Consider the following 144,179-nt stretch of genomic DNA (forward strand, 5'->3'; position numbering starts at 1 on the left):
TGTCTTCATTAATCCTACTTCTATTCTGGTTCGTGCCAATTGATATTCACACCACTGCGACATCTGTTGCAGAATAGCTGTGAAAATTGGACTTGTTTGTTGGCAATGCTGCCATAGTGTCAAATTTTATTGACACTTTTTTTCCCCGTGCTCTGGGATGTATTAACAATTTTTGTTGTTATATCGGCCTACTGATTTTAAGATCGCGGGTTCGAATCGAGCTCAAGGCCTAACAATAATTTTTTATCATTATTATTGTTATGATAAATTTTTTCTTAATTGAAAAAATTTTTAAATTAGAATAGAAGAAAGAAAAAATTTTAGACAACTGCCAAAGCTCGTTGTATAGATCCATTTCGGGAACTGCTAAATTCCTTCATCGGCAACGTTTAGGCGCCGCTGCTATAACCATTCAGCCACCACAGCGGTTTTTTGTTTGTCTTCATTAATCCTACTTCTATTCTGGTTCGTGCCAATTGATATTCACACCACTGCGACATCTGTTGCAGAATAGCTGTGAAAATTGGACTTGTTTGTTGGCAATGCTGCCATAGTGTCAAATTTTATTGACACTTTTTTTCCCCGTGCTCTGGGATGTATTAACAGTTCCCGAAATGGATCTATACAACGAGCTTTGGCAGTTGTCTAAAATTTTTTCTTTCTTCTATTCTAATTTAAAAATTTTTTCAATTAAGAAAAAATTTATCATAACAATAATAATGATAAAAAATTATTGTTAGGCCTTGAGCTCGATTCGAACCCGCGATCTTAAAATCAGTAGGCCGATATAACAACAAAAATTAGTAATTGTTTGCTTTAAAATAAAACAAAGACGGCAGTGACTGCCTTCACAAGAAAAAGAGCCAAAGCAGCCCTCAGGACAATAAAAATAGATAGAGTGGCACTAGAATATGGAACCGAAGGAGCATATTAGTTGTCACCTATATCGTAGTGGATAAATGTATTGGAGTTCTAAATGTTTTGTGACATACAATCAAGGGAAAGACCTTGTACATTACAACATAAGTCATCTATGGTTCAGAGCCTTTCTGTCGATCTACAAAAGCACACACTAATCATATCACATAATCATAAGTAACTGGGAAATAGAACAGCTCAGAAAACACTGGATTGAATGCCAAGATCAAAGACAGGCGGAATTGCTAAGATTCCCAGCAATGAGAATATCAGACAAACTAATTGATCCAAGCAGAGGGGATTGTGTACTATAAGGGGTGTCCATGATATCACCTTAGTAAATTCAATCTAACCTGCATACATATCTGTCTCTTTTGTAATCGGGAGGATGAAAAGCCGATTCATGGTCTTTGTGAATGCATCGCTACTGCAAGGCATGGACTTTGTCATCTATCTGGCGTGACTCTAAATCCCCTCATAAAATGGTGTGAAAAGACTACACATACAGCGATAGGCTAGAATATCAAGCACTAAAGGACTAAGGTGGCAGTGCATCAAGGTCTAGTAATAATAATGACTGCAAATAATAAAATATGATTTATCGAGTAACACGGTCGGTATTTTCCTTGTTCTCAACCACTGTACACTGAAGTACAATAGCGGATTATTACTCCTTTCCGCTTTGCCACATTGCTCCTAATTCAGATTGTGAATTGTGAATTGTTTTGCACAGCTTGTGACAACAAATGTCATGGATTTTCATTTTAATGTAATTAAATTTTCTGCGGACAGCAAAAATTGCTTTTAATTACTCGCAATCAGTTGTCTGCCGTAATTTTTGGTTGTTGTCTATTTTTTTGTTGTCATTTAACTGTGCAAGCTTTTGTTTTTTTTTGTAATAATCAAGCTTGTGCCAAATGTGCTGTCATTCTATTTATCTGAGCACATTTCTTGCCAACTTTCATTGCTGCTCTCTTAAGAAATTTCAACGTTTTTGTTTTGACAATTGAGTGAAAACGTTACATTTAACTGTGAACATATGTAAGTACATATTTCAGTTATATAAAATGTTATCTTTGATGCTTTTGTCCTTGGTGGCTTTACGGAGATCACTTTTCTTGTAGCTGGTTAATTCTGGCACAGTCGTGGGGGAGCGTTCACGACTTTGTCTTTTAGTAAGTAAAAGTTGTATGATAAAGTCGATAAATCAAATTGCAGCAACAACTCGTAATTTAATTAGTTAGGTTAGGTTGAATTAACCTGTCGATAATAAGCTCACGTAGACTGACTGTGTTCAAAGTGTTAAGAGAGTTTTGTTTGGCAAAAAAAAAAGAAAAAAATAAATAAATAAACACATCAATAAGGTGCCAGAACTTACGTTGTAAAACAACACCATCCTTTTGGCAAATAATCTAAGTTGTTAAGGATCTAACCCAATAGCTGCCTAAAGATCTGGAAACTCTGTTTTAAAAGCTGAAGTCTTGATCTGGCAAGCACAGGACATTAAAAAAGAACGTCCCTTTCAATTGTTTCTCTGTAGCTCGTACTTCCTTGAATTTCTGCTACTGATAAGACCTTACTTTCTAACAGTCTCCAGTTATTATGCCCATCCTGATCATAAAGTCTTCTCTATTTAGAGATATATGCAACTTTGTGAGTCTAACGTCGTTTGGTTTGTACATGATTCTAGAGACTTTGCCTCCCCGCGCCTTCGTCCAGGCCTGCTTAATGGATAGTATGTAACTCCTTTCTACTTTTAATTTCACCAAAACGAATTGGGTTATCTATCGTTGATTCAAAGTCCTGCCCCCTCCTTTGCCAACTCATCAGCCTATTTGTTATCTTCTCTCTTTTTATGACCCAGTATAGATGTATGGTCCGGCTTGAGCGAAGTATCTCTAATGTTTCTTTGCAATTGAATAGCTTGCTTTGTAAATATTATAGTCAACTAAGAAGCCGTGGTGCGGATGCGGAAGTTGTTTGAGTGTAATGCTCGATATTTCGGGTCGACGTATCATAAAACGAGCCGTCGATCTCTCGGCACAAATTTGATCTGAAACAATTTTTTTAAGAGCGGATGAATATAATAATATAAAGCGAAGATTGCACTTGTGTTTTGTTTTTGGTTCAAAGTTCTTTACTGCTCTTTATCAAATAATGAAAAAGTAGAGACATGCGATGCATTGGTAACCTAGAGGGTGTATAAGGTTAGGCAATATAACGTATGCAATACAAACTGATACCTTCACGAGTTGAAAAAGAAATCAAGGTGCCATTATAGGAAGACAAATCAGATGCAGAGAGGCGTGAAAAAGAAGAGCTTGAGCTGCTTGCCATCAAGAACATGGACTATAACAAAAAAAATTCGGCGACAGACGGAAGGTCTTATGTCCGGGAAAAACTCCCGTAAATACAAACTCAGAATCAGCCTTTTAAGTATCGCATATAATTATTATGAAGCGTTTTGTACGAAGGATTGAGGCCCACCGTTAGTAAGCTGATTGGATTAGTAAATTTACCAGCGACCACATTTTAACTAAACGCTAAATCTTGAAAAAAAAAAAAAACACGAAAGAAGAATTAACTTACACGACCTCTTCGTCGGTTCTAAAACCACCTTCGTCTGCACGAAAAGGGGCTGCCTATACCGGAATGCCTGAATTTAGTTTCCCCGCAAAACTTGTACGCCTGTGCATAGTGACGTTGGGCAACATCATGAGTTGAGTCAGAATTGGGACGAGGGTTCAGAAGGGTTGACCCCCTATCTTGCGATTTCTTTAATTTAATGTTCAAAAAAAAAAAAAAAATATAGCAAAACTTAACCGCAATGGAACAACAAATTTTACGAGCGTGCAATTACTGGCGTATGCTGAGGACATTGATATCATCGGCATTAACAAACGCGCGGTAAGTTCTGTTTACTCCGTGCTAGAAAAAGGAACAGAAAAGATGGGTTTCATGGTGAATGAGGACAAAAGGAAAAGCCTGCTCTCATCGAGCGAAGATTCAGCGCATTTGTGCCTTGGAGACCATAACACTCTTGGCATCCCATAATTTTGAAACAGTTAAAGACTTCGTTTATTTTGGAACCAGCATTATCAAGAACAACAACCTCGGCTCTGAAATCAATCCAGCGAAGAATCACTCTTGCCAACATATGCTACTTTGGACTGTGTACGTAATTGCAAAGTACAGTCTTCTCTAGGCAAACGAGAATCATGCTTTACAAGTCACGTATCGTACGCGGCTTGCTATATAGTGCAGAAGCATGGACCACGACAACATCATATTAAGCGGATCTGGGATTTTTCGATGGAAAAGATCTTCGAAGGATTTGTGGAGCTCTACTCGTTGGCGACGGCGAATACCTTAGAAGATTTAATGATGAGTTATACGAGCTTTATGCAGACACAAATAAAGTCCAACGAATTTAAACGAAACAGCTACGCTAGCTAGGCCATGTTAAGCGACAGAAAGAAAGTATTAATCGTTATTCGTCTATGGAAGCATAGACAGAGGGTTGCCCCCACTGCTTTGGGAGAAAAAAGCGGAAAACGATTTAAGCTCCCTTGGTGCAACTAGTTGGCTCCAGTTAGCACAGTGAAACAGCTGGCGCGACTCATTGCACGGCCATAACCGTTTAAACAGTTTACTACCAACAAAGTTAATAAGCAAGTAAATAAACCAATATAAACAGTATCCCCAAGGAGTGATTCGCTTAGCTATTCTGTGGAGCTTTGCGATGGATGAATTCCTGCCAAAACTGTCCGACAATAGTACCGAATGCCAAGGTTACCTGCATCAAGTAATTACTGCAAGGCATACATTTTGGGAGCACGAAATGTAATATCACATTATGAGTGGTTTTCGGGCGATTGTTTAATGTTTAAATGCCAGTAGTTATGTACATTTAAAGATTAATAATAAATTAATTTTATCAAAAATTTACTAATTAATTATTTTTAACTGCACGTTTATTATAGCTATTTATTATACTCAGTTGAGCAGAGCTCACAGAGTATATTAACTTTGATTGGATAACGGTTGGTTGTACAGGTATAAAGGAATTGAGATAGATATAGACTTCCATATATCAAAATCATCAGTATCGAAAAAAAATTTGATGAGGCCATGTCCGTCCGTCCGTCCGTCCGTCCGTCTGTCCGTTAACACGATAACTTGAGTAAATTTTGAAATATCTTAACGAAATTTGGTATGTAGATTCCTGGGCGCTCATGTCAGATCACTATTTAAAATGAACGATATCGGACTATAACCACGCCCACTTTTTCGATATCGAAAATTTCGAAAAATCGAAAAATTGCGATAATTCATTACCAAAGAGGGATAGAGCGATGAAACTTGATAGGTGCGTTGAACTTATGACGCAGAATAGAAAGTAAGGAAAATTTTGGACAATGGGCGTGGTACCGCCCACTTTTAAAAGAAGGTAATTTAGAAGTTTTGTAAGCTGTAATTTGGCAGCCGTTGAAGATATCATGATGAAATTTGGCAGGCACGTTACTCCTATTACTATATGTATGCTTAAAAAAAATTAGAAAAATCGGAGAACGACCACGCCCACTTTAAAAAAATTTTTTTTTTAAGTGAAATTTTTACAAAAAATTTAATATCTTTACAGTATATAAGTAAATTATGTCAACATTCAACTCCAGTAATGATATGGTGCAACAAAATACAAAAATAAAAGAAAATTTCAAAACGGGTGTGGCTCCGCCCTTTTTCATTGATTTGTCTAGGATACATTTAATGCCATAAGTCGAACAAAAATTTACCAATCCTTGTGAAATTTGGTAGCGACTTAGATTTTAGGACGATAACTGTTTTCTGTGAAAAAGGGCGAAATCGGTTGAAGCCACGCCCAGTTTTTATACACAGTCGGCCGTCTGTCCTTCCGTTCGGCCATTAACACGATAACTTGAGCAAAAATTGATATATCTTTACTAAACTCAGATCACATAATTACCTGAACTCACTTTCTATTGGTATAAAAAATGGCCGAAATCTGACTATGACCACGCCCACTTTTTCGATATCGAAAATTACGAAAAATTAAAAAAGTGTCATAATTCTATACCAAATACGAAAAAAGGGATGAAACATGGTAAGGTAATTGGATTGTTTTATTGACGCGAAATATAACTTTAGAAAAAAACTTTGTAAAATAGGTGTGACACCTACCATATTAAGTAGAAGAAAATGAAAAAGTTCCGCAAGGCGAAATAAAAACCCTTCAAATCTTGGCAGGTATTACATATATAAATAAATTAGCGGTATCCAACAGATGATGTTCTGGGTCACCCTGGTCCACATTTTAGTCGATATCTGGAAAACGCTTTCACATATACAGCTACCACCACTCCCTTTTAAAACTCTCACTAATACCTTTAATTTGATACCCAAATCGTACAAACTCATTCTAGAGTCACCCCTGCTCCACCTTTATGGCGATATCTCAAAAAGGCGTCCACCTATAGAACTAAGGCCCACTCCCTTTTAAAATACTCATTAACACCTTTCGTTTGATACCCATATTGTACAAACGCATTCTAGAGTCATCCGTGGTCTACCTTTGTGGCGATATTCCGAAAAGGCATCCACATATAGAACTAAGGCCTACTCCCTTTTAAAATACTCTTTAATATCTTTCATTTGATACCCATATCGTACAAACAAATTCTAGAGTCACCCGTGGTCCACCTTTATGGCAATATCTCGAAAAGGCGTCAACCCATAGAACTAAGGCCCACTCCCTTTTAAAATACTCATTATCACCTTTCGTTTGATACCCTTATTGTACAAACTCATTCTAGAGTCACCCCTGGTCCACCTTTATGGCGATATCTCGAAAAGGTGTCCACATATAGAACTATGGCCCACTCCTTCTTAAAATACTCTTTAATACCTGCCATTTGATACGCATGTCATACAAACACATTCCAGGGTTAGGCGAGGTTCATTTTCCTACATGGTGATTTTCCCTTATTTTGTCTCCATAGCTCTTAACTGAGTATGTAATGTTCGGTTATACCCGAACTTAGCCTTCCTTACTTGTTAGTTATTTAAATTAATTTTTAATATTATCAATACTAAATCCGTACAGTATTAGAAGACGAGTTGCTTGAAAAATTCAGTATTTAAAACCGAAAGCACTGGAAATAAACCCATTTAAAAATTTTTGTGTCAAGCACAACTTGATAAGTGAAATAACTTAGAAAATTACTTCCAATATCACCCGTCACAATGATAAAAACAACAATAACAAATAGGTGGGAATGGGAATGAGAAATTTCTAGAAAATATCCCTTCAAAAATGTAATTAGCTTGACGCAATGAAATTTCTTGTTAATTAGAATTCTTACACTTAATTTATTTACCAAAATGACTAATAAAGAAAAGCAACAAAAGGTGTGTTTGTGTAAGTGTTTATGTGTTTCAATATATAATTACATTAATGTCAAATGCGTTATTCTGTCATCAACAATTAATATTGGTTTCCTAAGCAAATTATACTAAAAGGAAATTAAAGTTAATTATAGTTGAATAGCGCAGAGTTTCGGTTTACTTAAAAAACGTGAAGTAAATTTTATTACTCTTAGCGATCAATATTATAAAGAAATTTTAAATATACAAACGTTTACGTGTAAATATTTTGTGTTCTAAAACAACTCGGGGTGCGAATTCACTTAGAACTGCATTTTATTTCTATCTATAAAGCTGTGTTGTTGTCGTTGCAACACAAGTTGATGGAATGACTAAACTTGCTCGAAGAAAAATTATTTTCGTACATATTTTAATATGAATTGATTTTAGGTTGTCAGCACAAAAGTGGTGTAACTCACAGTTTATACTTCCTTATGCAGTGAACTTTTAATGCTATAGAGGAGTAAGCATTCTCCTGATGTATGATGAAATGGATGTCGTTAAAAGTGTAATTTTTGCATTTAAGATAAAATAGTTGAGTATAGCAGACGGTGAGTGACAGAAGCTGACTACAACATAACAAGCTTCCGAAAGCTTAATTATGTGGCACAGTTATTGACGTAAAGACACCCTTGCTCACTGCAACTTTTATTACTGATGCACAGAGCTGTTACTTAGAAAAAGCACGTGGCTAGGTATTCAGGATCAATTTGAAATTTAGTGCTGTATATGGTTTTGTTAATTGTAATATCTTTGTGCATTATTTAGTGAGATTTATATGAAAACTAAACAAATAGGGAAAATTAAATAAAATGAACTTAAATGACGGCGGCCACCGTGGTGTGATGGTAGCGTGCTCCGCCTACCACACCAAATTCCCTGGGTTCACAACCCCGGGCAAAGCAACCTCAAAAAAAAAAAAAATTTTAGAAATGAAGTTTTTCAATTAGAGAACAATTTTTTTGAGCGGGGTCGCCCCTAGGCAGTGTTTGGCAAGACTCCGAGTGTATTTCTGCCATGAAAAGCTTTCAGTGCAAACTCATCTGCCTCGCAGATGCCGTTCGGAGTCGACATAAAACAAATAGGTCCCGTCCCTCCAATTTGTAGGAAAAATTAAAAAGGAGCACGACGCGAATTGGAAAATAAGCTCGGCCTTTAACCTCTTCGGAGTTTATCGCGCCTTAAACTTTTTTTTTAATGAGGTTTTGTTTTGCGTGAAAAAAAACAAAATAAAATAAAATAAAAATTAAATTAGATATTAAAAAATAAATATAAAAATAAAAATTCATAAAATTAAAAAAATAAAAATAAAAGAAAAATTAAATTAGAAATAAAAAATTAATTATAAACGAATAAAATAAAATAAAATAAAAAAATTAAATAAAACACAGGAAAAGAAAACTAAAATGAAAGTAGAAACATTAATTAAAACAAATTTAAAATTTAAATTAATATATTCAAATTAATTCAAATTATAATAATAAAAATTTAAAATATAAAATAAAATAAGATAAATCAAAACTAATTGGATAAAATATAACAAAGCAGAACAGATTAAACGAAAATAAAATAAGATAAAAAATATAAAATAAAATAAGATAGGAAAAAATATATTAAAAAAAAAAAAATAATTAAAATAAAATAAAATAATCTCGATTTTTAATGTTATCGGGCGATTATCAATTTATCCACGAAAAGTTATCGTCATGTTACCAGTTTTTATTTCGAGTGCTATCGAAAAGTTATCGATTTGCTGGCAAAAAGTTATCGATTACCTGTCTTCGTGAGTGGTGTGCTATATGCGGAAAAGCTAATTCATATGTTATAGGATATCAAAGTGGTTCCGGTAACTTATGAAAATAACTGAACAATAATCTAATCGCATTCGTAATATCCAAATAATTGGCTGTATAAGATAAGAAATATATAGTAAGCAGATGTACATACCTAAGCAATTTTTTAAGATAAATATAAAATAAAATAAGAGGATAGGTAGGTGCTTTGTGTGAGGAACCCTCTACCTGTTAGAATGGGGCAGTAATTACGAAAAGCTTCTCATTTGAACAATCGGTTGAGGGGGATATATGCTATATATACGACCGATCTCATAAATTTTTTCAGACAATAATATGTGCAATATATGCAATATATGCTTTTATATGGTGAAGTTTGAAGCTTTAATCTGATAAGTTGAGGAAGATATAACAAGAATCCTCTTATCTGAAAAATTGGTTATATGGGGGATACATGCTACAGTGGTCCGATCCGGCCGATTCCGGCAAATGTGTAATCGGTCACTAAAATATACCCGCTCACCAAATTTGATCAAGATATCTCTAAAATTGAGGGACTAGTGTGGATAGTCACAGACAGACGGAAAAAAAAAGACGGACAGTCGGATATGGGTAAGTCAACTTAGCTTTTCATCATGATCATTTCGGTGTGCTTATTGGTGGGTCCATCTGTATTCCTTAAGGCCATAAGTTAATATAAAATTTCATTTTCGTAAAAGGTGTACAAAAATAGTTTCATCAGCTGGAGGTGCACATTCATTTATCACAACAAATACACTCAATATAAGCAGATTCAAATATTTTTCAGTTTTGTTGTTTTGTGTTACGCATTATTTATGCGCAATCGTTATTTAAAATAAAGGCCACGCACGTTGCCACATCATATTTGGCGAAATATGCCAGCAACACACGTAAAAAATTGCCAAAATTCTTTGAAAGAAACACTCAAACATACTCACATACTATTTGTACGTGCCAATATGAAATTGAGGATATGTGACATTTGATAAAGCATCATAAACGCCATGAAGATTAGCATGAAATATTTGAATTTTCATAAAAAATATACACAAAATTTTATTTTATACTCACATTACCCAATAAGATATATAAAATTCACAAGCGCGCAATTCAAGTTGAATATTTTTGGGCAATAAAATGATTGACAAGCATTACAGTTGAATGTTTTATGAGTATTTTTGTTATATATTGATTTTTACATTAGATGGTTTAAAAATTATAAATCTGAGCACACATCGTGTTGCAGGATCACTATTCGACAGTTATTTTTTAAATCATATCATTATTTAAATTATAACTTTGAACAACAATTAGATGTATGACAGAACAAGTGACTGGACCATGTCTCAGCGTCAATAGGCTAGCGTTATAAATTTAGCTTAATTTGGAATCGCTTTACACAATTTGGTATGCTAGTTTATGTGGACGAATAACAGCATGATATTGAAAATATGCGAATTCGAACGATATCGAAAATTTCGAAAAATGGAAAAAATGCCATAGTTCATACCATAAACTGGTAAAAGGGTGAAACGAGAAGTTCGAAAAAGCTTTAAATGAAACAAAAATGGGCGTGGAACCGCCCACATTTAGTAGAACAGTATTCAAATATTTTGAAAGCCTTAAATCAAAAGTCGTTAATATTAGTTTGAAATTTGACAGAAGATGGCTCTTGGTATTTTATCTAGATCTAAGCCAAACTGGATGACGACAAGGGCCATTTGGTTAAATAAAGTTTTTCAAAGGTTTCTTCTTAACACAATTCCCCAAATATCTACGATACCGGCGGTTAACAAAAAAAAGTACGGAAATTAAAAAAAAAAAAAAAAACAAGTAAGGAAGGCTAAGTTCGGGTGTAACCGAACATTACATACTCAGCTGAGAGCTTTGGAGACAAAATAAAGGAAAATCACCATGTAGGAAAATGAACCTAGGGTAACCCTGGTATGTGTTTGTATGACATGCGTATCATATAAAAGGGAATAAAGGGGATTTTAAAAGGGAGTGCGCCATAGTTCTATAAATGGACGCCTTTTGGGGATATCGGCATAAAGGTGGACCAGGGGTGACTCTAGAATGTGTGCTGTACGATATGGGTATCAAATTAAAGAGATTAATGAGTATTTTAAAAGGAAGTGATCCTTAGTTCTATAGTTGTACGCCTTTTCGAGATATCGCCATAAGGGTGGACCAGGGGTGACTCTAGAATGTGTTTGCGCGATATGGGTATCAAATGAAAGGTGTTAATGAGTATTTTAAAAGGGAGTGATCCTTAGATCTATTGGTGTACGCCTTTTCGAGATATCGCCATAAAGGTGGGCCAGGGGTGACTCTAGAATGTGTTTGTACGATATTGGTATCAAATTAAAAGTATTAATGAGGGTTTTAAAAGTGAGCTTAGTTGTATATGTGAAGGTGTTTTCGAGATATTTATTTATTTATTTTTTTTTTATTTATTTATTAAACATTTCTTTATGCATATTTTAAATAAATTACAATATTGAACGAGCACATTCTATTACTCTATAGCATAAGAAAAGTACATGGCATTTTTTATGTTAATTTTTTAAAATAGTATTAAATGCCAGTTCACATAGTAAAATTCTTTTTCAGTGTGGGGTGTATAGTTTTTAATAATATTATAGAATAAATTCATAATAATTCAGATAATTAGTTAAGATTACGATAGAGAAACAATTGATAATTCGTTAATTAGTTAAGGTTCCGATAGAGAAACAGTTTATATAGTTAAAGAAGTTAGAAATGGCTTACAACAACGTCCTCAGCAAGGCTTCTAGATCGTAGTGGCTAAAACTAATCAGATACATTTTTATTTTATTTTGAAATAGGTAAAGATTTCTTATAACTTGTACAGAAGTAGGGAGAGTGTTGAACATTTTGCACGACGTGTATGTATAAAAACTTCTGAAGTGAGATGTCCTAGCATGCGGGATTTTTACCGATGGAAGCAGATTGCTCCTAAGGTTGTAGACTTCAGAAGGATAACTTTCTAAGTACCCCGATCTAATAAAGAATGTTTTTAGGACTTTAAATAAATATAGATGACGACATGGTAGTATATCTAGTCTCCTAAAGGATATCATAGCATGAGACCTGTAGTTTGCGCCACATATGCGTCTTATAATTCCCTTTTGGAGTGTTACAATGGGTGACAACTTACTAGCCGAGGCGCCACCCCAGCAGGTAATCCCATATTGAAGTTTCGATTGGACTAGACCATAGTGTTGGGCGTGGTACATTAAGCGAAATCATGTATTTAATACTAATGGTCAATAATTGTAACCACAATCATACTTTTGCATACTAGTTATACCTAAGTACACATCATATTTTTGCATCCTAACTATACCTATGTACATTTACCTTTTCATACATCTCAAGTAAGAGAGTACAATTTTCATACAGTTAGAGAGCAATCTAGCAGTATCATGTCATGAAATGTTAAATTGTAAGAATCATAGTTGTACTTGAACAAGCAAATAAAGAAGTCACAAAATTTAATTATCGTCGTTTTTACTTCTGCTTGCTTCACTCGCGTCACATAGTAAACAGCTTTTAGAGTGGACATAGTGCAACACTTTTTGAGACGATAGAAGTGACGGGTAGAGTACAGAAAGTAATGTTTTAGTTTCTGAATGTGTGCAGACCAATTTAAATGATTATCGATTATAATACCTAGGTATTTGAAATTTTCAACAACATCAATCCTGAAGCAGTTATCACTGCATTTAACGTTGGTTGCAAATGAACTTTTCGTGCCATTCAAAGTGCACGCCATATGATGCATGTTAAAACGTGCGAATTCTGCTGAATGAAAAAAAAGATCACAAGCCTCAAATTCTTTGGGAGCAATGCTAAAATACATCAACTTCGTTTTATTACTAACTAGTAGCTTGTGTAAAGCAAACCAAGTCCTCAGCATATGCACATCGTGGCTAATATCACATATTAGTTCGAAGTAACTCGTTGTACTATACGCAATGGCAAGATCATCTGCAAAGGCAGTCGTTTTGCCCTTCAATGGAATTGAAAAAACTGAATTAATATAAATGAGGAACAGTACCGGGCCAAGGACAGAGCCTTGGGGTACGCCCAGATTAACTTCCTGCAGGCTACTGTAGTAACTAACCACTTTAGCTTTTTGTATTCTATTATTATATCGACCAAAATGTGGAATAGGGTGACCCAGAACATCATTTGTCGGGTACCGCTGATTTATTTATATATGTCATACCACGAGCAGTATTCCTGCCAAGATTTCACCCCGCCTGATTTCGCCCTGCAGAACTTTTTCATTTTCTTCTACTTAATATGGTAGGTGTCACACCCATTTTACAAAGTTTTTTCTAAAGTTATATTTTGCGTCAATAAACCAATCCAATTACCATGTTTACTCCCCTTTTTCGTATTTGGTATAGAATTATGGCATTTTTTCATTTTTGGTAATTTTCTATACCTTAAAAGTGGGCGTGGTCATCGAATTTCGGCCATTTTTTCTACCAAGATAAAATAAGTTCAGATAAGTACGTGAAATTTTTTTAGTAGACATATCGGGTTTTACGCAAGTTATAGTGTTAACGACCGAGCGGAAGGAAAGACGGCCGACTGTGTATAAAAAATGGGTGTGGCTCCAACGGATTTCGTCCATTTTCACAGGATATAGTTATCGTCATAGAGTCTACGCCCCTACCAAATTTCAAAAGGATTGGTTATTGTTTGTTGTACTTATGGCATTAAAAGTATTCTAGACATATTAAATGAAAAAGGGCGGAGCCTCGCCCATTTTGAAATTTTCTTTTATTTTGGTATTTCGTTGCACCATATCATTACTGGAGTTGAATGTTGATATAATTTACTTATTATAATTTTTATATTGTAAAGATATAAAATTTTTGTTAAAATTTGACTTAAACAATTTTTTTTTTTTTTGAAAATTTGGCGTATTCTTCATCCGATTTCGCTAATTTTTATGTAGCACATATATAGTAATAGTTGTACCGTTCCTGCCAAATTTCATCATGATATCTTCAACGTCTGCCAAATTACAGCTTGCAAAACTTTTAAATTACCTTCTTTTAAAAGTGGGCGGTGCCACGCCCGTTGCCCAAAATTTTACTAAGTTTTATCCGTCTTTGGTAATGAATTATCGCATTTTTTCCGTTTTTCGAAATTTTCTATATCGAAGAGGTGGGCGTGGGTATAGTTCGATATCGTTCATTTTAAACAGCGATCCGAGATGGGCACCCAGGAACCTACGTATAAAATTTCATCAAGATACCTCAAAATTTACTCAAGTTATCGTGTTAACGGACAGACGGATGGACGGACGGCCATGGCTCAATGAAATTTTTTGTCGATACTGATGATTTTGATATATGGAAGTCTATATCTATCTCGATTCCTTTATACCTGTACAACCAACCGTTATCCAATCAAAGTTCACATACTCTGTGTGCAAAGCACGCTGAATATAAAAAAAAAATTAAAATAAGCTTGACCCACTACCTTGTTTACTTAATATCTCCACAGAAATCCACAGAAGTTTGATAACAATATAAGGAAAATGCACCTAGCGAAGCTTCTTATGGACAGGAGGCGAAATAAGCGTTTACCAGGAAAAAATTAAAAAAGTTAAACAAATCAGCGAAGGTCAGAGGAAAATGTCAAATTGTCACGATGAGATTACGACATCCAGAAGAACTGCGATGTCTTCTACCAGCAATGTAATATTAAACCGCTTGATACCGTAAAATATACAGCGAATCTTAACAAAGTGGTTTAAAAGGTACACAGAATACGAGTAGGGTGGGTATCGTGGATAACTAGATAGATGAAAAAGAAGATGTTGTTATATGTGTTGTGGATATGGGCTTAGGAGTGCAAAAGGACTACATATGTGTCAGAACTTTGCCAGAAGTGCGATAGGGATAATGAAGAAAATTTTTTTTTAGCGACAGAGTACTACTTTTTAGAATGGATGAGTGACCAAGAAACCACAACATCCCGGAAGCGTCCCTAAAGGATCTGTTCTAGGGCCAATGCCAAATAATGCGATGTAAGATAGTGTGCTTCGCATATGTTATCATCATCGTGGCAGTGGCCAAGATACTGGGAATACTCAAAGCATTATGAAAAGATGCCATAGGAAGAATATAGGGCTGAAAATAGCTAGCATTAAAACAAAAGTGGTCTTGGTATGCTCAAGCGGACTGGAGGTGACTTATACCTAACCAAAGGAGTCTATCAAATAAATTCAACGCCTCACTTGAAATATTTAGAAGTAAACATTGATCATAAACGAACTTTTGAGGATCACTTCAGGGCGGTAGGAGAAAACTTTGGTAAAGTAAGAGACGCCCTAATGCGCATAGTACCCATTATCGGCGGCAGAGGCGAAACTTAACATCAGCTGTTATCCAACGTAAAGCGCCAAATACACGACACGAACATTTCCGCGAACACTCCCGTTATGTCATGTTTCTCCGACCTTTTTTGTCGTGTATGGTGGTGTTTGCCAGTTCGCGCAAATGTTCGCCCAAAATCAAAATATTTAAATTTTTGGCGAATATTTGCGCGATTGTTCGTGCGTGTATGGCGAAATAGCTCATAATCGTAGTAATTTCTGAAGGGAACAGACGTGCGCGGAAAAGCAAAATGGACAATAAAAAATTTCTGAGTGAATTTATTGAAATGTATAAATCTTTGCTATCAGTGTGGCAAGTAAAAAGCAAAGATTATTGTAATAGAATTAAAAAGAATAATGATTATGTGACTTTAATCGAAAAATTAAAAGAAGTAGATCCTGATGCCACAAAGGATACAGTTATAAAAAAAATAAATAGTTTGCGGGCGCAATACCGGCATGAATCAAAAAAAGAGAGAGATAGTTTGAAGTCTGGTGCTGGTACTGAGGATGAATATGTTCCTACTCTTTGGTGCTATGATTTGCTATGCTTTTCGAAAGATCAAGTCCAAGAACTGCTCGTTTTTTTAAACCATTCTTTGCACCAAATTCTTTTTTTGCGATCTTCTCCCTTTTTTTTACGCTTAATTGCCACAGCGAGCAATATTGCTGCAGCACAATTGTTGTCCGTATTCATCGCTGTCTGAAAGAGAACTAATGTTCGGCCAAAAGTTCGTATGGTGTATGGCCAAAGCTGCGAACAAGACTGCGGAATGTTCGCGGAAATGTTCGTGTCGTGTATTTGGCGCTTAACCAGCTCACTTATATTATACGCACGAATTGGCACAATTAGTAAAAATGCTTTTCGTGAGTGCCTGCTTCTTAAGCCCAAGACAAGCAGCAATTAAGGCAATAATCTCGCATAGCATAGCATCTAAACGCGTGTTAGAGTGTAAGCAGTCTCTCGAGAGAATTGGAACAGGGAGAATTTTACATCTATATTGGGTCCCAGGGCATATGGGAATAGATGGGAATGAAAAAGCAGATGAACTAGCTAAAAAGGGCGAATCCATTGAAGCCCGCTCCGTAGACGTCCTAATTAGTGTGAGCGAGATTAAGCGAAGGCGAGGGGTGCAAATGATCGATCAAGCGGGTATGGTATGGGTTAAAGCGCGGGGCTGTAAAATGTCGAAAATTATGTGTAGGTCTTACAACCTTAGACTAACAAAGTTTCTTCCATCATTAAGAAGACAGGACTGCAGACGGGTATTCTGACTGGACATTGCCTTCTGGCGTCACATTCCTTTAAATTAGGCTTGGTCAGTGATAGCATATGTAGGAAGTGCGGGTTAGAGGAGGAAACGATCGAACACGTTTTTTGCTAGTGCCCTGTGCTTCCCAGGCTAAGACTTCAGTTATTAGGAGTGATACAGCTGTCAGATCTAAAAGCAGTAAATGGCTTAAGTCCTAGAAAGCTTATAGTATTTGCCAAGAGGAGGAGTTATTTTCTAACATAGGTCCTGGTTTTGATAGTGTTTTTCAGCTGGATCGTTAAAACAAACTTCTGGTGACACTACGGATTCATACAGTGAGGTCCTCATGGACCGGTCAGTTCAACCTAACCTATATTTTGTAACGGCCTATCGGATTTTTTCGCCTCTGCTTTAAAGCTTATGAAATAAGCGAATGCATATGTATATATAAAGTAAATAACGCCATTTTTTATTTGTTTTTCATATAAAAAAAATTTATAATTAAAAGCACATACAAATCATAATTGACAAACATATGTTTTGTGTAATAAAATGGAAAATAAATTTTAATAAAACGCAATTGTGCTTTTTAATTATTTATTCAAACTACATGTTTTTTTAACACATGGCAAATGAAATGTGCGAAATTTTGTTTAATTATGTATGTACAATATGCATATACGTATGTGCATACATATGCATATGTACATACATAAGTGTGTATAGTGTAGTTTTCAGATATCAACATTGTAGTTTTGTAAATATAATTTAAGTAATTTGTTGTCCCTTGTGCATTACAAAAACGCATTGTTTAACTGTAAAATGAATTACATAAATTTATATGTAAATACATTTTAAGTACTTTTGTTTATGATAGTAGGTCAACGCAGCAGTCTTGGATTCTTCATAAAACGCTGTGCCTTTTTGTTAGAGGAAGGTATTTCAGAAAAGAGCAAACTTTCGATAACCCAAAAGTAATCCAAGATGTTGAAAACAGCTTCGAGAAGATATCCAGATGGACCCATTGGAATATGGTTAACAAAATAGTACTAAAAAGATTTGGGCTGGGACATAAACCCCAGAGCTAGATACAGCTGAAATATGTAAAATACTTATACCTCTTCTCCACCCACGAAATAAGGGAAGATATTGGCTTCCATATAAGCACACTTGAAGAACCTCCACCACTCACCTCAGCAAAGAATGAAAAATAACGTTCCGGCCAAGAAACTACTTTTATCTTAACCTGCCTATGGAAGCAGAGGAAGAGGGCGGTCCGTACTCCACTGAACCGGGTGGAAAACGATATATAGTCCCTTGGTGTGATCAACTGGCGCCAGTTGGCAGAGCGAAGAAGCGACTGGTGTGCCTTTTTGGACGGCCATAACCGTCAGTTAAGAAAGTAAAGTGTTAAAGTCAAAGGGAACCCGAGTTCGCCATCGGCATGCTGGTTGGTATGCGTGCTCAGCATAGTTGGAAAACTTAAAAAAAAAAAAAAACGCTTCTAAAACCAGTTGTCTAAGATGCAGTTAAATAAACTGAAGGACTATTTCGCAGAGAGCATGGCTTTAGACCCACAAAATGCACATTAGGCGCAATTGTAGACATGCCTACAAGCGTAGAAATAGTACAGTGAGCTAATGCTTATTCCAAGCAAGTTGACCAGTAAGAAGCTGCTGATGGATCACTCTGTCCGTGTTAATATACGGCTCCGAACTGTGAGTAAACATACTTCGTTAGAAACCTCTAACAGTTGTACAGCGGGCAACACCTTATCGTACTCTATCAATACCAGTGGTAAAAGTGATCAGCGTAAGACATTTCCATCGACCTTTTAGAGCTGGAAACAAGAAGGTTATGGGAAACGCAAAGCAGACAGATGTTGAGCGCATGGGAGTCTGTAGAAAAGAGAGCAGGAAAGAAATGTTTACGTTGTAGCAAGAACGGTGGGAAAATGAAAAGCGAATTTAATAAAACGTGTTGAAGTATGATGCACCAGAAACATTGGCGAGGTAGCTTCAAAAAATATTTGCATATAATAAAAAAAAGCCGAGGATCCTAAAGATGTTTACGACGACGCAGGATAGGCCACTGTTGATATTATTTTCTTCAAACACTCACGTTGGAGACAGAACCACATTCAGAACAAAAAATCAGGGGCTGGGCGCAGGAGCAACAGAAGCCACTTAAAACACCAGGTATTTGGAATGCTACCCTGAAGTTATGCAAAAGCGGTTCCACGGTGAGCGAACGTTCTGAATATGATGTGTTTTAGTTCACGGACACCCGGTTCATGCGACGGCTGCAATCATGGTGCGTTAGGAATTTTCCATCGCAATCCCTTAACAAAATATATTGGTCAAACAATGCGAATTTTAGCTCGATTCCGAATCAGCTAGAAGTGATGTAGAACAAATTTTTCCCTACCAATTGACCCACTCTAAAGATATCGTACTTATCGTCGCTGCGCTCACAAAAACAGTTATGTGTTTTTCAGTAACTTTTCATAAGATCACAAAAATATATTTCTGGTATCCATTTGCAAAATTTTGCAATTGTCGTATTTTTGAAATATTTTATGGAAAGTAAGTTATTGATGTGTGAAGGAAAATATCATGTTCTTTAACCCATTAAAAAATAAAAAAAAAAATAAATGTAAGGCGCGATAACCTCCGAAGAGATCTAAGGCCGAGCTTCTCTTTCAATTTGCGCCGTGCTCCTCTTGATTTTTCCTACGAAAAGGCCGGACGGGACCTGCATGTTTTATGCCGACTCCGAACGGTATCTGCATGGTAGATGAGTTTTCACTGAGAGCCTTTCATGGCAGAAATACACCGGGAGCGCTTGCCAAACACTGCCGAGGGGCGACCCCGCTTAGAAAAATTGTCTTCTAATTGAAAAACTTTATTTCCAAAATTTTGATGTTGCTTTGCCCGGGGTGTGAACCCAGGGCATACAGTGTGGTAGGCGGAGCACGCTACCATCACACCACGGTGGCCGCCGCTGCTTTCAAACATGATTAAAATTTGCTTTTAGCGGTAGGGAAATGCATGCAACTTTTGCCGTTGTTCCTCATAATGCTTATGGAGATTACCCCTTGATCCCCTGGGAGCTATAGCTTCTTCAATCAGATGTCTGTTGCGATGCCCAAGTTTCTGGGTATTCAACAGAAACTGTTTGTTTAGCATTTCATTTCTCTTCCTAATGGGGAGTACTTTCGTTTCATTGTGTACGTGGTGTTCTGGGGACATAAGAAGACAGCCCGCCCGTAGCGGGTCTGAGGGGAAAATTTTGGCAGGCCTGTATTTTCTTCCAGTGAGTAACCTTTCGGTTTGACGACCATATCGGGGACGCGTAGCATGCAATAGGCCGGCCAATTGCTTCGTAAATAGTAAGGAGCGTTTCTTTGTCTTTACCCCAAGTGCTGCCGGAAAGAGATTTGAGGATTTTATTACGGCTCTGAATTTTCGGTACATCCCAAAATGCAGATACTGATCGAACGCCACCCCAAGATTTTAGGGTGTAAGACAGTCGGTAGCGTAATGCCGATGTCGGGATCAAATAGTTTGTATTCAACTGTGTGGTGGGTGATAAACGCGAGACCGCCTGCATTTCCGCTCTTGCGATATTTTATGTGGCCGTTATGTCCACAGCTGGTCTGCAGAGCAGATTTTGCTGTGTGTTTGGTCTCTTGGATCGCTGCTACGCGGATGTTATGCCGCTTCATGAAATCAACTATCTCCGTGATCTTCCCAGTTAATCCATGTCAGTTTAACTGCAGAATTCTGAAGTGCAACGGTAGAGACGTCGTCACTCTGGGGGTAAGTGATAAGTGACTACCTCTGAATTCAGGGGGGGGCAGGACGCAATTGATGTTGTGTCCCTGGGACTGGACATCCCTGGGTAAGCATTTGGGTAAACGGTGTAGTTGGGTTTGCGGCATGGCAGTATGCCGCGATGAAACCCGTCGGGGGGTTGCCGTTGCTGAGACCTGAACATCTAGGAAAGTGGCATCGTGGCTGCATTGGGCAGATGTTGCAAACATATATATTCTGTGCTGGCAAACGGTGCAAAAGGTGCTAGGGACCTAAGAATATAAGTCGCTAAGGCGCAGACTACGGGACGCCCTTGGGCGTAAACAGCAAGGAGCCTTATAAAAGTTAGTTTTGTTGAGCAAGAGCCTGTGACTGCCAAATCTTCGTCATTTTATAAAAGTTGAAATTTCGACAGTGCATACTTCCAACTGAATCAGGATCGTTGCCCTATTATAAAAAATGAGTCATAGTGGCTTTAACAGATACTGTGCACAAATTTTGCAGAAAAATATACCTTTATTTCGTTATTTTGTATCTAGCTTTATTGCCAAACACTTTCCATAGTGGCTTTGATTAGCCAGACACTTTTAATTCTTCTAAACTTCAGAGAACTTCGAGGCAATTTTATACTGAAATTGGAATACAAAATCTTTAAAAAAAACTTTCGAAATTTTGTTTGCCGTAAAAAACGTTCAGCTTATGAAAAAGTATTTAGCTTTATGAAAAAATACAGTTTTGGATTATAAAAAGTGTCTGGCTGGACAAAGCCACTATGGAAAGTGTCTGGTAATGACGCTTGTGGCTTCTTATATCGTGACGAAGACCATATATGAAAATCAGTCTTTATAAAATGACGAAATAAAGGTATATTTTTCTGCAATATGTTTGCACGATATCCGTTAAAGCCACTATGACTCAAGTTTTATAACAGACCAACTATCCTGCTTCAGTTGGAAGTATGCACTGTCGAAATTTCAACTTTTATAAGATGACGGGTCTTGCAGTCACGGGCCCTTTGACTATTATATAATCCTTAGTAATAAACAATTTGAAAGGCGCATGCGTTTATGTTGTAAAATTATTGGTTTGGATTATGCAATTAAAATTCTACTCCCGTTTGAAATATGTATGCAAATATATGTAACGTCGATGCCTTTGCAAAACCATCTACCGACAAATTGCAAAACCACTCATATACCACCATGTGGCAAACTTTTGATTTCTTAGCCCTAATTTCAGTTCATCCAGAGCTTCAAAACTTTGAAGTGGCGACAAGAGACAATCTGGAAAAGTTCAATGGCATGTTGCAATAAAAGAGAGAGGTAAAACCAATATAACAAGATACAGTCGTATTAGACTTAACATCGTCTCGGATCACTAACTCGTCGAAGCCAAAAGTCGCATTCGCCTTACCTAAGAGCAAGGAACAAAAATTAAAAAGGAAAACAAGGCGGCAAAAGGCTGCAACCAGAAAATATAAACAATAACTTCGCATCTCGATTCTAAATAATATTCTCTGAGTGTACAAGTAGCCCGGCGGAATGCAGGAGCAATCAGAGCGTATCCCCAAAGTACTTCGTACCGACGTCGGGGGGAAAATGGTTAACGGCGACCACAGAAAAACAACTCGTATGATGAAGAATTCTGCAGTTGAATTGAATTGAAGAATTACCATTAAAAAAAGGGCGCTGCCCAGAGGACTACTTAAAAAGCAAACGCAACTAAAAGAGTGTGAGAATGCTTCCGCAAGTTGAAAGAGAAAGCGGGACGTCTTTGCAGTAAAAAAAAGACGGAGGAAGAAACGCGAAAGTGCAAGTAGCTTCAGCTGTTAGCGACCAGAAATTCCGCGAACAAATTTTACCAATAAATGCGACAACAGGCTTTTGGCGATGGCAAACTTCTGAAAAAAAAAAATGGCGACCTAATAAACGATGTCCAGGGGTGCATAGATTATTGGAGCATCACTTTTCGGTGGTCTTGAATGGAGAGAACTGTGAAACGCCCAGGGAAGATGATAATCGCGAACACGAAATCAAGGATTATGGATTCTTGTCCCCCACCTTACTGCGACCAAGTAGGAATAGTGATAACCGGCTATTCAAAAACGGCAGCGAGGAGCTTGTAAGGCGTTGCGTCTATTTTTATTCAAAATATGGCCGGACGAGTGCATGCCTGATGATTGGAATCTAAGGGGATCTTGCCAACTGCGCCAACTATCGCAAAATTAGCCTTCTTAGTATTGCTTATAAGATTGTGCGCAGCATATTGTGCTAAAATTGAAGCCCACCGTGAATAGGCTGGTTGGACCTTAATAGTGCAGCCTCAGACCTGGTAAATCTATCATCGACCAGAGTTGCACTATGCGCCAAATCTTGCATGAAAACCCGCGAAAAAATTATTGATACTCCTTACAACTTCGTCGATTTTTAAATCCGCCTTTCGACAGCATGAAAAGGAGCTGCCTCGATGTCGTTATGTCTGAGATTGGTTCCCCAGAAGAAGATTTAATGAGGAACTGTATGAGCTATATGCAGACGATGATGTTTTTTTTTTATTTTTTTTTTAGTTTTTCTCGGACGTTGTGGCAGCTCACTGCACTCAAGTGGCCAGATGAAATCAGGCTAATTTTGTTCATTTTTTTATTAATACATAGTTTTTATTCTAATTTTATCTATGTTTGTAAAATATAATTTTTAATTTTTATTGTTACTGAGTTTTTGAGAGACAGTGGCTTCTTAAGATTCGAGATCTAAAACTGTTCAGCTACAGAGGAACTCATCAGCTGAGAAATATAGATATACCAAATACAATAGATTAAAATTATACATATGATTTTTTAATTATTAAGAGAAGATAGAACCGTTTTTTTCATGGCAAAGAGCGAGTCCGAAACGTGAATTATTCTCGAGTGAGAGTTATAATCTTCACACAAACATCGAAAAGGTTCGTGTAGTTGGAAATTGGTTCTGCATTGTTTAGAAATTATAAGTTTATAATGCCTTGAAACTCGGCATGGAACATTCAAGTTTACTTCGTTCAATAGAAATGGGCTTGTAATCGATCCATTTAAAAGTCTAGCCGTAAATAGTACACCTAGCATTTCTCTACGACTTGCAAGGGTAGGAAGATTTATTAGTTTTAATCGATTAGTGTAAGGAGGAAGATTATACGGAGAGTCCCATTGAAGATTTATAAAGGCGAAAAGTAAAAACTGTTTTTGAATTGATTCTAGTCTATCCACAAGAACTTGATAACGCGGATTCCAAATTATAGATCCATATTCTAATATCGGCCTCACCAATGATGTAAAAATGGTTTTTGTAACGTAAGGATCACTAAACTCCTTTGCCCATCTTTTCACAAATGATAAAACTCCTCTCGCTTTATTGACTGTGGCATTAATATGAGGGTTGAAACTAAGTTTGCAATTCATTGTAACTCCCAAGTCGACAAAAACATCAACGCTTTCCAGAGTTTGGCCATTAATTGTGTAGGAAGCTGGCTGCATGTTCCCAAGTGAAAAAAACATGGATTTACATTTTTCTATGTTGAGAGGCATAAAATTCGCATTACACGAAGTAACTAAACGATTTAAATCCACCTGGAGTACAGAACGTTCTTCAACCGACGCATTTGACATAAACAGTTTTACATCGTCGGCATACATTAAAGTTTTAGAATATTTTATAGTTGTGGAAATATCGTTTATAAAGAGCAAAAATAGAATCGGACCAAGATGGCTGCCCTGAGGCACAACCGAGGGAATATCGATGATATTCGAACAAATGTTTTTAAAAATTACCCTTTGAGTTCTACCGCAAAGATAGGAGGAGATCCAGCGAGTTAGGCCAGGTTGAAAGCCAAGCAATTCCAGTTTAGAGGCAAGTAATGAGCGGCATACTTTGTGGAATGCTTTGCTGAAATCAGTGTATATAACGTCGGTGTGATTATTTTTTCTAAACTCATTAAAGACGTGAGTTGTAAATTCAAGCAAATTGGTTGTGGTTGATTTGGCTCTACAAAAGCCATGCGGAGAACTATCTATCAATGTAGAAATCGAAAATGTAATTTTATTAGTAACGATTGCTTCGGGTAGCTTAGGGATAGTGGAGAGCTTTGCTATTCCACGATAGTTTTCAATAGACGACTTGCTTCCTTTTTTATGGAAAGATTTCTTTCAAGCCGTCGGGAAAATGCCATTTTATAAAGAGAGGTTAAACCGATCAGTAAGGGGCAAGTAAATGTATTCCGCACATTTCAATCAAATCAGGACCGTGTTTGAAGGACTCTTTTAGGGTCTTTAGATGTAATAGAACATCTTAAGGGAAACAAATGTGGAGCACATACTGCGGTACTAGATTGGAGCTCATATGGATAATTTCCAGCATCAGAAGAATTCTTATCAAAACCCGCATATGGAAGTAGAGGAAGAAAGCGACGACTCGGCTGAAAGGACAAGGTGGAAAACGAATTTAAGTTCCTTGATGCGACTAAATAACCATTGTTAAGCTAGCGAAGAAGCGAGTGGCACACTTTTTTGGATGGTCATAAACGTTTAAACAGTTAAGCGTCAATTTAGTAAATATATTTGTATTTATACACACGATTTGTTTCGTACCCATCCCAAAATGCGCCTTATATTTTCATTCATGCAAAAATTAAACTTTTATTTATTTTGACGCAATTTATAATTTTATCTTGCCATAATTTGCATTATTTCATTGCTCTTCAAATAAACATCAATTTACATATTTCAAAGTGTTGTATACAAAATTTTTATTTTTATTGATATTTATATTTGTATATGGATGTATATGTTTCAATAAATCGCACAAATATGTATGCAGCTATATTAAATATAATATAAAGATACAAAATGACCATTTACAGTTCTACACCAAACCGTAAACATTTGAGTTGTAAATTGTTTGCCTTTTAGTAAAGGCTGGATCCATACAATTTCCGAGAGACCAATATCCTACGGCGTGCAATCAACACGATTCACCATATTATAAGGAAATAAAATACAATGTTTGCACATAGAAATGCCTAAAATTCCAAGTATAAACGTAATAAGAAATACAAATTCAAACATACTTACAACTGTGGGCGCAAGGGATAATAGCCTAAGTCGACTTTAGAAATTTGCAGGGCAAAAGGTTTACTGACTGTTTTTGAGTAATCAGACTTGAAGCTTGTTTGTTCCTCATAATACTTTTTCATTGAGCTTTTACAAAAATATCTTTGTGTTCAGCTGTTCATCTCTGTTCTGAAATTCGTTAGTAAGACTATGAAATTTCGAGTATGTCTTAAATCGACTTGGGTTTTTATCGCTCATGACCACAGGTTACATTTTATAACCCGTCAATTCATTTAAGCATATATATTATTATTTCTGTACTGTGTACTATAAATGTGTTGGTTGATTTTATTTTGGCGACCCGCTGGCATGGTCAGTTCAAATATTCGCAGTTACAACATCAATCGCCCACTCAATTCATTCCAAAGCAATTTCGAAAGCAATCATTTCGTTGAAGTGTTTTATATTTGAAGGCTAGCAAAGTACAAAATTATATACTATATAGCAAAATCTATGATATTTTATACTGGCCCACTCATAAATGTGTTCGCAAATTTTATTATAAGCACCCAATTTAACCTCTCAAGCCAACGCTTACCAATCGATACTTTTGATGTCTGGCCTCCGTGGCTTTGGCCGCAAGATATTCAAAGTGAAGGGAAAATGGTAGATATAACGTAAGTTGAAGCACACTTCATACACCCGAAGATCAACAGTGAAATGTAGGCATGTATGTACCAAATGTTTATATTTGTGGAAACACATACAAATTTATGCAAGCACTTGTGAATATACTGTAGCTAATATGAAAATAGCGTGAAAGCTTTGTACAAATTCAATCAATTAAATTCTGCTTTTTAATTTGGAAAATAAAAAAAAAAAAAAACAAGTAAGAACGGGACTGTCTTCGGCTGTGCCGAAGACTTCATACCTTTCATGAATGGGGCTGAACAATAATCTTATCCCGTTCGTAATCTCCGAATAATCGGATGTATAAGATAAGAAATATATAGTGAACAGATCTACATACCTTAACGATTTTTAAGATAAATATAAAATCAAAACTAGGTAGGTAATCTATGTGAGGATGCAAAGCTTCACGTTTTTTGTGGTCTGCATGTAAAAACTATGACTACGAATCACGTATTTTAAAAATATATGACGTAAACGTAACTATTTGATGAAATTTGATGAATTTTAAAGCTTCTAGCCGTAAAAAAGGGTCAAAATGACAGTTTATATGAAGTATATAATATATATACCACCGATCTCTATGATTTTTTCAGACAACAATATATGCTATATACGTAAGCATTTTGTGAAATTTGAAGCTTCTAGCTGTTAAAACGGGGCAGAAATTGCGCAAAGTTTCTTATCTGAACAATCGGTTGTATGAGATATATACTATGTATACCACCGATCTCAATGATTTTTTCAGACATCAATATATGCTATACACGTAAGCATTTGGTGAAATTTGAAGCTTCTAGCTGTTAAAATGGGGCCCAAATCGTAAAAAAAATATATATATACGATATATATACACTATATACACCATCATATATATATCATATATATCACCGATCTCTATAATTTTTTGACAAAACAATACATACTATATACGTAAGCAATCGGTGAAATTTGAAGCTTATAGCTGTTAAAATGGGGTAGAAATTGCGAAAAGTTTCTTATCTGAACAATCGGTTGTATGAGATATATACTATATATACAACCGATGTCTATGATTTTTTCAGACAACAATATATGCTATATACGTAAGCAATCAGTGAAATTTGAAGCTTATAGCTGTTAAAATGGGGTAGAAATTGCGAAAAGTTTCTTATCTGAACAATCGGTTGTATGAGATATATACTATATATACAACCGATCTCTATGATTTTTTCAGACAACAATATATGCTATATACGTAAGCAATCGGTGAAATTTGAAGCTTATAGCTGTTAAAATGGGGTAGAAATTGCGAAAAGTTTCTTATCTGAACAATCGGTTGTATGAGATATATACTATATATACAACCGATCTCTATGATTTTTTCATACAACAATATATGCTATATACGTAAGTATTCGGTGAAATTTGAAGCTTATAGCTGTTAAAATGGGGTAGAAATTGCGAAGTTTCTTATCTGAACAATCGGTTGTATGAGATATATACTATATATACAACCGATCTTTATGATTTTTCAGACAACAGTATATGCTATATATGTAAGCATTCGTTGAAATTTGAAGCTTCTAGCTCTTAAAATAGGGCAGTAATTACGAAAAGTTCCTTATCTGAACAATCGGTTGTGGGGGATATATACTATATATACGACCGATCTCCTAAATTTTTTCAGGCAACAATATGTGCAATATACGAAAGTATATGGTGAAGTTTGAAGCTTCAATCTGTTAAATTGGGTAAGATATTACAAAAATCCTCTTTTTCTGAAAAATCGGTTGTATGGAGGATATATGCTATAGTGGTCCGATCCGGTCGGTTCCGACAAATGTCTAATCAGACACCCAAATACACCCGCTCACCAAATTTTATCAATATATCTCAAAAATTGAGGGACTAGTTTGCATACAAACAGACAGACGGACAGACGGACATGGCTAAATCAACTCAGCTCTTCAACCTGATTATTTCGGTATACTTAATGGTGGGTCTATCTATTTTCCTTTAAGGACTTACAATTTTCGGTTTCGTGACGAAATTAATATACCATTTCATTTTCATGAAAGGTATAAAAACATGATTGTAACTGGAACTGTTCAAACTAACCTTAAACTAGTTTTCGAAAAAAATCGGTAATTCGAAAAATATATATGAAAATTTCGAACTTTTTATTTCGAGTGTTCTGAATTTTTTGGGTATGCAGTTGTTAATTAAAAAAAAAATGGGACCTAATAGTGTTTTACATACTTTTTCAGACGAAAGGCGCTCAAGGGGCATTTTACTTCTATTCCACGAAGCAGAGGTAGAAATGGCTCTGGATAGCATGACACCTAGAAAACCCACAGCTCACAGAAGGTAATTAGGTTTGCTGCAAATATCTGCCCAGGAGCTTTTTGGTACATGTACAACAAATGTCTCGAAGAAGAAATTTTACCCACCAGATGGAATACAGCACAATTTGTTCTTATTCCGAAGGGCAAATGTGAGCCCAACTGCCTTGAGTCTTTCCGAACACTTTGTATGTTGGACACCACAGGAAAACTAATGAGAAGGTATACAAGTTTAGACCAACTGACGTGCAGTGGGAAAAACGAGTTTATTATGCGGTTTCAACGTTCTTATGGAAAGAAGCAAGTGTCCCTCTCAAGCTAAACAAATCTGCAGTGAGAGTACTTACGAGTATCGAGTCGATTCATCAGTTTATTTGAAGATATCCAATACTGCACACAAGATGACTCAGATTTCTTTACGCACGGTTTTTCGACAGTCTGCATGATGTTGGGAAATTGGATCTTTGATTCTGTTTCACGTTTTTTTATGCACTAAAAGGCTATCATTAAAACCCTGTTTTCGATCCGTGGAAAACTCGTGGCGGATTGATCCACGGCTTTTGTTTTTATACAGAAGGAAATCTTTGGAAAAAAAATTCAAAAAAGGAATTCAAACTTTGCAATCAAAGAACTCAATTGAAATTTTCGATAAATTTTTTCGAATTTCCAAATTCTGTCGATACAATTTTTGAAAAAAAAAAAATATTTCTTTGACGAGATTTGATAAAAATTGAAATTGTTATTTTCGTGCTCTCTGGTCCACGAATGTATGCATATTCGCATATTCTGCACATTTCGGGGTTGAATTGAGAATATTGCCCTTAGTTAAGTTGCCACATCAATTAGAAGTCACAAAATTCGGAATTTAGTCTGACAGTCAAGTTATAATCAAATCTGGTATTCAGAATTGGCAATAGAGATCTGCCATATTTGGTATTAAAAAAGTGGAGAAAAAGAAATTATTGAGATAAGCCGAACAAGAAAAAGAGCTTGGTGTCTCAAAAAGGGAATAACTAGAGCATTATAAACTATAAATCGCGTGGCCCCTTGACACCTGCATTAGCAGCGAAAACAATTTTAATCTAGACTCGGTAGAAACAAATTATAAATAGATGCAATTGGCGCTGCTTCGGACTGAGAAATCAATCGAAAATACAATTTTTCCCTCCACAAGAAAGACCTCACTCTGTAATGGTTGCCAAAATATTTAACTACGACATATATAGAAAGCCAACCGTCACCGACACAATAATAAATAATACCTGAATTCACCCCCAACAGTATAAAAATGCAGGGTTAAGGCATTTGGTACATTGACTTGAAAGAACACCTTTTACACAAGAAGAATATAAAAAGAATTGGACGTAATATATAAGATTGCCGCAAACAACGGATATAAAAAAGCACTAGTAGATAAGCTCAGAAGGACGCAATGATAACTAGAAAAAAAAAACAGAAATAAAAAGGAAAATAATAACACCGGGACGACTACTACATATGTGGGAATATATAAATTGGAAAACTGGCGACTGGCGACGTCCGAACAGACTCGAAAATATGGAAATATACAAACAGAAACGACAGTATAATAAAAAAACGAACAGGTAAATACAAAAAAGGTCAAACAACAATAATTACTGACTTTTACATGCCCCAGTCAGCCACGCAAATCGATCAGTAAAAACCAGCCTCGGTTCTGAATGAACACACAGAACATACACAAACATCCATTTGACAATACCTGCTCATGTACCTACGAACTAAAAATACAAAACAAACGACAACAACGGATCAGAAAGAAAATCGACACTGATGATGGCACTGCTACAACAACAACAACACTGATGATGGCACAACGCCGAAACCGGTTTGTCTCCGACCAAGCAAATATTCCTGATGATACCCGTATTTGGACGCAGGGCAAGTGAGAAACCTTCACTGAGCTAAATGAGGCAGGTTTAGAAAGACTTAGTCTTCCTTAGTGCTAACAATAATCGTCCGTTTTCGCAAAAAATGAGTAGAAAGACCGCTGATAACACAAACCGGACTGCTCATTGAAAGCGAAAATCAACCAGACCGAATGCAGGCGCAGTAGGAATTTCTAACTCAACCACTTCGTTCCTCTGAGGAAGAAAAAAGTGGTTATCGGCCACCACTGAAAAATAACTATTTATATGAAGAATTACGTAGTTTCAATGCTACAGCCAGTTTAGAAAAAACCACAAATGCAGAAAAGCGCGAGTGCGAATGTAATAACACTCGTAAATTTTATCAAAATCTTAGCCAACAGGCGTATGATTTAAAGCTCGAGGCCAAATCTTGTTTGAGCAAAAATGTGGCCGATGTCCAATGATTACTTAGATTACAGAGGAAGCATTTCTCTGCCCTCTTACATAGAGACAGGTACAGATGACACACTCAGTGCTGATGGAATGTTTCCCCAATTGACTTTGATTAAGCTGGAATACCGAATACAAACCAACAAAGCAGCGTGATCTGACCGATTGCCAGCGGAATTATGCAAAGAGTCTCCAAACATCAACTTCAACTGAAACGACTATTTAGAAAGACCATTTTGATTTTGGGCCTGGCACTATGGACCACTGCACTCAAAAATCCAAAAAAAAAAAAAAGATTATATCAAGCATATTGTGCAAAACATTGTGATACACTATGAAAGGCTGCTTGGACCTCATCAGTGGGTTATAAGACCTGCTAGATCTATCATCTTACAAATTTTTACTAATCGCCAAATCTCGGAAAAGGTATGAGTACCAAAAATTCGCGAAGTTTGATGTGTCCCCCAGAGGGTTAGGGGCTTACGATATTCTGGCGGAAAGCATTTCTGTGGTGAGAGTCGACAAAAATCTACAGAGCGGAAGATTCACGGATTAAAGAAAATCGTTCTCGAGGTAACGAGACTATTACCAGGAGTACTAGTACCGGAGAGTGCCGTTTTCATGTCCACCAAAAGATTGTCCACATCTGCTACACTCCCACACACCTTCGGAAACACTCATACCCCTTGTACTCTTTTTGCTCCATGACGGTTTGCGGTGTTTATTTGGGCGTATCTTTTTTTATTTAATTTCCTTATTAGAGTTGACTTTAACTCTTATTTTAGCTTTAGCTCAAATTTGGGTTCACTTTGGCTTAACTTTGAGTTGCCTTTGCCTTAACCCTATCTTGATTTTAATATGACTTTAGGTTGATCTTAACTTGATTTTTATTTAATTTTCAACCGATATTGACTTGACTTTAACCTGACTTTGACTTCGACCTTGTCTTCTTTTTGCCTTGAGTTTGGCTTAATTCTGACTTGATTTTAGTTTGACTTTGACTTCGGTTTAACTTCAAGTTGACTTTGGCTCGGCTTTGAATTGATTTTCACTTTCATTACACTTTGATTTTTCTTCGACTTGAAATTCACTTGACCTTGAATGGATGCAGGTTTAATCTGACTTAAGATTGCCCTGGTGCTGAGCTTGACTTGATTTTGAAGTGACTCCAACTTTAACAGACTTCACTTTGGCTTTAAAGTGGCGTGGTTTTGACATTATCTAAATTTTAAGTTGACTTTTACTTGACTTCGGTTTGAGATTGACTTGGCTTTGACTTTGAGTTGATTTTGGCTTGAATTTTAATTGATTTTGACTTTAATTAAACTTTGTTTTTATTTCAACTTGAAATTAACTTAACCTTGAATTGCTGTAAGTTGATTCTGACATAAGATTGCCGTGGTTATGAGCTTGACTTGATTTTGACGTGACTCCAACTTTAACTTTGACTTCACTTTGGCTTGAAAATGGCGTGGTTTTCACATTAACTGAACTTTACTTGACTTTGACTTGACTTTTACCAAATTTTTACTTGGAATTGGCTTGACCTTAACCTGGCTTTGACTTAGACCTTGATTCGACTTTGCCATTTAATCGACTTTGACTTGATATTGAGTTTGATAAAACTTTAATTTATTAAAATTTGGTATTGACTTGACCTTGAATGGATTCTACTTGACTTTAATTTCAGGTTGACGTTGTTTTGGCGTAGACTTGGCTCTAACTTTAAAATTGACTTGACTTTAATCTGTTTGAATTAACTCAACTTTAACTTGACTTTGACTGGACTTCGGTTTGATTTTCATTTGACATTGAATTTGAGTTGACTTTGAGTTGACTTTGACTTGACTTTGAAATAGTTTTGACTTTGATTAAATTTTGCTTTTATTTCAACTTGATTCTGACTTAAGATTGGCTATTAGCTTGACTTGATTTTGACGGGACTCCAACTTAAACTTTAGCTTCACTTTGGCTTGAAAATGGCGTGGTTTTCACATTATCACAACTTTAGCTTGACTTTGACATGACTTTTACCAAATTTTTATTTGGATTGATGACTTTAACCTGCCTTTGACTTGATTTTGATTCGACTTTGACTTTAATTTGAGTTTGATAAAATTTTGATTTTAATTTGACTTCAAATTGATTTGACTGTGAGTGTACTCTGCTTGACTTTAATTTAAGGTTGAAGTGGTTTTGACCTAGACTTGACTCTAATTTTAGCATTTACTTGAGTTTGACTTCACAAGATCTTTTTTCCACTTGACTTAACTTGACTCAAACTTAAGATTAATATAGTTTTGACTTTCAATTGAATTTGAGTTGCTTTAACCTTATTTTGGCCTAAATTTGACTCCAATTTTTCTTAACTCTGACTTGGGATTGACTTGGCTTTGAATTTGGCTCAGTTTTGACTTGACTCAAGCTTTGACGTTGAACTGATTTTGACTCTGAATTGACTTTGATTTGACGATGATTTGACTTTGAAGTGACTTTAGTTTGACAACTAAATTGAGTAATAATTTTTATATTGCCTTGTTAAGATGATTTCGTTTCAACACAAAAATGCGAGTTTTTATTCCCCACATATTTTGTATAAAGGCAAAACGTCAAACCAAATTTGGGCTCATTTAATAATAATGATAATTTTAAAAAGGCAAGAGGGGCATAGCTTCTGTCTTGCTAAGTTTTGTCAGGGTCGAGGAAGACAGTGTACATCATTTGACGCTAATCTTATTTAGCGAATTACTTTTGCAAAACTCCTTTTTTCTTGCAGATTAGTGAAGATTACTTTTCAGGATTGAGTGCAAGTTTAATGCACTTTGCAACCGTACCTCTTTTGTTGAAACGAAATCACAATTAGTAAACAAATTTCTACAAGATATAAAATAGTTCTATTCGAGTTGCTTATCTACTCAAAGCGCTAATGAGAAACCGCATTCGCCTGCATAACAAACAGAAAGATTATTCGTGCACGAATAGTTTAATTGTTACTAAGTTCCAATTTACAAAGTTTAATAATAGATATGATACACTAAACCATTTATAAACAAGTAAGGGACGCTACGTTCTGGTGTAACCGAACATTACATACTCAGTTGAGAGCTGTGGAGACAAAGTAAGGGAAAATCACCATATTGTAAAAAGAACCTAGTGTAACCCTGGAATGCGTTTGTATGACATGTGTTTCAAATGGAAGGTATTAAAGAGTATTTTAAAAGGGAGTATGCCATAGTTCTATAGGTGGACGCCTTTTCGAGATATCGCCATAAGGGTGGACCAGGGGTGACTCTAGAATTTGTTTGTACGATATGAGTATCAAATGAAAGGTGTTAATGAATATTTTAAAAGGGAGTGGGCCTTAGTTCTATAGGTGGACGCCTTTTCGGAATATCGTTATAAAAGTGGACCAGGGTTGACTCTAGATGGCGTTTGTACGATATGGGTATCAAACGAAAGGTGTTAATAAGTGTTTTAAAAGGGAGTGGGCCTTAGTTCTATGGGTGGACGCCTTTTCGGGATATCGCCATAAACGTGGGCCAGGGGTGACTCTAGAATTTTTTTGTACGATATGGGTATCAAATTAAAGGTATTAATGAGGGTTTTAAAAGGAGTGGCTCTTAGTTGTATATGTGAAGGGGTTTTCGAGATATCGACCAAAATGTGGGCCAGGGTGATCCAGAGCATCATCCGTCGAGTAGCGCTAATTTATCTATATATTCCAGCCAAGATTCCAAGGGCTTTTGATTTCGCCCTGCAGAACTTTTTCATTTTCTTTTACTTAATATGGTAGGTGTCACAACCATTTTATAAAGTTTTTTCTAAAGTTATATTTCGCGTCAATAAAACAATCCAATTACCTTACCATGTTTCATCCTTTTTTTCGTATTTGGTATAGAATTATGGTAATTTTTTCAATTTTCGTAATTTTCGATATCGAAAGAGTGGGCGTGGTCACAGTCGGATTTCGTTCATTTTTCATACCAAGATAAAGTGAGTTCAAGTAAGCCCGTGAACTAAGTTAATTAAAGATATGTCGATTTTTGCTGAAGTTATCGTGTTAACGGCCATGCGGAAGGACAGACGGACGACTGTGTATAAAAACTGGGCGTGGCTTCAAACCGATTTCGCCCTTTTTCACAGAAAACGGTTACCGTCCTAGAATCTAAGCCTCTACCAAATTTTACGAGGATTCGTACATTTTTGTTCGATTTATGGCATTAAAAGTGTCCTAGACAAATTAAATGAAAAAGGGCGGAGCCACGCCCATTTTGAAATTTTCTTTTAGTTTGTATTTTGTTGCACCATATCATTACTGGAGTTGAATGTTGACATAATTTACTTATATACTGTAAAGATATTAACTTTTATTTTAAAATTTGAATTAAAAAAATTTTTTTTTTTTAAGTGGGCGTGGTCGTTCTCCGATTTTTCTAATTTTTATTAAGAATACATATAGTAATAGGGGTAACGTTCCTACCAAATTTCATCATGATATCTTCAACGACTGCCAAATTACAGCTTGCAAAACTTCTAAATTACCTTCTTTTAAAAGTGAGCGGTGCCACGCCCATTGTCCAAAATATTACTAGTTTTCTATTCAGCGTCATGAGTTCAACTCACCTGCCAAGTTTCATCGCTTAATCCGTATTTGGTAATGAATTATCGCACTTTTTCGATTTTTCGAAATTTTCGATATCGAAAAAGTGGGTGTGGTTATTGTCCGATATCGTTCATTTTAATTAGCGATCTGAGATGAGTGCTCAGGAACCTACATACAAAATTTCATCAAGATACCTCAAAATTACTCAAGTTATAGTGTTAACGGACAGACGGACGAACGGACGGACGGACATGGCTCAATCGAATTTTTTTTGATACTGATGATTTTGATATATGGAAGTCTATATCTATCTCGATTCCTTTATACCTGTACAACCAACCGTTATCCAATCAAAGTTAATATACTCTGTGAGCTCTGCTCAACTGAGTATAAAAACAAGGAATTAATACACATAATTATAATTAGACATTCTTCTCTAGACTGAGACACACATACAGTGTGGGATTCAGAGATAGAGGGGCGGGGCGGATGGGAATTCTTTGAAATTGTAGTTCAAGTTACAAAGCTGTTAAGTAAATCTTGGTTTGTATTCGTTTCGAGCTGAAGACTCCTTTTTCAAAGACATACAAAAACAATGTACCGTAAATGAAATTGAAAATCTTGTAACCGGTTGATCAAAACATTTAATGGACTTCCAAAAAATTGGCTTAACAAACTCTTTCCAAAATGGGAATGATTTTTATACAGGAAAATTCTTCCTCAAAAAAATGATCTTTTTTCCTTAAATTAACGTAAATTTTTCTCATAACAAATAAATTTCTAAGCTGAAAAATTAATTTTCCATGTTATGAGGATTTTGGTTTAACATGCCGAATTTTTTCAACAATTGAAGCTAAAATCGGCAAGGATACTTAGAATGTACCCGTGTCATAAGAGGCGAATAAAATACCCAAATGATTCAAACGGTTGTGCAGCGCAACCCATTCATGGGTTTGAAAGCGCAACTAAAGCTTCTCCAAATCATTCACATACCCATGGCGAATCCTGTTTCTTTAGCAACCGAGGCTCTCGCGACCTCAAAGTTCTCATAGAATTAGGAGGTGGGGGCGGGATTTCAATTTGGTCATATTAAGATATTCTCATGATGGTCGGGCTTGTTTCTTAATGGTTATTTTAACAAGAATGTACCGGATCTTTATCCTTCGGGGGTCTGTCGCATAAACACCTCATGTTATTGATGACACTGCCCGTATATAGGTCACGAAATATCTCTTTTACCCCCGTTCCTTAGAATTTGTAGAAGCTATTGAGTTACTCTGAAAAAACTTATTTCTGCCTCAACCATGTCGTCTTACCTGGCTGAGTGAAAAGCGTTCTAGATATCCAGCGTGACTACCAAGTTTACGGGTCTTGCTCAGTGAGACGCTGTCTATGCTTTCTTAACTGCATCTATCACTACCGCAATGTCGCCTTTTGGAGAGTGAGCACTGCGAAACCTATATAGCTCTCGTGAAGGATTACCTCTGGAGGTTTTCCATCAATTCTCCTGCGGTGTGCAACAAAATTAGTATGTGCAAAGATGATGTAGAGATATAACTAGCGTGCTGTCTTTCATTTTTTGGGAAAACTGTTACTTCGAGACATTTTTTGTATATGTGCAGCAAAAGTTCTGGGCTGATATATGCAGCTTACTTAATTGCCTCCTAAGGTATCCCCTCAGGCCATTAGTCTTTTTAGGTTTCATGCTGCCAGGGACAGTTTTAGGCCCTTCTTCTCCGCAATGCGTCACTTGTTTTCCTTGTCCATCATCTGCTTCAATGTACGAAATTTTTCAATGAGTATTTCATATCCTTGCCCCAGGGGTCTCGATCCACGTCTTTGGATTTGCACGATACCATCCCCGAGAGCTTTCTTCACTTTTTTGGTTGCTACCGGCTTTCGAAAGCCTCAGGCCTGCCATGCGCGCGGGTTGCAAACATCCTCGTCCTGTGACATTTTTCACGCAAATCCGCGATTTCGACGCTTGCCTCTTCTCTTCCACATTCCTCTCGAAATCGCGTTATCTTTTCAGCCGTTTCATTCGTCATGTAGGTATTGTTGGCTATCCATGCACTAGCATGGCAGGTTCCACATAGGAACCATCGCATGCCAGTATTTGATCGGTTCGTAATCTGTCTCTGACCGGGATCATTAAGGTGGATAATGATGAAGTTCATATCACTGCCAATAAGTTCCTCTATGACTTTCCATCCTGCAGCAGCCGATGGAAGGATTTCCTATACTAAGTTATATTGAGTATCGAGTATCCAAAGGCCAGCCGTCGATCAGATGGAGCTGCCATCTCAAAGACCAATCTTCCATTATTATTTATCTGTGACACTACCCATCCGACGCCTCTTGCGTTAAAGTCTTCTACCACTACCAGGTTACCAGTTAGTTCCATCAATTCATCTTAAATAAGTTCAAGCTCGTGTCGGAATGTTTGAATGGGGCCATTCGGACACAAGTAGTAATTTACTATTCTGGTATCATCCGCAGTTACGCGGACGTAGCCTTCTACGGCTACACGGCTCACAATATTGACGTTATCGGTCGTCATTCAGATCGCGGCGGTGCCGGTGTTGTCTATAAACCAATGACATCTGCCTCTATTAGGATCGCTGATGATAACGCCGTTTGCTTTATGTTCAAGAAAAATTTGCTGTAGGAGCTCATCAGCAAGCCTACTCCGGTTCAGGTTGCCTTGGATAAAACTAATATTTATTAAGACGGGAGTTTTGCCCTTGCAACCGCGGGTGCCGCACTGAAAATGCCGCATGCTCCAGATCCAGAGACATTGTCGAGCTCCTGTGAATTACATAGGTAGTATTTTGGATTTGCAGTATAGGCCGAAGCTTTGTGGCCAATTTGACCAAACTTCCAACAGTTGCCACTCCTGTCTGGACCCTTGTAGTCAGCCATCCGTTGTACATGGCCGGGTGGTTAATATTAAAAATGTTGCAATTGTAATTTGCTGCGTTAGAGTTGATAGTTTTCAATTTCAATTGTATTTTCTGAACTGGAATCCTTATTCTCTGAGCTAGGGTTGGAAAGTCTGAATTTGTAATAGCAATTTTCTGAACCTGAACAGTAAATTTCTAATTAAAATTGAAGACTCCAAACTTTAGTTGTAGTTTTTCTTTCCTGGTATTGAAATTGCTGAACTTTAATTGCATTTTCTCATCTTAAATTGAAAATTCTGAATTCGAGTTGTGTTTTTTTATTCTTTAATCTCATATTTCTAAATTTCAAATGGATTTTTTGAACTTCAATTGAAACTTTAAATTGGAAATTCTGTGCTTCAAATTTAATTTTCTGAACTGCAACTGTAATTTTCTGAGTTCAATATGAAAATTCTGAACTTGAAATGAAATTTTCCTATCCTAAAGGGTAGTATTCTAAATTTAAGTTGGAATTTCCAAACTTTTGTTGCAATTTCCTAAATTTAAATGCGAAGTATTGAGCAAGTTTTGTAATTTTCTGAACTGAACAGTTGGCTGAGTAGTTCAGTTTCACTGTAGCACTGTTAACACAGTGCAATTTTGTTTCAATGTTTAAATAAAATAATTAAATAAAAATTTTTTGTGTTTGTTTGTTTTAATGGTGTGTTCAATTTATACTTATTATTAAGAATTCATAAGCTTAACACCGGCTTATATTAATTGAATATTCAATTATTATCACACGGTGAAACTGCAGTTGCCTTAACCACTAGGCTATCTTGCTTGTATTTGTTTCCTTGCTTAATTCAGTTTATCTCATTGTTGTTAGTGTAGAAATGAGATAAACAGAATTAAGCAATAAAACAAATACAAGCAGGATAGCCCAGATGTTAAGGCAACTGCAGTTTCACCATGTGATTCGCGGTTCGAATTATTACGTATTTGCCAGATGATGATTACTTGGCGGTTTGTGAAATGGTACCAACGCAATATGCCAGTAAATGTTCCTTTCTTTCTATTCAGTTTCTCTTAGAAAAACATAATAAGTGAATATTCAATTATTATAAGCCGGGGTTAAGCTCACGAATTCTTAATAATAAGTAAACAATTTTTAAGTTAAACGATTTTATTGAAAATAATACTTACACTAATACTAAAAGATAGAAAATAATTAGATAGGTCCAAGGTACTATTCATAACACATAAGCGTTTGGCGCGTGAATGAAGCTTCTAAAAGTGGGAGGCGTAGCATAACCTGATTAAGGTTCAGTTGGTTTTACTTATGACTATCAATAGAAATTTGACACGTCCAATGCTTTTATTTAATTGTCTGATCAATGCCCTAGATTGATGTGAAGTGTGATAACTAGTACCTGGACCTACCTAATTATATTCTAGCTTTTAGTATTATTATTGCTTAATGTAAGTATTGTTTTCAATAATACCGTTTAACTTAAACACTTTTTATAGTTATTTTATTTTCAAGTTTTTAGTCTTTATTTATTTGCCTATTATTTCTCGTTCTCATTATAACAAGGACTCTTTCCTGAAAATTTGTAACAATCTAAGTTCTCAATCTATAATCCTTCCAAAGACTTTACTTAACTAATTTCTCTCGGATTGTATGTAATATTTGTTCCAAATATGGGCCAAATCGGACCACAGATATGATTTTTTCGAACATCTCTATGCTTGCGCCACCTAGCGGCGACTTTTTTCATAGGTCGCTTTCTATTCACGTATTTAATTACTTACTTACTTAATTGGCGCTTAACCGTTTAAGCGTTTATGGCCGTCAAACAAGGCGCGCCAGTCGTTCCTTCTCTCTGCCAACCGGCGCCAATTGGTCACACCAAGAGAGTTTAAATCGTTTTCCATAGGCGGGTTCCAATAGAAACACTTTCTTGGCCGGAGCGTCAACTTTAGTTCCCATAAAATGGCCTAGCCAGCGCAGCCGCTGCATTTTAATTCGCTGAATTATGTTGATGTCTGCGTATAGCTCGTAGATCTCATCGTTAAATCTTCTTCGGCACTCGCCATCGCCAACGCGTAGGGGTCCATAAATCTTTCGAAAAACTTGTCTATCGAACACTACTAGAGCCATTTCATTTGATGTTGTCATGGTCCATGCTTCTGCACGATATAACAGGACGGGAACGGTAAGTGACTTGTAGAGTATGATTTTCGTTTGCCGAGAGATGACTTTACTTTTCAATTGCCCACCTAGTCCAAAGAAGCATTTATTGGCAAGAGTGATACTTCGCTGGATTTCAGAGCTGAAGTTAGTGCGAGTGTTGATGCTGGTTCCCAAGTAAACGAAATCTTACTATTTCGAAATTATGTCTGCCAACTGTAGCGTGGTTGCCAAGGCGCATATGCGCTAACTCTTTGCTCGATGACAGAAGGTACTTCGTTTTGTCCTCATTCACCATCAAACCCATCTTTACCGCTTCTTTTTCCAGTTTGGAGTAAGCAGAACTAAGGGCGTGGGTGTTTAGGCCGATGATATCAATGTCACCAATATATGCCAGTAATTGCACGCTTTTATAGAATATTGTTCCAGAGCGGTTAAGTTCTGCAGCTAGCATAATTTTCTCCAGCATCAAATAAAGAAATCGCACGATAGGGGGTCCCCTGTCTGAAAACTCGTTCAGTTTCGAACGGCTCGGAGAGATCCTTCCCAATTCCTACTGAGCTGATGGTGTTGCTCAACGTCATTTTGCACAGCCGTATAAGTTTTGCCAACCAACCAAACCAAATTCAGACATAGCGGAATATAGGTAGCTCCTTTTCGTGCTGTCGAAGGCGGCTTTAAAATCGACGAAGAGGTGATGTGTGTTGATTCTTTTTTCGCGGGTTTTTCCAAGATTTGGCGCATTGTGAAAATTTGGTCGATGGTAGATTTATCAGGTATGAAGCCGCACTGTTAAGGTCCAATCAGCCGATTCACGGTGGGCTTCAATATTTCGCACAATACACTTAGCAGTGCCTTATATGCGATATTAAGAAGGCTGATTGCGCGATAGTTGGTGCATTTTGCAGCATCTCCCTTCTTGTGGACTGGGAAAAGGACACTTACCTTCCAATAGTCGGGCATAGCTCCGCAGGCAATCCATCAGTGCCCGCGGCCTTGTTGTTTTTCAATCTGGTTATTGCTATTCTGACTTCGTCATAATCGGGTGTGGGTGTGTGGTAAATCACTGTCTCCAGTTAGGAGAGCAGAAAGGTGTTCCATCCTAATCTAAGTACTTTGTGGACACCAGTTACAAGATCGCCGTTTTCGTTCTTACAGGAGTTTTCCCCGGTCTTAAAACCTTCCGTCTGTCACCGAATTTTTTGATCAAGTTTTCGGGCGTTATTCCTGGTGGCTAGCATCTCAAGCTCCTCGCATTCACGCCTGTCTGCCTCTGCTTTTTTCTTTCTGAAAAGGCATCTCGCTACCCTTTTTAACTCGCGATAGCGTCCACACACTCGTCTTTTTGCGCTCGCTTTTAACGTAGCCCTGTAGTCAGCGGTTCTCCCTGTATGTATAATGTGTTCCAAATATGAGTCTAGTCGGACGATTTTTTTTTTTAATATTTCGATCCATGCGGCTATCGGAGTTGTTTCTTATTATTGCATTGTCATCGGGTTCTGAACTATATTTCAAGTTTCAAGCTTGTAGCTTATCGGGAAGTTACTTAAATTTTAACTACGAAATTTGTTCACAACGGCCGGCCGCTACACAGAGTCAAGCTAAACGAAACCGTTTAAAAATATATTCCCCTCCAAGAATGTTTGCTGCATCCGCCCCTGATGCCACACATATGGCTATATATATACATACACATAGCATTATAATGCATAATTCAGAAGAACAAGTTGTATGCGCTGATAATTTGAAAAACTTTTACCTTGAATTTAAAGTTATTCCACGATCGAGCAAATAATGCGAAATGAAAACAAGTAAGATAAACAGCTGCACATTTTCAGCGCAAGCTAAGACATAATGCATTGTCGGAGGCAAAAGGATATGCATAAGTTTATAATGGTTTTCTCTTTCAATTTAAATTTCACACACAGACAATTGAAGAAGTTGGATGTGTAAGTTATGCAAGAACAACAATGAGTGCACTAACGAAGAAACGATTTACAGATAAAGAGGGCGTATTTAGCATACAAATATAAAATTAATGTCAGACATATTTACAAACGGAGCAGAAGCATCTTGAAATATTGAATATATATATATGTTTGTATGTGTACATAAATAAGCGACATATATATACAACCAGATACAGACTGTAATCTAATTATACTCAGCTGAGCAGACGTCACAGAGTATATTAATTTTGTTCGGTACCTCGTAACGGCATAAACTAATCGAGATAAATATAGATTTCTATATATGAAAATGATCTGGGCGAAAAAAGAAATTGAACACGATAACTTGAGTAAGTTTTAAGATATCTTAATGAAATTTGGTATGTAAGTTCCTCGGCACTCATATCAGAAGGCTATTTAAAATGAACGAAATCGTCCACTTTTTCGATATAGAAAATTTCGAAAAACCGAAAAACTGCGATAATCCATTACCAAAAACGGATAAAGTGATGAAACTTGGTAGGAGGGTTGACCTTATGACGCAGAATAGAAAATTAGTATAATTTTGGACAATGGGCGTGGCACCGCCCTCTTTTAAAAGGAGGTAATTTAAAAGTTTTGCAAGCTGTAGTGAGTATGTAATGTTCGGTTACACCCGAACTTAGCCTTCCTTACTTGTTTTTGTAATAGAAACTTTTGCAGCTCATTCAACTGAATATCTTATTTCACATGAGCACGGATGAGTTAAGTTATCCCCGAAAAACTTGGCGAGAGTGGAAAATGGCTAGGGTGGTACTGCTACTAAAGCCTAGGAAACCAACTAGCGAAGTGTATTTTTTTCATTCTTGTCTCTGTTATCGTCAGTAGCCATGATATTTGAAGTCTTTCTGTTCCCTTATTTCACAGTTAACCCGTGTCTTGCTAACCACCAGCATGACTACGGACAATAACACAGCAACCCTACCGCACTAGATGCCATCAATAACCTAACTAATTGTGGATTGATCAAAAAACCCCATCACAGAACAGGACTCGTTAGAATTATCAAACGCTTTTGACACAGTTAATAACAGGATATTGCAGGAAAGCTTGGTAGGGTTATACCCTTCCACATAGTTTCAAAAACAGGACCGTAATTTATCCGCATAGTCGGCAGGCATTGGTCCAGTTCAAGAACGTAATATCAAAACCAAAAAAAAAAGAGGCAAACGGTGCAGCGTTTTTACATATCGAAGCTCACTCAACCAACGAGGAACCATTTTTTCCTATGTTAGCTACTGCACAATGATGGCAACTGATTCCGGACTTCCTAAAAATGAGCTATGCTGTAAAACTAACAACTTAGCATAGTTTTTCAGTTATTTACGACGTGAACAGTGCAAATGTCGGCAATACGGGACACCCACATCGACAGAACTACGCTAAAAAATGCGCAGCATCAAACTATATTGCGTGTGACGTTTTATAATGACCTGCAATTTGGCGAGAACGTAGCCAAAATTGTATCCAAAGTTTATAGGCGTAACAAAATCCACAAGTCATTAAAGCAATTCACTAGTCGCTTTTGTAGAGGTCGAGCTTTACAGAAACATACTGGGGGAAGCTGCAAGCCAGAACTGGCTCAAAATTTCTTCTTGTGTCTCCGGAACATCATCCATCGTTAACAGTTCCTTTTAATACTTAGAAGCCTGGGTATGCCAACCGATATCCAACTGAAGAGTCCACGTCTCTCAGGGACATATTGAGTAATCTTCGATGCAACCCGATGAGAAAAAATATACCTTAGCCTTATATTTATTGATTCGGCAAAGTTCTGTGCCCAAAAAAGTCCGCTGACATTTTTTCTCAGACATATCAGTTGTGGAAAGGAAATTTCCCAATGAAACGCGTGTGACTTCGGCCCAACATTCATCTGGATACTGTAACAAGTTGAACTTTTACTTATCCGGAATCAAACTCGACACACACAACGTATGCTCTGCATGTCACGTGTCTCCTCATGATATCAACCATCTTCTCAATTGCCATGTGAACCAAAAGCCTCCAACACCCATGTCTCTTTAGTCCAAGACTATTGATACTTTGGGTTTCCGCCGACTTCCGTTAGAGCATATCTATGAGAATCTTCGGTGATCGCGCTATTTGATGGGGCGAAACACTGCTACAAGAAGAAAAAAGAGAATGATAGAAAATTTCACCTTACCTCATATGATACTTAACATTGTTGGAAGTCAAGTAAAAAAATCTATTCTATATACAAACACAGTTAACCACATATACATATCTTGAGAGGTAAGGAGAGCAGTAGCTTTCTGTATCAAGAGAGTAAGGAGCGAGTGAACGAAAATTGTCTTGATTAGCAGTGTGTGACATATGGAACAAATGAGAGCGGACGGTGTCAGGTATTACTTCTACAACAGCTGGTTGACGATATGGTAGCGGGCGACTCTGAAAAGCGATACTTTGGAAACGTTGATTGCAGTGCGAAGCTACGGAAGTTGGTGCTTTGCCTGGTTACACTGGCAGAACTTCCAGGATTAGTTTTCGGCGGCAGGGATACGAAGTTTTCTAAAACACCGTCATCCAGTTTTCAAAGATTCCGCAAGGCATTCGTATATTGCTGTACAGAAAAGGCTGGAGCTGAAAGTCAATTATGGCAAGAGAACTAGATTCGAGCTATATAAGTGTATTTGTGTCCTCAATTATCTGTGAGCCAAAAACATGGTTTTGTTTTGATGGGTTTCCGGCCATCAGTGACATGAAGGCTTTGAACACGCAGACTTTCTAGCCGGGCAGGGTGCTATCGCGGCATTCTTTGGAACTACGCCCTTTTGTGGACTAATGAAGGCACATACTAGGGAAAACTGGGATATAAAGCAGTCTAGACAACACTGGATTTATTGTAAGGAGTACCTACAAGCTATCATTCAGCTCAGTAAATTAAGCCTAATATGTAGCCTTTGTGAGCTGGATGATGAATTACTTGTTGACATTTTCTGCGAATGCGTTCATCCCGAAAGGCAGAAGCTTTCCCATCTTAGTTGCCTTAAGTTAGTTAGTTAAAGGCCTCAATATACAGTAACGAGCACAATGGTCTAGGTCAATAGGTCTTAATAGGGGTCGCAGTGCATCGAGGCCTAATAGCGATAATAGTAATGCTGTCGGAAAGGCTTCCCAAAATAAAATTAATCTGCGTTAGTAGATAGGTTAGGTTTGGTTCAAGTGGCTGGTGTCCGCATCGGAGCGATACACGTGGGCCTTTATAGGATCATTGTGTAACCACCCGGATTTGTTCCTACTCTCCTAATCAAACCACTTCATTGAGTTTGTGAAGCTGACTAAGCGTCGTGAATTGACTCAGATATATGAATCAGATCTACGAGAAACATTTTGCCCATAAAACGTTTAGTTCTTCTACCGAGCGCTGGACATTCGCAGAATATATGCCTAACAGTTCCAGGCTCTTCTTCGTTGCCGCAGCTTCTAAAATAATGATTAAATGGAGCGCCAATCCTTTCTGCATGCAGTCCAATACAAACGTGACCCGTGAGAACACCCACAAGTAAGGAAAGATCCCTCTAACGGAGGGTGAGAAGCTCACGCGATCTCTTCTCATTCCATTCCGGACATGTGAGTTTTGCCGTTTGGCATCTATCATGATGCTTCCATCTGGCTCCCGCTTCCATCAGTAGAGCCTCTTTTATCTTCAGCTTACAGGTGGAGAGCGGCATGCACAACCTCTTCCAGGATAGCAAAAGTGGAAGGGAGGTACCCCTTCTGGCAAGCTTATCCGCATTAGCAGATACCGGTCGTAGAAAGAATAAACGTGTAGAACTGCCAATTTTTTTGAAATTTGAGAAAGAATACTGAAATGATGAAATGAACGAAATTACCATTGATGTTTTTTGGTGCAAACCCTATGCGTTCTTGCACACCTCTAACTATAAGTTCAGAAATTTAGCGCATTTGTTTTCTACCAGTATGTATGTCAAATAATGCATTTGCGTATTTTCTTCTTACCACACTTCATGATATATAATATGATATATATAAATGTAGACGTTTGCAACAAACTCAATTTGAACACGTTTACAAGCTCAACTACCTGCTAAACAAAGCTCGAATTTACGTTCTTAAACATACGAACAAATGCACATACGAATGTCTCGTTATCTGTCTGTATACGTCAAACTTATGCATAATGAGTACGCAAAAGTATTTATCTCTTTTTGTTGCAGTTCGTACACACCAAATTTTAATTTGTCAGACTTTACAATTTTATTTGCAATTAAATTTTGAATTAACACCTTTGCAATTACGCCCAACACTTTATATAAACGTACATACATACATATATACATGTATAAATAACTATTCATTGATATAACTTTAATTAAGAGCAAATTTCAAGATCACTGAGACAGATAAACTTGTGCATTACTGTGAATACATTAAATTTAAACTAAGAGTGTAGAAAACGATGGAATATGCCTGGCGAATAATACATTTTTTTTTATACTCAGTTGAGCAGAGCTCACAGAGTATATTAACTTTGATTGGATAACGGTTGGTTATACAGGTATAAAGGAATCGAGATAGATATGGACTTCCATATATCAAAATCATCAGTATCGAAAAAAATTCGATTGAGCCATGTCCGTCCGTCCGTCTGTCCGTTAACACGATAACTTGAGTAAATTTTGAGGTATCTTGATGAAATTTGGTACGTAGGTTCCTGAACACTCATCTCAGATCGTTATTTAAAATGAACGATATCGGACAATAACCACGCCCACTTTTTCGATATCGAAAATTTCGAAAAATCGAAAAAGTGCGATAATTCCTTACCAAATACGGATAAAGCGATGAAACTTGGTAGGTGAGTTGAACTTATGACGCAGAATAGAAAACTAGTAAAATTTTGGACAATTGGCGTGGCACCGCCCACTTTTAAAAGAAGGTAATTTAGAAGTTTTGAAAGCTGTAATTTGGCAGTCATTGAAGATATCATGATGAAATTTGGCAGGAACATTACACTTATTACTATATGCCTGCTTGATAAAAATTAGCAAAATCGGAGAACGACCACGCCCACTTTTTAAAAATTTTTTTTTTTTCAAATTCAAATTTTAAACGAAAAGTTAATATCTTTACAGTATATAAGTAAATTAAGTCAACATTCAACTCCAGTAATGACATGGTGCAACAAAATACAAAAATAAAAGAAAATTTTAAAATGGGCGTGGCTCCGCCCTTTTTCATTTAATTTGCTTAGGATACTTTTAATGCCATAAGTCGAACAAAAATTTACCAATCCTTGTGAAATTTGGTAGAGGCTTAGATTCTAGGACGGTAACTGTTTTCTGTGAAAAAGTGAGAAATCGGTTGAAGCCACGCCCAGTTTTTATACACAGTCGACCGCTGTCCTTCCGCTCGGCCGTTAACACGATAACTTGAGCAAAAATCGATATATCTTTACTAAACTCAGTTGACGTACTTATCTGAACTCACTTTGTATTGGTGTAAAAAATGGCCGAAATCCGACTATGACCACGCCCACTTTTTCGACATCGAAAATTACAAAAATGAAAAAAATGCCATAATTATATACCAAATACGAAAAAAGGGATGAAACATGGTAATTGTATTGGTCTATTGACGCAAAATATAACTTTAGAAAAAAACTTTGTAAAATGGGTGTGACACCTACCATATTAAGTAAAAGAAAATGAAAAAGTTCTGCAGGGCGAAATCAAAAGCCCTTGGAATCTTGGCTGGAATATATAAATAAATTAGCGGTACCCGACAGGAGATGTTCTGGTCACCCTGGTCCACATTTTGGCCGATATCACGAACACGCCTTCACATGTATAACTAAGGGCTACTCCCTTTCAAAACCCTCATGAATACTTTTAATTTGATACCCATATCGTACAAACACATTCTAGAGTCACCCCTGGTCCACCCTTATTGCCATATCTCGAAAAGGCGTCCACCTATAGAACTAAGGCCCACTACGTTTTAAATAATCATTAACACCTTCCATTTGATACACATGTCATACAAACACATTCCAGGGTTACCCTAGGTTCTTTTTACAATATGGTGATTTTCCTTTACTTTGTCTCCACAGCTCGCAACTGAGTATGTAATGTTCGGTTACACCCGAACTTAGCCTTCCTTACTTGTTTATATTAACACAAGAGCTTTTGGCTCAATAACACAATAAGATAATAATAAGCATCATCATTATCGAAGTAATGTCCTCGATATGTGTGTTATTATAAATACCCTGCAAAATATAGTGCGACTAATCCCTAAAGAGACCGGTCTCCAATTGATCTCTTTTGTCTACCTTGGGGCATAATTGATCCCCTCTAGTCGCTTTTGGGTACAGTTGGGATTAGTCAGGTTGAAATCTATGTAACCCATTTTAAGAAACATAAAGAAACGGCAACGAAATGAGTTAAATAAAGAAGATTATAGGTGCCCTATACGATGCGGAGCCATGTACCGAACCTAAATAACTTGAACCATATGTTCCATTATCGTCGACCCATATCTCTTGGAATGAGTTGGCGACTTAATATTTTTTTTACATAGATGTATCTAAACATTTTTTGCAAGTTTAATATTGCGTTTAAAATGTACACAACCTCGTACCATACGAAAACTAAGACTTTTTGGTGAGAAAAGAGATACGTCTTCATTCGTTCCCATATGCTATAAATGGGTACAATTAGTCTCTTCATAGGATATGCGCAAACAAAAGAGAAGATTTCAACGCATACAAAGAGATCAAAACTGGCATTATTCGCATACTCCTTTGCGCTTCCCAAGGCAGTCGGTTCTATGTACAGGAGCAACTCGGAATTTTTCCCGACCAAGGACTGTCATATCAGTGTAACCCCATTTAAATTTTTCCGTCACTCCCACAAATTGTCATCCTCTCAGCAGCTTCTTGCATGCTCCATATTCTCTTGCTCCGGGAAGGTATCGAATCCAATCCGGGTCCGTTTCCTGACCCCGGTCCTGAGAAATGGTTTTGCTGCATCTGCCGGAAAAGAATCTGTTTAGGACGGTCATACTCTGTTCAGTGTGTCTCGTGTAAGGGATGGTTGAATCGGAGAGGTTGTTCTGGGTTTGATCCCAAAACCCGAAGTCCACGTAACTTTTATACATCTTTTGTGGCTCCTTGCTCTTCACGTCAGAGGGCATCTCGTAGTGTACGCCTTAGCGCCCCCCCCCCCCCCCCCCCCCCCACTAATTCCCAGCAGCCCAGCTGCTCAGCAAGCCACAACTAGTACCCGCTTCTGCTCGCGCCCCGCGGCGCCAACAACTCAAATAGCTGCTACCACTCATAACTACTACCTCCGTAGTAGAGTCGGTAGCAATGCTGGGCATCAGCCCCTGCCCCGTCTTCTCCCCCCTCTTTTCCGGCAGCATTCGTGTAGGTCAGGGAAACAGACTCTTAGTCCCTAACCCCGTTTGCACCGTTTGCCAGCACAGAATATATTTGTTTGCGACATCCGCCCAATGCAGCTCCTACCTTGGGTGGCGCCACTTTCCTAGATGTTCTGGTCTCCGCGACAGCAACCCCCCGACGAGTTTCAGTGCGCCATGTTGCCAGGTCGCAAACCCCAATCTACCGGGTACACCAATGCTTGCCCAAGGACGCCCACTAACATGGACACAACAGCAGTTGCGTCCTGGCCTTCCTCAACCCAGGCGTAGTCACCCGTCACTTACTCCCAGAGTGGCGACGTCTCGACCTATGCACTTCAGAATTCTGCAGTTAAACTGAAATGGATTAACTGGGAAGATCACGGAGATAGTCGATTTCATGAAGCGGCACAACATCCGCATTGCTGCGATTCAATAGACTAAACTCACAGCAAGATCTGCACTGCAAACCTGTTCTGGGTATAATGTCCACAGAAAAGATCGCATGAGCGGAAATAGATGCGGCCTCGCGTTTTTCATACACCACTCTGTGCAATATTATATATTTGATCCTGGCATCGACCGCAGGGACAATGTCTTAGAACGTCAAGGCCTATCTGTCCGGTCAGGCGATGCAAACCTAGATATCATCAACATCTACATCCCTCCTGCTACCTGTTGCCCAGTAGATACCGCCCTAATATCAGGGCCTTACTCACTGGCAACAATCGCATTATCTTAGGCGATTTCAATGCCCATCATGATCTATGGCATTCAAACTTGCGGGCGGACAGTAGGGGTGAGATGTTGGCGGTTCAAATAGAAGACAAGAAGTTCTGCACGATAAACAGAGATGCCCCCACACGTATGGTAGGAAGCTGTCACAGCTCGCCAGATAGCTCAATCGTGAGCGCAGGACTCGTAAACTGCGTCAACTGGCATCCGATGGTAACATTGGCATCCGACCACCTGCCCATAATTATTTCGCTCGACCGTACCGCCGACTTCATCGTCACCGAAAAACGCACTTTCATAAACTTCAAAAAAGGAAAGTGGGAAGAATATAAATCCTTTACAGACAGCCGCTTTGCTGCCCTCCCTATCCCGACTGATGCTCGCCAAGGGCAGCGTGCCTTCCGTAAGGTCATTGAATCCGCCTCGGCATGTTTCATTCCCGCCGGGAGAATTCCCGAAATCCGGCCCTACTTTCCGGCGGAGGCCGCAAACTTAGCGGGAGAACGTGACCTTATAAGACAGCTTGATCCAGGCGACCCCCAAATAAGGGATATAAACCAACGCATCACATTGTTTGTGGAGGAACACAAGCGGGCGAAATGGAAGGAGCACCTAAGATGTTGTAACCTCTCTACCGGTGTGGGTAAACTTTGGTCCACCGTAAAGTCCCTATCGAATCCGACTAAGCACAAAGGCAAAGTTTCCATCACCTTTGGCGACAAAGTGCTGTCGGATGCGAAAAAATGCGCGAGCGCTTTCTGCCGACAATATATAATGCATCCTACGGTCGACAAAGATAGACGGAGAGCCAATAGACACGCACATAAACACAAATTCAGCGCGTTACCAATCACCATCACCGCTAAAGAGGTTGAGGACGCCATTGGTCACGCTAAACCATCCAAAGCAGTGGGCCCAGACGGCATAGCCATGCCGATGCTTAAAAGCCTAGGGAAAGAGGGTTTCAAATACTTAGCACATGTCTTCAGCCTGTCTCTTTCCACCTTTGTCATACCCGAAAAATGGAAAATGGCCAAGGTGGTCCCGCTACTAAAGCCTGGGAAACCTGCTAACATAGGAGAGTCGTATCGTGCGATATATCTCCTATAGCCAGTAGCAAAGACGCTTGAAGCCATTTTGTTCCCCTACTTCCAAGCAAATTTGCAGCTAGCGTCTCATCAGCATGGCTTCACAAAACTCCATAGCACTACCACCGCGCTAAATGCCATTAGCACCCAGATAAATTGCGGTTTAAATCATAACAGTACTCGTAGCGCTAGACCTATCAAAAGCTTTTGATACGGTCAACCATGGCTTGTTACTGCAAGACCTGGAAGGGTCTACCCTCCCCCCATGTCTTTAAAGGTGGACCGCAAATTATCTGGGTGGTCGGCAGGCATCGGTGCAATTTAGAAACGAAACATCAAAACCAAGGAGAATTAAAAAAGGGGTGCCACAGGGTGGTGTCCTATCCCCACTTTTATTTAATTTCTACATATCTAAGCTAGCTTCACCACCGGAAGGAGTCACAATCGTTTCCTACGCCGATGACTGCACAATAATGGCCACAGGCCCAGGCCCAAAGATCGATGCGCTATGCAATAAAATAAACGGCTACCTCCCTGACCTCTCCAGTTTTTTCGCCTCGCGAAACCTGGCATTATCACCGACTAAATCTTCCGCGACCTTATTTACAACATGGACGTCCTAAATGTCGACCATTTTGAAAATCCACGTCGATGGCACTACGCTACCGACTGTCCTACACCCCAAAACCTTGGGTGTGACGTTTGATCAGGATCCACATTTTGGTGAGCACGCAGCCGCAGTTGTTCCGAAAATCCAGAGCCGTAACAAAATCCTCAAATCCCTTGCTGGCAGTACCTGGGGAAAAGATAAAGGAAAACTCATTACTACATACAAAGCAATTGGCCAGCCGTTTACGTGCTACGAGTCAATCATATGATCACCAAGCCTAAAAATTACCCGCTGGAAGAAGCTACAGGCCTGCCAAAATACTGCTCTCAGAATCGCCACGGGCTGCCTTCTTATGTCCCCAGACCACCATCTACATAATAAGGCGAGTATACTCCCCATCAGGGAGAGAACTGAGATGCTAACCAAACAGTTCCTGTTGAATACCCAGAAACCTGTGCATCCAAACAGACATCTGATTGATGAGCCAACGCCGCCTATGGGCTTAAGGAGTCATCTCCGTAAGCATTTAGAGGAAATACGGCACCTGAGAACTCAGCCGTATGAAGCAAAAAAACACAAGCAGGTCCTTAGTGAACTCCACAAACAGGCGTCGGACCTTTATGTCAGGAATTGCCCGGTGAATCCAGTACTCAAAGAAAAGTACCCAAAACTTGTGGAAGAGGAGTGCATACTCCCCAGGGAAACGCGTGTCACTCTTGCTCAACTTCGTTCTGGATACTGTAACAGGTTAAACTCTTACTTATCCAGAATCAACCCCGACATACAAAATGTATGCCACGCTTGCAATGTGTCCCCACATGACACCAACCATCTCTTTAATTGTAATGTGGAACCAACGCCTCTAATACCCCTTTCATTATGGTCCACCCCTGTTGAAACAGCAAGCAGCAAGTTTCCTTGGACTCCCGTTGGAGGATATTGACGACAATTTGTGAACGGTCGCGGCTGTTAGGTGGGGCGTAGCACTGCTACAAAACAACAAGAACTCCTCCTTGACTCATCCTAGATTAATCGGATTTTTTTGCTGGATAATTGAAGCCTAGCTTACTAACACACTTATATCAGCTTCATTTGTATGCTTATGTTAGTAGAGTCGCTTTTAGACCAAATAACGAAAAATGTTACGTATACGCACAGTCACCCCTCTTTGCTGGTGGTAGGGATAGTTGGTTTTAAATAAAGGTTATGTAAGGTTGAACTGACTGGTCCGTGAGGATCTAACATATACTGAATGAGTCCATACCCTGCAGAAAAAAAATGCCAATTGGCAAAATCAAGCTAACTAATAGCTGACTATTTAGCGGGATTCCTAAAATTTACTCACTTTTAGTGGATTAAAAGAAATCAGCTAGTAACTGGTTTCAAAATCATGCAATGGTAGCCTATCAACGACCTGTACCTGTTAAATTGATAAATTGAAATGGAAATAATTCTAAGTAAATAAATTATTATTCAAAGTATATAATCAAAATGTAAAATATTTATTACATTTTCACAACAGATTTCAAAGACTCATAAAATTTTTCAGATATTATAAATTGCTGAAAATAGTGACCTTCTAAATAACTACTTTGTGTTAATTGGGAAAAAATATCAAATCTAAATCAAACGCAATTACGTTAACTACAAAGTCGTTGAGTAGTCGTGCAGAGAAATCCACCACTCCGCTCTCACCACGAAATTCATTTGTGCTCGGGTTGTTTTGACATTCGAATATCAGCTGTTTGCCAAATGCCAAATTTAAAGGTAAACGAAAAGTTTGAAGCTGCGGTCGTGGAAATTTGTGCAAATCGTTAACTAAAGTGAATATTTTGTTAAGGTAATAGAAAATAATGTACAAAAAAGATACAAGTGGAATAAATCCGCGTAGGTTGATAAAAAAAAACAAAAAGAAGTGTATTTAAATCGACTGCGAAATATTAGTGATAACGTGCAAGAATCAGTGACAGCTTCTGTTGCCTTTAGCGCTCCGGAGGTCGTGTCTAACCTCAATGTGCAACACCATGAGCAGAAAAAAACATTTAGAGAAAAAATAAAAGAATGGTACTTCGATAGCACAATTTCCCGAAAATCTTTTGAAGCACTTCTTCTAATTTTAAATGAAGAAAATTTAGATATCCCTCTCAGCGCTTCTGCATTTGAAGATGCTACTCGAAAAGCCGTAATTAGAAACGTCCATCCTGGCTTTCGCGCTCACTTCGGGCTTGAACAGCAATTTAGTAAGGCTTTAGATATTATTTCTCAGTGCGATGAGCTAATTATTGATATAAATGTTGATGGTATTCCACTTTACCGAAGCTCAAGAACGCAATTATGGCCAGTTTTAGTGAAAATCGTAAACATAGATAACTTTTCAGTTTTCCCTGTTGGCGTTTATCTGGGGAAAACTAAACCAGGATGTGTTGAAAGTTATTTGAGTGAAGCAATAAGCGAACTAAAAAACCTGGCCGAAAATGGTTTGTTTATTCGAAATAAGCTGATTAAAATAAAAGTAAGGGCAATAGTCTGCGATGCGCCAGCGCGAGCATTTGTTTGTGGTATACCACGTCACACTGCTGCACATGGCTGTTCCAACTGTATCCAAGTTGCAGAAAAAATAGGTGGTGTATTAACGTACTCAACTCAATGTGAGGAGCTTGTTACTGGCACAGATTTCGAGTGCAGGAGGTATCGTAACCATCACAAACCATGTTTTCAAATACGTAAAACTCCTTTCGAGCATTTAAATATTGATATGATTCAACAAGTACCACTGGACCCCATGCATCTGTTAGATTTGGGGGTGATGAGGAAGATCTTATTGAGATTAGATGGTAGCAAAACTGAACCTGCTTTCAAACTAAGTACTGCCCATAAAGATAAAAAAATTTCAAAACATCTACAGTCCCTTACTTTATATATTCCAAAAGAGTTTGTCCGAAAGCCACGGGCATTCGAGGAGCTTATTCATTGGAAAGCCACTGAGTTCAGACAATTTCTTTTGTATTCTGGAATTTTGGTTTTAAAAGAAAAAGTTGGGCATGACTTTTACCATACATTTCTTTCACTACATACTGCTTGTCGCCTGATTTCCTGTCCGAAAACATGTAGGTCCAACGTATCAGAAGCTCACTCTTTCCTGCAACTTTTTGTTCAAAAGTTTCCAGTAATTTTTGGAAAAAACAGTGTATCATACAACGTTCACGGGTTACTTCATTTGAGTGAAAGTGTCAAACAGTTTGGGCCATTATATAGCTTTTCAGGGTATGACTTTGAAAACTATTTGCAAAAGTTAGAAAAATACGTTAAGAATCCCACTCATGTTCTGCAGCAGATTTCCAAAATGAAGTCATATACCAGCCAGAAAAAATACCTGAACTAAAAGAAATAAAGGGAGAAATAAAAAGTTTTCATTCGCGGTTCTATCTAAGTACAAATATGTCAGATAGCTTTTGTTGCCTTAAAAATAATGTACCTGCAAAAATAGTAGGGTTCGAAAAAGATACAGATATTAAAATTTTGGTAAGAAAAGTTATAAACGTGAGAAGCTTATTTACGAACCCAGTCGATTCTTTCTTGAATTTGGGTATTTGCCTTGCTGATTACGAAACTTTGCAACCAATAGATAAGTTTAGCATAGATCAAGTTGAACATAAATTTGTATGTTTGCCTTATAACAATGGATTTCTTTTAGTGCCGTTAGTGAGTAAGAAAATGAAAGTAGCTCGATTTTGTACGACAGTGGGTGAAAGTCTGCCATCGAAAGGTATGTATATTTAATGTAAATTTGATCTTAAATTTCAAATTAATCGTTTGCTATTTTCAGAGTCAAATCCATGCAATAACTGTATAAATCTGCGAAAATATGTAAAAGATCTAAAAGATAAATTGTCATAAAACCTGGTGCCGTTTTTATAAGCATATACCATGGTGGTCAGATAAAAATCAACAATTATCGCCTAATCTGTGCTCATAAAAGTGATAGTTAAATACTTTAGACAAACCTCACAGAAATTAAACTTTACATGCTACAATTTTTTTTCTCGAACTTGTTTCCGGTTTTCTCGTAAATATATAAAACATTTCTTGAATGCGTTGCGACAGGGAAAGTTAAATATAGTTAAAAATGAAAGTATACTATTTGTCTGACTATCACTCCGTGAATATTTATTTTAATTTCCACTATTTATTTTACTCTATTTAACCCTTTTATAAATAAAGGCGAGCATGGAGAAGGGGGTATGTCCCACATTGAGTGATTTTGTATCGTTTTACATTGGTGGATAGCTTTTATGCAATTAACGATTCCTGACCCGTAAAATAGTTGTTTTCATTAAAAATGTTAGAAAATATCTACTCAAATTGCGACATACCTCCTTCTTCCATGCACGTCTTCAAATTATTTAGTTTGACTTCATTTCCTCAAATTAAATTTATTTTGTTTTATTGTGTCGTTTTTTAAATGCTTAGTAATTGTGGAAAATCAGAACAAAATAATTATGGAAACGTGTTCAGCTCACAACGTCTTATTAAAACAACTTATACACCAAGACAAAATATCAGATGATTTGTTGAAGACTTCCCCACTAATATCATTGGAGGAGGTTGAAAAAGTGGAAAATGAGAAATGCAGAGAAATAGACTCACTTATGTAAGAAGATACATATGTATATAGTAATCATAGATAAGCAGGCTGCATTAAAAATGAAGTTCCACTAAATCAAGTTTTAATGGCTAGTTAAGTCCATTTCCATTACTACTCAGGATTTTAATTTGAATGGAAATTTGCAACAGTAACCATTAAAGTTTTGATTCAGTGGAATTTTACCATTAAAACTTGAAACTGCTCATCTATGGTAATAATGACGTATATTTTGAAATTGCAATAATTAACTTTTTTACTTTGTTTATTTAATAGATCAAAGCACTAAAAACTTTAATGAGAGGAAAACTGACGAAAACATTGGATAACGTTATATCAACAAACGTTATTCTGTCCATAAATATTGACGTAGTACACGGAAAAAAGGGGCTCAAAGAATATCGACGGTTCTTTGACATTTTGTTAGGTAGGTATGCGAATACATACATCAAACTTGTTAAACAATATGAGTGTCTAGCGAATTTTCCATGGAGTGAAACTGAAACCAGAACCGTAATCTTAGATATTTGAACCTTTTTTTTAATCAAAACAGGGACCAGTTCGTGTTCTAGGAAGTGATAAAATGTAAAAAATATTCATACAAAATGAACGAAAACAAGTTCAAATACATGCAAATTTTTTATCACTTCATAGAACGAAGATTTCCCCAGGAACGTTGTTTTAAATCGATTTCACCCATGCCCCCTTTAAGCACCTATTTGAAAAAAACTCATATAAGGTGGCTCTCAGCTTAATTGATAAAATGCCCTAATGCTCCTGACTTTGAAAAACCTTTGACATTTTTTAATGTGGCTTCTGTTAGGAAATTTGCAATATTTTAAATGAAAATGATCAATAAAGTTGTGAGCCACTGCATACAAGTTTTTTGTTAATTCCACGGATATGTACATTTATCTTATTTTCTTTCTTTTCATGTGACATAAACAGAAGCAATTGATGGTCCTGATCCCATGAATGTGCTCCGTAACGCATTAGCTGTCATTAAAAAAGATATTTCCATAAAGGAAGTATTCAGCGAACAGCTGCTCAGAAAAACCTGCCAACAACTGCCAACTAGTATTTTTTCTTTATTTGTTCTAAAAAGAGGCTAAGCAGATCAATTTTTTTGCTGAAATATTATTATTAATATTATAACCCCAGGTATTAATATAGGTTCTAAGTTGAAAATGAATTGCATTTATTTAACTAAACTTAGTATGATCAAAATGTATTCCCTGATATCTTTTACTTTGACAAATACTATGCCGACTTATGTACCTAAAGGAAAAATTAAATAATATATGTAAAATAGAATGTAAGCTTGTTAGTACTTCTTTATTTTTAGCTTGTGGCAAGAAGAAGCACATTTTGAAACTACGAACAAAGAAGGTCTATTCACGGTTCGTCAAAAACACGAAATTAAGAAACAAATTTTTTCTTTAATGCTGCAGTCTGGGATGCCAGAATCTCGGACCAGTTTAATTTAAAATCGCAACCATCCCCCTCCAGTCAAAACATCAAAAACAGCCAAAATATGAAAAGGTCAGTGTATATGATAAGAGAACCCGGCAAACTTAAGCACATGTCCCCCATCCACTAGCTCCCTTAACAAGGAGTCATTGGATGTCGGATGTGTACTAAAGTTTGCCGGATTTTGACGTTTTGGATGGAGGGGAGAATGATTGTGATTTTAAATTCAACTGGTCGGAGATCCAGCATCCAAGACTACCACATTTATCGTGTTTCTTGCAAACTGAATTATGTAACAATTTAAGTTACTCCACATTTACTTTGGACTTTAAATAATTGAAATGGAAATTTTTTTTGATTTATGTACCTTAAGGCCCACTTGCTCAACTGCAAGTTAAATTTTCAAATTTAAAAATTTGTCAAAAATGTTTGAGTTTAACCCCTCATTTGACATAACTCTAGAGTTAAAAATTTAAATATACATCGAGCAAGTGGACCTAAGGCAATCAATGTTATAACATACTAATATGATTTTGAAATTTTATTTTAAATAATTCTATACGAACTTATCTACCAAATGGAAAATTGAATTAATAAAATTAAAGTTTCAATTTACTCAAATAATATAAGCATATCTCCCAAAGGGAAATTGAATTGAATTTATTTAATAAAGTGTATTTCAAAGACTGAAAACTAGTATTTTGTAACGTGTACTAAACCAAATTTAAATGAGCAACACGTAAGTATTTAGTTTCTAGTAAAAGGAAGCTAGCGTTAATCCGGTCAAAGGTAGACATGACTATCAGGTGGGTAAAGGTACTTTGATAATATCTAGTGTACAGGTCATGCAGAGGTAGTGATAACTGACCCGTTTTTGGCCATCGCCTCGTAAAAATAGTTAATCCAAATCTATTAGAATATACAAAAAGTAGTCAGCACTAGGCTCTACCGACACCAATTAAAAGTGACTTATATAGTAGCTTCATTTCCTGCAGGGTAATGATACCAGGAGGTTGCTTAGTTGTGTAGCAGAAATGAAAATACGCCAATGGGTATGTAGTCTTTAGGATACGTATTATTGATCTTCTTCGCATTTGGTAGGAGAACAGCACGAGCAGTTTTCCAAGAGTTGGGTACATGATTATGTCTTTAGCACTCCACGAATATCATTTTATGCCATCTAACGATTGATGTCCTCGAGATTTGTGCCTGAGCCTGGCGAATAAAGCTTAGAAAAAGATTTTTCGTTCATTCCGTTTTGGTATAAGTCACCAAGCCCGGCACTACCAACCTCTTTATTTAAGTGTTAGTGTTGTCTGCTGGCTCTTCTGTATCATCCCCGTTCTATTTCTTTATTATTCTTTGAATAATTTAATTTGGTGTGAAAACCGTATCAAAAAAAAATGTTAACACCACTTAAAAATTTTTGAATGTATTTTTGTAGAAATAAAACTACCAGAAAACCATGAAGGGTACACTGTCAGAAGGATTTAAGGATATCCTACAAATTTTTTGATTGAAAATTTGTATTAACTTCCTTCATGATAGTTTAAAGTTCTTCAAACATATATTTTCCTCTTCATAGTCATAAACTGAACAAATTCTTCTTTTTGCTTCTTCAACAAAAATTGTATAAAATTTCATTTGACCACTCTTCAATGAGCGGCGATCAGAAGCTCACTTCACTTACACACTTCAACTTAAAATAAATTGTTTTCCAACAGATTTTATATTTTTATAGTCCCAGTTGTATGCACATAAAAAGTAGAGAATAATTCTTCAGATATTCAACTATACATAGTTTGCAAGTGCACTTGAAGTAAAACAATTTTATGAAAATACCCTAAAGAAAATTTATATTATTTAACAAAAAAAAAAAAATAAATAAATAAATAAAAAAAATTGCATATTTGCAAACATGTGTCCAATCTTACAAATTTGTTAATATAAAATAGGGTGGGTGATTTTTTTTTGGCAACGCTGTATTTAATGTCGTTTTGTTTGCCGTCGAAATCTAAAGCTATTCAGCTAGAGAGAAATTTCGAAAGATTTTTAATTTTCAAAACATCAAAAAAAAAAAAAAGAAATTTTTTTTCTGATCAACGACCTAGATTGATGAGGAGTGTGATGACTAATACCTAGGACCTATCTGATTATTTTCTAACTGGCTTACGCCGACTATGATTCAGGCCAAGATTTTACTCCAAGAGCTATGGATAGACGGAACTGGCTGGGACGAACCAGTGAAGCCCCTCCGCTTCATTAAATGGACGCAGTTCGCAAAAAATTCACCCAACATCTCAGATATAAAGATACCTCGATGGGTTGACTATATGCCGAACCAGCAGGTTGAACTGCATGGTTTCTGCGATGCGTCAGAAAAGGCATATTGCGCCACTATATATCTGCGAACAACCCACGCTGCCACCACGTCGTCCCACCTTCTGGTCGCTAAAGGCAAGGTTGCCCCTCTTCGCACTACCAGTCTTCCAAGGCTAGAACTATGTGCAGCTCTAATCCTTGCCCGACTAATCGCCGTCGTACAATCCCATCTCGAGCTCTCTCTTACAAATCTTTACATGTGGTCTGACTAGGAAATTGTATTAGCATGGCTCGAAAAGCCTCCCCACGCGTGGAAAACTCTCGTATCCAATCGAACAGCTGAAATTAAGGATCTCGTCGGAAGCGCCTCCTGGAAGCATGTAGGCAGTCGCGACAATCCAGCAGATATGGGCACACGAGGATGCAAACCCATGAACTTGGCAAATTCTTCGCTGTGGTGGAATGGCCCTGCGTAGCTGACCCAGCCCCCCGAAGCTTGGCCAAACCCATCTACCCGCAGCATCAACCCGCCTGAAATGCGCCGAGTCGAAGTACTATACTCAGCTGAAGATGACCCCGATGTATTGGATCGATTTTCCTCTTTTCCTCGCGCCCTCAGGGTCATGGCATTTGCTTTTAGGTTCATTAGTAATCTCAAGGACCGAATTCGAGGCATTAAACCCGCTTACTCTCCCTCTCTGTCTCATGAAGATCTCCGCAAAACGAAAAATAAACTTGTGACGTTAACGCAAATCCGATATTTTGCTCGCGAAAGAGCATGCTTGGAAAATGCAAAACCCATTGATAAAAGAAGCTCTCTACTAACCCTCAACCCATACCTCGATGAAAACGGGCTCCTCAGGGTTCATGGTAGATTAGTTCATTCGACGTTGACTTACAATGAAAAACATCCCGTTATTATCCCAGAAAAATCTAGATTCGCTGTCCTCTATATAAAGTACCTCCACGAACTTCTCCTCCACGCCGAAATACGTCTAATGCAGCAATGCCTCAGACAGGATCTCTATATTCCACACCTAAAACCCTCATAAAGAGATGCATCCATCAGTGCAAAACTTGTACCCTCCACAAGCAGCAAATACGATCGCAAATCATGGCGGCTTTGCCCCCGGAACGATGCACATACGCTCCGCCTTTCATCACTACCGGTGTCGACTTTGCGTGGCCTTTTCAAATAAAAGCCTCCTTGCTAAGGTCTCACACCTTACTGAAAGGCCACGTGGCCGTTTTTGTCTGTTTCGTGACAAAAGCTGTACACGTCGTGGATATCCTGCCACAATGATGAGTGACAACGGCAAAACGTTTATTGGAGCTAAAAGAGTGACGGAAAAAGAGTTCGTTGACTTCATGAAAACTGCCTCTCAAGAAGTAATCGCAAAGTACTCTCCCCAGGGCATTAATTGGAAATTCATTCCGCCCGGAGCTCCCCACATGGGGGGCTTGTGGGAGTCTGCAGTGAAGAGTTTCAAACTGCACTTCAAGAGGACTGCAGGAGCCCACAAGTTCATATTTGAAGAATTTACCACCCCCTTGGTAAGAATTGAAGCCGTATAAAACTCTCGTCCTATCTCACCTTTATCCCAAGATCCCACAGAGTTTACCGCGCTGACCCCCGGCCACTTTCTCCGAGGTAGCCCCTCCTCGCTATCCCTGAAGTGGATCACGCGGATTTATCTCTTATAAACCGATGGGACAGGGTAAAATGCTTACATCATCAGTTCACCATAAGGTGGAAGGAAGACTACCTAAAGGATCTGCAAAAAAGGCAGAAGTGGAAAAATCCACAACCCGAACCCAAGGTCGGTGAGTGTGTCTGCATTCACGACGACTCACTTCCCCCGACTGAATGGCGCCTTGGACGTATTGAAAAAATACATCCAGGTCCTGACGGCCATATACGTGTTGTTGACGTTCGTACTCAAACCGGCACCCTCACACGACCACTTGTCAAGCTATGTTTCCTCCCTCAGACTGAAAGCCCACCCTCTCGGGCAACCCCGGAGAATTCGTAGTTACTCTCAAATCACCTCTGTCCACTCTTACCACATCACCATCACTAATATGTCGTATTTTGCACTGATGGATGCATCTCTTTATGAGGGGTTTTAGGCGTGGAATATACAGATCCTGTTTTAGGCATTGCTGCATTAGACGTATTTCGGCGTGGAGGAGAAGTTCGTGGAGGTACTTTATATAGAGGACAGCGAATCTAGATTTTTCTGGGATAATAACGGGATGTTTTTCATTGTAAGTCAACGTCGAATGAACTAATCTACCATGAACCCTGAGGAGCCCGTTTTCATCGAGGTATGGGTTGAGGGTTAGTAGAGGGCTTCTTTTATCAATGGGTTTTGTATTTTCCAAGCATGCTCTTTCGCGAGCAAAATATCGGGTTTGCGTTAACGTCACACGTATATTTTTCGTTTTGCGGAGATCTTCATGAGACAGAGAGGGAGAGTAAGTGGGTTTAATGCCTCGAATTCGGTCCTTGAGATTACTAATGAACCTAAAAGCATATGCCATGACCCTGAGGGCGCGAGGAAAAGAGGAAAATCGATCCAATACATCGGGGTCATCTTCAGTTGAGTATAGTACTTCGACTCGGCGCATTTCAGGCGGGTTGATGCTGCGGGTAGATGGGTTTGGCCAAGCTTCGGGGGGCTGGGTCAGCCACGCAGGGCCATTTCACCACAGCGAAGAATTTGCCAGGTCCATGGGTTTGCATCCTCGTGTGCCCATATCTGCTGGATTGTCGCTAATGCCTACACGCTTCCAGGAGGCGCTTCCGACGAGATCCATAATTTCAGCTGTTCGATTGGATATGAAAGTTTTTCAAGCGTGGGGAGGCTTTTCGAGCCATGCTAATACAATTTCCGAGTTAGACCACATGTAAAGATTTGTAAGAGAGAGCTCGAGATGGGATTGTACGACGGCGATTAGTCGGGCAAGGAGTAGAGCTGCACATAGTTCTAGTCTTGGAAGACTGGTAGTGCGAAGAGGGGCAACCTTGCCTTTAGCGACCAGAAGGTGGGACGACGTGGTGGCAGCGTGGGTTGTTCGCAGATATATAGTGGCGCAATATGCCTTTTCTGACGCATCGCAGAAACCATGCAGTTAAACCTGCTGGTTCGGCATATAGTCAACCCATCGAGGTATCTTTATATCTGAGATGTTGGGTAAATTTTTTGCGAACTGCGTCCATTTAATGAAGCGGAGGGGCTTCACTGGTTCGTCCCAGCCAGTTCCGTCTATCCATAGCTCTTGGAGTAAAATCTTGGCCTGCATCATAATCGGCGTAAGCCACCCTGCGGGGTCAAAAAGTTTTGCGACCGAGGAGAGAATTTGTCGTTTTGTATTAGCGGACGAGAGGGGTATTGAGTCCACTGTATACGAAAACGTGTCGGTCAGAGCGTTCCACTGTATGCCGAGAGTTTTGGTGTTGCTTGCTTTCTCGAATTACAAAAGATTGGTATCTAGCAAGTCCTCTTCTTTGATGTTTTTTATTATACTGGGGTGATTGGCCGTTATTTTCCGTAATGGAAATCCTGCTGACGCTAACACTTGGATGACTTGGGAGAGAGATGTTTCAGCAGAGAGAATTTCATGGCTGCTAGAGAGAATGTCATCTACATATGTTTCTTTCGTCTAAAGAGGGACGGCTTTGGGGAAAGTTTTCTCTACATCTTTGGCCAGTTGGTGAAGAGTACGTATGGCGAAGTAGGGGGCACAGTTCACACCAAATCTGACTGTTTTCAGACGATGGTCTTTTATGGGGTCGCTCGGAGATGAGCGAAAGACGATCCTCTGATAGTCTTTGTCGTCTTCATGCATTATGATTTGACGATACAATTTTTCTACGTCTCCGTTAAAAACAAATTGGTAGGTACGCCACTTGAGAATCAGAAGCATCAGATCGGGCTGGAGGGTAGGGCCGGTATACAGAACGTCGTTGAGCGCATGTCCAGATGCCGACTTCTTTGAGGCGTTAAACACGACCCGCACCTTTGATGTCTTCTTCTCGGGTTTTACAACTGCGTGATGAGGAAGATAAAATGAGAGGCATTTTCCTCCGTAAAATTTTTCATAGGAGCCGGTTTCCTCCATATGATCGAGGGTGAGGTATTCTTCTAGAACACTATCATATTGAGTCTTTAAATCCCCTTTCTTCTGCAGACTTCTCTCCATTCCAAGAAACTGGCTTAGAGCTGAAGACCGAGAGTGGGATAATGAGATTGACTCTGGGAAGCTGGGTTTAAACGGCAGCCTTACGATATAACGACCGTTATCATCGCGTGAGGTTGTGGCTGCATAGACATTTTCGCAAAACTCGTCTTCTGGGATTATTTGGGGTTTGGTGGGAACTTCCTCCAATTCCCAGAATTTACGCAATAGAGAGTTAAGATCGTCGTTCGACACTTCTGACACTTGCATGCAGAAAGCGTTTACCATCATAGGGGCTCTACCGCTCAGAATCCATCCAAAAATGGTTTTCTGCGCTAGAAGATGGGGGGAAAGTTTCTCAACGCCATTTTGGATGATTTGCGGTATTACATCACTGCCTAGGACGAGATCTATTTGCGAGGGGGAGTGACAGTTCGAGTCTGCGAGGTTGAGGTGTGCCCATTTTGCTTGAAGCTCGCTAGTGAGCTTAAGCGAGGGGAGCATTTTTGTTAGCCGGGGTAATACTATTGCCTCTGCACTTATTTTGGTTTTAAAATCGGGTGATACCAAAGTCAGAGAGCACAATTTGTTTGAGGTCTGAACTACCTTGCCGCCCATCCCTGATATTTCAAATCTAGAGGGTTTGAATGGGAGCTTGAGTCTATCGTGGGCTCTGGTAGAGATAAAGGTTCGTTCAGATCCCTGATCCATAAGAGCTCGTAGTTTAAAAATTTCTCCTTTATGCTCTACGGGAACGATAGCCGTGGGTAAAATGATTTCACAATCGTTTTCGGAATAAAGCGATTGCACTTGGCTTTTCTGCGAGCATGAAGGGCTTTCATCCAGAGCATTGGCTTGATCGGGAGTATCACCGGGTGAGACTGTGGAATTCGTGGTCGTGGCTTGTGAGGCTGTCCTTTGCAATCGTGAGGGTTGTCTTTTCGGCACTTGAGATGTGTCTTCATGAAGAACTGAGTTGTGCCGATCTTGACATTGATTGCAAATTTGAGTACTGGAACAGTCTTTCAATATGTGTGACTGAGAGAGGCAATTGAAACACATATTGTTTTCTCTCACAAACCTTCTGCGATCAGAGGTCGACAGCTTCTTAAATTTGAAGCAACCTATAAGGGGGTGAGGTGATGTTTTACACATAGCGCACTTGTACATTGTTCGCTGCTCTGTCATATGAGATTGGGTGTGGGAGGTCGATCTATTTTGAAAGGGATGCGACTGCTGGGGTTTGAATGGTGGCCTAGCTTGTGGGGTGGCTTTAAATTTATTTGGTCGCCATTGATCGACTCGCTCTACGACTTCATATCGAGTTGTGAGGAACTGGTCCATTTGGGACCAGTTAGGAATTTCTCTTCTTGAAGTCAGATACTGCTCCCATAACGTGACTGTATTTTCAGGGAGTTTAGAGGTCACGAGATAAATAAGTATGGGGTCCCAGTTATCTGTGGACACCTGTTGCGTGGCGAGAATCTGAAGACAATTATTTACTGAGGATTGCAACTTTTGTATATCTTCACAGTTTTCCGTGGTGATCGTTTTTAAGTTCATTAGCGCCCGTATTTGATTATCGACGAGAACTCGTCTGTTCTCGTATCGGGATTTTAGGGCTTCCCACGCTAAGGCAAAGTTGTCATCAGTCAAGGGCAATTGGTTGACTATTTGAGCTGCCTTTCCTTGGGTTTTGTATCTGAGGTGATACAATTTTTGCGCTTGGGAGAGTTTGGGATGGTTAATATAAACGGCTGTGAACATGTCACGAAATGAGGGCCATTTTTCATAACCACCATAAAATATTTCGGTATTGCAGGGAGGGATTTTTAGCGAAATACCGGAGTTGTCGGATGGACCTGGTAAGACGGTAGGGGGCGCGGGTGCATTTGCTTGTTTAAGCAACTGAAACTGGTCTTCTATCTGGGCTTTTGTGTCTTCATACGCTATGAGACAGGACCTGTATATGCTATTAGCAGATGTTGGAAAATCTTCGGGCAGGTCCTGATCTGGGGTTGCGACAATCTTATCGAAGACGGTTTGGACTCTATTCCAGAATTTTTCTATGTTTGAGTTTTTTATTTTGAGTGAGGACTCCGTGTTGTCTTGGAGCGACGTCGACCTGAACTGAGCACAATATTCCATAAAATTATCCGTTTCGGATGTAAATTTTTTGGGGGCAGACGAGATTTTAAATTTTTTAACTCCTTGAGTTTTGGAGCCACCTTTTTTGGTTTCATCGTCACTCATTTTTGAGCTTTGTCTTATGATGCTTAGAGTTGAGAATTAACAAAAAATTTAACTTCAGATAGCAAGAGAGAATACTTTTCAAAACCAAAAAAAGTTTTTAAGTTAAATTTATTTCAGGGTGAGACTGAGAAAATTTTACCACTGTGCTGCGTTTGTACTATATTACTATATGTATATGAGGGTGGTTTAAATATACGTGGGAAAAATTATGTGAAATGTATGTATATATACGTATTAAAAGTATCTTGGGGGTAAATTATTATAATTTTGATAAGTGAAATTAATTCGTATGAGATTATCTAAAAAGGTGTCTTTTTTTTTTTTTGTTTTCGGTGTGACCTAGAGGAGTCTTATTTAGCTTCGATTTGTTGGACTGTAGGCTTTGAGGAGAGAGAAATTAGTAGCTTATCGAAATTCTTGATGGGGATTGAGAATTTATAGCGTGCAAATTAAATGCGAGAAAAGTGCTATAACATGCACTGCACCACTCTTGTACCACTGTGCACGAGATTTTATTTCACCGCTTATATCGTTTTCTTTCTTTTGTATATCCGTATGTATGTATACGCAAGTATGGAGATTTAAAAATATTTTTTGCGTTTTGTATTGATGTGTGAACGCAAGTAAGGCAAAATATTTGTTCAATATTTTTTCAAGTGGGGGAAAATGAGAAATGTGCAGAGGTTTTGCAGTATATTTAATTAGCGACGAGAGGTATTTTAATTTAAAATGAGAAAATTTTAAATTATTACGAGATTTGTCGCATTAAAATATAAGGGGTGCTTTTAGCAAGTGTGCCCACTGTAGCTAACTACTGAGTTTTTCTTATTTTGCTTTGCACATATACCGTACTGAGTTTTGCAATATGGGGTTATTGCATATATATATACGAAATGGTATGTGCAAGTTTTGGCGGGAAATGAGGATTTTTGGCGGGAAATTCTCTTTCTCGAAAATGAAAATTGCCTTACTCTTTCCCATTTTATATATTTTTCCACTGTTTAGGGGTGTATTAAAATCTCATTTAATACTCACAGTTTCCAAATGATAATCTTTTGTGTCGCTGGTTCCGGTAGTGGCGTCGAAGGACCACTGCTCAGGGGGTGGCAGTATAAAATTTACCTTCTTTCCTGGGTGTATGCGGGCACGGCTGTGATGGCGATGTTATCGTGGTGATAGCGATATTGGATACGGGTGGCGAATGGATGTTGTACACGGCGGTGATCACTGCAATAGTACTTAGTTCTGCATCTGTACAAACTGCATTTGGGTGGTAAATTTTGCACCTTTCTAATGTGCAATTTCATGAAGCACTCCGAGAAGAGAAAAAATGTCAAAGGGAAACGGATAACTTTAGCGAGAATTGATTTATTTTTAGTGCAAATTTCAAATTTTTCTTAATACAATTTTCAGTCACAACCGCAGGGATAAAAGATTTCGAAATATAATAAAATGTAAAAAGCAAAATGTCAAAACATTGTATGTACATATATGCATATGTTTTGTCAACCAATGGTTGGGGTTGCCAGAGGGGCGAAATATGTTCAAGCATTCATTTACAATTCCATAAGTGCTAATCCTAGTTTAGCATGAGTGTTACGTATAATGGTTATACGTATTCTAATTAATTCATGAATAGCTCAAATATAATATAAAAGTATAAAATATGTAATGAAGTACATATTTCCACGTATAATCCTTCATAAATATACGTTTAAATTCAAGTAGGTTTAAATTCAATAGAACATATGCAATAAAACATATGGAAGCGTATAATAATTAAAAATTTGTTATAAATTCACTGTTCTTAAAATAAAGGGTTGGTTGCTGACGACTACGACAGTCGCTCAACCACAAACTTTTAGTATTATTATTACTTAATGTCAGTATTTTTTTTTAATAAACCCTAAAGATTAACAATTTTTTTAAAATTATTTTATTTACTTAAATTTCACTTAGAAAATTTGAACTTATGTACTCCAGTATGCTTTGATGTCACTTCTACTGGACTGTATGTAACATTTATCGTTCTCGATCCTTGTGCCACCTGGCGGCGATTTTTTTCATAGGTCGCTTTCTATTCATGTATGTAATGTATTTGTGATCCATTTTGGCTCATATTTGAAATTCACATTACTTACTTACTTACTTAATTGGCGCTTAACCGTCTAAACGGTTATGGCCGTCCAACAAGGCGCGCCAGTCGCTCGCTCCTTCGCTCCGCCAACCGGCGCCAATTGGTCACACCAAGGGAGTTTAAATCGTTTTCCACCTGGTCCTTCCAAGGGAGTGGGGGCCGCCCTCTACCTCTGCTTCCATAGGCGGGTTCCGATAGAAACACTTTCTTGGCCGGAGCATCATCTTTCATTCGCATAACATAGCCTAGCCAGCGCAGCCGCTGCGTTTTAATTCGCTGGACTATGTTGATGTCTGCGTATAGCTCGTACAGCTCATCATTAAATCTTCTTCGGTACTCGCCATCGCCAACGCGTAGAGGTCCATAAATCTTTCGAAGAACTTTTCTCTCGAACACTCCCAAAGCCGCTTCATCTGCTGTTGTCATGGTCCATGCTTCTGTCCCATATAGCAGGACGGGTACGATAAGTGAATTGTAGAGTATGATTTTCGTTCGCCGAGAGAGGACTTTACTTTTCAATTGCCTACCTAGTCCAAAGTAGCATTTATTGACAAGATTGTTTCTTCGCTGTATTTCAGTGCTGATGTTGTTGCTAGTGTTGATGCTGGTTCCCAAATAAACGAAGTCTTTTACTATTTCGAAATTATAGCTACCAACAGTAGCGTGGTTGCCAAAACGCGTATGCGCTGACTCCTTGCTGGATGACAGCAGGTACTTCGTTTTGTCCTCATTCACCATCAAACCCATCTTTACCGCTTCTTTTTGCAGTTTGGAGTAAGCAGAACTAACAGCGCAGGTGTTTAGGCAGATGATATCAATGTCATCAGCATATGCCAGTAATTGCACGCTTTTATAGAATATTGTTCCAGTGCGGTTAAGTTCTGCAACTAGTATAATTTTCTCCAGCATAAAATTAAAGAAATCGCACGATAGGGGGTCACCCTCTCTGAAACCTCGTTTAGTTTCGAACAGCTCGGAGAGGTCCTTCCCAATTCTGACTGAGCTAATGGTGTTGCTCAACGTCATTTTGCACAGCCGTATAAGTTTTGCGGGGATACCAAATTCAGACATAGCGGCATATAGGCAGCTCCTTTTCGTGCTACCGAAGGCGGCTTTAAAGTCGCCGAAGAGGTGATGTGTGTCGATTCTCTTTTCACGGGTTTTTTCCAAGATTTGGCGCATTGTGAAAATCTGGTCGATGGTAGACTTACCAGGTCTGAAGCCGCACTGATAAGATCCAATAGCTCCGCAGGAAATCCATCAGCGCCCACGGCCTTGTTGTTTTTCAATCTGGTTATTGCTATTCTAACTTCGTCATAATCGGGCGGAGGGACATATATTCCATCATCATCGATTGCGGGATCGGGTTCTTCATCTCTGCGCGGTGAATTGCTGCCTCCATTTAAGAGAGCAGAGAAGAATTCCCTCCATAATCTAAGCACTCTCTGGACATCAGTTACAAGGTCGCCATTTTCATTCCTACAGGAGTTTGCCCCGGTCTTAAAACCTTCCGTCTGTCGCCGTGTTTTTTGGTAGATTATTTGGGCGTTATTCCTGGTGGCTAGCAGCTCAAGCTCCTCGCATTCACCCCTGTCTGCCTCTGCTTTTTTATTTCTGAAAAGGCGTATCGCTTCCCTTTTCAACTCACGATAATGTTCACACACTCCTCTTGTCGCGCTAGCTTTTAACGTAGCCCTGTAGGCAGCGTCTTTTCTTTCAGTTGCAACGCGGCATTCTTCATCGTACCAGTTGAATTTTCGTGGCCGCCCGTAACCAATTTTTTCCTCGGCGGTAGTACGAAGTGCTCTGGAGATATGCTCCCACTGCTCCTGTTTTTCTTCAGGATGAGTTGTGCTCTCAGAGAGCAGGTGTGGCTGCAACGAGTTAATGGTCCGAGTCTATGTTAGGTCCTCGGATCGTGCGCACATCGAAAACACTGGAGGCATGCCGTCCGTCTATCACAAAGTGATCGATCTGATTGCGAGTATTTCGATCAGGAGACAGCCATGTAGCTTGATGTATCTTTTTATGCATGAACTTCGTGCTTGATATGACCATGTTTCGAGCACCGGCAAAGTCAATCAGCCTCAGTCCGTTAGGAGAAGTTTCATTGTGTAGGCTGAACTTTCCGACTGTAGGGCCAAAAACACCTTCTTTGCCCACCCTGGCGTTAAAGTCGCCAAGCACGACTTTTATATCATGACGGGGGCAGCGCTCGTATGTGCGTTCTAATTGCTCATCAAAAGTGGCTTTCACCTCATCGTCTTTCTCCTCTGTCGGCGCATGGGCGCAGATGAATGATATATTAAAAAATTTTGCTTTTATTCGAATAGCGGCGAGACGCTCGTCCACAGGCGTGAACGCCAGCACTTGGCGACAAAGTCTCTCTCCCACCACGAATCCGACGCCGAAACTGCGCTTATTCGTATGGGCACTCCAATATATGTCACAATTTTTGATCTTCTTTCTTCCTTGCTTCGTCCAACGCATTTCTTGGATGGCGGTGATGTCAGATTTTGTTTTGACGAGGACATCGACCAGCCGGGCATCTGCACAAATCCCATTCAGGGAGCGGACGTTCCAGGTGCAAGCCGTCAATTCATTGTCCTTCAAACGTTTGCCATGGTCGTCATCAATAGAGTGTATTTATCCGAGGCTTGTTGTTATATTTCATTGGAGTATGGTTTTACGTGGCGGGTCTCAAGCCCAGCGCACGACATGCTCTGCGGGGGTGAAAATATTACTTGGCACGTTTATATAGCGAGCCGCTTGCTCCAAGACAGACGCCCGCTTGCAGCCGCACCTAGAGGTGTACAGACGCTGCCGATGAGATCTCCCCCGGCTAGCCCTTAAACCTATTATGTCAGAGTTGCCTAGCCAGGTTGTCGCCTTCTCACATTAGCTCACCAGAGGATAATTGGCCCCAAGCGACTGGCAGTAGTGAGCTGCTTGAACCGCATGCAAAAGAATCGCTCTGGCCATTAGCAGGTGAATGGCGGTCAGAAAGTTTCCCCACTTTCGTGGACTTCTACACACGGCCCCATCCTCCCATGAACTTATGACGCAGAATAGAAAATTAGTAAAATTGTGGACAATGGGCGTGGAACCTCCTACTTTTGAAAGAAGGTAATTTGAAAGTTTTGCATGCCGTAGTTAGGCAGTCGTTGAAGATATCATGATGAAATTTGGCAATATCGGTACTCCTATTTCTATATGTGTTCTGAATAAAAATTAGCAAAATCGGATGACGCCCACTTAAAAAAAATTTTTTTTTAAAGTCAAATTTTATCAATATATTTAATACCTTTACAGTATATAAATAAATTATGTCAACATTCAACCACAGTAATGATATGGTGCAACAAAATACAAAAATAAAAGAAAATTGCAAAATGGGCGTGGCTTCGCCCTTTTTTACTTAAGTTGTCTATAATACTTTTAATGCCATAAGTCGAACAAAAATTAACCAATCCTTGTGAAATTTGGTAGGGGCATAGACTCTATGACAGTAACTGTTTTCTGTGAAAATGGATGAAACGCTTGAAGCCACGCCCAGTTTTTATACAAAGTGGACCACCTGTCCTTCCGCTCGGCCCCTAACACGATAACTTGAGCAAACATCGATATATATTTACTAGACTAAGTCCATGTACTTACCTGAACTAACTTTATCTTGGTATAAGAAATGGCCGAAATCCGACTTGACCACGCCCAATTTTTCGATATCGAAAATAACGAAAAATTTAAAAAAATGCCATAATTCTCTACCAAATATGAAAAAAGGGATGAAACATGGTAATTGAATTGGTTTATTGATGCAAAATATAACTTTAGAGAAAACTTTGTTAAATGAGTGTGACACCTACCATATTAAGTAGAAGAAGATGAAAAAGTTCCGCAGGGCGAAATCAAAAGTTTTGGCGTCTTGGCAGGAATACTGTTCGTTGTATTACATATATAAATAAATTAGCGGTACCCGCCAGGTGATGTTCTGGGTCACCCTGGTCCATATTTTGGTCGATATCCTGAAAACGCCTTCCCATATGCAACTAAGGGCCACTACCTTTTAAAATACTCATTAACGCCTTTAATTTGATTTCCATATCGTTCGAGAAAATTCTAGAGTCACCCCTGGTCCACCTTTATGGCGATATGCCGAAATGGCGTCCACCTATAAAACTATGCTCATTCCCTTTTAAAATGCTCTTTAATACCTTCCATTTGATACCCATGTTATAAAAACGCATTCCAGGGTTACCCTAGGTTCATTTTCCTACAGGGTGATTTTCCCTTATTTTGTCTCCAAAGCTCTCAGCTGAGTATGAAATGTTCAGTTACACCCGAAAATAGCCTTCCTTTCTTGTTGATATAACCGGAATCTGCTGGTTTATCGGCGGTGAAAATATTTCTCGAAAACAGATCCACACTAATGCATACATATACATTAGACTGATTCGATTTATTTACCGATATCGCGCCATCGATTTTTCGATAGGATTTGGGTTCATGAAAAAAAAGTTCCGCTACGCATACTCAAAAAAATAATTTTCGAGCCTGCCAAATTTAATTTTTTTGACTTTTTTCTACTTTGAGTTTTAAGGTTCTTTTCACGACCTACTAAAAAAATTTTCATTGGATTGTAAAATTTTCATATACACCCTGTCCCACCCAAAAATGTCCGGTAAAAACGTTGTCGATGAGAGTTTTTTGAAAAAAAGAAATATATATAGACATATGAAATTTTTTTTAGTAGGTCATGAAAAAAACCTTAAAACTCAAAGTAGAAAAAAAGTAAAAAAAAAAAAAATGAAATTTCGCAGGCTCTAAAATTATTTTTTTGGGTATGCGTAGCGGAACTTTTTTTCCTGAGCCCAAATCCTATCGACAAATCGATGGCGCGATATCGGTTAACTTTCGTCCATACAAATCGACCCAACCTAATATACATACTTGCATACCTTAACGAAGTTTTCATACAAAAATCTCTTCTGTTGCAGTCAAAAATATATGTAGGAATAAAAGATTTATGTTTTGAGAAAAACAAAAGCGTATGCACAAGTGTGCTTGGGAAAAGATTTCAAACATAGATATGGATGTGTGTGTTGCGGCGAAAGCTAAGAATAGAACCACTGCAAAACGAAAAAAATGTATATTGAAATTTTTATACTTTTAGCTTATATTTATGTTTTTAAATATTTTGCCAAATGTCCATTGTTATCCTTCAATTACCGTGGTAGTTCGAGAACTCGCCTAGCATCTACAGGTTACGTTATATTGTTCGGTTGTGTGGTGGCCACCCCGTCATTGAGCCGAGGCCGATATGCTTTCGCCTAGCTCTGGCAAAAAGTAGATGGACAAACATGAAGTGTCTGTAGTATGAGTCCATCTTCCTATTTTCTTGAAGCAGCGCTTCGCCCCATTACACAGGTGGGGTCCCTCACAAATTGTCATCAATATCCTCTAACGTGAGTCCTAAGAAACCCGCAATTTCAATATGATTGGATCCGAGAAATATAGGCGTTGGTTTCACACTGCAATAGAAATGAAGGTTGATATCACGTGGGATTATATAAATGCAGTATATATGTAGAGCTTGTCGGGGCCAATTCTGGATAAATAAGAGATTAACCTATTAGTGTATTTATATCAAATTTGTGCCAGAGTGACTCGCATCTACCTGAGTAGTCAACTTGACTATTTTGAAAAATTCGAGCATTAGACACAGACAACGAGGTTCGCTGGACATTTGTATGCATAAGACTTTACTAGCTCATTCTGTATGAAGCTTACGGCCTTTTGCGAATTTTTGGTTCAGCGGACAATTTTGATTTGAAGAGGCTCCTTTAGTCGGGTAACTAAATGTGCGGTTTAAAACGAGCTGCTGGAAGAAATTCCCTTCAAACTTCAAATATTGTTTCGAACCATCAGCGAATAAGTTAACCAGTTCAGTCTAATTTTAAGGTATGTTTCATTAAAATGAAGATGTGTAAATAAATATGTAAAATAAACAGCAGCGTATATCCAACTCCGTTTACTCCCGAACTTAGACACCCTTACTAGTTATACTCAGTTGAGCAGAGGTCACAGAGTATATTAACTTTGATTGGATAACGATTGGTTGTACAGGTATAAAGGAATCGAGATAGATATAGACTTCCATATATCAAAATCATCAGGATCGAAAAAAAATTTGATTGAGCCATGTCCGTCCGTCCGTCCGCCTGACCGTTAACACGATAACTTGAGTAAATTTTGAGGTATCTTCATGAAATTTGTTATGTAGGTTCCCGAGCACTCATCTCAGATCGCTATTTAAAATGAACAATATCGGACTATAACCACGCCCACTTTTTCGATATCGAAAATTTCGAAAAACCGGAAAAGTGCGTTATTTCATTACCAAAGATCAAGCGATGAAACTTGGTAGGTGAATTGAACTGATGACGCTGAATAGAAAGTTAGTAAAATTTTGGACAATGGGCGTGGCACCGCCCACTTTTAAAAGATGGAACTTTAAAATTTTGCAAGCTGGAATAATGGCAGTCGTTGAATATATCATGATGAAATTTGGCAGGAACGTTACTCCTATTACTATATGTATGCTTAATAAAAATTAGTAAAATCGGAGAACAACCACGCCCACTTTTAAAAAAAAATTTGTTTAAAGTCAAATTTTAACAAAAAATTTAATATCTTTACAGTATATAAGTAAATTATGTCAACATTCAACTCCAATAATGATATGGTGCAATAAAATATAAAAATAAAAGAAAATTTCAAAATGGGCGTGGCTCCGCCCTTTTTCATTTAATTTGTCTAGGATACTTTTAATACCATAAGTCGAAAAACTATTTACCAATCCTTGTGAAATTTGGTAGAAGCTTAGATTCTGGGACAATAACTTATTTCTGTGAAAATGGGCGAAATCGGTTGAAGCCACGCCCAGTTTTTATACACAGTCGACCGTCTGTCTTTCCGCTGGGCCGTTAACACGATAACTTGAGCAAAAATCGATATATCTTTACTAAACTCAGTTCGCGTACTTATCTGAACTCACTTTGTATTGGTGTAAAAAATGGCCGAAATCCGACTATGACCACGCCCACTTTTTCGATATCGAAAATTACGAAAAATGAAAAAAATGCCATAATTATATACCAAATACGAAAAAAGGGATGAAACATGGTAATTGGATTGGTCTTTTGACGCCAAATATAACTTTAGAAAAAAACTTTGTAAAATGGGTGTGACACCTACCTTATTAAGTAGAAGAAAATGAAAAAGTTTTGCAGGGCGAATTCAAAAGCCCTTGGAATCTTGGAAGGAATACTATTCGTGGTATTACATATATAAATAAATTAGCGGTACTCGACAGATGTTGTTCTGGATCACCCTGGTCCACATTTTGGTCGATATCTCGATAACGCCTTCACATATACAACTAAGGGCCACTCCCTTTTAAAACCCTCATTAGTACTTTTAATTTGATACCCATATCGTACAAACACATTCTAGATTCACCCCTGGTCCATCTTTATGGCGATATCTCGAAAAGGCGTCCACCTATAAAACTAAGGCCCATGCCCTTTTAAAATACTCATTAACACCTTTCATTTGATACCCATATCGTACAAACAAATTCTAGAGTCACCCCTGGTCCATCTTTATGGCGATATCTCGAAAAGGCGTCCACCCATAGAACTAACGCCCACGCCCTTTTAAAATACTCATTAACACCTTTCATTTGATACCCATATCGTACAAACAAATTCTAGAGTCACCCCTTGTCCACCTTTATAGCGATATCTCGAAAAGGCGTGCACCTATAGAACTAAGGCCCACGTCCTTTTAAAATACTCATTAACACCTTTCATTTGATACCCTTATCGTACAAACAAATTCTAGAGTCACCCCTGGTCCATCTTTATGGCGATATCTCGAAAAGGCGTCCACCCATAGAACTAAGGCCCACGCCCTTTTAAAATACTCATTAACACCTTTCATTTGATACCCATATCGTACAAACAAATTCTAGAGTCAACCCTGGTCCACCTTTATGGCGATATCTCGAAAAGGCGTCCACCCATAGAACTAAGGCCCACGCCCTTTTAAAATACTCATTAACACCTTTCATTTGATACCCATATCGTACAAACAAATTCTAGAGTCACCCTGGTCCACCTTTATAGCGATATATCGAAAAGGCGTGCACCTATAGAACTTAGGCCCACTCCCTTTTAAAATGCTCATTAATACCTTTCATTTGATACCCATATCGTACAAATAAATTTTAGAGTCACCCCTGGTCCACCTTTTTGGCGATATCTCGAAAAGGCGTCCACCCATAGAACTAAGGCCCACGCCCTTTTAAAATACTCATTAACACCTTTCATTTGATTCCCATATCGTACAAACAAATTCTAGAGTCACCCCTGGTCCACCTTTATAGCGATATCTCGAAAAGGCGTGCACCTATAGAACTTAGGCCCACTCCCTCTTAAAATGCTCAGTAACACCTTTCATTTGATTCCCATATCGTACAAATAAATTCTAGAGTCACCCCTGGTCCACCTTTATGGCGATATCTCGAAAAGGCGTCCACCCATAGAACTAAGGCCCACGCCCTTTTAAAATACTCATTAACACCTTTCATTTGATTCCCATATCGTACAAACAAATTCTAGAGTCACCCCTGGTCCACCTTTATAGCGATATCTCGAAAAGGCGTGCACCTATAGAACTAAGGCCCACGTCCTTTTAAAATACTCATTAACACCTTTCATTTGATACCTTTATCGTACAAACAAATTCTAGAGTCACCCCTGGTCCATCTTTATGGCGATATCTCGAAAAGGCGTCCACCCATAGAACTAAGGCCCACGCCCTTTTAAAATTCTCATTAACACCTTTCATTTGATTCCCATATCGTACAAACAAATTCTAGAGTCACCCCTGGTCCACCTTTATAGCGATATCTCGAAAAGGCGTGCACCTATAGAACTTAGGCCCACTCCCTTTTAAAATGCTCATTAACACCTTTCATTTGATACTCATATCGTACAAATAAATTTTAGAGTCACCCCTGGTCCACCTTTTTGGCGATATCTCGAAAAGGCGTCCACCCATAGAACTAAGGCCCACGCCCTTTTAAAATACTCATTAACACCTTTCATTTGATTCCCATATCGTACAAACAAATTCTAGAGTCACCCCTGGTCCACCTTTATAGCGATATCTCGAAAAGGCGTGCACCTATAGAACTTAGGCCCACGCCCTTTTAAAATACTCATAAACACCTTTCATTTGATATTCATATCGTTCCTTACTTGTTCTTTCTATGTTTCGTTTGTTGAAACCACATAAATTACAACACTTTTGTGATTTTCTCCTTCATTCAGATAATCTATAAAGCGCTATTGTTTGGTGCTGAAAGTTGATGCTTTTGTAAAATACTTAAATAGACCACAAAATGACAGTTTAAAATGCTAATGAGTTTTTAATTACACACACTCACAGCCTTGAAATGAAACATTTACTTACTTTGATATTTATCTTGAAATAGTTGGTAAAGCATATGCAATTACAATAGCTTCAAATAAACACACACAAATATATACTTTATATATTTATATAAGTTTTTAAATAAAGCGTAATGTTAGGTAATACCGGCTGGAAATACACCGAGAGTTTTTTTAATTTATACTGTTAGGTCTACTTGCAGACCGGGAAGTTAAATTTTTAACTGGGAGGTAACCTGATGTGAGTGTTGAACTCACAAATTTTTGAAAACAAATTTATAATTAACTCCTAGTGGAAAAATAACCTGCCGTTTTGCAAGTGGGCCTTACTCAGCTAGAATTTCAGATGTTAATCCGCCACTCCCTTGCGTAGGGGGAAATTACAGGTTGGAATTTGATTATGGGATTCGTTTCGTTTTCCCAATAAGGTTCTGTTTTGGTAGAGAATTTCATTCCAGTTCAGTTTCTACTTCGATTCCTAGTTCGGTTTCTATTTTTGATTTCGGTTTCGGTATCATTTTAGACTTCGATTCCTTTGTGGGTTCGGTTTGTATTCCATCCATAACGTCTCGTTTTTACAGTCACGTTTCAGTTCAAATTCTTACTTTCAGTTTCGTTTCCTACCTTAGTTTTGGTTGAAATTCATATTCCGGTTAAATTTTTGCGTGCTAGCTATATTATTTTTAATAAAAGTAAACGTTTTATCTATTTCTAAGTGAACAATATTAATAAATTTTATTTCCTAAAAAAAAATTGCAAACGAGATTACACAACATCGGAGACTGACAGTTCACAACATGGTCGAATACTCAATACATGCTTTCGTTGACACGGAGATGGTGGACCAAAAAAAGAAGGAATTACTAATTAGGGTGGCACTAAAACCACTGACTTTGCTGTACCTGATATCAAAATACCACATTTTATTTTATATGCGTCGAAGTCATAAGGTTATGAAAGCAATTTTTGGACCAGCTGTGATAGAAGGCCAGGAACTTAGCACGTGAGTACTCGAAGTTCCTAATTCATATCTAGTTATTAAAAAACAGGCAAGAAAGTCGAACGAAAACGACCATTACATACCCAGTTGTGCACTTGAAATGCTTTTGTTGCTTGCTTTGTGTCGTTAATAGTATATGGTTCTATACTAATTTTCATCCAAATGAAGCAAAAAGGATGCAGAGGCTACCACAAATCAACTTGAGCAGTTAAAAGTGCAGTTTAATTGCTGTACTAACTTAATTGGCTATCAACCGTTTAAACGGTTATGGCCGTCAAAATAGGTGTATCAGTCCCTTCTTCGTTCTGAGAGCTGGCGCCAATTGGGTACACCAAGGGAGTTTACCTCGTTTTCCACCTGATCCTTTCAGCGGAGTGGGGGTCGCCTTCTTCGTCTGCCTCCATGACGGGTTCCGATATAAACTCTTACTTAGCCGGAGCGTAAACTTACATTCGCATAACATAGCCTAGCCAGCGTAGCTCCTGCGTTTTAATTAGCTGGAATATGTCGATGTCTGCGTAAAGCTCGTACAGCTCATCATTAAATCTTCTTCTGTACTCACCACCGCCAACGCGTAGATGTCCATAAATATTTCGAAGCACTTTTCTCTCAAACACTCCAAGAGCCGCTTCATCTGGTGTTTTCATGGTCCATGCTTCTGCAACATATAGCAGGCCGGGGATGAAAAGTGACTTGTAGAATATAATTTGCGTTTGCCGGGAGAGGACTTTACTTTTCCATTTGCTTCCTAGTCCAAATAAGCATTTACTGGCAAAAGTGATTCTTCGCTAGATATCAGAGTTGATGCTGTTGTGAGTTTTAATGCTGGTTTCCGAATAAACGAAGTCTTTTACTTTTTCGAAATTATAGCAGTAGCGTGGTTGCCATAGATATTACAGTTTTTAATCTTATTTCTTCCATGCTTCGCCCAACGCATTACTTGTATAGTGGTGATGCCAGATTTTGCTTTGACAAGTACAGCAACTGTACGGACATCTGCACCTTCTCTCAAATCATTGTCCTTCAAAAATTTATCATGGTCGTCATCGGTAATAGGTTGTCTTTTTATCCGAGACATGTTTTTCCTTTCATTGGAGTGTGGTTCGACCTAGCGCGTCCCAAGCCCAGCGCAAAACTCGCTCACTGGGGATGAAAGTTTTACTTGCACGTTTATATAGCGAGCCGCTTGATACGAAATATACGCCTGCTTGCAGACGCATCTCGTGGGGTACATACGCTGCCAATGAAAGATCCTAATTAGGAGAGATAGTTATAGTAGGTGAACCAGGCCCATCTTCCGAAATTTTTTGGAATTTATGTGTTCCTTCATAAAACCAATCCACCTACCAAACTTCATTAGCTTAGCGGTACTTGTTTTTGAATAATCAAATTTTTTCAATTTGTCTACATTTTAGATATCGAAAAAGTGGGAGTGGTTAACGTCCGATTTCGCTCATTTTATATACCAATCTATTCCGGGTCCAGATAAGCCCGTATACCGTAGATATCCTAATATTTGCTCAAATTATTTTGTTAGCGGATGGACGAATATCGCTTAAACAATTGTTTGTTTGCGATACTGATAATTTTGATATATGGTATATGATATATATATATATCTCCATTCCTTTCTACCTGTACAATCAACCGTTATCCAATAAAAGTTATAATATACTCTCTACAAGAATAGCTATACCCAGCTATGTACATATGTATGTATATAAAAAAGATGACTGTAAAAGCTATAGTTGCTGGCGTAGTACACAAAAAACTAAATTATGAGGAATGATGGTTCCGACTCATATTCTAGAAACCATTGTTGATTTTTTTAATAAAAAATTCAATAAATAAATGTATTAGAATAAATTAAAATATTTGGACCTACTTAACCCCAAAAAGTAATATATTGAGTTTACTCAATAGAACTGTTTGGGGAACTTATTATCTAAAACCGTCTTTTATGGAAAAAGGTATGCATTTGTGTGGAATTTACGACAGGTGGCGCTGTGGTGCTACACCTTTCCTGTTTGAGTTAAGTAATTTACAACTTATGTTCACAAAATTTCAATTCAAGTTCAGAAGCTCATAATTGAAGTTCAATTGAATTGTTAATTTCTAAACTTAAACTGGAAAAGGTGTGGTCTTCCTATTTTTCCTAATTTTACACAGCGTAAAAACTCTTTTATATTTTTCAAATATTGCGTGTGCTTTTAACCAGAACACAGTGCAATAGTCCCCATTTGCCAACTTTACTCTATTCAGATACAATTAAGCCCGTAATAAATTTTAAAAAGGTTTTAATTAAACTACAATGTGGTCATTTTCTTTAGAAATTTTTGCCTTTCCTCTTACTTTGTTCTGGTTAAATTTCTATTGTAGATAACTTAAAAAATTTAGTAAATGCGAATCGTTGTTCATGTAAATAAAGTGCGTCTAAAATACATACCAATACACTTTAACATATATTATTACTGCGTTACTATAAACTGATCATTTCGTCTTATCTCTAAATTTATTAGACTGAAGCTAAGATTAAATTAAGAAAATGAAGCTAAGTTCAGGCACTAACGGGTTTATTCAATGGCTGCTTCATATCCAGTATTTACCCATATTCTCTAATATTCCTGGCATACAATACATACTTACATATCGATCATTTGCTGCAACGTCGTAATAACTCAAAAACCACAATTTTCCAGAAGAGCCATTCAAAGATTTTAACTGCCATATGTTCCGCATATAAAGGCATATTTTCATTTTTACAACACGTGCTAAATTTTTATCTGATCACGAAGATTTTTTTATACAACATAGATCATGATACTGGCAACGTTTATATGTTATTAACTCAAAAGTCATGTTTTTTGAGTTATGACGACGTTGCAGCATATGAGCGATATGTACTCTATTGCACTTAAATGAAGTAGAGTGTTGTAATTTCTATTAGTACATAAAGTGTGTAATTTCTTCTAATAAGTAAGAGTATTGTGTTACTAAAAAGTTATAGGTCATTAAGCGCATGATGAAGCTTTCATAGGAAATATATATACATAATAAAGACAATTTGAATTTATTTGAATATTTTGTTCAGCAAATAAAAGCTTTAAATATACTAGGATCTTTGAAAAACTTGAGTATTATGAGGAGCATTGTAGTTTTAAAATATACTGCAGATGAATCTGTTAAAAGACCAATTGTACTCTTCTTTTCTTCTTCAGACATTAAGGCGACTTTCGTCGAACAAACTAAACTAATAGTTTTGATGTGCATACATCTTTACTAACGGTTTTGGGGGAGCTCTGAGCGTACGCGTAGTGTCTAAGCATTAGTGTAAGTGTAGACATACCCTTTAGTATTTTGCTATACGAGAGATGCATGTAGAATATAAATGCATGTGTAGTTTGGAGTATTGATATTTTAACCAATTTCAGCAGTTGTTAACTATTCTGCACAATTTGTTTGAGATCGAACCGCTGAAACGTGTAAGTATTGATACCTTAACGAATTTCAGGAGTTCTTAACTATTTTCCACCTTCTGTTACAGGTCGATTCGCTGAAACGTGTAAGTATTGATATTTTGACGAATTTCAGAAATTCTTAACTATACTACATCTTCTGTTTCGGTTCGAATCGCTAACTATCGAATGCAAAACTCAAATACTCAGTACAACCAAATATTTTTTTTTGATATTAAAGAAACATATTTTTTGTTGTTTTTCCCGACGCGTTTCGACGTTCATTTTTCTCACGTAATTTTCTGGGGATTTCTTTAATGCTAAATATGTAAAAATAATATACATATTAACATTTGATACGTTTTTCTAACAATAAACATGAAACTATTAGTAAAAAAAAAAATTTGTGTGAAGTGTTAGTTTCATGTTTATTGTTAGAAAAAAGTATCAAATGTTAATATGTATATTATTTCTACATACTTAGCATTAAACAAATCCCCAAAAGATGACGTGAGAAAAAAGAACGTTGAAACGCGTCGGGAAAAACAACAACAACTGTGTTTTAATTTTTTGACCATATCTGCTCAACCCAGCAAACACAAATATCAGAAATTGGTCCATATATAAATATAAAAATATTTTTTATTTGCAACACTACTGTGGAAGTAGAACTTCATAATTATATTGCTCTCGTACTTCACTTAAATTTTATTAAAATCAAACTGATTGATTATTCCTCAGCATGCGCTGCTTTTATACTTTCAGTTGCCTCGTTCGCTTATTTCTTCTAGAGTCCAGACCTAGAGCTAATTTATTTCTCTATCCATTGGTTATTTATCTATATATGTACATGTATATGTGAGTAATATCATCTTCGTTGTTAGCTGATTACATGTATGAGTGACTGTTTCTCATTCTCCTGCGCTCTTAGCTGTTTACTAGTGATAGAGAAGAGTAGGAGTAAAGAATATATGTACATAGGTTTGAGCAGATTATAAATCAGGGCTATTCATTCCATAGCACAATTGTGCCCTCTCAATTCACACGCATATGATTCGCTCTGTCGTCGTTAATTGTGTTAGTCGTCGCTTGGAACTTGGAGTAGCGACATCGGTGATGGGTATTGGCTGATCGGTATCAAAATATGTATGAAAAATTATGCGCGACACATACCCTTGTTGTTAGCTCGTTGCTTGCTAGTAAGCGACTAAATGAAAAATCAATTCACCCGCACGATCATCGCGACGATTGCGATCTCACTAATACAGGTGCACTTTCAGTTTTGAATAGCCCTGCTATAAATTGCACGGTTTGCATATAATTTTTTACGTGTATTTGTAGCTTTGCTGGTTTTGATTTCAACAATTAGAGAATCTCTTAGACTTAGAGCCCCTTTTGTGGCTAACCTCTGCACGAATACCGCTACCATGTGAAGAAATGCCGTTAACCTTTACTGAGGTACGCTGTTCACTCATGCCTGAGAAGACTTTTGTTATTTCCCGGTGCCTTTTTGAAAAGCTGGAATGTAGCAAATTGTTGTCATGAGGAGATAGTTTTCCTTCACGACTATATACATGTCCATTACTTTTTCTGCTGAAGTTTATCCTTGTGTCGAAGAAAGCCAAATGACTGAATAAACGTTACATTTTTCGAGCATTTTTTCGAGCCACGACTCCACGCTTTTTCGTTCCCGTAGTTTCCTGCCTCGAAAGCACCATACCATATCTGCAACCTCAATATACCGTTGGAGGGAAATGTGTTCCTCCTACTCGATTAGATATATATATTGAAGATGGCAGTAATTAACTGTCTGTTCCGCTGGCAGCTGCTCAAAATTAATATAATTTTAAGTAGCTGAGCAAAATGTTTATACCCAGCTGTACTTGTACACAGGGCATTATAACTTTGATTGGATAATGGTTGGTTGTACAGGTACAAAGGAATCGAGATAGATATAGACTTCCATATATCAAAATCATCAATATCGAAAAAAAAATTTGATTGAACCATGTCCGTCCCTCCGGCTGTCCGTTAACACGATAACTTGAGTAAATATTGAGATATCTTCACCAAATTTGGTACACGAGCTTATCTGGATCCAGAATAGAAAATAGGTATTGGAAATGATCGAAATCGGATGATAACTACGCCCCTTTTCATATATATATAACTTTTTGGAAAACACAAAAACCTGATTATTTAGTAAATAATAGAATGTTGAAATTTGACGTGTGAACTGATATTGAAACTCTTGATAAAAATGTAAAACAATTTTTTAAAATGAGCGTGGCGCCGCCCACTTGTGACAAAATAAATTTTACAAATATTTTTTATCGTAAATCAAAAATCGTTAAACCTATCGTAACAAAATTCGGCAAAGAGATTGCCTTCACTATAAGGAATGATTTGAAGGAAAATTAACGAAATCGCTTTAGGTCCATGCCCACTTTTATATAAACGATTTTTAAAAGGGTCGTGGGCGAATAAAACAAGGTATATCTTTGCAAAAAAGAGCTTTATATCAATGGTGTTTCATTTCCCAAGTGGATTTATAACAGTAAATAGGAAAAACTTCAAATTTTAAAAATGAGCGTGGCACCACCCCTTTTATGACTAAACAATTTTCTATGCTTCGGGAGCCATAACATTAGCATTAATATTAACATTTATTCAGGATTTAAAATTAGCACAATAAGATATTGAAATCTTATTCGTAGTATGAAAGAAAGTTACACTGTTTTAATATAATAATAAATTAAATACACAATGAATAAATGAGAAAATAGGAATGTAGTCAAGATAAAGATATAGATAGATATAGATATTCGGATATCTTAGTGGTAAGATTAGGTTTTCAAGTAGAATAGTAGCTAAGAAGGATTCTCCTATAATTGTTTTGGTTTAGGGTATTTTTTATAGCAGCATGAATGGAGTTCCAGAGACGCGCAGCGTTGACAAAGAACAGTCTCGTAACATAGTTAAATAAAGTAATAGTTAAATTAAATGAACGAGTGGATTTACTAAACACAAGTTTGTTATATAAATACAACGGGGTTTGTTGTTGAATTAGTCGGTATAGAAAAATGCAACTTCTAACCTTCTGATAATTGAATATACTACAACCTAGAAGTTTAGACTTCCAGGCCGAAATATGGTCAAACATTCTCAACGCAAACACGTAACGCGTGACATAATTAAACGCAACAACAATAGAGTCTAACTTCTGATAATTGAATATACTACAACCTAGAAGTTTAGACTTCCAGGCCGAAATATGGTCAAACTTTCTCAACGCAAACACGTAACGCGTGACATAATTAAACGGAACAACAATAGAGTCTAACTTGTTACAAACTAGCTCAGAATACGTTAGTATAGGTAGAATGAGTTGCATGGCTAATTTTTGCCTGATTTGAAAAGGCGTGTAGGTTGCAGACTTCCGTAAACTACGCAAGGTACCATAAATCTTACCAACAGCAGCATTTACGCGGTCACAGCAAGTGAGATTAGAGTTAATTATGTATCCAAGATTCTTGACTTTATTGACAGTTTTTAAAGGTGTGCTCGCAATGCACATTGGAGGAATGCTAATGTTAGAGAGATTTTTCTTAGAAATAGGCAACACATATGATTTGGCAGCATTAAGGCTCTCTCGCCCAACAAGATATTGACGTTAAATCATTATTAACTTTAAGACATAAATCATTCATATCACAGAAATTGCTAGACAAGTACAGCTGAATATCATCAGCATATGCGTGCATACTTACAAATTTACATACATGAAACACATCATTGAAAAATAAACTGAACAACAGAGGGGCAAGTATGGACCCTTGGGGAACACCTGATGTTATACACTTTTTCTGCCACACACTATTGCCATTACAAACAAGCTGAGACATATCTGATAGGTAACTCCCAATAATTTTCCGTACAGTGCTACCAAATCCAAAATATTTTTCTAGCTTATGACAAAGCAAATTGTGATCAACCGAGTCGAATGCTTTCAAAAAGTCAAGCAAAAACAGCGGCGAAATTTGACCTTTGTCAAAAGGCAAGCGAATATCATTCAATATTTTTATAACAGCCGTAGAACAGCTGTGCTTAGCTCTAAATCCTGACTGACTTGGGGAAAGTAAATTATATTGATGCACATGTGTACTGATTTGCTCAGCAAGCAAGCTCTCAAACATCTTAGACAAAACTGGTAAAATGCTCTTTGGCCTAAAATTACCTGGAGAACTTGCTATTTTATTTTTGGCAACAGGTTTCACCATAGCAACTTTCCACAGGGCCGGGAAACTGAAAGCAATTATTGCATGATTAATTATATGTGTGACAGTGCTCACAATAAACGGCAAAATAACGCGGGTTCGAATCGAGCTCAAAGCCTAACAATAATTATTTTATCATTATTATTGTTATGATAAATTTTTTCTTAATTGAAAAAATTTTTAAATTAGAATAGAAGAAAGAAAAAATTTTCGAACCCGCGATCTTATAAATCAGTAGGCCGATATAACAACAAAAATTGTTAATACACGGGGAAAAAGTGTCAATAAAATATGACACTATGGCAGCATTGCCATCAAACAAGTCCAATTTTCACATTCATTCTGCAACAGATGTCGCAGTGTTGCGAATATCAATTGGCAAGAACCAGAATAGAAGTAGGATTAATGACGACAAAAAAACCGCTGTGATGGCTGAATGGTTATAGCAGCGGCGCCTAAACGTTGCCGATGAAGGAATTTAGCAGTTCCCGAAATGGATCTATACAACGAGCTTTGGTAGTTGTCTAAATTTTTTCTTTCTTCTATTCTAATTTAAAAATTTTTTCAATTAAGAAAAAATTTATCATAACAATAATAATGATAAAATAATTATTGTTAGGCCTTGAGCTCGATTCGAACCCGCGATCTTATAAATCAGTAGGCCGATATAACAACAAAAAAACGGCAAAATAATTTTTATAAATTTAATCGAAATACCATCTAATCCTATTGCGTTTGTTTTTATTTTGTGAATACATCTTATAATATCACATTCCGATACCGACGAAAACGCAAAGGTATTACCAGAAAAGCATGCAGAAGCACACGGCTGGACATCCACTAAGTTAAAACTATTCAAAGGGCTATTTAGAAATGCATTGTTTAAGTTATCAGCACTGAGAATACATTCACGGACGGCTTTACCACAGACACGTAAACTTTTTAAGTTTCTCAACAAGGTACTTGGTGGAAGTGCTGGATCTAACTTACATGAAAAATATTTTGCCTTTTCCACATGTATAATCATTGTAGCAGGATCCTTGCAGCTTTATACAAGTCCCAGTCCGCATCACCCCTTTTTCTTTTACAGCTACGGTACGCCTTATTACGTGCTTTAATTGCAGCCAATACTCTACTATTAAACCATGGGCATGACGCTGACCTAACTTGACGACTGCGAACAGGTATATGCTTAACATAAGCCTCCATAATTCTATTATTTATAAATTCTAATTTGTCATTTACATCCGGAAGTTGCCCCAACATTCACACCAATTTGAAAGGGATAGGTCAGAAAATAAAGCACTATTGTCGAGTGATCGGTAGACTCTAAAGGTATATATACTACTTATGTTAGAACCGTCAAAACTTATATCTAGTGAACAATAAATAAAGTCATGGTGTGACAAAAAACAATCGGGTAAAATTTTAAAAGAAATACGGGGTCAGAAATAATAAAATAATCTAACAAACTCGGAACACAGTGTCTGGCATACCTTGTAGGCACAGATTTATTGACAACGGAAAGACCAGGCGCAGCTATATGATCCAGCAGACTGTCACTACACATCTCACGAACAAGAACATTGACATTTAAATCACCGACACTAGGATTTTGTTACAGCTGTCATATAGTTCAACAAATAAATATTCAACGCATTCACCTTCAGATTTTGAAACGGGTTTTATATTAATATTATTTTTACAGAATACAGCCACACATCCTCCTCTCTTATGCTTTCTGTCATTTCGAGTGATCTTGTTGTTGGGGATATTAAAACAAGAGTCATCCATATCTAGTGAAAACCATGTCTCAGCCACACAAATTACATCAACAGTAGAATTCTTGAACACAAATCTAACATAATTCATCTTTGCGCTATTCCAACTTCTTGCGTTAAAGTGCACTATGTTAACCCCTTATACTGCTTGCACACCACATTAATCATAGTAACACTGTTATCAACAGCGCCACGCTCCCCTCTGCTAAATACCATAAACAAACACATAACCCAAAACAACTATGAAGTCAAAAGGATATTGAAAATATATTATGCATAAACAATAAATACTAACATAAAGAGAAATGTGAAGCACGAGAAAGCGGAGTAGGAGTAAGAGAGCTTAAAGAGGAGCTTTAAGCAGACAAGATATTTATACCTAAAACAATCTATATATTAATACGCTAACAAAATTTCCATACAATCAATTGACAGGCTGTTTCGCATACTTAGCATACGTAAAATCATATAAAAGTTATATCAATCGATTCGTATTGATCAGCCGCAGTGCTTAGGCCTATTTTTGTTAACAAATATTACTCTATTTGTTTATAATTAATAGAAAAAGTTTTTTGTAAATTCGAAAATCTGTGCAACTATCGAAATTGCCATCTGTAGGACGCATTATGTTCACAAACCCCCCTGAGTACAAGCTCCAAATTCTCAATTGTTCCCTTGCTCAAATGTTTCATCTCTACATATGTATATATTTGTACACGCCAAACAGTGAGAGAACTACTGCTTCGCTCATTTTCTGTTGAAATAAAATATTGTTTCCCATTGTTTCCAATTACCTATATTGGTTTGTACCAAAATCTTTAAAAAATTGTACTAAAATAATTGTTAGCGCACAAAAAAATTTAAATAGAAGTAATAACTTAACCGACCTATTTTTTTGGACAAATTTTACTTACACGTAAAAGCATAGGTCTTTATTTGACAGATTCTATGTTTTTTATTTTAGGTGCTTTAAAAAAAAATAAATCAGAAATAATGAGTCAACTTTTCTTCAAACTCACTAAATTTATTTATTTATAACAATTAATTGCAAATTTGACCCAAATGTTTTTTGCATTTCCAGATTTTATGCTCTTTTTAGATATAGCACGTCTTATAGTGAACAAAAAATAAATAAATTTGCTACAAATATATTACATTAAAATTTGTATATTGTCTTTTATGCTAATTTATTTTAATATTTCTTATTTTATTTTATTATATTATCTTTTATTTCAACTTAGTTTATTATTATTTAAATGCAACTTGATTGAATCGTTTCACGTTGTATATTAAACGAAAAAAAACGACCCAAAAACGTTTTCGATTTTAGGTCGAAATATTGCATAGGCCGTATATTACTCTACTATATTTATTATTAGGTTAACTTTGTTCTATTATAATATGCCCATTATATTGATTCGAAAATATACCCATTACATTGATTCGAAAATGTAAAATTTTTGGCTGAAAAACTTCACAAAAGTTGAAACTGTATACGTGGCCCCACTTTATAAATTTTTAATTCGAAAAAAAAAAAACGGAATTTAAAACTACAGTGGAGACACTGGAGGTTTAAATAGGAGATTTATTTAATCTTCTCAGTTAAAGCTCTAGGTGGAGATGTGCTATTTGACCTAAAAATTCCGCGTTCTTTTATGACCCCCAAAAGTATCAAATATTCTACGAAATCTTAAGGGGTGGCAACACGAATGTTGGGTTTTTACTTATTTAAAAGTACTCAACTATATCGTTACTAAGTTTTAAGTGATAAAGAGAGAGTTACACTCAAAATATGAAATAAACGGCTAAATTATGGCCTTCGTCATCCGCTGCCTCACTTCGAAAAAGTTCGTGCCAGGAGAAGGAGTAAAAAGAAAGTAAAATATTGAAAAATTTTAAATGAAATTTAAAATTTAAAATTTTTATATTTTCAGGATAAGCAAAACAAAAGCACATGACACACGCATACATTATTCTATATAATTTATATTATCATCAACATCAGGTAAGTTTATATTTTATCCCACCCGTTCAAACAAATTACATTGGAAACCACCCCAACTCCAACTCTTATCATCACTCCATACTCCTATTCCCACTACCACTCCTTTTAGCACTCCTACTCCCACCCCTCCCACTCCGATTCCTACTCTCACTCCTGTTACTCCTACTCCCACTCCTTTCCCTTGATACTCCTACTCTCAATGCCACCCCACTCCAGTTCCTCTCCCTATCCCACTCCCATTCCTACCCCCACTCCCACTCTTACTACCACTTCTACTCCCACTCCCAATACCACTACCAATTATATATATGGGGTATTCCATCCCATTTTGACCAATTTTGAACCCGACCCCTTTAGAATTGACTGAAAGTTTTTCTTCTTTTTCTAGCTTATGAAAGACGTTTTTCAGAAGTTTTTAAAATTTTTTCATCCAACTCAAAAAAAGTTATGAATTTTAAAAAGAACACCGTTTTTGTTTTCAAAATGCTATAACTTTTTCAAAAATTGACCGTTTGGGATCTTCTTTTTTTAAATTTGTTTTTAAATGTACTTTTCGGAAAAAATTCCAAAAAATTTTAAAAGTTTTTTTTGTAATTTTTCAGTTTTTCGAGATTTTTCGAATTTCGCCCTTTTTATCTCATAAAAAACTTCAATCAATTCTGGAATCATCCCCACTAATCCCAGAGTGGGCCGAGAATTTTTTTTTTTTTTTTTATTTAATTGAAAAAAAAAACTTTAAAATTTTTTTTGTATTTTTTCCGAAAAGTACATTTAAAAACATATTTAAAAAAAAATGATCCCAAACGGTCAATTTTTGAAAAAGTTATAGGAATTTGGAAAAAATACCGTTTTTTTTTTCAAAATATTTAAAACTTATTTTGAGTTGGAAAACGGTGTTTTTTTCAAAATTCTATAGCTTTTTCAAAAATTTACCATTTGGGATCATTTTTTATTTTTTTTAAATGTGTTTTTAAATGTACTTTTCGGAAAAAATTCAAAAAAAAATTTTAAAGATTTTTTTTTCAACTAAATAAAAAAAAAAAAATTTTCGGCCCACTCCGGGATTAGTGGGGATGATTGCAGAATTGATTGAAGTTTTTTATGAGAAAAAAAGGGCGAAATTCGAAAAATCTCGAAAAACTGAAAAATTACAAAAAAAAAAAAAAACTTTTAAAATTTTTTGGAATTTTTTCCGAAAAGTACATTTAAAAACAAATTTAAAAAAAAAAAGATCCCAAACGGTAAATTTTTGAAAAAGTTATAGCATTTTGAAAACAAAAACGGTGTGTTTTTTAAAATTCATAACTTTTTTTGAGTTGGATGAAAAAATTTTAAAAACTTCTGAAAAACGTCTTTTATAAGCTAGAAAAACAAGAAAAACTTTCAGTCAATTCTAAAGGGGTCGGGTTCAAAATTGCATTTTTTAAATTTGTTTTTATTTAAAATATTTGTATATATACGGGCGCCCACACTACTGCCCCACCCCTTTTTTATCGCAACTTATACTCCTACTCAAACTCCCACTCCCACCGCCACTCCCACTGCAACTCCTGCTACTCTCGCTACCACGCCCATCCCCTGCTACTCCTAATCCCAATCCCACTCCCATCCCTACTACCACTCCTGCTACTCCTATTCATAATCCTACTCCCACTCCTACCAACACTCCTGATACTACTACCCCTACTCCTACCTCCTCAATCACACTCCCAGAGCAACTCCAACTTCTGCTACTTCTATTTCGACTCCCAATCCCACCCCACTCCCACTCTTTTTCCCACTCCAACTCCTGCTACTCCTACTCCCAATCCCAATACCACCCCCACTCCAACTCCTTTTTCCACTCTCACACCCACTCGCTGTCCACTCCCAATTTATGATCGGTCAAACTGTTTAGGATGCAAACCGATTTATACCTACACACATAAGTTGAATTTTAATTATATTTATATGCACATGCATTAATTTGTACATATATGGGCGCTAACACTACTGCCCCACTTATACTCCTACTCTAACTCCCACTCCCACCGCCACTCCCAGTGCAACTCCTGCTGCTCTCACTACCATGCCCACCCCACGCTACTCCTACTCCCAATCCCACTCCCACACTTATTGCCACTCCCCCACTTCTTCTACCACTATTGCTACTCCTATCCCCACTCCCACTCCTACCCCCACTCCTATTCTCCTCCCACTTCTGCTACTTCAGCTCCCAATTCCACCCCCTCCTACTTCTACTCCTACAACTACTATTACTTCTATTGCTACTTCCTCTCCTACCCCCACTGCTAATCCCATGATACTCCTACTTTGCCCCTGACAACACCCACTCCTGCCCACACTACTCCTAATCCTATTCCCACTCCCACTCTTTTCCGCCCCCACTCTCACCCTCACCACCACTCCCACTCTTACTACACCTATTCTGCTCCCACTCCTATCCCCACTCCAATTCCCCTACCACTTCGTGTACTCCTACTCCCACTTACAATCCCACTCCTACTACCACTCCTACTACCACTCCTGCTACTCCTACTCCCACTCCACTCCTACTCCTGTTCCTCTCCCAATCCCACTCCTATTCTTACCCCCACTCTTACTACCACTTCTACTCCCATTCCCAATAGCACTACCAATTATATCTATATGCACATGCATTTTTTAAATTTGTGTGTTTTTTTTTAATATTTGTACATATACGGGTGCTCCCACTACTGCCCCACCCCTCCTTTATCACCACTTATACTCCTACTCGAACTCCCACCGTCACTCCAACTGCAACTCCTGCTACTCTCACTACCATGCCCATCCCCTGCTACTCCTACTCGCAATCCAACTCCCACTCCTACTAACATTTCTACTACCAATCCTGCTACTCCAACTCCTATTCCTATTCCTACCCCCACTCCTATTTCCCTTCCATACCTGCTACTCCTACTACCAATCCCACTCCCACTCCTGCTACTGCTACTACTACTACCCCCATCCCCACACCAACCCCCCACTCCCACTCCTACTACTATTCCAACTCCTACTCCTGCTACTCCCACTCCCAATTCTAATCCTACCCTACTCTATCACCCCCTAGCCACTGCCACCCCCACTTTTACTCCTTTTCACACTCCCACTTTATAATCGGTTAAAACGTTTATATAGGCGCTCCAACTACTGCCGCCACCCCTTTCTTTATTCCCACTTCCATTCCTACTTTTACTCTAACTACCGGTAAAACCGTTAGGATACAACCCGGTTTATACCTACATATATAAGTTGAATTTTCATTATATCTATATACATATGCATTTTTGAAATTTGTTTTTATTTAAAATATTTGTACATATGTGGGCGCTCCCACTACTGCCCCACCCCTCCTTTATGACTACTATTGCTTCTTATACTGCTAACTCCCACCCCCACTTCACAATTATTCCCACTCACTATCACCCCCACTCCCACTCCCATTAGGCTAATACCAGAAGGTGCAAGTACTAGAGTGTACCGTATTCGTATTCGAAAAAGACCTGCCCATATCTGCTCCCACTCCCAATGGGCTAATACCAGAGAAGACCTGCCCATATCCGTAAAACTCTCCTAAACCTTCGCGGAGGATCAAGGGGTAAAAATTCGTTCCCGCCTGGCTAATACCAGATGGATCAAGTACCGTATACGTAAAACTCCCGTAAAATGTCGGGAGTAAGTTTTGTTGTTACAACAACAACCCTGGCCGAAGATACCAGGTTCGTCCCCCTGAGGGCTAAGGGGCTCAGAAAATTTCCACGGCAAGCATGCCTGTCGTAAGAGGCTACTAAAATCCACAGACCCGTAGGTTCAAGGGGCCAAAATTCGTTCCCGCCTGCCTAATTCCAGAAGGTGCAAGTATCGGATAGTACCAGATTCGTATTCGGTAAAGGCCTACCTTCGGGGAATAATTTTTGTTGTTACAGCAACAACATCCCAGGTTCGTATCCTAGGGCAAGTAAAAAGGCTTTAGAAAATGTTTATTATTATGTTTTCAAATAACTTCAATGCATTACCAAGAAAGGAATTTTTCATAAATGCATTACTAAAAACTGAAGCATGTAAAAATTTTCACTACCTTTGCAGATTAGGCTCCATTATTGAACTGTGTTTTTCGACAATTATTACCGGATTATTTGAAATTATTTTCATGATCATTTCTGAAATATTTTCATGGGCATTTTGAAATTAATTTAGTTTCTTAATTTATTTTCAGTCATATATAATGCGACGACTTACAAGAAGAAGAGACAGGGATAGTAATAGGGAGAGACGTCCTAATGTTAACATATCTCTCGCATTGGTTGATAGTTTTAAGGGTGCTTTGAACGATGTACCTCCTAATTGTATTAGCTTTGATATTGGAAATATGGATTTTCGTTGTGAGCATTGTAATGCAATGCATTTCAAGAAAGAAATTACTGCAAGAAGCAGAAACTCCTTTTCGTTGTGTTGTCAAAAGGGAAAAGTTAATTTGGCACCATTAACACAAAATCAGTTTTTCAATAATTCATATGAGGGTTTACGCTTCAATAACCTGGTTTTAAAGCGGAGATGAACAAACTACTTTGAAAATATACGTAGTTTCAATTTATCTTTTGCGATGGTTAGTTCTGAAGCAGAAATAGCAGAGGATGTTACGCAAGGTGCTTATTATTTTAAAATTCACAATATCTTTTATCATAGAGCTGGCCATTTAACGCATGAGCAAAATGCTAGGTCGAATCCCTGCTATGCTCAGTTATATTTCTATGATGTTGATACCGCAAATACTTTTAGACTGAGAGAACCATCAAATGCATTATGCGATAGAGGCTTGATGACAGAAATATCTACCCAATTGAATCAAGTTAACCCTTTTGTTCGGTCTTTTATTTCCATGAAAGAACACTGTAGTAGACACGAAAATATATATAAGGAAATGTGTTTACTCATTACGGTTATTCCTGAGATGCCGAATATAGAGATGGGTAGATTTAATGATGCTCTTGCAACAGATGTTGCCGTGATATTTAGTACAACAGATGGTGAACCTCCATTTGATAGAAGGATGGTATCATTTTATAAAAGGAGTGGTACGGTAAAGAATATTTCCGTTTTAGATTCATCTTTGGATCCGCTGGCCTATCCACTACTATTTCCCAATGGAAACGCGGGATGGCATCCTGATATATTGCATAGCAGACGAAGTACGTCTACTTCAAGTCGAGCTAGAATTAAAACTACTATGCTTGAGTTCGCGTCATTTCGAGTTGCGATCAAAGACGAATTCAGTCTTCTACATCATTCTAAAAAGCTTTATCTTCAGTGGATTGTAGATATGTATGTTCGAGTTGAGGGAACAAGACTTAACTTTTTAAGACTTAATCAAGAAAACCTGAGGTGTGATGTTTTGTATAACATAACAGATTATCTTATCACAAATCCTCATAGCAATGGACATGAAAATATTGGAAGAAGAATTATTCTGCCATCTTCATTCACCGGCTCTCCCAGAAACATGTACCAAAACTATTTGGACGCTATGAATATAGTCCGTCATTTTGGTAAACCATCTGTGTTTATTACAATGACTGCAATCCCAATTGGCCAAAAATTACCAGGAGTATTGATTTCAATGAAACACCAAATTATCGCCCAGAAATTATAGTGCGCGTGTTCAGTGCGAAACTAAATGATTTAATAAGCACAATAACTACAAAAAAAGTTTTCGGTACTGTTGCTGCTTATATTTATACAATAGAATTTCAAAAGAGAGGGTTGCCTCATGCGCACATATTGCTAACATTAGATGAAAGGGATAAACTTGAAGGTGTTACTGATATAGACAAAGCTGTATGTGCGGAAATTCCTGACATTGAAATAAACCCAAAATTGCATGAATACGTTTCGAAACATATGATGCATGGGCCATGTGGTGCTTTGAATGTTAACGCAGTTTGCATGAGAAATGGTAATTGTTCCAAGAGTTTTCCCAAAAATTTTTGCGAGTCCACACGAGCAGAGGTGAATGGGTTTCCAATGTATAGAAGACGTGGTAATGGTGATAGTGTTGATATTCGTGGTGCGTCTCTTGATAACCGTTATGTTGTACCATATAATCCATATTTGCTTGCCAAATTTAATTGCCACATTAATGTTGAGGTTTGCTCAACGGTTAAAAGTGTGAAATACATTTATAAATATGTATATAAAGGATATGACAGTGCAACTGTCAGGTTAGCTACTGAACACATTAATGCTGGTGAAGTAGACAATTGTGACGAGATTCAAAACTTTTTGAATGGACGTTAAGTTGGTTCCACTGAAGCGGCTTGGCGAATTTTCCAATTCCCTATTCCCTGTCAGTCCCATTCAATAACGCGACTTGACGTTCACTTACCGCAAAGACAAAACGTTGTGTTTACTAATGGTCAGGCACAACGAGCTGTTCAGAATTTGAGAAAAACCAGGTTGTTGGCATTTTTTCATTTGAATATTGAAGATCCTTTGGCAAATTCATATAAATATTTAGAAATTCCATTGCATTATACTTGGGAAGATAAAACCAAGAAATGGAAAAAAAGACAGCGAACATATAATGGGGTTATATATAATACATTTTTGGAAGCGTGTCGTGCTAGGGGAATCGCCTCAAATGATAACCAATGGCGCGAGTGCTTAGAAGAAGCGCGACAATTTCATTCTCCTAAACAAATGCGTCACTTATTTGCTGTGATATGTGCGCTAAATGTTCCAGCAAATGCTTTGGCGCTGTGTATTGAGTTTAGAAATTCACTTTCTGAAGATTTCCTGAGAGAAAGCGATGAAACATTTTCATTTAATCGTGCACTATTAGAAATCGAAGATGTGCTACTTAGTCATAACGTGACATGTCACAGCCTTGGATTACCAGTGCCCACAGCAAATCCGGCTGTAACAAGTGCAGATGTTCCTCAACCTGAAAATGAGCTAATTTTATTTGAAGACTATTACTCACGAGCAAACAACGAGCAACGTACAATAATAGACCGCGTTATCCAGGAAATACAGTCTCATGATACTGGTTCTAATGTGTTCTGCGTTACTGCTCATGCAGGTTGCGGTAAAACTTTTATGCAAACTGCTTTAATTCACAGGTTGAATTCACTTAATCTTCCATGCATTGCGACTGCTTTTAGTGACATAGCATCAACTCTTTTGATTGGTGGAAGAACAGTGCACAATGTGTTTAAATTACCCATTCCTCTTGTCGAAAATTCTGTACCGAATATCACCCCAAACAGTGCTCAAGGAAGATATATAAATTCAGCTGCGCTGATAATAATTGACGAAATTTCCATGTGCCCACTTTTAATTTTGAAAGCTATAGATAGGCTACTGCGTGATTTGTGTTCCGATGAAAATGATAAATGCAAGCTGTTTGCTGGGAAAACAATACTTTTTTGTGGCGACTTTAGAAATTCTACCTGTTGTTCCTCATGGATCACGTGCTGTTTTGGTTGAAAACTGTATTATTAGTTGGAATGAATTTGCTTCTTTTCATCATGAAACATTAAACCAAAACTTGAGAGCATTACCACACGAGCTGTAGTTTGTAGAATTTTTAAAGCAAATTGGTGATGGCCAAACACCTTTATATCCACAGTTTGGAGATAATGTCATTGAAATACCACAGCAATTAGTGGGAAATGAAGATAACCTAATCGCTGACGTATTTGGAAATATTGAAGAAAATTTATTGTCAGATCAAGTTGTGAGTTCTGTAATTTTAGCAGCAACCAATGAGGACTGCTCCCTGGTTAATAATGACATACTTAATCGCGTACCTGGTTCATTCAAAACATATAATAGTTTTGATGAAATTATTTGCGACGATGAAAGAGAAGTCAATAATTATCCCACTGAGTTTCTGAATTCCCTCAATGTGAGCGGAATTCCACCGCATAAGCTTTCACTGAAGCTTAATTGCGTCGTGCTGCTCATTCGAAACCTTAATACAAATGATGCCTTAGTGAACGGGACACGAATGAGGATTAAGTGCCTTCACAACAACGCCATTGATTGTGAAGTTTTAACCGGATATTCAAAAGGCAAACGATTTCTTATTCCGCGCATCAAATTAACTTATTCAGGAACCATATTACACTTTAATTTCCAACGGACCCAGTTTCCAGTAATACCATCTTTCGCAATGACCATAAATAAGTCGCAAGGTCAAACGTTTGAAAAAGTTGGAATTTTGTTGAGGCGACTTGTATTTACACATGGGCAATTATACGTAGCTGCAAGTAGAGTCAGGTCCTTTGACAGTCTAAAGTTTTATGTAAGCGAACATAATAATCAAGGTCACTTAGCTGGCGATGAAAGGGTATTCACGAAAAATATTGTTTTCCCCGAAGTTATAAATCCAAACTGCTAAATGTAAGCAATGCAAATCCATGAATTTAAATTCGCGTTAACTGAGAAAAGTTTTTAAAACATTTGCATGTAGACGAAGTAATGTATCTAAGTATAGATTTATGGCGTCTGTCCTTTACTCTTTTCCCCTTTTGTTCTTGCGAAATGGGCAGTACTCGAGGTTAGTTAAAATCAAGATATTCTTCAATACTGTGTAAAATTATATTTTAAATTTTTCATATTGCAGTTATATATGGCATGGTGATAAGTGTATATATGCACTTAAAAATATTATTTAATTACATTTGGTCTATTCACGAAAGCGTACTTATCAGGTTATTTGCTTATGTGGTTATATTTTTCGCAAATAATTTTTAAACAAATAAATTGACAATCATGCTGACGAAAAGAGATCAGTAATGTTAAATATGTATATATTTGTTGTTGTGTTAAGTTTTTAATTTATTTATATTTACTTATTTTATTATTTGTGAGTTACCTGTTACACTTTATTTTACCTGGAATATTTTATTTAAAATTTTTATATATATATATATATTATATTTATATGTAGTTTATATGGGTGATATAGGCCTACTGGGGAACTGAGCACCCAAAACTAACTTCGGTAACGCGCCAACTGCGTACCTCCCGGGTGGTGTGGAAAAAGCAAATTTTCAATTTAATTTCAAGGCATTTCACCATAATTCAATGTCAATTTCATCTGATTTTACATATTTTTTAATTGTTTAAGGAGTTCCATACCAAAACGTAATTATTACATTTGAAATGTAATTTAAGGAAATACAATCAAAAAGTATAACGTCTTAGGTCAAAACCAAATTTTTAATGGAAACTTTATGTAGGTTAGACCAGCTGGTTTTAAAAATAAAATAAAATAAAATATCAGAAAACATCTCAATATTACTATCTGAAAATTAGACATCCCCACATTGGAATTCTCACATTAAATATCCGAGCATTAGAATCTTCATATTCCCTTAATGATAACATTAAATCGCGGAAAAAATTTAAGTGCATTTATTGCATTTTGATATGGAACTGCTTATTCCTTTCATTTAATTTTTTTGCACCTTAAGTACTTTATTTTTTTGCTTTTATTTTAAACTTGTTTAGAAAACTCTGCTTTTGTTTTCCATTACATACTTTTTTTATATTTTTATTTTATTTTTTATGAAGGTATCCTCTATTCTATTCGAAATTTTCGTTTTCGTTTACATATTAAATATGTATTTATAATTAATTTAATTAATTATAATTTTATTTAATTAATTATAAATACATATGTAAAAGTAAAGAGCCGATTGCATACCTAACCGGTGGTGTGAAATAGGTAAAATTCCTTTAGCACATTTCTTCGTTCTTAACTAAAAATTCGTGTTTTTTGAAGTAAATGGGCGATATATGTATATGTAGTTTATATTGGTGATATAGACCTACTGGGGAACCGAGCACCCAAAACTAACTTCGGTAGGGCGCCAACGGCGTATCTCCCGGGTGGTGTGGAAAAAGCAAATTTTCAATTCAATTTCAAGTAATTTCACCACAATTCTATGTAAATTTCATTTGAATTTACATATTTGTTATATTTTTTTAAGGAGCTCCATACCAAAACTTATAATTACATTTGAAATGTTTGTAGAAAATTTAAGAAAATACAATCAAAGATTATAACGTCTTAGGTCAAATTCAAAATTTTAATGAGAACTTTAAGTAAGATAGATCAGTTTGCTATATTTCCACTCACTGCTCAACTATTACCGCATTATTGCACTACCCCAACACAGTTGAAGAAAATACAAGTTGGTCGAATTTCGACCACGGGCGATACTATATACATTCATGCGTATGCATATACATATGTTAGTGTCAAAAACAACACAGCTCATCTATGTGGGAGATGTTCACAGGCGGATAGTCATCCGATTCCCTTACAAATACGTCGCCTCCCAAAGTGAACGTCGAATTAAACTTGCCTGCCCTCCTTAGTCGTATTGCCTTTTGCAGAAATTTTCTTTTCATCAGCGACAAACTCTCAAAAATTCTAAATAACTCTAAGAAAAATTAGTTCAGAATCGGACCATATGTATATGTATTATTGCGCAACTTTGTAACACTTTTAAGCACACAAAACAAACAACAACAGCATTCTAAGTGTACAGCTGGGAACGTAATGTTCGGTTTCACACGAAGTTAGACTTCCTTACTTGTTTTCATGAAATAAGGTAAAAAGTCCTGTCAAAATTCTTACCTCGTATAGTGCAGACATCCACTTGACTGGCACTAAGCCTGCCCTCGAATACGACGTGATCGATTTATTTTACTGTTCTGCAATAAGGAGACAGCCAAGTGGCTTGGTGCAACTTCTTGCTCACAAACTTGATGCTACCGATGGCCACATTTCAAGCCATCACGAAGTCGATCAAGCTTAACCCGTTGGAAGATATAACATACCAGAAGCTGAATACAATAGGAGTATAATGACACAAAGTATCTTTCTCATGTCAAGGCGGAGACAGTGATCATTAAGTGTAATTAATGGTAATGGTAATAAAAGTCACTATCCACTGCGTCTGTTTTTTTTTTTCATTATTCTTATTGTTAAAATTAAAGACAATTTTCCAAGGCTTTTGTAATTTTAATCAATTTTGATGCCCCGATTATTGGTCCGATACGTTCCAGAATATAACTTTATTTTGGTGCCAGTCTCATTATCTCGCGAACGACGTGATATGTCCACGTTGAAACTTATAAGTAAGTGGTCCAACTCCCTCCTATATTGAGGATCTTGGAGTATTTCGATTCCAGCCTGTTGAGTAAACAAGAATTCCACGGGTAGATTTATAATTGGGTTGGAGAGGCTATAAATTGCGCTGGAAATCCCTATTGAGTGCATATAGGCATCTATCTTCTCTCTCTGCAAGTTCTGCTATGGAACGTGCTGACTTTTCCTCCCACAGGGCTCACCGACAGTGCTTGGCGATGACTTCTCTATGCCACCACAAGTCCAACACAACTGCTTCTTTCACACTTAATGTCTTGTGTAGTTGATGCCCCGCACACAACAAATTATTAGATAAAATAAAAGTGGAATTTATTTTTATAGCAAAAATATTTTGCAACACTTTAATTTCCTATGAGGTAGCTCAAACGCTATTAAATGCTTGACAATTGTTCAATTGTCAAAATACTTCTGGTTTTTATTACCGCTGCCAGCTTAAGCTTTTAGTACCTATTGGTTGGCGCTTAATCGAAATTTCGACTAAGCTTCAGCTAAGATTTGTGGTAGATTGGAAATTTATTGCTTTTTTATTGCTGAAATGCGCTGATAATCGAAAATTTATTTAAAAGGTCAAATCGATTTGGCGAGCGAGGCAGAGAGATACGAGAAAGGAGGAATAAAATAAGGAGCTACATGCTGTTTCTTCACTTTAAGAGAATTTTCGTAAATGTGTCAATTTTGGGATTATAAATTGAATATATAATTATCAAATTATATTATTTTTTACCATTTTTTCTTGCCTTGGGTTGACAATAGAGCGGAAGGGTTGGGGTTTTTTTGTGTGTTGCGGTAACTTACTACCCCCAAGTGGCCCAATAAAACCAGGCTTATAATCTACATGTATCCACATACCGTGGGACTGCCGTTAGACAAAACGCCAGTGGGAGGAGAGGGGGAAGGTGATTTAGTCGTCACTGCTTCCGATGAGTATTTCTCTGCGCTCCCTTTCAGCATAAATCGATCAGTAGAATGGTCATGTTGCTCTCAGCAGTCCAACAATCTATTTGTTTCCACATAAGGGAACTAAATTCCTATTGGAAGGCTCCTCTTCAAAAACTATGTGTACAGGGAGTCTTTCGCCGTGAAAACGGGGGCGGTAAAACATTACGTGTTCTGCAATTTCCAATTCGTTGGGACAGTGTGGGCAGAAAGGATCCTCTTCTATCCTACGGTTATCTAGATACTACTTGAAACCGCCTTGCCCACTCAATATCTTTATGAGGTGGAAATTTAGTTCGCCGTGTTTTCGCTGGTACAATTCCGCTATATTAGACTAACAGAAACGCCCGGCGCCCTTTCATCGTTTCTTTCCACCTTTCTTGTCACCAAATTAATGTTCGTAACCTTGCGCTTTTCTTGGCATCTTCAGATGGTCGGTCCTAAAACCAAACAGATAGGCTGTTTCGCTTAACTGTAGATCTACTGTGTATTTATGAGATACAATTCGGAACACGTCGTCGGAAACCGTCCGATAAGCACATGCTATTCGTATAGCATGGCAGTTTTATATCCGTGCCTTACTGTTGCTGCATGTAATATTATCGAGCTGGTTTTGTTGGATAATAGCTTACGGATATCTTTGCTTGGGCTCTTGATGTTTGGTATTATTTCCGTTATTGTTCCTGTTACTCTAGAGATTTTCTCTCCCACCGCCCTAAAGTGCTCCACAAAAATCGCTTTTGAGTCAAAATTTTATTCTAAAAATTTCAAGAAAAGCCTTGAATTAATTTCGTAGTCTTCTTTGGTTTGGGAATAACTCATCCTCAGTCCGCTTTGAGGTTACCAAAACCACTTCTATCTTATTCCTAGCCATTTCCAGGCCCATGCTCATTACATAATCCTTGGAGCAGAAACTGGGCTTGGCCACTGCTGCTAACACAATATCATCTACATAGCCGACAATTTGCGTGTCTCCGAAGATTAAAGGCTCAGGATGGGCACTTTAACACGACACTGCCTTCTGTCATTACATTCGCACAAGTTAGTAACGGCGGACGTAGGAGGTGCGGGCTGAAGGAATACCCAGTTGATCGCGTTCTGCGTTCGTGTACTGCGGTCGCAAGCTCAAGGCTACTAGAGGCGACAGAATTGCAAGATCACGAAGCAGCAATTGAGCTAGATCCTAAAAAACTTCTAGTATTAGCCATAAGGACGTAGTTACTCTATAACATAAGTCCTGGTGCCTATAGGGGGATTTCCGTTTAGTTGTATAACAAAGTCTGGCCACATTATGGCCAAATTCAGTATATGTGAGGTCACTATTGACCAGCCAGTTCAACCTAACCTTGTTTGATATTTATTCTTGCCAGAAAGTTCTGTATTGCATTTCGTATCCTATCGACCTTCGTTTTGGGTCAGCGCACATACTAGCACCAACAGCGAAAAATATGCAAATAAAAGGAATATTGTTAATAGGGTTACTGCAAAAATCGTCATTAAAAATGTCAAATAGGCTGGCTTACCCTTTGCATGGCATACTTAACTGAGAATGGCCACTTATGTAAGTGAAATATTTGGGTGAATGATGCCAGAAACATTTCGGACTTGAAATATGTCATTGAGTTGGTAAACTAATTAATTTTTGATTGTAAAGGGTGCACGTTTTAAGGTCACAGCTTTTTATTTTTATTAAATTTAAACTGCGATAGTAAATTTTGACATCACGAAAAAAGAGCACAGTGAAATATGACTTTTTTGATATTTGTATCAATTCAACGAACTCATTCTATGACAGAATAGGACGCTTACATAGTCTAAAAATAGGCCAGCGGTCTGACTTCTTTGGATTAGATGATCATCAATATTAACTAGCACATAATCCTATAAGTGATTTTAGTTGCTGTGCAACAATTAAAGCAGCTTTAGCTGATTTGCGATAGCTGACGCACATCGGGAGCTCACTTAGCTCATTATTATAACTACTTCGATGCTTGCTGTTACCTTCAAAGAAAGGAACATTCATCTTCAGGAAAAATTTTCTCTTGAGCACTCTTAGGGCCATCCCAAATGTATTTGATAATTCAACTCACTTTACAGGGTAGTCGAATGGTGGCCAGCTCTGAGCAAGGCATCAAACCTAAAATTTTACGTAAAAGTTTACAGAACTTCTATGAATAGCATTAGAGTTGCTCTAAGGATAACGCCAAGTGAAGCTCTTCAAATCATTAATTATATCCCACCCTTAGATCTTGGAGGAAACCAAATAGCGGGAAGCTCAGTCCTGCGTTTAGAGGGTCGTAAAGTCACAGTATTAAAACCATAGGCCGCTCTATCATACTAAACAAGTATAGCTCTTCTTCGAAGCATAGACCTATCTGATACCACAAACATTGTGGAAAAACGAAGTAATTGGGAGAATGCCTATTGAATAATACCTTGCTAGACAAAGCTTGACAGATCGGATTCTTCCTGACAAAGAACGCTTTGATATATTTTCAGCCACATGAAAAGTATACTAAACAAGTAAAGGTGTCCAAGTTCGGGTGTAACCGAACATTATATACTCAGCGTGAGCTTCAATTATACATCTCATTTCAGATAAATTACTTTTCTACATAACATGTGGCACCGCCCGTTTAAAAAAAAAATTCTCTCCTTACAACAAAACTTGATGAGTGAAATATCATTGATTCAGCACTCTCTTTTGCTGAGTTTTAGCTTATTATTCTAGTCTGCGACCCTTTTAAACTTTTTTATATCTAAGTTGCCGTGGTCTTTAATTGATCCCGTCCATTTTTACTAGAAATATTTTCTACTATAGGGAAAATTTTTGTACCCGATTTTATTACGATATGTTAATTTAATGAAATACCGTTCATATAAAGCTCTTTTTTTGGAAAGATATAGCTTATTTTATTCGTCCACGACCTTTTTAAAAATCTTGTATATAAAAGTGGGTGTAGTCCTTAACCGATTTCTTAAATTTTTCTTCAATGCATTCCTTATAGTAAAGGCAACCTCTCTGCCGAATTTTGTTACGATAGGTTTAACGATTTTTGATTTATGATTAATAATATTTGTAAAATTGATTTTATCACACCTCAAATTTCAACATTCTAGGAGTATTATTTACTAAATAATCAGGTTTCTGTGTTTTCCAAAATGTTACATATATAAAAAGTGGGCGTGGTTATAATATGAATTCGCTCATTTTCAGTACCAATCTATTCTGGGCCCTGATGAGCTCGTGTACCAAATTAGCTGAAGATATCTCAATATTTACTCAAGTTATCGTGTTAACAGACAGACGGATGGACTAGCGAACAGACATGGCTCAATCAAATTTTTTTTCGACACTGATGATTTTGATATATGGAAGTCTATCTCGATTCCATTATATACCTGTACAATCATCCGTTATCCAATCAAAGTTAATATACTCTGTGTGCAAAGCACGGATATCCAATTGGTTTTTAAAGTTGAAACTCCAGGCTATGAATAACGTGACATTGTTATTGACTTTGGAGCTTTTAGAGCTTTTTTTGTTGAAGGTTCATTTGCGGAACTTACTGTGGTTTTCATGATTTTTTAGTCACTTGCATAGTAAGCTATTCTAACACTTTCTAGTCGGCTACCCTTTGTAGCTCGATATGTAGAAATTAAAAACAGGTACAGTATTTTCAAATGTATTCCCACTGGCTAATGGAGAGATCGATGGATACGATCAACCTTGGTTTTCTGTTTTCTTGGTTTGTTTGCGGTACCGCTCATGCCTGTTCCATGACACAGTAGGGCAGAGACGAAACAAACAATCGTTAATTAGATATATTTGTCATAGTCAAGATGATGTAAGATTGACACGACCAACTTAAAGAGCTAATCGCTTTGCCTTTTTGATGGCTTACGCAATCTGTGATTGATAAAGTCCTTTATTCGTGGATATTATAGGATAATACATCGCATTTGATCGCCTTCACTTGCTATGATCGCCGACGCAACCAAGCCGAAACAACGAGCTTACGAGTCGGCCATCCGTCGGAAATGGTGAGGACCAGAGGGCCAGGTGCTAGCACTGGCATTGGTCGCCAGACAACGCGGTTTCTAAAACCCACCCTGACGATTGAGTCTTCTTTGCCCTTTATTGAGTTGCATTTATTCACTGTGCTTATATTAAGCAATTTTCGCCCCAGATTAAATAGCACTAAAGTTGGGACGTTAGTCACTCGGACAGAAGGTATCAAAAAGTATGTAGATGGTGGCGCAACGCCTGACCAAACTGATATAACATGGTATTGAAAGATGTAGTACCCCCTCTTTTAACCTTCATGTGCCCGGGATATAAAAATTACGTACACGGTCGGAAGTCAACATTTGTAGCAAACATGTAACTGCAAATAAAACCACGATAATATTTAGAAAAAAAGACTTGTATGATGTTTATTTGACATGTACGTGTGTACTAACGTGTTTATTTAAATATATTGAATTCAGGTAATAATTTTAAGTAAAAAAAAAATGTATTAGTTTCCAGGAACTGAACAGCATTTTCCCAAAGTATATGCTTCGGCATGAGCATCGAACACTGCTTTTTTACACCAACAACAGATTTTGCGTGTACTTTTACGATTTCCCTTTTCACAGCGTGGACAACGCACAGGATATGCTGGTTGTTTATCGCTCGAAATTTCAGTAAAAATGGATAAATCGCCTTTAGAAGTGGCAGCAGGGGATCCATCTAGTGCCGTCTCGCTCGCTTTACGTATTTGGATGTGCCCACCACCCGCGGAACTTTAGAGCGTTGTTCAATTGCTGGCAGAAAAAGCTGCTTGGCCAAGCTAAGAAAAAACTTTCGTCGCGCGTCCGTACGACGGTCATATGGATTGTTTTCCGAGTAAATGATGAATGATGCAAGTGCACTTATATCTAGCATGTTGTAAAACATGGCCAAGGGCCAACGCAATGTTTTGTGTTTCGTTGAATATGCAGAAAGTATTTTATCCATTGCGTCGACGCCTCCTTTTTTGCATTGTAATCAAGGATATATTATGGCTTTTTTCTTTTCAAATACAATTGAATATGTCAAAGGTGTGCTGGCAAATATTATGACTGATCTGCTTCTTTTTGGGACGTAAGTTACCAAAGAAAACTTTCCATCGGGAAACCCGAAAATGGTAGACTTTTCTGCTCGACTGTGGTCAGCCTTAATTTCATTTGGTACAAAAGTCTTATGTTTAATGATACCAGTACCAAGAAGAGCAAGACCTTTGGACATTAAATGCTTGCCCAAGTTTAAAAAAAAAAATAAACGTAAGGCGCGATAACCTCCGAAGAGATCTAAGGCCGAGCTTCTCTTCCAATTTGCGTCGTGCTCCTCTTGATTTTTCCCTACAAATTGGCCGGACGGGACCTACATGTTTTATGCCGACTCCGAACGGCATCTGCAAGGCAGATGAATTTTCACTGAGAGCTTTTCATGGCAGAAATACAATCGGAGCGCTTGCCAGACACTGCCGAGGGGCGACCCCGCTTAGAAAAATTTTCTTCTAATTGAAAAATCTTATTTCTAAAATTTTGATGTTGCTTTGCCCGGGAGTTGAACCCAGGACATACGGTGTGATAGGCGGAGCACGCTACCATCACACCACGGTGGCCGCCCAAGTTTAGCGATGTGAAAAATTGTCACAAATTATAGTCCTTCCGGTGTACTCCCAACACCTTCTACTACGTTGGTTGCTCGACTAGCATTTGAGTTATTTCCGGTATATATCTCACCTTTGAGTGGATAGAACGATTGAGCATTGCACGAAAATCAAACCCTTATCCCTTACTTGGCAGGCTTACAGGTTATGTAATGTATCTGTGTAAAACAAAACTGAAGCCAACATACAAAAAAAACCGTTTAAAAATATACTACGATTGTGCTATTTTATTGCGAAATCGCATTAAAAATTTCCATGCATGTACACATGCGCACACACAAACATACATGGGTAAGGCAAGTGACAAGCTGAAGTGAACAATATAATGATATTTTGCATAAATTTTATATGCTGACTACAAATGTAGACTACCGGCTGCAAGATGATGTTTTTTTCAATTGGGGTCTGGGGGTCAGGTAAATAATAGTTCGAGTGATATTATGCTCTTAATCGACTTCGAATTGATAATTTGGAAGCTACTGAAAACCTCGGGCATTGTTGTTTCGGAACTTTTTTTTTTTATTTGACTTTTTTCCCAAATTGCTACAAATGTAGACTACCGGGCACATGAAGGTTAACCCATGGCTTTTCGGATTTATCTTGTGACAGTGGTTGATTGCTCCAACCGTCAGGTACCTTCGATAGTTCCCCGATTTCAAAATGCTTGCTCTTTCTCCAAAATGGATATTTTTGTAGTAAAAATTGCATTATATGAAAAAATCAAATATTTATTTTTGTTGGAATAATTTTTTTTCCTTTGAAAAATATAAAAAAACTTGAAATTTGCGACCGCAGAGGAGGGGAAAATTACGATAATGGTGAACGATAGTCGCATTGAAGGAAGCATATTTGTACGAGTACGATACGATGCCGTGTAAACCTGTCTGCGGAGGTCCTTTATTAACGAAACTTGATAAAAAAAATCCCCCGTTATTTACGTGTTCGCTCTTGTAAATGTATACCTTTTTAATTAATCTTTCAAAGTGTAACTTTTCTTTACCTCTAAATAAAATTTTCAAACACGATTCCTGGCAAAGCCTATATGGAAACTATTTTTTTTTTAATCAGCAAAACTTTTCTCCACACGTCATTTTAGTTCCCTAACAAGCAGAAATTTACAAACCCATTAAATAAACAAAATGAAAAGTTTTTCTTAAACTAACTAACTGCATTACATTTTTTGTTGTTGTATTTTTTTTTGTAGGTTTGTCACTGTAAGCAGCAATCATTAACTTACGGATACGTGCTTTCATTTCAATTAACACCAAGTGCAGAAAATACAACCAGCAATTAATTTATCATTAAAAAGTTTAACCAACAAGCAATGCATATCGAGTAACGAGTAACGGTAAAAAGGATTGTATTTTCATCAAACTTATTACCAACACAAATGCACAAACGTGTACATGCAAAAACAATGAAAAACCAATAAAAAGTCAAGCGTGTGGGTCCAAGTGCAACCTAAGATTGTATACTCCGGTGTGGGGTTTAAAATAACCATATATACAAGATATGGAGTGAATTCACAAACCCGTATATTGAGCAACAAATTTGTAAATTTTTTTTGTTTAAAATTTGGAACATTGCAGCAGAGGTCACCAAAAAAAAAACGAGGTTTCAGACAGCGTGACCCCCAATCGTGCGATTTCCTGAATTTGACGCTGGGAAAAATTATACTAAGTAGCTGCAAAACTTAACCGCTCAGAAACAATATTCTATAAAAGCGTGCAATTTCTAGCGTATGCTAACTTACTTACTTACTTACTTAATTGGCGCTTAACCGTCTAAACGGTTATGGCCGTCCAAAAAAGCGCGCCTGTCGCTTCTTTGCTCCGCCAACCGGCGCCAATTGGTCACACCAAGTGAGTTTAAATCGTTTTCCACCTGATCCTTCCAACGGAGTGGGGGCCGCCCTCTACCTCCGCTTCCACAGGCGGGTTCCGATAGAAACACTTTCTTGACCGGAGCATCATCTTTCATTCGCATAACATGGCCTAGCCAGCGCAGCCACTGCGTTTTAATTCGCTGGACTATGTTGATGTCTGCGTATAGCTCGTACAGCTCATCATTAAATCTTCTTCGGTACTCGCCATCGCCAATGCGTAGAGGTCCATAAATCTTTCGAAGAACTTTTCTCTCGAACACTCCCAAAGCCGCTTCATCTGCTGTTGTCATGGTCCATGCTTCTGCCCCATATAGCAGGACGGGTACGATAAGTGACTTGTAGAGTATGATTTTCGTTCGCCGAGAGAGCACTTTACTTTTCAATTGCCTACCTAGTCCAAAGTAGCATTTATTGGCAAGATTGATTCTTCGCTGGATTTCAGTGCTGATGTTGTTGCTAGTGTTGATGCTGGTTCCCAAATAAACGAAGTCTTTTACTATTTCGAAATTATGGCTGCCAACAGTAGCGTGGTTGCCAAGGCGCATATGCGCTGACTCTTTGCTCGATGACAGCAGGTACTTCGTTTTGTCCTTATTCACCATCAAGCCCATCTTTACCGCTTCTTTTTCCAGTTTGGAATAAGCAGAACTAACAGCGCGGGTGTTTAGGCCGATGATATCAATGTCATCAGCATATGCCAGTAATTGCACGCTTTTATAGAATATTGTTCCAGCGCGGTTAAGTTCTGCAGCTAGTATAATTTTCTACAGTATCAAATTAAAGAAATCGCACGATGGGGGTCACCCTGTCTGAAACCTCGTTTAGTTTCGAACGGTTCGGAGAGGTCCTTCCCAATTTTGACTGAGCTGATGGTGTTGCTCAACGTCATTTTGCACAGCCGTATAAGTTTTGCCAACCAACCAAACCAAATTCAGACATAGCGGCATATAGGTAGCTCCTTTTCGTGCTGTCGAAGGCGGCTTTAAAGTCGACGAAGAGGTGATGTGTGTCGATTCTCTTTTCACGGGTTTTTTCCAAGATTTGGCGCATTGTGAAAATCTGGTCGATGGTAGATTTACCAGGTCTGAAGCCGCACTGATAAGGTCCAATCAGCCGGTTCACGGTGGGATTCAATCTTTCGCACAATACACTTGAAAAGACCTTATATGCGATATTGAGAAGGCTGATTCCACGATAGTTGGTGCATTTTGTAGTCTCCCCCTTCTTGTAGACTGGGCAAAGAACACTTAGATTCCAACCGTCGGGCATGCTTTCGTCCGCCCATATTTTGCTAAGAAGCTGCTGCATGCGCCTTACCAACTCCTCGCCGCCGAACTTGAATAGCTCCGCAGGCAATCCATCAGCGCCCACGACCTTATTGTTATACTCAGTTGAGCAGAGCTCACAGAGTATATTAAGTTTGATTGGATAACGGATGGTTGTACATATATAAAGGAGTCGAGATAGATATAGACTTCCATATATCAAAATAATCAGGATCGAAAAAAAATTTGATTGGGCCATGTCCGTCCGTTCGTCCGTCCGTTAACACGATAACTTGAGTAAATTTTGAGGTATCTTGATGAAATTTGGTATGTAGGTTCCTGAGAGCTCATCTCAGATCGCTATTTAAAAAGAACGATATCGGACTATAACCACGCCCACTTTTTCGATATCGAAAATTTCGAAAAACCGAAAAAGTGCGATAATTCATTACAAAAGACAGCTAAAGCGGCGAAACTTGGTATATGAGTTGAACTTATGACGCGGAATAGAAATTAGTAAAATTTTGGACAATGGGCGTGGCACCGCCCACTTTTAAAAGAAGGTAATTTAAAATTTTGCAAGCTGTAATTTGGCAGTCGTTGAAGATATCATGATGAAATTTGGCAGGAACGTTACTCCTGTTACTGTATGTACGCTAATTAAAAATTAGCAAAATCGGAGAAGGACCACGTCCACTTTTAAAAAAAATTTTTTTTTAAAGTAAAATTTTAACAAAAAATTTTATATCTTTACAGTATATAAGTAAATTATGTCAAGATTCAACTCCAGTAATGATATGATGCAACAAAATACAAAAATAAAAGAAAATTTCAAAATGGGCGTGGCTCCGCCCTTTTTCATTTAATTTGTCTAGGATATTTTTAACGCCATAAGTCGAACAAAAATTAACCAATCTTTTTGAAATTTGGTAGGGGCATAGATTTTATGATACTAACTGTTTTCTGTGAAAATGGGCGAAATCGGTTGATGCCACGCCCAGTTTTTATACACAGTCGCCCGTCTGTCCTTCCGCATGGCCGTTAACACGATAACTTGAGCAAAAATCGACATAGCTTTAATGAACTTAGTTCACGTGCTTACTTGAACTCACTTTATCTCGGTATGAAAAATGAACGAAATCCGACTATGACAACGCCCACTTTTTCGATACCGAAAATTACGAAAAATGAAAAAATGCCATAATTCTATACCAAATACGAAAAAAGGGATGAAACATGGTAAGGTAATTAGATTGTTTTATTGACGCGAAATATAACTTTAGAAAAACCTTTATAAAATGGGTGCGACACCTACCATATTAAGTAGAAGAAAATGAAAAATTTCTGCAGGGCGAAATAAAAAACTCTTAAAATTTTGGCAGGTATTACATATATAAATAAATTAGCGGTATCCAACAGATGATGTTCTGGGTCACCCTGGTCCACATTTTGGTCGATATCTGGAAAACGCCTTCACACCACTCCCTTTTAAAACTCTCATTAGTACCTCTAATTTGATACCCATATCGTACAAACTCATTCTAGAGTCACCCCTGGTCCACCTTTATGGCGATATCTCGAAACGGCGTCCACCTATGGAACTAAGGATTACTACCTTTTAAAATACTCATTAACACCTTTTTTTTAATACCCATATTGTACAAACAAATTCTAGGGTCAGCCCTGGTCCACATTTATGGCGATATCTCGAAACGGCGTCCACCTATGGAACTAAGGATTACTCCCTTTTAAAATACTCATTAACACCTTTCTTTTGATACCCATATCGTGCAAACATATTCTAGAGTCACCCATGGTCCACCTTTATGGCGATATTTCGAAACGGCGTCCACCTATAGAACTAAGCCCCACTCCCTTCTAAAATGCTCATTAACCCCTTTCATTTGATACCCATATCGTGCAAACAAATTTTAGGGTCACGCCTGCTCCACCTTTATGGCGATATCTCGAAACGGCGTCCACCTATGGAACTAAGGATTACTACCTTTTAAAATACTCATTAACACCTTTCTTTTGATACCCATATTGTACAAACAAATTCTAGGGTCAACCCTGGTCCACATTTATGGCGATATCTCGAAACGGCGTCCACCTATGGAACTAAGGATTACTCCCTTTTAAAATACTCATTAACACCTTTCTTTTGATACCCATATCGTGCAAACATATTCTAGAGTCACCCATGGTCCACCTTTATGGCGATATTTCGAAACGGCGTCCACCTATAGAACTAAGCCCCACTCCCTTCTAAAATGCTCATTAACCCCTTTCATTTGATACCCATATCGTGCAAACAAATTCTAGGGTCACGCCTGCTCCACCTTTATGGCGATATCTCGAAACGGCGTCCACCTATGGAACTAAGGATTACTACCTTTTAAAATACTCATTAACACCTTTCTTTTGATACCCATATTGTACAAACAAATTCTAGAGTCACCCATGGTCCACCTTTATGGCGATATTTCGAAACGGCGTCCACCTATAGAACTAAGGATTACTACCTTTTAAAATACTCATTAACACCTTTCTTTTGATACCCATATTGTACAAACAAATTCTAGAGTCACCCATGGTCCACCTTTATGGCGATATTTCGAAACGGCGTCCACCTATAGAACTAAGGCCCACGCCCTTTTAAAATACTCCTTAATACCTTTCATTTGATACCCATATCGTACAAACAAATTCTAGAGTCAGGCCTGGTCCACCTTTATGGCGATATCTCTAAATGGCGTCCATCTATAGAACTATGGTCCACTTCCTCTTAAAATACTCTTTAATACCTTCCATTTGATACACATGTTATACAAACACATTCCAGGGTTACCCTAGGTTCTTTTTACAACATGGTGATTTTCCCTTACTTTGTCTCCACAGCTCTCAACTGAGTATGTAATGTTCGGTTACACCCAAACTTAGCCTTCCTTACTTGTTTTTCAATCTGGTTATTGCTATTCTAACTTCGCCATAATCGGGCGGGGGGACATATATTCCATCATCATCGATTGCGGGATTGGGTTCTTCATCACATCATCGGGTATTCCCTCCATAATCTAAGCACTATCTGGACATCAGTTACAAGGTCGCCGTTTTCATTTCTACAGGAGTTTGCCCCGGTCTTAAAACCTTCCGTCTGTCGCCGTATTTTTTGGTAAAATTTTTGGGCGTTATTCCTGGTGGCTAGCAGCTCAAGCTCCTCGCGCTCACGCCTTTCTGCTTCTGCTTTTTTCTTCCCGAAAAGGCGTCTCGCTTCCCTTTTCAACTCACGATAACGTTCACACACTCCTCTTGTCGCGCTCGCTTTTAACGTAGCCCTGTAGGCAGCGTCTTTGCTTTCGGTTACAACGCGGCATTATTCATCATACCAGTTGTTTTTTCGTGACCGCCGGTAACAAATTTTTTCCTCGGCGGCAGTACGAAGTGCTTTGGATATATGCTCTCACTGCTGCTGTATTCCTTCAGGATGAGTTGTGCTCTCAGAGAGCAGGTGTGAGAGCCGAGTTGCGAAATCATTGGCAGTCTGTTGTGATTGAAGCTTTTCGACGTCTAGCTCTCCTTGTGTTTTTTGTTCCTCGGTTTTAGCCGCGTTGAGGCGGGTGCGTATTTGGGCTGCAACGAGATAATGGTCCGAGTCGATGTTTAGTCCTCGGATCGTGCGCACATCTAAAACACTGGAGGCATGCCGTCCGTCGCGTATTCTAACGACATTCATATAATTAGCCTGCACGCTCGCGCCGTTAGTTTTTTTTACTCCCAACTGGAAAAGGAAGTGGATTTGGTGGTGAATGAGGACAAAAAGGAGTACCTGCTCTCATCAAGCAAATTGTGCCTTGGCAACCACGCCACCGTTGGCAGCCATAATTTTAAAATACTTAAGAAAAACTTCGTTTATTTGGGAACCAGCATTAACACAAACAACATCAGCTCTAAAATCCAGCGAAGAATCACTCTTGCCAACAAATGCTACTTTGGACTAAGTAGGCAACTGAAAAGGAAAGTCCTCTCAGGGCAAACAAAAATCATGCTCTACAAGTCACTTATCGTACCCGTCCTGCTATATCGTGGACCATGCATGGACTATTACAACATCAGATTAAGCGGCTCTAGAAGTGTTCCAGAGAACAGTTCTTCGAAAGATTTACGAACCTCTACGCATTGGCGCTGACCAATACGAAGAATTTTTTATTATGAGCTATACGAGCTTTATACATGCATCAACATAGTCAAGCGAAATAAAACCCAGCGGCTACGCTGGCTAGGCCATGTTATGCGAATGAAAGATGAAGCTCCGGCCAAGAAAGTATTTTTATTGGAACCCACCTATGGATGCAGAGGAAGAGGGTGGCCCCTGAAGTGGCTGGCATGCCTTGTTGGATGGCCATAACCGTTTAAATGGTTAACCGCCAAATAAGTAACAGAAAGTGAAGAAGATAAAAAAGAAGATACAAGAGCAAAAAGGTAAAGAAAGAAAAAGGAAGGAAGAGAAATGAAAGGAAAGCAAAGAAAAGGAAAAGAAAGCAAAGAAAAGAAAAGGAAAAGAAAAGAAAGGAAAGGAAAAGAAAAGAAAAGAAAGGAAAGAAAAGGAAAGGAAAGGAAAGCGAGGGAAAGAAATGGAAAGACAATGATAACAATAACCGGATTGTCATTGATTGTTAATGCACTTGTCATACATTTATTCTTAATGAGATATCTCGTTATAATTTATTTGTTATCGGCCAATTATCGGGTTGTTATTGGCAAGGTATAGAGGAGTAAACTACTTTTCAAAGAGCCAAAAACTACCAATAGTTAATGTTATGTATAATGATTTACCGGTTTAATATCAACAAGTAAGGATGGCTAAGTTCGGGTGTAACCGAACATTACATACTCAGCTGCCAAATTACAGCTCGAAAACTTTTACATTACCTTCTTTTAAAAGTGAGCGGTGCCACGCCCATTGTCCAAAATTTTACTAGTTTTCTATTCTGCATCATATGGTCAACCCACCTACCAAGTTTCATCGCTTTATCCGTCTTTGGCAATGACTTATGGCACTTTTTCGGTTTTTCGAAATTTTCGATATCGAAAAAGTGGATGTGGTTATAGTCCGCTTTCGTTTATTTTAAAAAGCGATCAGCGATGAGCGCGCAGGAACTTGCATACCAAATTTCATTAAGATACCTTAAAATTTACTCAAGTTATCGTGTTTACGGACAGACGGACGGACGGACGGTCATGGCCAAATGAATTTCTTTTTTCGCTCAGATCATTTTGATATATAGAAGTCTATATCTATCTCAATTAGTTTATGCCGTTACTGGGTACCGTTGTGCGAACAAAATTAATAGACTCTGTGACCTCTGTTCAGCTGAGTATAAAAAGTTTAAGGAAAACACCGATTTGTTATCGAAAAGTTATTGAAAAATATATTTTTGTTATTGAAAAAATGTCAATGTTTTACTTGATTGGAAAATAAACCGATATTTTTTCGATAAATAATCGACATACCCGTAATTATTTTAAATAAAATTCGATGATTTTATGATAAAAGTCTATAACATATTGTGATTTTGTTTATTACACATCTTTAAATATTCGATAATAAACCGATAACACGTCCATAATTCCCCAATAACTTAGCCCTTCAATAAAAATTGCTTTCGATAACAAATCGATATCACGTTGATAATATGCCAATTAAAATCTCATAATAATATCAGCCACATAAATTTTTGTATTCGTCTATAAATTTTTCCGAATCCTGCTAAGCGATTCCAAAATATTCCAGAAATTTTACTAAAATAGTTGCTAACTTAATCCCAAAATTATTTAAAATGGCTGAATATTTCACTGAACGCTACAGTATTATAAAAAAGTCTCGAAACTATCCCAAAACTGTCACTGAATCATCGAGTAATAATCTAAAAATTGTTCCTGAATAACAAGAAAGATATATGATCAGGAGGTAGAGTGGTGTTTCAGGGTTAAATTTTGTGGAATAACAATTATTTGCAGACCCATACAATAAACTTATATTAACTTTACATTTGTGTTAATTCTAACAGAGCAGAAGACAGATTTACTATTTCCGAAATTTATTTCGATAGCAAATCAAACAAACCATTGCAAATACGATCCAAGTGATAGTGCGACAAATTGTTTTGAAATTCCTGAACAACGGAGAGGAAAACTTCTTCTCATTGCTAAATACCTTACGGAGAAGAAGGAAAACATAAATTGTATTTATGTTAGATGTAGTTGACCGGTCTGTAAGGACCCCACATAGATTGCACGAGTCCATAGCGTTACCAGAACTTTTTCCGATAACCATATTGAAACACCCCTTCAGAAACCAGGGCCTTTAAAAAACAACTCTATCCTCTTGACAAACTCTAACAACTTTTTGGGATCTATTCCACTTACTGCTTCTGCCTGTCAAGATAGATCGTTTCTTCTTTTACACACACAACCTGTATCTGCTGTCCCTGGTTAGGTATAATTTAAAAACATGTGACGCTAGAAGGTAGTGTCCAGTTAGAATATCCGTAATGAGCCTTCGGTCGTTTCATTTTAATAATAACCGTAACTTTATAAGTCTAAGGTTGTAGAACCTGAGCATGATCTCTGAAATTTTGCAGCTCCGCGCCTTCTCTTAATATCACCTAAAATAAATGGGACGCCTGCGGTAGTTTCGAGGGATGCGCCCTATTTAGCTAGCTCATCCGTTTTTTTTTTTCTTTTTTATGTATTTCCTAATACGTATGTATATTTCCCCATATCACGATTTTTTCCAGGAATTGCCTACACCCTAACGCATTTTTAGATATTGTGCTGTAAGAGATTGACGCCTTAATTGCTGCTTGGCTGTCTATATATAAATTATGAGGCGACTGTAGTTCAAGCTCTTTTTCTCCAGTGTTTTTTCTTCTAGATCCGGTACGTCCCGGTAACAACCACAATTAAGGTGGAAGCTAGACCATTTCTGGAACAATTTAGCATGACCATATTGAACATTCTAGGCCATTTCACCCCTTCGTCGCCTAGTTCCATGAGAAACTTGTAGTTGCCAGAGCTTTGAGTGCTAAAGAAACAAGATTCGCCACGGGTAGTTGACGTTGGCAATTTAGTTGCAGAAGCTATAAATTGCGCTGGCAATCCATTTAAAGCGTTACGTTACATAACCTCTTGAATCATTGGGTATTTTAGTCACCTCCTACGATAGGCATACATGTCGTGGGTGAATTTTAAGCCTCCTAGTCCCCTGGGGGTTGTATCACCTCGTCTTCCAATCGAACGCCCTTGCGCCAACCTTCCACCTCTATGGTATTTGATGACGCTGTACTATTTTAGCAGTATGATCTGCTCTCAAGCTGCTGCAAGGCATTGAGTCTCGTTGCAGTTGTTATCGCTGTATTCGCGTTGAAGCCTTCTTTACTCTCTCATCCACATTTGGCTTCCACGACAACTTACTGTCTAGAATGGTTCTTACAGATTGCTACATATTTGATACAAGGTTCATTCTGCAGGGTCAGACCTTGGAGCTAAGGTCCAGAACAACTCCGGACCTTATACCTCCTAATAAACAAGACCATATCTCTCTTCGTCGCGTTAGCGCTCAACCCAAAATTAGGTGCCCAGGTGTTTATATCCCCATGTGCCTAATCTATCAAAGAGCTGATATGAACAGGTTTATGCATTATGCTGTCTTTCTAGAAGCGGTAACTAACCGAAAGTATTGTTGTTGTTTAAAGCAAGACATGTCCTTATAGAAGTGAAATCCGAGGTAAAATTTAAGAAGTTTGTTTCTTAAAAATATGTTTACATATTACCTAATATGCCTTCACACTACAGCTAAGTATATAACGGCATCAGCAACAACAACAGTAATGCAATGCATTTATAAAACTTTTTGCTTGGTACTTCAGAAACATTACAAATTTTATACGCTTAAATTGGAAATGTAACTTAATTAATTTGACATGCAAATACGTTGAGTACTCAGGAAAAACGATTTAAAACGCTGTTGTTGTATTATGTTTACTTACTTACGTATAACCATTTTTTGCATGTGTGTGTGTATGTTCATATGTATTGCTTGCATTTGTTATTGTTATTGTTTTGTTTTTTTTTTTGTGCGCCTTTTTGTTTGTCAACAATTTCGCCTTCGTGTCGTATGATGTTAAGCATAGACGCAATAGCAGCAGTGCCTGAGTGAATTTATTTGATTGGATTAAATGTAGCAGTAGTAGTGATGCCACTTTACTTGTAAGTAAGCAATTTTTCGACTGCCATAACTAGGTACAATATATATTTGTATGCGTGCATTTGCAATCAACGACGACAAAGTAAATTTGCTCAATTTATGCCGGAAGGCAATGTTGCAACAACGACAGCACTCACCATACTTATAAACATAACTCTATATACACGTATATATATACAATTGCAGCCTATACATTTACAATGATACATACATACATATATACATAATTATATAGAAATATACAATACCATAGCGCTTTCGACGTTAATTGTACAGTTGGTTGGTCTATTGGTACTCGAAAAATGTTAACTAATTGAATTGCGCTACAACTCTCTGTTACAAATAACAAGGTTAGGAGGCATGACAAAATGGCAAAATGATAAAAGGCAACCATTCAAAATTTGCTGTGGCTTTAGTTGGTAAACATAAAATTTCTTATAGCCCGTTGTGTTTGGTGTGAAAAGTAATTAAGGAATCAAATGCGATAAAAAAAAACAAGTAAGGAAGGCAAAGTTCGGGTGTAATCGAACATTAAATACTCAGCTGCCAAATTGCAGCTTGCAAAACTTTTAAATTACCTTCTTTTAAAAGTGGGCGGTGCCACCCCCATTGTCCAAAATTTTACTAATTTTCTATTCTGCGTCATAAGGTCAACCAACCACCAAGTTTTCATCGCTATATCTGTCTTTGGTAATACATTATCGCACTTTTTAGGTTTTTCGAAAGTTTTGATATCGAAAAAGTGGGCGTGGTTATAGTTCCATTTCGTTCATTTTAAACAGCGACTTGAAATACGTGCCCAGGAACTTACATACCAAATTTCATTAAGATATCTTAAAATTTACTCAAGTTATCGTGTTTACGGACAGACGGACGTACATGACTAAATGAATTTCTTTTTTCGCCCAGATCATTTTGATATATAGAAGTCTATATCTATCTCGATTAGTATATGCCATTATGCTATGCTAAGCTGATTATGTATAAAAACGACTTTGTTTGATGTACCCATTGAAAACCAAACGAAAATGCAATATATTAAATCTTGTTTAGGCCAGCACCCTAATACATTATGTTGGGACGTGATGTACACCGATGGTTCTGAAATAGTGAAAGGAGTAGCGTCTGCGGTATATTGTGCTGATCCGAAAATAAACAGATCCTACAAGCTGTAGCGTTTTCCAAGCGGAAATATTAGCCGTAACCAAAGCAGTAGAAGCAGGTAAGAGGTGCACATGATCGACCAAGCGGGAAAGGCGCGGGTTCAATCGCGGGGTTGTAAAGTGTGGACAGTTATGTGTAGGTCTTACAAAGTTAGACTAACACAGTTGCTCTATCATTAAAAAGAGAGGACTGTAGACTCATGCCGGGTATTCTGACTGGATACTGCCTTCTGGCGTCACATGCCTTTAAATTAGGCTTGGTCAGTGATAGCAGATGTAGGAAGTGCGGCTTGGAGGAGGAAACGATCGAGCACGTTCTGTGCTCGTGCCCTGCACTTGCCAGGCTAAGACTCCAACTATTAGGAGTGATACAGCTGTCAGATCTAAGAGCAGTAAGTGGCTTAAGTCCTAGAAAGCTTCTAGTATTGGCCAAGAGGTCGAATTTATTTTATAACATAGGTCCTGGTTTTTGTTAGGGTTATACAGTTTGGTAGTTAAAACAAACTTCTGTTAACACTACTATCACGATGGCATATCTACTTACGTTTGTCAGAGTTCCGAATAATTAATTAGACGCACGCTAGTTTATTTAATGTTAAATGAAGAAAGTAAATTATTAGGACTTAACGACTACGACGGAGTTGGGGCTAAATTTTCGGAGAATATTTCTTATTCCATTTATAAAAGCTGTTCCGCCCAAATAGATTTTGTGGCTTGGCATACCCCTGGGTTGCGTTTCTGTCATAAAAAATTCGTCTTGGCCCTATTTGAGTCCTTGTAGGACCGAAAAGGGACTAGTCGTCTTATGGTCCCATATGGGTACAAAGAGGTTTGGTCCTGTCGATACTACTAATCATTAGATATAATTTTTTACTCCGCTCTGCCATTATGTGATGGTTCATAAATATTTCGAATAGCTTTTGTGAAACACTTTCACAGAAGATAAATTTGATGCTGTCAACTGTGAGGTATCTAAATTACATATATGGCAGGATGGGTATAAAAAAGACTTGTAGAGCACAATATTTATTTCTGAGACATCGTTACACTTTCTAATTGTCGACTGATGTGGAGCTGGCTGACATAAAGGTTTCACAGGATACATGTTCAATGGAATCTCAATAAGAAATCTGTCTTGAGGATCATTCTTTCTGAGGAATGATCAGCCCATTTAAGCTGCGAAACATGATCGGATACGTTGTAAGCGTCTTAAGCCACAACAGGCTATGGGATCAGGTATGACGAAGAAAATGACAAAGACAGCCCAAAAGGGGGTCCTATGCCCTTGTAGACGACTAGCATCTAAACGGTTATGCGCCAATCAAGTAAATAAGTTTCCTGTGGACCGTATTATATGGGGTGGAAAATTCCACTTGAATTCCGCAAACATTGAGGGACGAGGAGGTGCCGAACTCCGAACAAGTTGATAGAAAAAGTGGGAAATCAAATTTACTCACCCCTTGATTCTTAAGAAAGCTTGCACTTTATATGTGCAAATCTTCAAACAAAAATTCAATGAATTTTTAAAAAATTCAGATTGAATTCCAGTGCCGATTAACTGGCATCCTCTTTCCACAGCGACATATTCATGTTATGTTAGGTTAGGTCAGATTAAACTACCCTATCCATAAGGACCTCACATAAAATGGATGAGACCGTAGTGTCAGCCGACATGGCAACTCTAACTAAGTAAAAGACGATTTGAAGAGAGAAATGAAATGAGCGAGACGAAGCAGTCTGTCTCGAACCTTCAGAACGAAACGTCGTATTTAACAAAATCATAATTCACTTAAATTACATTAAAGTGTATATTCATTATTTCTAATAATCATACTTTCTTCATTTAACATTAAATAAACTAGCGTGCGTCTAATTAATTATTCGGAACTCTGACAAACGTAAGTAGATATGCCATCGTGATAATATCAGAAGTGTGCGAAACCTATGCCACATAAGGATTGTCGCGTTAATAATAATTCGAGCATATTATAACAAATGTGAAAAAAATCTTTGCAACAATAAAAAGAAGTGTTGTGTTAATGATAAAATGCATTGAAAAACGAAAGCGTGCATAGTAAATAGTCATATATGTACATATGTACGAGGAAAAAAGTCCAACCGTGTCGAAAAACGTACAACGAAGTAGAAAAATTGCGTCGAAATTGTGAAATTGCAAAACACGAAAAAAATAAAAGAAACGGTAGTATACATACACACATAAATGTACATGCGTCTATATGTACATACGAACGTGCAACGCGTCGAGTTTGCAACGAACGGTCGGTTAAATTGAAAATTCTACGACTTTAGAGTTTCATCATAAAAACGAAAGGGATAGCGAAAATATTCCTATACTAAAACATATATGTGTTTATGTTGTATGCAAGAGCGTCGTTTCAACCATTTTAAAACATCGCAAAACTTCTCAACTCGTAAAAGCTGAACTCGCATTTTCAATTTCTAATTAGACAAAAACATGAACTTTCGTAGTATGACAGTTAATGATCTGCGCAACAGATGTCGCGAGCGCGGAATTGCAAAGACGGGAAAAAAACACACTTTAATCGAACGACTCGAAGAATATGCAAATGTAAACAAAACCGCGAACGCGAACGCAAATGATACATTTATGAGTGCAAATGAAACGATGCTAATGCAAAGAATAAATGAATTAGAAAAAACAATTACCGATTTGCAAGTGAGTGTAACGCAACGTGAGTGTGAAATGCCAACGCAAAGCAAAAGCACTCAAGTAGTATCTGAACTTCGTCCGTCGGTTGGTTCGTCACCACAGTCCGAACAAATTACAAGTTGCATAAATTCGTTTGTTTCGGTACCGCTTACGTGCGTGCCGCCAACTAGTGTATCATATACACACGCACATTCATCGCGAATGAGTACAAATATTCAACCACCGTATATATCAATAGCAAATGACGTGCACCCGTATATGCAAGTCAACGAGAATTCTTATTAGAATAGTGAGAATATTCACAGTGTAAATTATATGCCACCCATGTCTGTTTATAATGGGCATGCTCAGTTGTGTAATGACGAAAATTTCACGCAAACGCGATTTTATAATGAACCGAATATAAGAAGCAATATGCAGTCGAATAGTGTTCATGCTCATATGCAACAAAATCATCCATTTTCAAATGTAAATATACGACAAAATCCGTATAGTAATGTGAATGAAGTGATAGCACTTCTACCCGAATTCGACCCGTCAAATGAAACATCACTAAGTGCAAATCAATTTATAAGAAGAATCGAAATGCTACGTACTGCATATCAGTGGAGTGACCAAGTATTATTATTCGCCGTACAGCAAAAATTAAAAGGGCATGCGAAATATTGGGTTGATTGTCAAAATATTTTTAAATCGTGGTCGGAATTCGTCGCGAAATTTTGTATTGATTTTGCAACCGTTGAAAACGTCGCGGATATACACATAAAATTGGGACGAACGCGTCGCCAACGTAACGAATCTCCGCAAGACTATTATTACAAAATGTTGTCGATGGGTACAAAAGGAGGAATTCCTGAATTTGCTATCGCGCGGTACATAATAAACGGCATTAACGACCATGATCTCCGTAAAAAGATCTCGAACGATTACGAAAATTGCAATAAGTTGCTACGCGATATTCAAAATTATTCGGTGTACAATAACATAAAATACGAACCGCTGAACTATAAACAGAAAATCGACGAATATACGGCTACGTCCAAAAGCCAAACGAAAAATGTTGGTGAACGTGAAATACCAGCAAACGCTAAAGTAGGTGAACGCGAAACACCTAAATCGGTTAAATGCTATAATTGTTTAAAAACGGGACATATTTCAATAAATTGTTCAGAACCACAACGTGTCGAAAGATGTGAGACTTGTAAACGTACAGGTCATAAAGCAATAAACTGTAAACAAGCGAAAGCAAAACCTAAACCAAATACGACGGTGAATAAAATAAATGATGTAATTCAAGATACAAACTTGACAAAAGTAATCAAAGTAAACGATTTCGAAACAAAAGCTATCATCGACTCTGGTAGTACGTGTTCGCTAATCCGTCATTCTATAGCCGAAAAAGTGGGCAAACTTGTAGAATGTAAACGCGTCTTAAGAGGATTCGCAGGAGGCGAATATATGTGTAAAGCAAACATTTCAGTTGTACTTGAAATTGACAAAAATTATAACCAAGCCGTATTATTAGTGGTTAACGATGATCACATTGATGAAGATGTACTCCTCGGAAGAGATGTGTTTTGTAATAACAAAAATAGGCTGGTTATAGAAAACAACAAGTGTAGTTTCGAGAAATTAGAGAACGTGTCGAATATCTCAACGAATGAAGGATCGGAATTGAAAGCTATTATTGAAGCAAACCGCGATATATTTTCTGAGTCTGTAGCCGACCTAGGTACATGCACAGTCTCGAAAATGAATATCGAATTAACCAACGATAAGCCAATAACTTTAAAGCCATATAGAGTGCCGTTCGCTAAACGTAAAATAGTATCTGATATTGTATCTGAACTATTAACAAATCGAATAATTCGTCATTCGGAATCACCTTACGCGTCACCGGTCGTGTTAGTTGAAAAAGCCAATGGAGAATCGCGATTATGCGTGGACTATAGAGCGCTAAATAAAATTACGGTGAAACACCCATATCCCATGCCAATAATCGACGAACATTTCGCACAACTATCGGGAAATAGTTATTTTACGACATTGGACTTACGGATGGGATATCACCAAATAGAAATCGAAGAGTGTGCGAAAAAGTTTACTGCTTTCGTGACTACGGATGGTCACTATGAATACAATAGAATGCCATTTGGCCTGGTAAATGCGCCTTCTGTATTCCAACAAGTAATGAATAAAATAATTGCGAAAATGAGAGCGGGTGAAATACTCGTATACTTGGATGACGTCATAATTCCAAGTAAAACGGTTAAAGAAGGTTTATCACGTCTTACAAAATTCTTAAATATCTTACGAGAAAATGGTTTAACACTACGTTTTTCAAAATGTAATTTTCTGGCTGAAGAAATACACTATTTAGGCCACGTAATAAATAAAAATGGTATAAAACCGGGAGAAAAGAAAATAATCGCTATCAAAAACTGTAAAGTACCATCTAGTATAACGGAAACTAGACGATTTTTGGGTTTAACTGGGTTCTTCCGGAAATTCGTACCGGAATACGCGCTAATTTCGAAACCAATAACGAAACTTCTCGCGAAATCAAACGAATCTTTTGTATGGGGTCGTGAACAACAAGAAGCATTCGAAACCTTGATCGAACGTTTAAGCAACGCACCAATTCTGGCGTTGTACGATAGGATGGCCGAGCATGAAGTACACACCGACGCATGTAGTGTTGGCCTTGCCGGTGTGCTACTTCAGTCAAACGACAATAAAACGTGGAAACCAGTATTTTATTTTAGTAGGCATTGCACGAGTGCAGAAAGTAATTATCATGCGTACGAACTCGAGGTACTCGCCGTAGTCGAATCCCTCGAACGTTTTCGAATGTATGTACTAGGCAAGCATTTTCGACTAGTAACGGACTGTTCTGCCATAGCTAAAGTCAAAACTAATAAAGAATTAAAATCTCGTATCGCGCGTTGGTGGATGAAACTTTTAGAATTTGATTTCGATATAATTCATCGCCAAGGCACACGTATGGCTCATGTCGATGCTTTGAGTCGCGCACCAGATCAGCCACCAAACGACGTAGAACCGGCTGGGTTGGTAATGAAAGTTAATACTTCATCCGAAGACTGGCTCTTGACAATGCAGTTGCAAGACCCAACGTTATCATCGATAGTATCAGTACTTAAGCAAGAGAAGAAAACAGATCAAGACGCCCAAATTCGACAAGACTACGAAATTAAGGATCATCGATTATATCGCCGTACGAAAGATGGGTTACGATTCGTTGTACCAAAATCAGTTCGTTGGAGAGTAGTGCATTCTTGCCATGACGAAATGGGACATTTTGCACTCGACAAAACGATCCAACGAATTTCGACACATTTTTGGTTTCCTAAAATCCGCAAATACGTTAAAGATTATTTAGCAGCATGTCCAGATTGTTGCTACAACAAATCTCGTCACGGTGTGGCTGAAGGTAGGCTGCATTATAGTGAACCTGATCCCATGCCATTTCGGATCCTTCACGTCGATCACTTAGGACCTTTCGTCAAAAGTAATCGTGGAAATTGCTACGTTCTGGCAATATCCGATAGTTTTTCCAAATACCTGGTAGTGAAGCCAGTACGCAATACGAAAACCACCGCGGTAATCAACGCACTAAACGATATGACAAGCTACTTTGGACTGCCTGTCAAAATCATCACCGATAGAGGTACATGTTTTACCTCGAAGCAATTCGAACAGTTTTGTGAAAAAAATTCGATCCAACATATTAAAAACGCCGTACGTACACCTCGCGCCAACGGCCAGGTTGAGCGAGCTAACCAAACCATATTAAATTATCTTCGAACATCGACCGATAAACCGAAAGAGTGGGATTGTCATCTACGAAACGTGCAATGGTCAGTCAACTCACAGCGCAACGATACGTCAGGTTATTCGCCGAACGAACTAATTTTTAATTTTCGTCTCCGCGATATCGTACAAAATAAGCTAATTGCAGCTATTCACGATACAACCGATAATCCGAATCCGCTACCAATCGACGAAAAACGGCAACAAGCCCTTGAAAATATTAACCACGAACGAGAAAAATGGAAACGTAGGTTCGACGATAAGCACCGTACTCCGACAACATACACTGAAGGTAACCTCGTTGTTATTGAGAACGAGCCAGCAGCAACTGGCGAATCGAGAAAGCTGGAACCCAAGTTTCGCGGTCCATACGTTATTACCCGAAGCTAGGGAAACGACCGATACCTCATAGAAGATATTCCTGGTATAAAAATAACAAATCGCAAATTCTGCTCAATATTTAGTACCGACAAAATAAAGCCCTGGTGTCACAGTGCACCCGAGCTCGACGAATACGACGACGACGACGACCCTGATCAAATCGAGGTCGATTTGGAGTCAGGAAAGGCCGAATTGTCAGCCGACATGGCAACTCTAACTAAGTAAAAGACGATTTGAAGAGAGAAATGAAATGAGCGAGACGAAGCAGTCTGTCTCGAACCTTCAGAACGAAACGTCGTATTTAACAAAATCATAATTCACTTAAATTACATTAAAGTGTATATTCATTATTTCTAATAATCATACTTTCTTCATTTAACATTAAATAAACTAGCGTGCGTCTAATTAATTATTCGGAACTCTGACAAACGTAAGTAGATATGCCATCGTGATAGTAGTGTTAACAGAAGTTTGTTTTAACTACCAAACTGTATAACCCTAACAAAAACCAGGACCTATGTTATAAAATAAATTCGACCTCTTGGCCAATACTAGAAGCTTTCTAGGACTTAAGCCACTTACTGCTCTTAGATCTGACAGCTGTATCACTCCTAATAGTTGGAGTCTTAGCCTGGCAAATGCAGGGCACGAGCACGTTCTGACGCACGCTAGTTTATTTAATGTTAAATGAAGAAAGTATGATTATTAGAAATAATGAATATACACTTTAATGTAATTTAAGTGAATTATGATTTTGTTAAATACGACGTTTCGTTCTGAAGGTTCGAGACAGACTGCTTCGTCTCGCTCATTTCATTTCTCTCTTCAAATCGTCTTTTACTTAGTTAGAGTTGCCATGTCGGCTGACAATTCGGCCTTTCCTGACTCCAAATCGACCTCGATTTGATCAGGGTCGTCGTCGTCGTCGTATTCGTCGAGCTCGGGTGCACTGTGACACCAGGGCTTTATTTTGTCGGTACTAAATATTGAGCAGAATTTGCGATTTGTTATTTTTATACCAGGAATATCTTCTATGAGGTATCGGTCGTTTCCCAAGCTTCGGGTAATAACGTATGGACCGCGAAACTTGGGTTCCAGCTTTCTCGATTCGCCAGTTGCTGCTGGCTCGTTCTCAATAACAACGAGGTTACCTTCAGTGTATGTTGTCGGAGTACGGTGCTTATCGTCGAACCTACGTTTCCATTTTTCTCGTTCGTGGTTAATATTTTCAAGGGCTTGTTGCCGTTTTTCGTCGATTGGTAGCGGATTCGGATTATCGGTTGTATCGTGAATAGCTGCAATTAGCTTATTTTGTACGATATCGCGGAGACGAAAATTAAAAATTAGTTCGTTCGGCGAATAACCTGACGTATCGTTGCGCTGTGAGTTGACTGACCATTGCACGTTTCGTAGATGACAATCCCACTCTTTCGGTTTATCGGTCGATGTTCGAAGATAATTTAATATGGTTTGGTTAGCTCGCTCAACCTGGCCGTTGGCGCGAGGTGTACGTACGGCGTTTTTAATATGTTGGATCGAATTTTTTTCACAAAACTGTTCGAATTGCTTCGAGGTAAAACATGTACCTCTATCGGTGATGATTTTGACAGGCAGTCCAAAGTAGCTTGTCATATCGTTTAGTGCGTTGATTACCGCGGTGGTTTTCGTATTGCGTACTGGCTTCACTACCAGGTATTTGGAAAAACTATCGGATATTGCCAGAACGTAGCAATTTCCACGATTACTTTTGACGAAAGGTCCTAAGTGATCGACGTGAAGGATCCGAAATGGCATGGGATCAGGTTCACTATAATGCAGCCTACCTTCAGCCACACCGTGACGAGATTTGTTGTAGCAACAATCTGGACATGCTGCTAAATAATCTTTAACGTATTTGCGGATTTTAGGAAACCAAAAATGTGTCGAAATTCGTTGGATCGTTTTGTCGAGTGCAAAATGTCCCATTTCGTCATGGCAAGAATGCACTACTCTCCAACGAACTGATTTTGGTACAACGAATCGTAACCCATCTTTCGTACGGCGATATAATCGATGATCCTTAATTTCGTAGTCTTGTCGAATTTGGGCGTCTTGATCTGTTTTCTTCTCTTGCTTAAGTACTGATACTATCGATGATAACGTTGGGTCTTGCAACTGCATTGTCAAGAGCCAGTCTTCGGATGAAGTATTAACTTTCATTACCAACCCAGCCGGTTCTACGTCGTTTGGTGGCTGATCTGGTGCGCGACTCAAAGCATCGACATGAGCCATACGTGTGCCTTGGCGATGAATTATATCGAAATCAAATTCTAAAAGTTTCATCCACCAACGCGCGATACGAGATTTTAATTCTTTATTAGTTTTGACTTTAGCTATGGCAGAACAGTCCGTTACTAGTCGAAAATGCTTGCCTAGTACATACATTCGAAAACGTTCGAGGGATTCGACTACGGCGAGTACCTCGAGTTCGTACGCATGATAATTACTTTCTGCACTCGTGCAATGCCTACTAAAATAAAATACTGGTTTCCACGTTTTATTGTCGTTTGACTGAAGTAGCACACCGGCAAGGCCAACACTACATGCGTCGGTGTGTACTTCATGCTCGGCCATCCTATCGTACAACGCCAGAATTGGTGCGTTGCTTAAACGTTCGATCAAGGTTTCGAATGCTTCTTGTTGTTCACGACCCCATACAAAAGATTCGTTTGATTTCGCGAGAAGTTTCGTTATTGGTTTCGAAATTAGCGCGTATTCCGGTACGAATTTCCGGAAGAACCCAGTTAAACCCAAAAATCGTCTAGTTTCCGTTATACTAGATGGTACTTTACAGTTTTTGATAGCGATTATTTTCTTTTCTCCCGGTTTTATACCATTTTTATTTATTACGTGGCCTAAATAGTGTATTTCTTCAGCCAGAAAATTACATTTTGAAAAACGTAGTGTTAAACCATTTTCTCGTAAGATATTTAAGAATTTTGTAAGACGTGATAAACCTTCTTTAACCGTTTTACTTGGAATTATGACGTCATCCAAGTATACGAGTATTTCACCCGCTCTCATTTTCGCAATTATTTTATTCATTACTTGTTGGAATACAGAAGGCGCATTTACCAGGCCAAATGGCATTCTATTGTATTCATAGTGACCATCCGTAGTCACGAAAGCAGTAAACTTTTTCGCACACTCTTCGATTTCTATTTGGTGATATCCCATCCGTAAGTCCAATGTCGTAAAATAACTATTTCCCGATAGTTGTGCGAAATGTTCGTCGATTATTGGCATGGGATATGGGTGTTTCACCGTAATTTTATTTAGCGCTCTATAGTCCACGCATAATCGCGATTCTCCATTGGCTTTTTCAACTAACACGACCGGTGACGCGTAAGGTGATTCCGAATGACGAATTATTCGATTTGTTAATAGTTCAGATACAATATCAGATACTATTTTACGTTTAGCGAACGGCACTCTATATGGCTTTAAAGTTATTGGCTTATCGTTGGTTAATTCGATATTCATTTTCGAGACTGTGCATGTACCTAGGTCGGCTACAGACTCAGAAAATATATCGCGGTTTGCTTCAATAATAGCTTTCAATTCCGATCCTTCATTCGTTGAGATATTCGACACGTTCTCTAATTTCTCGAAACTACACTTGTTGTTTTCTATAACCAGCCTATTTTTGTTATTACAAAACACATCTCTTCCGAGGAGTACATCTTCATCAATGTGATCATCGTTAACCACTAATAATACGGCTTGGTTATAATTTTTGTCAATTTCAAGTACAACTGAAATGTTTGCTTTACACATATATTCGCCTCCTGCGAATCCTCTTAAGACGCGTTTACATTCTACAAGTTTGCCCACTTTTTCGGCTATAGAATGACGGATTAGCGAACACGTACTACCAGAGTCGATGATAGCTTTTGTTTCGAAATCGTTTACTTTGATTACTTTTGTCAAGTTTGTATCTTGAATTACATCATTTATTTTATTCACCGTCGTATTTGGTTTAGGTTTTGCTTTCGCTTGTTTACAGTTTATTGCTTTATGACCTGTACGTTTACAAGTCTCACATCTTTCGACACGTTGTGGTTCTGAACAATTTATTGAAATATGTCCCGTTTTTAAACAATTATAGCATTTAACCGATTTAGGTGTTTCGCGTTCACCTACTTTAGCGTTTGCTGGTATTTCACGTTCACCAACATTTTTCGTTTGGCTTTTGGACGTAGCCGTATATTCGTCGATTTTCTGTTTATAGTTCAGCGGTTCGTATTTTATGTTATTGTACACCGAATAATTTTGAATATCGCGTAGCAACTTATTGCAATTTTCGTAATCGTTCGAGATCTTTTTACGGAGATCATGGTCGTTAATGCCGTTTATTATGTACCGCGCGATAGCAAATTCAGGAATTCCTCCTTTTGTACCCATCGACAACATTTTGTAATAATAGTCTTGCGGAGATTCGTTACGTTGGCGACGCGTTCGTCCCAATTTTATGTGTATATCCGCGACGTTTTCAACGGTTGCAAAATCAATACAAAATTTCGCGACGAATTCCGACCACGATTTAAAAATATTTTGACAATCAACCCAATATTTCGCATGCCCTTTTAATTTTTGCTGTACGGCGAATAATAATACTTGGTCACTCCACTGATATGCAGTACGTAGCATTTCGGTTCTTCTTATAAATTGATTTGCACTTAGTGATGTTTCATTTGACGGGTCGAATTCGGGTAGAAGTGCTATCACTTCATTCACATTACTATACGGATTTTGTCGTATATTTACATTTGAAAATGGATGATTTTGTTGCATATGAGCATGAACACTATTCGACTGCATATTGCTTCTTATATTCGGTTCATTATAAAATCGCGTTTGCGTGAAATTTTCGTCATTACACAACTGAGCATGCCCATTATAAACAGACATGGGTGGCATATAATTTACACTGTGAATATTCTCACTATTCTAATAAGAATTCTCGTTGACTTGCATATACGGGTGCACGTCATTTGCTATTGATATATACGGTGGTTGAATATTTGTACTCATTCGCGATGAATGTGCGTGTGTATATGATACCCTAGTTGGCGGCACGCACGTAAGCGGTACCGAAACAAACGAATTTATGCAACTTGTAATTTGTTCGGACTGTGGTGACGAACCAACCGACGGACGAAATTCAGATACTACTTGAGTGCTTTTGCTTTGCGTTGGCATTTCACACTCACGTTGCGTTACACTCACTTGCAAATCGGTAATTGTTTTTTCTAATTCATTTATTCTTTGCATTAGCATCGTTTCATTTGCACTCATAAATGTATCATTTGCGTTCGCGTTCGCGGTTTTGTTTACATTTGCATATTCTTCGAGTCGTTCGATTAAAGTGTGTTTTTTTCCCGTCTTTGCAATTCCGCGCTCGCGACATCTGTTGCGCAGATCATTAACTGTCATACTACGAAAGTTCATGTTTTTGTCTAATTAGAAATTGAAAATGCGAGTTCAGCTTTTACGAGTTGAGAAGTTTTGCGATGTTTTAAAATGGTTGAAACGACGCTCTTGCATACAACATAAACACATATATGTTTTAGTATAGGAATATTTTCGCTATCCCTTTCGTTTTTATGATGAAACTCTAAAGTCGTAGAATTTTCAATTTAACCGACCGTTCGTTGCAAACTCGACGCGTTGCACGTTCGTATGTACATATAGACGCATGTACATTTATGTGTGTATGTATACTACCGTTTCTTTTATTTTTTTCGTGTTTTGCAATTTCACAATTTCGACGCAATTTTTCTACTTCGTTGTACGTTTTTCGACACGGTTGGACTTTTTTCCTCGTACATATGTACATATATGACTATTTACTATGCACGCTTTCGTTTTTCAATGCATTTTATCATTAACACAACACTTCTTTTTATTGTTGCAAAGATTTTTTTCACATTTGTTATAATATGCTCGAATTATTATTAACGCGACAATCCTTATGTGGCATAGGTTTCGCACACTTCTGATATTATCACGATGGCATATCTACTTACGTTTGTCAGAGTTCCGAATAATTAATTAGACGCACGCTAGTTTATTTAATGTTAAATGAAGAAAGTATGATTATTAGAAATAATGAATATACACTTTAATGTAATTTAAGTGAATTATGATTTTGTTAAATACGACGTTTCGTTCTGAAGGTTCGAGACAGACTGCTTCGTCTCGCTCATTTCATTTCTCTCTTCAAATCGTCTTTTACTTAGTTAGAGTTGCCATGTCGGCTGACACTACGGTCTCATCCATTTTATGTGAGGTCCTTATGGATAGGGTAGTTTAATCTGACCTAACCTAACATAACATGAATATGTCGCTGTGGAAAGAGGATGCCAGTTAATCGGCACTGGAATTCAATCTGAATTTTTTAAAAATTCATTGAATTTTTGTTTGAAGATTTGCACATATAAAGTGCAAGCTTTCTTAAGAATCAAGGGGTGAGTAAATTTGATTTCCCACTTTTTCTATCAACTTGTTCGGAGTTCGGCACCTCCTCGTCCCTCAATGTTTGCGGAATTCAAGTGGAATTTTCCACCCCATATAATACGGTCCACAGGAAACTTATTTACTTGATTGGCGCATAACCGTTTAGATGCTAGTCGTCTACAAGGGCATAGGACCCCCTTTTGGGCTGTCTTTGTCATTTTCTTCGTCATACCTGATCCCATAGCCTGTTGTGGCTTAAGACGCTTACAACGTATCCGATCATGTTTCGCAGCTTAAATGGGCTGATCATTCCTCAGAAAGAATGATCCTCAAGACAGATTTCTTATTGAGATTCCATTGAACATGTATCCTGTGAAACCTTTATGTCAGCCAGCTCCACATCAGTCGACAATTAGAAAGTGTAACGATGTCTCAGAAATAAATATTGTGCTCTACAAGTCTTTTTTATACCCATCCTGCCATATATGTAATTTAGATACCTCACAGTTGACAGCATCAAATTTATCTTCTGTGAAAGTGTTTCACAAAAGCTATTCGAAATATTTATGAACCATCACATAATGGCAGAGCGGAGTAAAAAATTATATCTAATGATTAGTAGTATCGACAGGACCAAACCTCTTTGTACCCATATGGGACCATAAGACGACTAGTCCCTTTTCGGTTCTACAAGGACTCAAATAGGGCCAAGACGAATTTTTTATGACAGAAACGCAACCCAGGGGTATGCCAAGCCACAAAATCTATTTGGGCGGAACAGCTTTTATAAATGGAATAAGAAATATTCTCCGAAAATTTAGCCCCAACTCCGTCGTAGTCGTTAAGTCCTAATAATTTAGGTTCGGTACAGGGCTCCGAATTTTTCTCAATTCGATTCGATAAACTGTAATCTTTTTTATTTTACATCGTTGCTGTTTTTTTTTAATATTTCTTAAAGTGGGCTACACAGAAATCAAACTGACTAATCCCAACTGTACCCGAAAGGGACTATAGGGTATAAATTATGGCCAAATGTAGACAAAAGAGATCAATCGGCGACCACTCTCTTTAGAGATTACTCGCACGATTTTTTGCAGGGATATTATCAGTTTCAATATATCACTATAAAGCTAGTAATAAATGCTGGCCAAACAAAAGCAAGGGAAGCAAAAGAAATACAAACCAGCCACACATACATGTACACAGCAGTAAAGAGCGCATAGTTATCAAACATAAACACACGTACCCACATAAGACAACAGCGATTATGAGATGCACAGATGTACACAGCAATAAAGAGCGCAGATTTCTTAGACATATACACACATATAAATAGAAGATAACAGTGAGTATGAGATGCAGAGGTATTGGAAAAGTAAATTGGCAACTAACAGATAATGCCGACAATTCTAATCCTTGGGAGAAATAGGCAAAGTACACAACTAAGAGTATAAAATTGGCGCAAGCTACAGAATAGTGAATCGCTTACACGATATAAATGAAGTATGCAAATACATTACCAGCTCCGACACATAAGCATTTTTTCATATAGATGAGTTTAACACATGCTTATGCATTATGAGTAGATTGTACGTATTTTTATGGAGAATGGTAGAATGAGCGACACTGGCGCCATCTGATATCGAAAAGTAGCCAACTCGCCACGTTTGTTCCAAGCAAATCATAAGAAGAAGAATTTGACATTTGCTTTGGCTAAGGGTGTTGACACAATTTGCAAGTGAAATTATATTTCCACTCGTTGGTAAATTTTATAACATTTTTCGCAAGTAAAAACTGCAATATAACAAATGAATACGACAAAAAATATGTAAGCAAGTATTTTTGTTGTATAGGGAGAATGTTTATACTAGTGCTTCGCGAAATTTTTTATGTGAATGGACGAGGCGAAATAAACTTAAATTGCCAAGTCTGAAATTCCTTCACATTTACAAACGCAACATCTTAGTTGATTGTTGCGACTTTATTGGAATGCATAATCTTGTGTTAAACGCATCTATATGAAAAATGTCATTGTGTTACGGCCTTAAATTATTAATATCTACTGCCCACAGAGCATGTGTGTTTATTTATTCGATATTTCAGTGATACGAACTATAATAAAAGGCGCAGAATTATAGCGAATTTATAAGATTCATAACAATATGTATAGCTGACTCCACTTTGATAACAAATATACAGCAAATCAGTGCGTTAAAAAAATTAAGTCAAACAAGTGTTGATAGAAGCATATATAAATATTGTTATGGAAATTACAAGTGGGTATATATTAATTTTTGTTAGAACTTGGACACAGTTTTTTTTTATTTCAATATTCCATTTTTGGCAAATATTACGAGTGGCGCTATTATTTTTTGCAATTTGCCACGAAAAAAGCCACAACGACGCTAGTTTATTGCAGCTTTTATAATTTATTTATTGCAACAACTTCTCTTAGTTTTTCTCAGGGCTATTTCAAAGTAGCCTAGTGAATGCGTTAAATCCACAAAAAAGAGAGTTTTGCATTTGCTTTTGGTCTGCGTACTTTAAACTCAATTATATAAAATTTGCAACTTTTTTCTCTTTTGACTCGACTGCAGAAAGTGACCGCTACTGTTATATAACTTTAATTATGGGTTACTAAATATGCATAATATTTTGTCCACTTTCAGTAGCTTCCAAATGACCAATAACAAAAACACCTATTCTTGTTTTTGAAAAAAAAAAAAATAAATATGAGAATTCAAGAGAATGCCTCAAAGGGCAAGTTAATGCTTAAAATTTTAATATTTATGATTGCCAGAAACACTGGCCAGGCACACGAATGAAGGGTTCAAATTGTTATGAGACAAAATGAGGATGACCGCCAGATATTTTAGTCCCTCATAGCCAAGTATTTTACTCATTGGCATGGCAATCCCATCCAGGCCATGTCTTCTATTTGATCCGCCACAACATCTTACCTCTAATATTTGCTTGTAAATCAGAATGCTAAAGATCGTGGAGGGCAATAAAATCGTCAGTAATAATGCGACATTATACCAGTGCGCAAGCCACCGAAATCAGGGCAATATACACTGGGGCAGCAAGTGCGAGAAGAGAGCAGTTGTTGATGATTTCCAAACTTACTTCGCCTGAGCAGAACTGCAAAGTAGATTTCGCAGTGAGTTTATTCTCTTGGATCGGAGCTATGCGGATGTTGTGCCGCTTCATTAAGCCGATTATCATTATGATCTTCCCAGAAAACCCTCTGCAGGGTAACTGCGTTTTCCTGAAGTGCAATAAAGAAGAAGTCATTACTTTGCGGTATAAGCCGGCTGGCTACGCATGGATGTTTAAAGATAGGTGTGCTGTTGAGGCCCTTGGTTCCTTGGGGCAGTGCTATGGTAACCTCTGTGAGATTATAGCGATGAGTTGGAGCGGCCCTATACACAGAGGGCGGCGTAGGGCGCGAGCTGCAGTGGGTACTTGTTCGCGGTTTACTGGAAAGTGGTTCTGCTAGAAGGTGGTGGGGAGCTTATGTATATTGTGCCAAGTTTTATAATTGTATAATAGTACTTTTTGGAGCTCTCTGGCCGGCTTTCCTTTAAAATAAAACAAATGTTTACTTCTTCATCCTACTCTTTTCGACGCTGTTTTGCGTCTTCCTCAGGGATTTCTATTTATTACACAAAAACACCCCCACAATATAAAAGCACTGTGATATCATTCCCTCTCAAAAGCTAAACATTTAATGTGATGGCGCTTGCATGCGCGAAATTTATGCTATCTACATCGTCCCGATAATTTTCAACTTTCGATATATTTTGTTGTATGCGCAACCCTACAAGTGGGGAGCGCTAAGGCTAGTGGTGAGCGCTAAGGCGCAGACAACTAAAAATGCCATTACGAGACGCCCTAGGATATGAGAAGCCAACAATATATGAATAAATTACGTTCGGGCACACGCAGTAAAAACATTTATCTGGACTAGTGTTAGCTTCAACACCTTCAAGGAGTAGGAGAGTAGGAACAGTCCCGCTGCAAAAGATTTGCTACAAGGATGACGAATTTTTGGAAAAACGCAACAAATTAAATGAGGTTATCCCGAAATGACAGCCCTTGGTCGGAAAAAATCCCGAGTTGCTGTGGTACATAGAACAAGCTACCAAGCAACCAAGGTCAATGATCTTACACGTCTAACATAGGTTAGGTTAGGTTGAACTGGCTAGTCAATAAGATCTCACATAGACTGAATATCCATAGCGTTGTCAGAATTCGTTTGATGATCAAACGTTAGAGCCCAAATAATGTGGCAGGACTTATGTTATTTAAAATAGCTCCGTCTTTTTGCAAATACTATAATTATTCTTGAACTTACCTTATATGGCCAGGTCCAAGCGAAGTTTTTCCAATGCTTCTTTACATTGCGGGACAGTTTTTATGAAATACTGTCTGAGATCGTTGCCAGACCATCAATATGTGCGCCACTGCAACTTAAGCACGCTTCCTTCAGAATCGACGGGATCGATACAGTAAACGGAAGACCCGACCCGCACTTCTTTCCATTCTCAAGCGGATTGAAATGTCTTCGCACGATACATCGAGTGCAGCGTCCGTCTTTGGCCAGTCAGTAGCCTTTTTTCCCTCTACCCCTTTGTGACCTGGAACTCAAATTTATGTATGTATGAACCGGCGGGGCGAGGTCTACCAACTGTTGCTTGTTTGCATTCCAGGATATTTATTGATTAAGTGCTGTGTAATACGGTTCGTTCAATATTAATGAAAAGGGTCGGGTCTTCCGTTTACTGTGACGATCCCGTCGATTCTAAAGGAAGCGTGCTTAAGCTGTAGTGGCGCACTATATATATACATATATATATATATAGATATATATAGACCTCGCCCGGCCGGTTCATACATACATAAATTTGAGTTCCCGGTCACAAAGGGGTAGAGGGAAACAAAAAGGCTACTGACTGGACAAAGACGGACGCTGCACTCGATGTATCGCGGGAAGACATCTCAATCCGCCTGAGAATGGAAAGAAGTGCGGGACTGAACATTTTCCAAGATCACCTGAACATCTTAAGATACTAGAATAAAATATTTGCTCATATTTTTAAAGAGGAAGACATACTAACTGGACACTGGCGTCACATGCATATAACTTTGGTCTGTTAAGTGAGATGTAGGACGTGCGGGCTGCGTGAATTAACGGTTCAGCACGTGTTGTATTCGTGTTTAGGGCGGTCTAGTTGCCAGACCATGAGTCAGCTATAAAGCTATGCTTCGGAAAACGTCGTCAAACAAATCCTGTTACCACTCTGGATACATACAGTCTACATGAGCGCTTTATTGACCGCCCATTTCAACCTAACCTATAATAATAGAACAAAACATGCTTACATATTTATTTGAGCCACCTTTGCGTATGAGTAACATTTTGAGAATCCCGCTCGCCAAAAAGTTTTTGTTGAGGGGCGCATTTATTTGGTTACTAGTTTTGAATATAAATCCGAAAATAAAAAAAGTAATAGTAGTATTTGCGTGAAGTCAATATAAAGTGTAATGTATGTGTGTCGCATTTTCATTAAAGTCCTTCTGCTACCACATAATTCAAAGTGCAAGTAAAAGAGCGCTAAACAAATTTTATTAAAAAACTTTTATAAATATATGTATGTACTTAGTTAAAGAATACAGAGGTATACATAAATAACACTAGTCAACAAGAGAAATTACTTTGAAGTCTAACTATTTAATTTCGATGTATTATGGCTCCCTATGTACAAAAACACCCAAAATTAAAAATTCTATGGATACAATTTTTTTTTTTTTTTTTCTAAAATCACGAATTTTTACAGAGGTCTTTCCATTTATTCTATCATATCTTGGAAATTGCTTATCTAAATTCGTTGGGGGAAATACGAGTGGATTCACCGCAAAATTTTCTTCAAGTCTTGATAAGAAATTTTTTTTATATGTTCGACGGTTGTGGAGTTATTCACATAAAAATTTAAAAATAAATTTTTTTTTTTGAAAATCGAACATTTTTTTATTTTTCAAAAATTCATAAAAAATCGAAAGTTTTAAAAACTTCCCATTTTTTTCACAGTCATAAAACTGTAAACATTTTAAATAATTGAAACCTTATTTCGTGAAAATACATGAATAAATGTTGGTTTTATTGACAATTAAGTGAAAATAACCAATTTAGCGAAAATTTTGCATATCAAGCCTATTATTGTTTTTGACAAACAAATTATTTTGGTTGAACATTTTGCGCAACTTTGTCTTTTTAGAGCTTACTACGGGCATCGCCAGAAATGAGAAAACTTCATAATGACACTCAAGAAATTTTTCCCCGTCAATTTTTCTTAAGGCAAAACGCATATCATAAGAAGAAATGCCTCATACTGTATGAAAAATTGAAGTTGCCAACGCGGGTTTTCATAAGAAAGCAGCATGATTATATATATATGTTATCAAATATATACAACTTTTTCCTTGAGGCATTTCTTGCGATGTTCTTAGAATGCTTAAATCATAAAAACAAAAAAATTTTTCAAACCCTTTCGCAGGTAGTGGTTAATAAATTTACAGACCCATTGGATGCCTCCCCTGTATGGTATATTATCGCCGATTGTGACAAAGTTAACGAAAAAAAAGATACATAATTTTGAAAATCGAAGTGGCCTGCGAATATTTAAAGTAATTCATTTAGTTCATTCAATGTTATTTAACTAACATTCCTGATCGCGAAAAGTAAAGTTTTCAACAACAGCAAAAAACTATTAATTGGTTAGTGAATTTTAAAAAAATTAATAATAACAGTAGAAAATTTGTCTGCAAAAATGACCCGAATATATTTTGTTATGTATGTATGTGGTCTTTTAACTACAGCAAAAGGGCGAGAGAAATTTGACTATTTCACTACAAAATTCATATAAGGATTATTTTAAAATAAATGTTGAGACTTTGAGTCAATATTGGATGCCAACTTCAATTTGTGATAGCTGCATATATATTTTAAAGAAATGGAAATCCTACCCTCAGTAAGTAACAATTACATTTACTAATTAAAAATATTTATGATACTCATTTTACACAGAGAAAACATGTAAATTGAAAAACCTATGATGTGGAGAGAAACATGTGATCATGATGCTAACTATTACATTTGTTTAAGTAAAAAAGAGGACTTGGAAAACATATGATTTGGTCTTATCCCATGATTTCAGCTGGTGGTTTTACTCTTTCTGTTCTACATTCACATGGAGTTCCAAGTCCTGAAAATCTACATAATACGTATACTGAAGTTCCTCCATCGCCTATTTCTTCGTCTTCAAAAATCTCCAGCGTATCAGATGGATTTTGCCAAAGTCTCTGACACAGTCTTTGTTAAGCGATCTTATAAGAGGCCTAGAGCTTCCTAAAGATAAGTCAGAGCTACTTGTATTTCGTCTAAAAGAAAGAAATTTATTAGAAAAACAGGTTACGATAACTACCTATCGTGAGCGACATAAGCCGACATAAGCCATATGCTCGTTTTTATACGTACTTTCCCTTCATTTACTTAATTTTCAATAATATTACCGTTTACCCATGAAATAAAGCTTGCCTTATTTGGAATGTTGGCAGTTTTACGATCATCTGATAAGCGTTGTAAGTTTTTGTCTCTTTCGATTTTTTACGAGTTAAAGAAAAAAAAAATTGAAATTTTTAATACAAAAAATAGACTTTTTTATAATGCGATGCAAATAACTCTGAAATCAATAAGTTTTTAAAAAAAATTAAATTTAAACAATTTTAAGGTAATTTTATTTGCTATTACATGCTGTTTTCTCAAACAAAATCGGACAACCCGTTCCAGAGTTATGATAAAATCAATGGATCTTCCTTTTCAAAAAAGGCAAATTTTAGACAAAAAAAAAAACAAAAACGTATCCATAGATCTTAAATTTCCACCATTTTTATAATTAGGGGGAAAAAAAAAAAATAGTGGTGATCCAGGGTAATGCAAAAAGTTAAATTTTGTAGAGCAATGTAATTTACAATTGCGTATAAGCATCAGTGTACAACCGAAGTGGAATGGTATATATAATACCACAGGTCATTGGTTTATATCTTGGGGCAACTAACACTAGCTGCAGAACTTAACCGCACTGGAACAATATACTATAAAAGCGTGCAATTACTGGCATATGCTGATGACATTGATATCATCGGCCTAAACACCCGCGCTGTTAGTTCTGCTTACTCCAAGCTGGAAAAAGAAGCGGTAAAGATGGGTTTGATGGTGAATGAGGACAAAACGAAGTACCTGCTGTCATCGAGCAAAGAGTCAGCGCATATGCGCCTTGGCAACCACGCTACTGTTGGCAGCCATAATTTCGAAATAGTAAAAGACTTCGTTTATTTGGGAACCAGCATCAACATTAGCAACAACATCAGCACTGAAATCCAGCGAAGAATCAATCTTGCCAATAAATGCTACTTTGGACTAGGTAGGCAATTGAAAAGTAAAGTCCTCTCTCGGCGAACGAAAATCATACTCTACAAGTCACTTATCGTACCCGTCCTGCTATATGGGGCAGAAGCATGGACCATGACAACAGCAGATGAAGCGGCTTTGGGAGTGTTCGAGAGAAAAGTTCTTCGAAAGATTTATGGACCTCTACGCGTTGGCGATGGCGAGTACCGAAGAAGATTTAATGATGAGCTGTACGAG

The sequence above is a fragment of the Eurosta solidaginis genome, unplaced genomic scaffold (genome assembly GCF_040869045.1).
Source record: "Eurosta solidaginis isolate ZX-2024a unplaced genomic scaffold, ASM4086904v1 ctg00000510.1, whole genome shotgun sequence".
NCBI classification, from domain to species: domain Eukaryota; kingdom Metazoa; phylum Arthropoda; class Insecta; order Diptera; family Tephritidae; genus Eurosta; species Eurosta solidaginis.